Source organism: Medicago sativa, chromosome 6, assembly GCF_051527215.1.
Source record: "Medicago sativa cultivar Bolivia chromosome 6, Bolivia_mono, whole genome shotgun sequence".
In the NCBI taxonomy this organism is placed as follows: domain Eukaryota; kingdom Viridiplantae; phylum Streptophyta; class Magnoliopsida; order Fabales; family Fabaceae; genus Medicago; species Medicago sativa.
The window spans coordinates 55,779,146-55,901,434 of record NC_140754.1 but is presented as its reverse complement, the minus strand read 5'-3'; the positions used below and the strand labels follow the sequence as shown (position 1 = coordinate 55,901,434).

The window sequence follows — 122,289 nt, the reverse complement described above, 5'->3', positions numbered from 1 at the left end:
TTTTAAGATAAGTCCAGGTCTGCATAATTTTTTTTTATTATTTTATTTTATTTTCATTTTCATTTTCATTTTATTTGTTATTATTGTTTGATAAAAAATCCAAAAAGTCAGTCCAAGTCCAGAAGCACACAAACTGTCACGTGTTCATCCAAGTTCATCTGCGCCCCAAACTCAGGAACAGAAACACATCCTAATTTTCATCTGCAACAAACTAGTCTAGATGCATTTCTTTTTTCCCAAGCATACGGTTTCTATTTTCTTGCCAAACCCTGGAACTATAAAATACTGAAATTTACACACACCCAGGGGCCAATTTTCATCACAACACTTGCAAAATTTCAACGCTTCCTTTACACCATTTTTTCATACCCTGCAACGCACAATATAACAAACGCAACCTGCAAAAAACAACTCAACACAAAAACGCATAACCATCACAACAAAGCCACTGATTCGAAACAAAACACACAGTGGTGTTTCAAATCAGCAAGTCGGAAACCACCAACACCAAACATAACCTATTCGATAATTAAAAACAAACCCAATCACGCATCATCATCAACCTCAACCGGAATGGGTCCATACAACAGTAACGTATAACAACCGAACCAGACGTGCAATCTCAATCACGCGGATACAACACCAATCGACCTAACTGATTCATTCAAAACTGTCCTTTCTCATACGAACCAACGCCACACCATTCAAACCAACCGTACAAGGATCACAACCGATGGCACCGAATCGGACACCACAAGTCCAAACCAGACTCAGAAATCACAAGCCGAATCAAAAAGCAAGAAGGTGGTTTCTTTCCCTTTTAATGTTTCTTTTTTAGATCTAGGTTATCATAAGCTTTTGTAGGATATTTTGGGTCTAAAAAGAAAACAGTAGGAAGAAAAGAATTAGAGTAGAAGTAGGAAATCAAAAAATAAAAAAGGAGGCTGTGGGTATTGGTTACGGCGGCGCCGCCGTTCCTAACGGTTGGCCGCCGCCCACTCTTGTCGGAGAAGGAAGGAATATAAAGAGAGAGAACGAGGGTGAAGATAGAGGGAAGAGAGAGAAACTCTAAAAAAATGAATGAAAAATGGGTTAATAACTCATATATACTCCCCCAACCGGTCGGTTCACTAAAACCGACCCGGTACTTACCCAAATCTGATCCGCCAAACCAATTCCAATCTAACACCCCAGGCCCATCTGCGCGCCATCTGTTCCTTTTAAGCCTAATTCCTTTTTTTTTTATTTCTGCACCCCCTTATTACTGTCTGCACCCCCTGCACGCATCTTTATTTTTATTTCCAGGTTATTTATTTTCCATGCATTTTATTACCATTGTACAATATTTCGTATCATCCCATTTATTAGCATTTGTAATTACCATCATCTATTTTTAGCATATCACATTTCAATTTAGTTTGTATATTTAGGTTTAATGTAAATGCATATTTATTTTAGGCTAAAATATGGTTTTGATCCCTGCAAAATAGGTCAGTTTTGGTTTTAGTCCCTGCAAAATTTTTTTATAGCTTTTGGTCCCTGCAAAAATAGGCCAGTTTTGGTTTTATTCCCTGCAAAAAAATTATAAAAGATTTGCAGGGACTAAAAGCAAAACTGGCATATTTTTGCAGGGACCAAAAGCTATAAAAAAAATTTGCAGGGACTAATACCAAAACTGACCTATTTTTGCAGGGACCAAAAGCTATAAAAAAAATTTGCAGGGACTAAAACCAAAACTGGCCTATTTTGCAGGGACCAAAACCATATTTTAGCCTTTATTTTATCGCAGACCCTAGAATGTATTAATAGTTTTTTTGTAATGGCTTAGGTGCATGTATGCGTGCATGTGTGTATGCCTTATTCTTATGCTCCTAGCTTAGGTTAGAGGTTCTTGTAGTGATCCAACGTCACTACACGACACCTACGTTTTGTTTTCTTGCTCCGTTAGTTTCAATTCTAGTTTAATCATTATTCAAAAAAACAAAAACATGCAAATACCAAAAATCACAAAAATATTTTCTTAAATAAACCTTGATCCTAAATCAAGTGACCGTCTTTTTTTATTTTCTTTTCTTAATCAAATATCAATCCATCTAATTTATTTCGAGTCCATTTTCTTTAATATTAAAAAACACAAACAAATATTCTTTTGTCACTTTGGCTTTCTTTCATTTTAAAACCTTTTTTCAAAAACATTAAGAAACACTCAACCAATCAAACGTCAGTTTTTACCACGAACTACGTGATTTTGATCCCTCACGGGTACCAAGGCAAAGGACCATGTCCTTCCAAATCAATAAAATGTAGATAAACTAGGTCTCCTTTCTTTTATTATTTCAAATTCCTTATTTTAAAAAAGCAAGTAAGTTATAGCACATTATTTAAATAAGACCAAGAGTTCCCGTAGAGTACTACAGACATAAAGGGTGCTAACACCTTCCCTTTATGTAACTAACCCCCGAACCCAAATTTTTTCAAAATATGGGGTGTTTGAACTTTTTTCCCCTTTTCTTAAAAAATTAAATGTTCAGTCGTGAAATAAATTTAGTGAGTCAAAAAGCTAATCAAATAGCCTTGATCTCCGAAAAATTACGCGACAGAAATAGCGACTCCGCTGGGGAACCCCCTAAGAGGGTTGAGCCTAACTTGACTTTATTTAAATTTTGTGCTATAACTTGCTTAAAATAAAAACAAAAATAAAAGATGGAAATTACGTGTATATATGTTTTCTTCCTTCTTATTCTTTCTCCTTTCTTTTAGCGTGAGTGGTGAGATAAGTCCTACATCCGGGCTTGAGTGAAATATAAGATAGGACGGGGTACACTCATAGTGCCATACCAGGAGCGGTCCTGTGCTATGTGTGCATGTGATATGACCCCGCTCAATGGAGGTCTTTCAAAGTAATATTATGTCACCATGTGCAGTCGTGATTGGCATTATTATTTTTGAATGACCGTCGAAGTTGAGAAACCTTTAGAGTTACCTAACCCATCTTGGCCTTTTTTAGGACGTAGTGCGGTGACTAAACCAAGAGCATTCTTGACTTTAGTTGATACGCGATACTACACTCAAACTAGACCTCCTCGTGAATGTTGTTGGACTAGGAGCAGTCCTATGCACCGATGCATTCACAAGGGTGGTTGTAATTTGGGAACTTGGTAGAACCCGTGATACAGGTACATTTGAAACCATAGTCCTTACCAAATGGCGTTGTTACCCTTGACTCCAACATTATGGACTTAACCACACCATGTTTTCTCTGTTCTTTAGCATAATCATGCATACATGCATTCATTCATAAAAACTTTTTCTCATCAAATCATCGAAGGACTTAGATAAGTCGTCTTGTAAACATTAGAGGTATTTACCTTGTAAACAGGAACACCAAGAAATATAACTTCAAAAGTCTTAACTAGACTTTAGCTTTGATAGGGACTTTTCCCTTAGTTTTGCTTTTGTTCTTAAAAAGGGAACTGTTTATAATATTTTCAAATTATCAAATGAAACAATATTCCTTATGATGTTTACAATTACTTTGACAAGTCCTTCCAAAAAAATGTGTCTATTTTTGCATAAGCATCATGCATTATTTGCATTTCATAGTCTCAATTCCGAGTCTCACAAATTTTTCTTTTCCATAAAAGGTCAATCCATCTCGAAAGAGCCTTGTCGTCCTCGTCCGAAACCAACTCGCATTTACAACACTCGGGGAATCATAAAGAGAAGATGGATTTTCTCGAGCAAGAAAATCAAGTGCTCCGTGAAGAAGTGCCAGCCATGCAGACCAAGAAGGACGAAATGACTGAATTGATGAAGACACTGACGGCTGCTCAAGCACAAGCACCTCCACCTCTTGTAAGAGCTCCTCCAGTCGCCATGACATACTCAGCACCTGTGATCCATACCACTCCTCAAGATGAAGAACCCATCTTCCATTCAGGGAGTGTGGGGGCATATGATAGGTTGGATGGGCTACAAGAGAAGTATGATGAAATGCTGCGAGAAAGGAGAGCTCTTCAGGGGAAAGAAACATTTGGAAAAACTGCTTATGATCTCTTTTGGTGCCGAACGTCCAAATACCTCACAAGTTCAAGATCCCGGATTTTGAGGAGTATAAAGGGAACTCTTGTCCTGAGGAACATCTAACAATGTATGTGAGAAAGATGTCTGCCTATGCCAAAGATGATCTAGTCCTTATCTATTTCTTTCAAGAGAGTTTGGCTAGTCCTGCCTCAAAATGGAGAAATGTTGCTGCCCAAGTCAGCCCGCGAATAGAAGAGAAGGAGATGACCAAGCTCTCCTTAAAAACTCTCAATCAGTTCTACTACAAGAAGATGGTCGGAAGTACGCCTAAGAACTTTGCAGAGATGGTATGTATGGGTGTACAATTGGAAGAAGGGGTTTGAGAAGGACGATTAATTATGGAAAGTGTACCTGCCAGCAGTTCTAATAAATCTGGGAACAACTTTTTGAGAAAGAACGAACAAGAAGTGAGCATGGTGGCCCAGGGAAGGCCTCAGCAAAAATATTCGGCTTATCAATACATTGATGCAGTCACACCCGCTACCACTGCCATTCAACAACCAGGTTGTCAGCCACAATATCCTCAGTAACCGTATCAGCAACAGCAGCCTCGACAACAGGCCTCATGGGCACAATTTGCCCCAATTCCCGTGAAATATGAGGTTTTGCTTCCACCGTTGTTCGAAAGGAATCTAGTCCAGACCAAGGCGCCTCCTCCGGTACCAGCAAGATTGCCAGCATGGTATAGACCTGACCTTTTCTGTACCTTCCATCAAGGGGCACCTGGCCATGATATTGAACATTGTAATGCAATGAAGAAGGTAGTTCAGAATTTGATCCGGACCAACCGCCTGACCTTCTAAGACTTAACACAAGGAACGGTTAGCTGTAATTGGGTCGCTGTTGACGTTCCTTCCGCTGTTTTTTTTGTTCAAATAATGTTTGTTTGTTGCTTTTCGCTTTTCAAAAAAATCCTTTCGTCCCGCCCGAGACGAAAGTGAACTTGTGTAGGGCTTTTGGCTTCATGTGTTTTCCATCATTAATGAAAAGGTCGTTTTGATCCCGACTTTGTTTTTATTTTGTGCTTTTTTCTAGAAAAATGGTAATACAAAAAACCAAAAAAATAAATTTCATTCTCAAATATCTGCATAATCATAACTTGTAATTACTTGTCAAAATCAATAATCAAATCATGCATTAATAAACCCGTTGAACATATTAATCATGTACTCTCTTCCAACTTTGAGTTCCTTGTATCCAAAGCTGAATAAGAGAATGAAGAGATTCCCGACGAGATCTCTCACATACTGGGGCATCTTAGCCATTGAAGCTGCAAGCGAAATGTCAAGGAGCTTGTCCACAAGATGACATTCAATTACAAAGACTGGCTCGGGGTGCTACCATTCGCTTTTCTCAGATATCGTACTTCAGTACACATTTCAACAGGGGCAACCCCCCCTCCTTCCCCAATATGCAACATGGAGGTCGTGCTTCCCGTGAAGGTCGAAGTACCGTCAATAGGAGTTATGTTAAAGTCCAAGCTTGATCGAATTTAAACGCATGACGACCTTGTACAACTACATCAAAAGAGGTTGAAACAAACTATCAACAAGAAGGTTCGTCACCGTGAAATTCAAGAAGGAGACTTTGTGCTAAAAAGGTAATATCTTTTCAACCAGTCTCCGGGGGGCAAGTGGACGCCTAACTATAAAAGCCCATGTGCAATGACTTTTGTGACTACGGATGGTGACAAACTCACACATCCTTTGAATGCCGCTGCAGTCAAGAAATACTCTGTCAAAAATAACACCTCGATAAGTCGCAAATCTTAAAAAGCGGCTTAGGCAAAAACGAGCGTCTCGGTGGACTGAAAACCCGAAAGGGCGGTCCACGCAAATATTAGAGACAAAAAAAAAGAAAAATATTATCCTGATAGATCGAAAACTCGAAAGGGCGATCTATGCAAAATGTTAAGGATAATGACAAGTAACTGCATCAGTCAGCACAGTCCACTTTGGGCATCCGGTCGTCAAAAGAACCTCCAATTCGAAGCATCTGCAGATCGAAGACTCGAAACAGGGGCATTCAAAGTTGTCAGGGAGTATAACGGTTATTGTGTTCAATGTACCCTTCCCATTATATATACCATTTTCCAAAATTTTCAAAGATCTGTGGAGCCACGCCATTGATACGGTTATTGTTTTCTCTCTTCTTCCCCCATGTCTACGATGAACATGAGTGAGTAGACTTCTTCTTGTCTTGGGATTGTTGGGAAAGTCTAATGACATAATCCTAACGAACCAAGCTTTAACCCTAATTTCATGTAACCATAATTTCTAATTTAGATTCACCGCTTTAACATGAATTAACCGTTATCAAACTGTAGAAGCGAAAGTGGAGGGTTTGATAATTGTTAATCCATCATCCCAAACATCAATTCATAAAGCAAGAGTGGAGCTTTGATGTTGGAACAAGTGAATCTAGACAATAATTGCAAAGGCAGCGAAATAATCTTTACAATTATTGAGACACAAGTAGTTTCAATCCTTATAAGCATCTTCTAGTAATCAAGTCAGCGAAATAGGCTTGGTTGCTAGGGGAAAACTCTCACCGGACTTTCATCGGAAAGGTGAGGGGCTAAAGGGAAACCTGTCTTTAGAAATTAAGGTGTAAACCATGAAATTAGAAGTTAAAGTCTTGTCTAGTGAAGGGTTTGTTATTATGACGAACCAATAATCCCAAGGCTATTTTTATTATTGTTATTTACCTTCAGCAATTAAACATCCTTTTTAAAAACTTTATTCTCCTCTAATCATTCTTTTAAAGTTAGTTAAATTGAACAACTCCCTAGCGGAACGATACTCTTTTACTACTATTATTTCGATAGACAGTGCACTTGCGGTTTGGCTCTATCAAGTTTTTGGCGCCATTGCCGGGGAGTTAACTAATTTAATTAACTTTTCTTTAGTGATTAGATTTCTCTCTTCTTCTTTTTCTTTTCTTTTCTTTTTTTTATTTTATTTTATTCACCATTAACTTCTTGGAAAGCACAAAAATAATACCGACATGGCTGAAAAACGTGCTCTTAAAGAATACGTAATTCCTTCAACGGAAGAGCCATATGCTATTATCGTGTATCCAACGGTTGAGGGTGAAGACTTTGAAATTAATCCTGCCCAACTTAAGCTGGTGCAGCAATATTATTTTTCGGGATCCCCCGATGAGGATCCCAATCTCCATATCTCAACTTTTTGGTGGCTCACTGTAACATATAAGGCAAACCAAGAAGCCTTAAGACTGCATCTCTTCCTTTTTTTCTCTAAAAGACAAGGCTGTTACTTGGTTCCATTCCCTAAGAGTTGGCTCCATCACCTCATGGGATCAAATGAAGCGAAAATTTCTCATCCGTTTCTTTCCCCCATCAAAAATCGGCCGACTAAGGGCAAGGCTTTTCCAATTCACTCAAAAAGAAGGGGAATCTCTTCATGATTCATGGGAACGCTTCAAGGAAATGCTTAAACTTTGCCCCCTCCATGGATTAGAGGGATGGTTAATTATCCACACTTTTTACAATGGTTTATCATATGCTACTAAAATCTATGTTGATGCAGCTGCAGGTGGTGCTCTAATGAACAAGAACTTCGAAACAACTTATGGCTTGATTGAAGACATGGCTCGAAATCTCTTTCTATGGACCGACGAAGAGGTCGTTACAAAGTCTTCATCCCCCAAAAAGAAGGCAGGTATGTACGAAGTCTCTAACTATGATCACCTTGCTTCTAAGATTGATGCACTAACCCACAAATTTGAAAAACTGAATGTTAGTGCTAGCACCTCTACTTCTACACCTCCCTCTTGTAAAATATGGGGTGAACGCAAACTAGGTAGTGTTGAACAAATAAATTTTATTCAAAACGACCAAGGGGTAAGTTTTAACCAAAGCCTTAATAAAAACCCCTTGGTCCAAGAAACAACACCACCTAGTTATGCAAATGATCAAGAAGTCATTCAAAAGTCTAATCTTGAACTTTTAATGAAAATTATCTTTTTAACCAATTCGAACAGCTCAAGGAGCTTATGGATCAAACTAGACTTTTGAATGACTCTCTTGCTACGCTTATATCAAAAGTAGACTCTATTTCCTCTCACAACAAAATCTTAGGGACTCAACTCTCCCAAGTTGTCCAAGAAATTTTCCAACCTAAAATGAACGCTGTTACACTTACGAGTGGTAAGCAACTAGAGGAACCCTTAAGAGTCAAGCCTAATGAGGTTGAGGAACCCCCGCAGATTTTGTTGTGATGGAGATAGAGGAGGATAACCAAGTACCAATACTTTTGGGAAGGCCTTTCCTTGCTACCGCTGGAGCTATAATTGATGTTAAGAATGGTAAGTTAGCATTTAATGTTGGTAAGGAAACTGTTGAATTTGAACTTGCTAAATTAATGAAAAATTCTTCCATTAAGGACTCTTGTTGCATGTTAGATATAATTGACCATTGTGTGAAAAAATGCTCATTAGCATCAACTACGCATGATGGCTTGGAGGTATGTTTATTAAATGATGCAGGTACAAAGTTAGATGGAGATGCCAAAGAGTATGAGAAGTTGCTGAATGAAAATCCTCCCATGAAAGGTATGGGCCCTATTTCAACTTACCTTGTTATTGTTAATGCTAAGCTAAATGAGGTTGAAACTGAAAAATTCCTTTATGTCCTCAAGAAGTATCCTAAAGCTATAGGTTATACCATCGATGACATTAAAGGAATAAACCCCTCATTGTGTACACATAGGATATTACTTGAGGAGGACTATAAGCCCTCCGTTGAACACCAAAGAAGGTTGAACCCTAACATGAAAGAAGTTGTGAAAAAAGAGGTCTTAAAAATCCTAGATGTAGGTGTTATTTACCCAATTTTTGATTCCAAATGGGTTAGCCCGGTTCAAGTAGTGCCTAAAAAGGGTGGTCTCACAGTTATTAAAAATGATAAAAATGAATCCATTGCAACTAGAACCGTCACCGGTTGGAGAATGTGTATTGACTATAGGAAGCTTAACAAAGCAACCCGTAAAGATCACTTCCCACTTCCTTTTATAGACAAAATATTAGAAAGGTTAGCTAAACATTCACACTTTTGTTACTTAGATGGTTATTCTGGATTCTTCAAAATACCTATTCACACTAATGACCAAGAGAAAACTACTTTCACATGCCCCTTTGGCACTTTTGCCTATAGGAGAATGCCTTTTGGTCTTTGCAATGCTCCCGCTACTTTTCAAAGATGCATGATGTCTATTTTTTCCGATTTTGTTGAAAATATAATTGAAGTTTTTATGGATGATTTTTCTGTGCATGGATCTAGTTTTGATAATTTTTTGACTAACCTGAAAAGAGTTTTGGAAAGATGTGAACAGGTGAACTTAGTGTTGAATTGGGAGAAGTGTCACTTCATGGTAAGAGAAGGAATTGTTCTAGGACACTTAGTCTCTGAACGGGGTATAGAGGTAGACAAAGCAAAAATTGAAATTATTGAAAAAATGTCTCCTCCTACTTCAGTCAAGGAAGTAAGAAGTTTCCTAGGGCATGCGGGATTCTATCGTCATTTCATTAAAGATTTCTCTTCAATAACTAAGCCACTAACAAGCTTGCTCCTAAAGGATGCAGATTTTGTGTTTGATGATGCATGCCTAAAGGCATTTTGCAGGTTGAAAGAAGCTTTGGTAACTGCCCCAATCATACAACCACCGGATTGGAACTTACCTTTTGAAATAATGTGTGATGCAAGTGACTATGCAGTTGGGGCTGTGTTAGGACAAAGAAAAGACAAGAAGATGCATGCCATTTAATATGCAAGTAAGACCCTTGATGGGGAACAGGTAAATTATGCTACAACATAGAAAGAATTGTTAGCAGTAGTCTATGATATTGACAAATTCAGGCCATACTTGGTAGGATCAAAGATCATTATTTACACAGATCAATCGCCAATAAAATATTTGTTAAACAAAAAAGATGCCAAGCCGAGGTTGATTCGATGGATTTTGCTCCTCCAAGAATTTGACATTGAAATAAAAGATAAAAAAGGCACTGAAAATGTTGTAGTTGATCACTTGTCCCGCCTTAGGGAACCCAATGAGGACGAGTTGCCTTAGGATGATTCTTTCCCGGATGACCAACTCTTCTTATTAGCACAAACTAACGCACCTTGGTATGCAGATTTTGTTAATTTTCTTGCAGTAGGAGTACTACCACCTGGATTGAGTTACCAACAAAAGAAGAAATTCTTCCATGATCTCAAGCACTACTATTGGGATGAGCCTTACCTCTTCAAAAGAGGCTGGGATGGAGTTTTCAGAAGATGCATCCCTGAAAGTGAGGTAAGTAGTATTCTTCATCATTGTCACTCCTCTTTCTATGGTGGCCACGCCAGTAGTCAAAAAACTTCTTTCAAAATTCTTCAATCTGGTTTCTGGTGGCCATCACTTTTTAAGGATGTGCATCTCTTTGTTTTTAAATGTGACAATTGTCAACGCACCGGTAATATTACTAAAAGGAATGAAATGCCTTTAAACAACATCCTTGAAGTTGAAATTTTCGATGTATGGGGTATTGATTTTATGGGGCCATTTCCTTCTTCTTTTGGTAATCAATACATATTGGTGGCTGTTGACTATGTGTCCAAATGGGTTGAGGCCATTGCCTCCCCCACCAATGATGCACATGTTGTTATGAAATTGTTCAAAAAAAATAATCTTTCCAAGGTTTGGGGTGCCAAGAGTTGTAGTAAGCGATGGAGGGTCTCACTTCATTTCTAAACATTTTGAAAAACTTTTACAAAAATATGGAGTGAGACATAAAATTGCGACACCCTATCACCCACAAACTAGTGGAAAAGTTGAGGTCTCAAATAGACAAATAAAAGCCATACTTGAAAAAACAGTTTCTAACTCTAGGAAAGATTGGTCAAGCAAACTTGATCATGCTCTTTGGGCTTATCGGACGGCCTACAAGACTCCCATTGGAATGACTCCTTTTAAACTAATTTATGGAAAATCTTGTCACCTCCCGGTTGAGCTTGAACACAAGGCTTATTGGGCGATAAGGAACCTTAACTTGGACTCAAATTTAGCGGGTCAAAAAAGAAAACTTCAATTAAGTGAGTTAGAAGAACTTAGGATAGATGCCTATGAGAATGCTCGTATTTATAAAGAAAGAACAAAAAGATGGCATGATAAGCATATCCTTAAAAAGGACTTCAAAATTGGTGACCTCGCGCTACTCTTTAACTCTAGGATGAAGCTTTTTCCAGGAAAACTAAGGTCTAGTTGGTTTGGTCTGTTTCAAGTCCGCAAGGTCTATCCCTATGGGGCAATTGAAATCTTTTCTGACAAAACCAGACCATTCATGGTTAACGGACAAAGGCCAAAAGTTTATAATGTAGGAGAAGGAACTGAAGTTGTGGCTGTTTGGAAACTTATTGACCCTCCTTAAAATTTTCTTTTGTCAAGCTAATGACGGTAAAAGAGCGCTTCGTGGGAGGCAACCCACACATTTAATTGTTTTTCCTGTTATTTCCTTTGTTTTGTAGGTAATTGTCCGACTATGATTCGAAAAAGCAAGAAAAAAATTGAAGATAGGAAGTCAGAATGGTGGCACAGCCCGTGCTGGTGTTGGCACGGCCGTGCCAAGCTAAAACTTCAAAAATAAAGAAAACACCAGAGAGATGGCACGGCCCGTGCTGGTGTTGGCACGGCCGTGTCAGCCTGAGAGTCCCCCAAAATTCAATTTTTTCGTTTTCTTCAGCAAATTGTGAGCTCTCCGCATCCCTTCTTCTACTACTACTTCTTCTTCTTCTTCTTCTCTTTTAATTTCTTTTTCTTTTGAATCATTGACGACAATGCTTCCCCTAAGTGTGGGGGGGGGGGGGGGGGGGGGTTAATAAAGTGTCTAGAGTCGTAGTGTTTCCAAACTCCCTTGAACTTTATTCTTTTGTTTTGTTTTTATAGCGAAAGGCATGAATTAGTAGCTTGTTTTTAATGTAAAATATGGCATAAATTTTTTTGTTTTGTCTCTTCTAAAAAGGTTGTTTCTTGTACATAAAAATGGTTTATTGTGTTTCTTATGTTCTTGCTATACCCATATCTTGTTTTATTGTGAAAATCTCCGATGAGAAAAGCACCCGGTTGCAATCTTTGAGTAAAGGTATGAGTAGGTATTTTAAGGAGCACGTTCTATCTTTGGTGTTAACTTAGACCCTTAAAAGTCTTTAGAGTAAAAGTAGTATATGTTTGTGTGGGAAATTAATCAATTGTGCTTTACTGTTTTATTCTTAAATTGTTAAAGTTAAATGGGGCGGGAGAATGACACCAACATGTGGGGGAAAGGACAATCCCAAACTTCCTAATTGTGGTGGTGACTCCCTAATTTGAACTTAAGTTCCAAATCAATTCATCAATGCTAGGGGGAAAGGAAAATTACATCCAAAAAGACTTCCTATGCGAAGATGAAATAAAAACTTTGCAGCACTGCTTAGGGTGGTTTTGAATCTAGGGGGAAAGGACAATTACATCCAAAAAGACTTCCTATGAGGATAGATAGCCCCTAAGCACCTGCAGCCCCTTTGTGCTTAAATTGTTAACTTAATTTAATTTTAACTAAATTCCCATCACTCTTATATGAAATGAAGAAAAGACTTTTCTCGGTTACTTTAGCATTAAGGATAGAACATGTTCCTCATAATATCTGTCTTATACAGGAGCAAGAAAAAGGTTGGACTACACACACACACTCACTTAAGACTTGATGTTTTGTTGAATAGGTTCACGAGGAATGTTTGAAATTGTGATTAGTATACTTGAAACAAAGTCTTCAAAGAGACATGTTGTTTTCAATTGCATTGCCATGATTAATCTTTTTATTGCTGCTATGTTCATTGCCTTTTGCTTGAGGACAAGCAAAGATTCAAGTGTGGGGGAGTTTGATGAGTCATAAATTAGTCTATTTTAATGCATTATTTAGTTTAGTTTTATTTAGATTTGATTTTATTTTATTGCAAATTTATTTCCTTTTTAAATCTTTCACTTCAAGTTGCTTTTTATTTTATTTTAGGAACAAATATATGGTGGAAGGTTTCTTGGAGGAAAAGAAAGATGACTGGAGCAAATACAGTGCGAAAATACGAAGATACGAGACAAAAATATGTCTCCACTAAGTCAGAAGCTTGGCACGGCCCGTGCCAACATGTGGGACGGCCGTGCCATCCTCCAGGATACTCTTTTGCTGCTTTTCTTCAAGCCCAAGTTACCCTGTTGCAGCTTTACTAATTTGCCCTTATAGTTGCTTAGATTTTAAGTCAATTGTAAAGCTATAAATAGAGTAGCACTCCATCATAAACATTGGCATTTTTTTATAATATTTCAGTACAATTATTTTAATAAAGATTCTTTTCTTTTCTTTACTTTCTCGCAATTTATTTTATTGTTTTCTCTCTTCTTCCCCCATGTCTATGATGAACATGAGTGAGTAGACTTCTTCTTGTCTTGGGATTGTTGGGAAAGTCTAATGACATAATCCTAACGAACCAAGCTTTAACCCTAATTTCATGTAACCGTAATTTCTAATTTAGATTCACCGTTTTAACATGAATTAACCATTATCAAACTGTAGAAGCGAAAGTGGAGGGTTTGATAATTGTTAATCCATCATCCCAAACATCAATTCATAAAGCAAAAGCAGAGCTTTGATGTTGGAACAAGTGAATCTAGACAATAATTACAAAGGCAGCGAAATAGTCTTTGCAATTATTGAGACACAAGTAGTTTCAATCCTTATAAGCATCTTCTAGTAATCAAGTTAGTGAAATAGGCTTGGTTGCTTGGGGAAAACTCTCACCGGACTTTCATCGAAAAGGTGAGGGGCTAAAGGGAAACCGGTCTTTAGAAATTAAGGTGCAAACCATGAAATTAGAAGTTAAAGTCTTGTCTAGTGAAGGGTTTGTTATTATGACGAACCAATAATCCCAAGGCTATTTTTATTATTGTTGTTTACCTTCAGCAATTAAACCTCCTTTTTATAAACTTTCTTCTCCTCTAATCATTCTTTTAAAGTTAGTTAAATTGAACAACTCCCTAGCGGAACGATACTCTTTTACTACTATTATTTCGATAGACCGTGCACTTACGGTTTGGCTCTATCAGTAGGCCACCACTCAATTCATCTAATTTAAGCCTGTGCCATTTACTTGGAACTCTCATTTATTCTGTTTGCAAAATTTCTTCTATTTTTAATGGCAATACTTGAAGCAAAAATTTTCAAAATACAAAACTTTTTTACATCTTTTGAAAAGTGTGAACAACAAACGCACCCTCTTTGAACTCGTGAGTAGTTGATGTGTACATCAACATCCGCCTCGAGAACGGTTACATTCTGGAAGAGAAACATGGCTAAGCAATATGGAGAGGACCTCTGCTTTCAGCAAGATGTTGTCACAGTCCAAAAAAAAATACAAAAATAAATGCTCGCTAAGTTGAAAACCTGAGAAGGCGGCTTAGGCAATAGAGAGCGTCCCGGTGGACTGAAAACCCGAAAGGGCGGTCCAGGCAAAAATTAAAGGCACAAAAAAGGAATATATTCCCGTTGGACTGAAAACCCGAAAGGATGGTTCAGGCAAAATTTAGGGATTTTCAAAAAATATATACAAAAAAAAAACATGACTGTTGAAGCACGCCAGAGGAAGAGCACTCTACGCCGGTTTACAAATGGCAACTTCTCCCAGACTTTTGGTTAAACAATGGGCTTTCTCCCCAAGAGGCAACAGTTGCTACCTTGTGTGATTGTATCATCTCCAAGGAAGTTTGCCGAGTGCTTGTACTGCGATGTCAGTCTGCCTCCCATCTTACCTATCTTGTCTCGTTTCATCAAGTCACCTGTCTTATACAGTCGTACAAGCTACATCCATACATTCATGCATTCGTACAATCATATATTCATACATTAATACTTTCACACATTCATACACTCATGCATACATAACATATACATTGCATCATTCACACATGATTGCATTAGTCACCAAAATCTTGTTTCGGTCGTGTCTCTCAAGTTCGGTCTTTACTTATCATTGTGTCAAGCCGCAAATTTCTACACATGAACATCTGGCATTTACCTTCTTATCATCAAAAGTGTCATCCCCAGTGTGTCTGGTCCAGAGATGTCACTCATTATAAGCCCGGTGAATTCCGGCGAACTCTCACAAAGCCCGGTGGATTCCGGCGATCATTTACAAAGCCCGGTGGATTCCGGCACAAGCTTGCAAAAGCCGAGTGGATTCTCGCAAAACACTTATGAAGCCCAGTGGATTCTGGCCAACTTTTATCAAAAGCCGAGTGGATTCTCGCAAAAGCCGAGTGCATTCTCGCAAAAGCCGAGTGGATTCTCACAAAACTCTTATGAAGCCCAGTGGATACTGGCCAAATTTTATCAAAAACCGAGTGGATTCTCGCAAAATTCGAGTGGATTCTCACAAAAGCCGATGGATTCTCGCATATGTTTACCAAGCCGAGTGGATTCTCGCAAGAGCCGAGTGGATTCTCGCAAACCTTATCAAAAGCCGAGTGGATTCTCGCAAATGTTCATCTTGTTTCAAGCTGCCAGTCCTAAACAACGGACCGCTTAAGTTTACCTTTTTGTCTTGTTTCAAGCTGCCAGTCCTAAACAACGGACCGCTTGAGTTTACCATTTTGTCTTGTTTCAAGCTACCAGTCCTAAACAACGGACTGCTTGAGTTTACCTTTTTCTCTTGTTTCAAGCTAACAGTCCTAAATAACGGACCGCTTGAGTTGATCTTTTTATCTTGTTTTTGTTGGAACAAAATGTGTTTAACAATGAACCTTAAAGAGTTTTGATGATAACAAGGTATTAAAAATTGTAAATTGGACTAGCTAATCTTTGTTCAAGTGTACAGGACCATAATTATAAAGTTACATCATCATTGGTTCTGAATGAGCAAATAAAGAGCAAAAGAAAATGAAGCTTAGATGATTGTGAAGGCAAAGCGCTCCTAAAGTCAAGCTGCTCCTGAAGAAATAGCGCTCCTGAAGTAAAGCTGCTCCTGAAGAATAATGCTTCTGAAGACAAGAGGTCCAGAAGCCACATCATCAGAAGCTGCGTCATCAGAAGCTGCAGAAGTCATATCATCAGAAGCTGCATCATCAGAAGCTGCCTCATCAGAAGCTATTTCACCAGAAGCTGAATCTCAACTGGATTTGCAAAAGATTCAAGAATTGAAGAATTATCAATGCAAAAGCTGTCTATTGGATTCGAAAACACAAACAAAGGATTAATGGAACATTGCAACGGTCATTTCAAAGGCGTTTGAAGGCATGTGCTTGCAATTTGGACGAAAACGTTGACATTGTACTATTGTACGAACTGTACAACCACCTTCTCCACTACTCTGTTTTGTGTCCACGCTACAAGACAAGAAAACAGCTCCAGAATACGGTCTCGCCTGCATATATGTTCCTTTGGATAAGGAATGGATTTCAAATTGGTTCTTCATAGGACAACAACCAAATCAGGCAAAAGATCATTGGTGAAAGATCAAGCTTCAATAACGACTCTTTGGTGCGCTGGCAATTTCACAACGTCTCTTTCACACCTCTATATAAAGGAGTGAAGACCTAGAGATTTGGTAATGCAAGAACGCTGAACAAAAGACTCACAAGATTTTCACAAGTACCAAACCTCTGCTGAAATTGTTCTGCATTCACTTAGAATTTCTGTGTCTCAAAGTCATATCTTAGAAATTCTTAAGTCCATTGAGTCTGTATCTGATTTGTATTGTGAGCACCTCTGATTGTATATCAAGTGTTCAACCTTAAACAATTTTCTGTGTAATTTTGTTTAGTTAGGAAGTCTCTTGCAGTTGTGCTTGAGCAGGAAGTCTCTTGATTGTGTTCTTGAGCAAAGGAAGTCTCTTGCTTGTGTGCTTGAGCATTGGAAGTCTCTTGCTTGTGTGCTTGAGCATTTGTAATCAGATATTACTCATAGTGAAATCTCCTTGGAAGTGCAAGGGGGACTGGACTACTTCCGGTTTGTGGAAGGAACCAGTATAATTGCTTTGTGTCGTTCTTCTTCTCTCTCTCTGTTTTATTCCGCTGCATTTAGATTCTGATTATCACTTCAGAAGCTGTCTCACCTAGCTTCTGATCAGTGTGTTCAGTTTTTAGGAGAAACGAAGAATTTTTCAAAACACAATTCAACCCCCCTTCTTGTGTTTTTCTCACCTTCAATTGGTATCTAGAGCCTTGGTCTGTTGTGTAACACTTAACCGTGCAACAGTCAAAGATCTGAGAAAAACATGTCTACTCCTCCTCCTGGTCCTAGTGATACTAGCTATAAACATGTCTCACATTATTATAGTGATAGTAAGAAAACCAGTGTTGGAAAAGTTCCAAAGTTCAATGGAGATGCTGAAGAGTTCTCTTGGTGGAAGACCAACTTTTACAGCTACATCATGAGCCTGGATGAAGAATTATGGGATATTCTGGAAGATGGTGTTGGTGATTTAGTCCTTGATGAAGAAGGAGCTGCTGTGGATAGAAAGAAACATACTCCAGAACTGAGGAAACTTTACAAGAAGCATCATATTATCAGAGGAGCCCTTGTCACTGCCATACCCAAAGCAGAGTATATGAAGATGAGTGATAAATCCACTGCTAAAGCTATGTTTGCTTCTCTCTGTTCAAATTATGAAGGGAGCAAGAAGGTCAAAGAAGCAAAGGCTCTCCTGCTTGTACATCAGTATGAGTTATTCAAGATGAAGGATGATGAAACTATTGAGGAGATGTACTCAAGGTTTCAAACCTTAGTTTCTGGGCTACAGATTCTAAAGAAGAGCTATGTTGCTTCTGATCATGTAAGCAAGATACTCAGAAGCTTACCTGCCAGATGGAGACCAAAAGTGACTGCCATTGAGGAAGCTAAAGATTTAAACACTTTAAGTGTCGAAGATCTTGTTAGTTCTCTCAAAGTTCATAAGTTAAGTCTTAATGAACATGAGTCTACTAAGAAGAGTAAATCAATAGCTCTTCCATCCAAAGGCAAGTCATCAAAAGCTCTCAAAGTGGTTGAATCTAAAGAGGAAGAACAGTCAAGTTCAGATTCTGAACCAGATGCTGCTGAAATGGCCATGCTCTCAAACAGACTTCAATATCTGGCCAAGAAGAACAGAAAGTTTCTCTCCAGAAGGGGTAACTCCAGAAGCTCAAAGAAAGAAGATCAGAAGGGATGCTTCAACTGTAAGAAGCCTGGACACTTCATTGCTGAATGCCCTGATCTTCAAAGAGAAAAGTCAAAGGACAAGTCAAAGAGGTCTACATTCAAACCAAGCAAACTCAAGAAGCAGATTAAGCAGAGTTTAATGGCAACCTGGGATGATTTGGGTAGTGAATCTGGATCTGATAAAGAGGAAGCTGATGAAGATGCAAAGGTAGCTGTTGGGTTGGTAGCAACAACAACTTCAGAAGCTGGATCAGATTCGGACTCAGAAGATGAAAACGAGGTATATTCCAAAATTCCCAGAGATGAACTTGTTGAGTCACTTAAAGAACTTCTTACACATTTTGAAGTAAGAACCAATGAGTTGAAGGATTTAAAAGAAAAATATGCTGATTTGGTACAACAGCAAAAATCAACTCTATTGGATCTGAAAGCTTCTGAACAAGGACTTAGGGGCTTTGACTTCATGTGTAAAACATATGAAGATCAGCTCAGGTTCTTATGTCAGAGGCTACAAGAAAAGTGTAATGAAAAACATTTAAGTAACCATGAAATTGCTCTTGAAGATTTTATTATATCTGGCATTTACAAGAACAACGGCAGAGGAATTGGTTTTCCAGAAGTGAAACTTGAGAAAACCAATCTAAAATCTTGTTGTGAATGCATCAAGGAAGGTCTGAAAACATTCTTTGTACCAGAAGGGGCTGAGTTGGAAACTGTTGTTCAATCAAAACATGAAGCTTCTAGTTCTAAGGCTAAAATTACTTCAAAGCCAAAGAACTCTAAGTCAAAGGCTATGATCAACTCTGATTCCAAGACTTCAAAGGTCAGGATCCTGAAAAGATCAGAACCTATTCCTCAGAGTCTGGTGAAACCAAAATCTGGGGTTTTGAAGTCTAAGTTTCAGAAGAAGACAGTTGCTGCTTCTGAAGTACCAAAACCTAAGGTGATGGTTAATCAGAAGCAACCCAACTCACAGCACAAGGTACAAGAAGTGAAGAGTAAAGCCTTAAGTACTAACCTTCCAGGACCCATAGAACAATGGGTACCTAAAACTAAAAATGTCAATGATGCAGGTATGTCTAAGAGCAGTGCCAAAGCAAAGATCATGGTACCTAGACAGCGGTTGCTCAAGACACATGACAGGAGACAAGTCCATGTTCCTCAGCCTAACAATGAAAGAGGGAGGAAATGTGAAATTTGGAGGCAACCAGTCAGGCAAGATCATAGGTACTGGAACTATTGGTAATTCCTCTACCTCAATTAATAATGTATGGTTGGTAGATGGTCTTGAACATAACCTTTTGAGCATTAGTCAATTTTGTGATAATGGTTATGATGTGCTTTTTGAAAAACCCAACTGTACAGTAATCAACAAGGGAGACAAATCCATTGTGTTCAAGGGAAAGAGAGTTGACAATGTCTATAAAATCAATTTTTCTGAACTGGCTGATCAGAAGGTGGTTTGCCTACTATCAGTGAATGATAAGAAATGGATGTGGCACAGAAGGTTGGGACATGCTAACTGGAGGTTAATCTCTAAGCTTAGTAAGTTACAACTTGTGAAAGGGCTACCAAACATTGACTATCATTCAGATGCACTCTGTGGTGCATGTCAGAGAGGGAAAATTGTGAAATCATCTTTTAAAACCAAAGACATTGTTTCAACCTCAAGACCTTTAGAATTACTCCATATTGATTTATTTGGACCAGTGAGTATTGCATCCCTATATGGAAGTAGATATGGATTAGTCATTGTTGATGATTACAGCAGATGGACTTGGGTGAAATTCATAAAGAGTAAAGATGTTGCGTGTGATGTATTCAGTAGCTTCTGCACTCAAATTCAATCTGAAAAAGAATCAAAAATTTTGAAAGTCAGAAGTGATCATGGTGGAGAATTTGTAAATGAGCCATTTGAAGCTTTTTGTGAAAAACATGGAATTTTCCATGAGTTCTCTTCTCCTAGAACACCATAACAAAATGGGGTTGTAGAGAGAAAGAATAGAACTTTACAAGAAATGGCCAGAACCATGATTCATGAAAACAATTTACCAAAACATTTTTGGGCAGAAGCAGTGAATACAGCATGCTATGTTCAAAACAGGATCTATATTAGACCTATTTTGGAGAAAACAGCATATGAACTCTTTAAAGGAAGAAAATCCAATATCTCTTACTTTCATCAATTTGGATGTACATGTTACATTCTGAACAACAAGCTCTACCTAAAGAAATTTGATGCCAAGGCCCAAAGAGGAATCTTTTTAGGTTACTCTGAAAGGTCAAAGGCATACAGAGTGTATAATTCAGAAACACTCTGTGTTGAAGAATCTATGCACGTTAAATTTGATGACAAGGAGCTTGAAGATAAAACTTCAAAGCAAGGTGAAAGTTCTGCAGAGATACAGGTTCCTGAAGCTACTCCAGAACCTGATCAGATAGCTGAATCTGAAGATAGTCCAGAAGCTGAACCCACATCAGAAGCACAAGATGAAGCTGCTTCTGACGAAGCACAAGATGGCTCACATCAAGCAGATCCTCCCAGAAACACATTCAAACACAAGTCTTCACATCCTGAGGAGCTAATCATTGGAAACAAAGATAGTCCAAGAAGAACAAGATCACATTTCAGACAAGAAGAGTCAATGATTGGACTAATCTCAATGATTGAACCTACAACAGTTGATGAAGCACTTTCAGATGATGGATGGATCCTAGCTATGCAAGAAGAGTTGAATCAATTTCAACGAAATGATGTGTGGGATCTGGTACCCAAACCTCAGCACAAGAACATTATTGGAACAAAATGGGTATTCAGAAACAAGCTGAATGAGCAAGGTGAAGTAACAAGAAACAAAGCCAGGCTTGTTGCACAAGGGTATAGTCAACAAGAAGGCATTGATTACACTGAAACGTTTGCTCCAGTTGCAAGATTGGAAGCAATCAGGTTACTTCTTTCCTATGCAGTTAATCATGGCATAATATTATATCAAATGGATGTCAAGAGTGCATTTCTAAATGGTGTCATAGAAGAAGAAGTGTATGTCAAGCAACCTCCTGGATTTGAGGATATTAAATATCCTGACCATGTTTTTAAACTGAAGAAATCACTATATGGCTTGAAACAAGCTCCCAGAGCTTGGTATGATAGACTAAGTAATTTCTTAATCAAAAATGATTTTAAAAGAGGACAGGTTGATACTACACTCTTCAGAAGGACCCTTGAGAAAGATATTCTTGTTGTGCAAATATATGTTGATGATATAATATTTGGTTCTACTAATGCATCTCTTTGCAAGGAATTTTCTGAGTTAATGCAGGATGAATTTGAAATGAGCATGATGGGAGAGCTGAAGTTCTTCCTGGGCATTCAAATCAATCAATGCAAAGATGGAGTCTATGTTCATCAATCAAAGTACACAAAGGAGCTTCTGAAGAAGTTCAAACTTGAAGACTGTAAAGTGATGAACACTCCAATGCACCCTACGTGCACCTTAAGCAAAGAAGATGAAGGAGCTAAAGTAGATCAGAAGCTGTATAGAGGTATGATTGGTTCTTTGTTATACCTCACTGCATCTAGGCCAGATATTTTATTCAGTGTATGCTTGTGTGCAAGATTCCAATCAGATCCTAGAGAATCTCATATGACTGCTGTCAAGAGAATCTTCAGGTATTTGAAAGGAACAACTAATCTTGGACTCCTTTATAGGAAATCCTTAGATTATAAGCTAATTGGATTCTGTGATGCTGATTATGCTGGTGATAGGATTGAAAGAAAGTCAACCAGTGGCAATTGTCAATTTCTGGGTGATAATCTTATATCCTGGGCTAGCAAAAGACAAACAACTATTGCTATGTCTACAGCAGAAGCAGAATACATTTCAGCTGCAAGTTGTTGTACACAACTACTCTGGATGAAACATCAGTTGGAAGATTATCAGATAACTGCTAACAGTATTCCCATTTATTGTGATAATACTGCTGCTATTTGTTTGTCTAAAAATCCAATTTTGCATTCAAGAGCGAAGCACATTGAAATCAAACACCATTTTATCAGAGATTATGTTCAAAAAGGAATTTTAGATATACAATTCATTGATACTGAAAATCAATGGGCTGATATATTTACTAAGCCTTTAACTGTTGAAAGATTTGATTTTATAAAGAAAAATTTGAACATGCACTTTGTATCTGATTAAATGCTTGCTCGCTCCTGAATAGGATTTTAGGTTCTGAAGTTAGTTCAGAAGCGGTAGTCCATCAGAAGCTCTTTATTGAGGTTCTGAGGAAAACTCGCTTCTGATGATGACGTCAGCATCTGAAGTCCAGAAGCTGGATTTGTTGCTTCTGAATAGTTGAATTAGTGGAAACGTTGGAAGTTACCTTTTAAAAAAGTAACTTCTAGCCCACTAACTTGGTAGTTACTCTGTGAACTTCTTACGTGGCCTGTATGTGTTGGTGTATAACTAAAAGGGCAATGATGATTTAATAGCTTTGAAAGTACTTTTCACGCGCCCCCAATTTTGTCATTAATGTTATGTTTGTTTGTCTCTTTTGAATTGCAATCGTTTTACTTTTAACACTTTGACAATTCACACACTACTCACTCACAACAAACACATTTGCTCTAAAACCTCTTGCGAAGTAAGCGCATTCTCTCAAACTTAGAACCCTAAAATCTTCATCTTCTTCAAATCTTCGTCAATCATCAAATGGCATCATCAAGCTCAAAAGTTTCAGAATCTACTTCACGGATGGTCCCTGAATTTGACTACAAAGGAAGAAGCATGAAATTGGAAGAATGGGAACTACAGGTTCAAATAGAAAATCCGGTGGATTTTGAATCACTCGCCTTCCATGAGTGTTGGATCAGAAGCTACTATGAAGAGCAGGAACTTATGCATTACTTCAAGATGTTGAATGGACCAACATACGAAGCATTGGTAAGACACTTCTGGGTAAGGGCTAAGGTTTATGACAAAGCTGCGTCTATAACTGAAGAAAGTCAAATGGTGTTGATTTATCCCGAACTGGAAGGGAAGACCAGAGAAGAAATGGGACTTGAGCCATTTACAGGTATTGAAATCAGGTCAAGTATTTGTGGTATTCCAGTGAGAATTGCGGAATGGCAGATAGAAGCTGTACTCTGTAGAGAGGCCTCTGGAAAATACTCTGGAATTGATCTCTCAAATACAGCTGAAGAACGCCTCTGGAAGGAAAAAGTAAACTTGGCCCTGTACAACTCAACGCAAGCAGGAAAGTATGCTGATCTAAGCATGGATAAGAAGCTGCTTCTGAAGATTCAGAATGAGGACTTACTTCCATGTGGTGGTAGTGAGAAACCCAATTTGGCACAAAAAGTCTTTCTTCAACACTTCATTAAGAAGGAGAAAGTGAACGTGCCAAAATATATGTTCAAATACTTGATAGAGTGTCTGAAACAGAGTCAGCTGCAGAATAGAACCTGGGTACCTTATGGAAGACTCTTGTTAGAAATATTCTATCAAGGAGGAATCTTGGACAAGCTAAGCAGTGCTGAAGCCTTCACAGATGAGCTGCTTGATACTAAAACTGGAAATTTCATTAATGCACAAACCCTCAAGAATATGAAGTTGATCCCTGCTGTTACCAAGCTTCATACAGATTTGAGTGAATCACTTGTTAAGTCTGATCTTATGAAGGACTTTCCACCCATCTGCAAGAAGGATCCCATTGAAGTGCAGATGTACTATATCAAGGAACATTTTGAGGCAACCAATGAGAGAATCAGATTGGAAGATATTCCAGAGGAAATGTATGGTGGTGCTCTGCCACGAGCCAGAGGCAGAAAGTCAAAAAGGAAGATGACTGCAGAGCAATATCTAGAGGTTGAACAATCTGCTAAAAAGGCAAAAGTTGCTACTGACAAGCTCAAAATTGGTAGTTCATCAGTACCTTCTATTGAAGAAGCCATTGAAGACATGGATTCCAGGATGATCATGGATGTTGGCATTACTCTTGATCAACCTGCAATACCAAAGAAGAAAAGGAAGCAAGCAGTAAGGAGGACCAAGAACTTCCCTCATGTTTCTAAGAAGACTGAAGCTGCTACTATTGTGTCAGAAGCTATTGGAAAAGCTATGGAGATGGCTGCTGAGCTACAAGAGTCTGTAGTTTCAGAAGCCAAGCAACTGTTGCTGATGACCAGTGAGTCTGTTAAAGAGGATTCTGATCCTGAACCAGAGAAGGTAATTAATATATCATCAGATTCCGCATCCACACCATTATCAGATTCTGATGATTCTGATGATGATATACCCTTAGCCCAACTCTTTCAAAAACCAGTAAAAAGCATGTCAACTTCAACCAAAACCAACAAAAAGCCCTCTCAGTCAACTACTTATGAGCCAGTTGGTCACATAATTAATGAGAAGTTGGCTGAAATGGCTGTGCAGAGAGAAAAAGTCATTGAGACTATCTTTCGCCTTAACCCTCAACCCCTTAACATTCAACCTCTCAACATGATTCCTCCAGAAAATGTTGAATCTACTTCAGAAAAGGCCTCTGAAGCAACTCTAGAAGCAGCTGCTTCTGAAAATGTTGTTTCAGAAAACCCCCATCAACAAAAACCTGAACCACATAAACCCACAACACCCCCACAATCACCAACAGCTACCATTGACCCCCAACTCAACACTCAAACATCAACTTCACCACAACAACCACCAACTGAAATTGAACACCCCCCAGAACCAACTCCCATGGATGTTAACAACTCTCTAGTCAATGTTCAAGCCTCAACCTCTACCACACACATTGCTTCTGACCAGCCTTCATCTTCAAACACACAAACACACTTTACCATTCCAGTTCCTAACCCTGTTCAAGATTTGGAAATCAGCGATTCTGATCTTGAAATCCTTGAACAACCACCCTCAAACATCCTGGAATCTGGGTATATTAATTCTGAGCTTCTCACAATCCTGAGTCAGATACATCATCTTGTGGATCAACGAAGGACAATTGATCTCACAAGTGCATATGAAGACTCCTGGGCATCTCTTCAGAACCGGGCAACTGAGCTAATTGAAAGCATAAGGGCTAAGTGCATCAGAAGCAAGGAAGCTTCTGTCAGGAAGTTAATGGAGCATCTGAATCAGAGTCTCAGAGTAAGAAGTTCTACACTGCTCCTGGCAAACCAGCCTTTCTTCTTAGAAACGGATTACTTGACCAGAGAAGCAAGGTTGTGTAAGCTTCTGAAGAAACAGATGGCACAGCAGCAGCAAGAAGCTAGAGAAAGGGAACAAGCTCTTCTCCAGAGGCAACAACAGCTTGAAGAACTGTTGCAGAAGAAGATTGAAGAAATGGAGAAGATGAAGAAACAACAACAAACCAACCCTTAGTTGCACACATTTGTGTTATTTTTTTTGTTGTTTGTTTTAAATTCTTAGTCCTTGTTTTTGAAACCATCTTGTTTTATTTCTCTATGCTTCTGAATGCTTACTGCTTCTGATAATTGGATATTCATGCTCATATATTTTGATCTGATTTGATTAATTAATTTCTTGTATACTCTCTCTTGTGTGAGTTTTTCTCAAATCTTTTTGTCTTTTATGCTTATTTATTTCATTTTTTTTGATAATGACAAAAGGGGGAGTATATGTGACAAGTATTTAAAGGCTCTGAGCCCCATTAATGGCATTTGAAATTTTTGAAAAACTTCTATCATTTTTTTTTTACCTTATTGGTATAAGCTATGAACGAACGAAGAAGTATCAAAATTCAAGTAAAATTAATTGAACCATTCTTCTTATCTATAAGTTAATTCTTTCAATGATTCAATTTTTTTTAAAAGCTCTGATAATTTTATTGTGCGAAAAATGAATTTAATTAACCTGGATAGAACTTAGGGGGAGCTTACAAACCTCACCTTAAAGACTATCAGACTCAGGGGGAGTTTGAGCTTACAAACCTCAGACTCTGAGCTTACAAACCTCAGAACTCCAAAGTCAACTTGTTAATTAGATTAACAACAATTGATCAATTTTAAATACTTTTGTTTGTCATCATCAAAAAGGGGGAGATTGTTGGAACAAAATGTGTTTAACAATGAACCTTAAAGAGTTTTGATGATAACAAGGTATTAAAAATTGTAAATTGGACTAGCTAATCTTTGTTCAAGTGTACAGGACCATAATTATAAAGTTACATCATCATTGGTTCTGAATGAGCAAATAAAGAGCAAAAGAAAATGAAGCTTAGATGATTCTGAAGGCAAAGCGCTCCTGAAGTCAAGCTGCTCCTGAAGAAATAGCGCTCCTGAAGTAAAGCTGCTCCTGAAGAATAGTGCTTCTGAAGACAAGAGGTCCAGAAGCCACATCATCAGAAGCTGCGTCATCAGAAGCTGCAGAAGTCATATCATCAGAAGCTGCATCATCAGAAGCTGCCTCATCAGAAGCTATTTCACCAGAAGCTGAATCTCAACTGGATTTGCAAAAGATTCAAGAATTGAGGAATTATCAATGCAAAAGCTGTCTATTGGATTCGAAAACACAAACAAAGGATTAGTGGAACATTGCAACGGTCATTTCAAAGGCGTTTAAAGGCATGTGCCTGCAATTTGGACGAAAGCGTTGACATTGTACTATTGTACGAACTGTACAACCACCTTCTCCACTACTCTGTTTTGTGTCCACGCTACAAGACAAGAAAACAGCTCCAGAATACGGTCTCGCCTGCATATATGTTCCTTTGGATAAGGAATGGATTTCAAATTGGTTCTTCATAGGACAACAACCAAATCAGGCAAAAGATCATTGGTGAAAGATCAAGCTTCAATAACGACTCTTTGGTGCGCTGGCAATTTCACAACGTCTCTTTCACACCTCTATATAAAGGAGTGAAGACCTAGAGATTTGGTAATGCAAGAACGCTGAACAAAAGACTCACAAGATTTTCACAAGTACCAAACCTCTGCTGAAATTGTTCTGCATTCACTTAGAATTTCTGTGTCTCAAAGTCATATCTTAGAAATTCTTAAGTCCATTGAGTCTGTATCTGATTTGTATTGTGAGCACCTCTGATTGTATATCAAGTGTTCAACCTTAAACAATTTTCTGTGTAATTTTGTTTAGTTAGGAAGTCTCTTGCAGTTGTGCTTGAGCAGGAAGTCTCTTGATTGTGTTCTTGAGCAAAGGAAGTCTCTTGCTTGTGTGCTTGAGCATTGGAAGTCTCTTGCTTGTGTGCTTGAGCATTTGTAATCAGATATTACTCATAGTGAAATCTCCTTGGAAGTGCAAGGGGGACTGGACTACTTCCGGTTTGTGGAAGGAACCAGTATAATTGCTTTGTGTCGTTCTTCTTCTCTCTCTCTGTTTTATTCCGCTGCATTTAGATTCTGATTATCACTTCAGAAGCTGTCTCACCTAGCTTCTGATCAGTGTGTTCAGTTTTTAGGAGAAACGAAGAATTTTTCAAAACACAATTCAACCCCCCTTCTTGTGTTTTTCTCACCTTCAGTTTTAAGCCGTCAGTCCTAAACAACGGACCGCTTAAGTTTACCTTTCGTCATGTTTCAAACGGTCAATTTCAACCAATGAACAGTTCGAAATCACATTTTATTTTCTCGAAGTTGTCATCCTCAGTTTATTTGTTCAAGAGGTGTCACTAATCAAATCAATGTCAATGGTGTCATCCCCAGTTTATATGTTTAAGAGATGCCACTAATCAAATCAATGTCAATGGTGTCATCCTCGGTTTATCTGTCCAAGAGATGTCACTAATCAAATCAATGTCAATAGTGTCATCCCCAGTATATCTGTTCAAAAGGTGTCACCAATCAAGTTTAACTTCAAATGTCAGTTTCTACAAACCATCAGTTTACAAATACAGATTTTGTTCAAGATTTTGTTTCCTTTCATTTGTCTTCATATCAATTATCAACACGATAGTGGACAATCATTTTCCCCAGTGAAACTACATTCCCCCTAGCGGAGTCGGATCCCTTTTTCTTCAACGAATTTGGGCATTTCGTTGTTGTTTCTCGTCTCAGTCAATTCATATTGGTCGTCCTACATTCATACTTGCATCACTAGCATTCATAGTATCTTTGGTCCAAAATTGGTGTACTTTGTATTTAAGTCTCTTGGATCCCATCGAATCAAAGATTCCATCTTCACATCTCCAGACGAAGAAACTTAAATAGGGGCATCTGTCATACCCCAATTTTTGACCTAAGAATCCTACATTCATACACCGACACATGCCTTTGGATCCTGATCGGTCCCTGACTTTTCAGTGAAAAAATCGGCAGAGAGGTATTTTAAAATACCTCATTTTTTGTTTCGAGTCAGACCCTCTTCTCTTTTTAATTTTATTGTTAATTTTTAATTTCAATTTCCATCTTTTATTTTTTCAAACCATTTAATTTCAATCTTTAATTATGTTTAATTCTTATTTATTTAATTATCCTTTTTTTTAAGATAAGTCCAGGTCTGCATAACTTTTTTTTGTTACTTTATTTTATTTTCATTTTCATTTTCATTTTATTTGTTATTATTGTTTGATAAAAAATCCAAAAAGTCAGTCCAAGTCCAGAAGCACACAGACTGTCACGTGTTCATCCAAGTTCATTTGCGCCCCAAACTCAGGAACAGAAACACATCCTAATCTTCATTTGCAACAAACCAGTCCAGATGCATTTCTTTTTTCCCAAGCATACAGTTTCTATTTTCTTGCCAAACCCTGGAACTATAAAATATCGAAATTCACACACAGCCAGGGGCCAATTTTCATCACAACACTTGCAAAATTTCAACGCTTCCTTTACACCATTTTTTTCATAACCCGTAACGCACAATAAAACAAACGCAACCTGAAAAAAACAACTCAACACAAAAACGCATAACCATCACAACAAAGCCACTGAATCGAAACACAACACACAGTGGTGTTTCAAATCAGCAAGTCCGAAACCACCAACACCAAACATAACCTATTCGATAATCGAAAACAAACCCAATCACGCATCATCATCAACCTCAACCGGAATGGGTCCATACAACAGTAACGTGTAACAACCGAACCAGACGTGCAATCTCAATCACGCGAATACAACACCAATCGGCCGAACTGATACATTCAAAACTGTCCCTTCTCATACGAACCAACGACACACCATTCAAACCAACCGTACAAGGCTCACAACCGACGGCACCGAATCGGACACCACAAGTCCAAACCGGACTCAGATATCACAAGCCGAATCAAAAAGCAAGAAGGTAGTTTCTTTCCCTTTTAATGTTTCTTTTTTAGATCTAGATTATCATAAGCTTTTGTAGGATATTTTGGGTCTAAAAAGAAAACAGTGGGAAGAAAAGAATTAGAGTAGAAGTAGGAAATCAAAAAATAAAAAAGGAGGTTGTGGGTATTGGTTAACAACCCATATATACTCCCCCAACCGGTCGGTTCACTAAAACCGACCCGGTACTTACCCAAATCCGATCCGCTAAACCAATTCCAATGTAGCACCCCAGGCCCATCTGCGCGCCATTTGTTCCTTTTAAGCCCAATTCCTTTTTTTTTCATTTCTACTCCCCCTTATTACGGTCTGCACCCCCTGCACGCATCTTTATTTTTATTTCCAGGTTATTTATTTTCCATGCATTTTATTACCATTGTACATTATTTCGCATCATCGCATTTATTAGTATTTGTAATTACCATCATCTATTTTATTGCATAGCCTTTAGCTTGTACATTAGGCTTGAATGTAAATACTTCGTGCATATTTTATTTCTAGCATTTCGCATTTCAATTTAGTTTGTATATTTAGGTTTAATGTAAATGCATATTTATTTTATCGCAGACCCTAGAATGTATTAATAGGTTTTTTTGTAATAGCTTAGGTGCATGTATGCGTGCATGTGTGTATGCCTTATTCTTATGCTCCTAGCTTAGGTTAGAGGTTATTGTAGTGATCCAACGTCACTACACGACACCTACGTTTTGTTTTCTTGCTCCGTTAGTTTCAATTCTAGTTTAATCATTATTCAAAAAAACAAAAACATGCAAATACCAAAAATCACAAAAATATTTTCTTAAATAAACCTTGATCCTAAATCAAGTGACCGTCTTTTTTTATTTTCTTTTCTTAATCAAATATCAATCCATCTTAATCAAATATTTTCTTAAATAAACCTTGAACCTTTTTTTATTTTCTTAAATATTCTTTTGCCACTTTGGCTTTCTTTCATTTTAAAACCTTTTTTCAAAAACATTAAAAAACACTCAACCAATCAAACGTCAATTTTTACCACGAACTACGTGATTTTAATCCCTCACGGGTACGTAGGCAAAGGACCATGTCCTTCCAAATCAATAAAATGTAGATAAACTAGGTCTCCTTTCTTTTATCATTTCAATTCCTTTTTTTTTAAAAAGCAAGTAAGTTATAGCACATTATTTAAATAAGACCAAGAGGTTCCCGTAGAGTACTACGGACATAAAGGGTACTAACACCTTCCCTTTATGTAACGAACCCCCGAACCCAAATCTTTTCAAAATATGGGGTGTTTGAACTTTTTTCCCCTTTTCTTAAAAAATTAAATGTTCAGTTGTGAAATAAATTCAGTAAGTCAAAAAACTAATCAAATAGCCTTGATCTCCGAAAAATGACGCGACAACAAGCATTTGAGAAATTTGGGGAAATTAAGAAGGCGGTTCTGTGGTATTTTGTTACAGAAATATATAATTTAATTACAATTACAACACTACCCTTTAGTTAAAATATTCTAGCAGCAAATAAACTGGTTTTTTTGTCAAATCCAACTGCGAGTAGGCTTTCTAACTTACTCCTTCATGTTTTTGAGTGGGAGTAAGTTAGCACCCCTTAAACATAAATAATTTACATGTAAATCATATTGGTGTAGTGGTAATTTGATGTTGCATAAGTTAAAGGTCATGGGTTCAACACTTTGTTAAATAACTTTTTATTTAAAAGATAATTTAAATTAATTGTAAAGTGGCAGCCACCACCTCACCCTACTGGCGCCGCCGGCGGCCATTTTGAACCATCACCTGCCACTCTCCTCTTTTATAAACATTATATTATTCATTTAAATTATTTAATTAAAAGTTAATATAAAAATCCGAAGAAGAAAAAATGCAAAATAAAATGGGTTTAAAACTGGTTCGAAACCGGTTTAAAACTGAAAACTGGTTCGAAATCGATTAAAAATAAGTAAACCGGTTTAAATCTGTAAACCGGTTCTGAACTAGTTCTAAACCGAATTGAAATTGGTTTGAAAAATTAACCATTTTTTATTAAAGTGGTTTTTAAGAACTGAACCAAACTGTTAATGTTGTGCAGTTATAGTTCAGTTATGAACCACGGACACCCCTAATTTGTACCAGGTTAAAAAGCAGTAGCAACTTCATTTGGAATTTATGATAAAATTCTTGTAAGTTACTAATTGTAAAATTTTGAACTTGAACTCATCCACAAAAAATGTAATTGCTTTGTTTTAGATTTTAAAACAAAAATGAATTTTTCTTTGGATTCTAAAAATGAGTTTAACTCAATAATAGTATAAATTATTTCAAACTCAATTGCTATCATATAAAACATAAACTTTGACATTCATTAACTTAAATGTTTATTTTTAAATATTTGAAATATTAAAAAGCAAATATTTTTTGAAAAAATATATCTCAAAAATGATTTTTAAGATTATTTTGAAACTTTATTATCTAGAAAAAGTTATAACAAAATGATACCTATCAACTGAAGAATTGGGGTGTCTGGGATTCGAACTCTGGCCCGTGCATATATTATGCAATGTCTCTGCCAACTGAGTTAAACTCACAGAGAATTAAAATGACATTTTATGAAGAACTATTTGACGTTTTCAATTGATGTGTTTATTTAAAACATTTTTTTTAAAATTTTATAAAAAAAAACATGAACCACTATAAAAATCATTCAAAAAAGCTATAACTACTAAATTCTAATAATTTTTTTTTGAAGGAATAATGATAATATATAACTAGTAATAAAAAAAGTCTTTAAAAAAGTAAATGAATGAAAGAAATAAAGAAAAAAAATCAAAAGGTTAAAATGGAGATTTAGGAGAAAGCTTCAGCCACCATAATTCATTTTCTTTTGTTTGCAGCCACGACCATTTTAGATTTGTCACCGTTATCGTTTGATTTCATGAATCCCAGCTCCGCTGCGCATGGTTTTCAGGAAGATGCTCAATCTCACTGTGCTCCAACGCATGGATCTATTCATCGACGAGAATCTCTGCACCGTCGCGCACATCTCCTTCTGCAACTTCAACATCGGCGAGGTAATCACTACAAACATGGGATCCAAATTGAAATTGTTATATTCTCTTGTTATTGTGTTTTTATGGTGTAGTTGTATTTAGGGATCCGATTTCCCTCTATTTCTTCATTTGTAAATTATTATATTCTCTTATTATGGATGTACTTGAATTTACATCACAATTTCACTTGTAATTTCATTTGTATCTAGTTAGTTAGAGTTGTTATGAGAACAAGTTCAAGCTTTCTCTGCTTCCGCAATTACTACTACTCTGATTTCTTGTGCTTGATTACATGATTCACTCATTAAAACAAGAATCATCTCTTCTTCTTCTTCTTCCGTTTTTTTCTCGTCAAAATTTCTTCTTCATTTCAAGTATGAATCTTGATTTGATTCTTCGTTCGATTTCATTCAATTCAAATTTTGTTAAGTTTTTTTTGTTGAATCACGGTGAGAAAAAACAATAATTAGAATCAAGATCAGAGTCTCGATCCATTCTTTGTTCATTCATCAGAAAATTCTTCAGCTGTCAGTGTTACACCACAGTTAACTGGTGATAACTACCATGCTTGGTCCATGAAGATGCGAAGAGCTTTGGCTATGAAGAACAAGTTCAAGTTTATTGATGGTTTTATTCCAATTCCAAATGAAGATAACTTGAACTGGAGCGCTTGGGAAAGGTACAATAATCTGGTACTTGCATGGATTATTAACTCAATTACACCTTCTAATGCACAAAGTGTGGTTTTCATAGAAAATGCAATAGATATGTGGAATGATGTGAAAGATCGGATGGTGAGAGATGATAGAATTAAGGTTGCTCAATTGCATTAGGAAATTGCTAATTTGAAACAAGGTCACCATAAAATCACAGATTATTTTACTGAGTTGAGGGGTCTATTAGAAGAATTGGAATAATATAGACCAATGCCTCAATGTAACTGTCCCATAGCCTGTACTTATGCTACTATGAGGAATGCTAAAGAATTTAGAGCAGAAGATAGAATTATACAGTCCTTAATTGGTTTGAATGAAGAGTATCAAAGAGTGGCATCTCAGGTTTTGCTAATGGACCATATACCACCAATTAATAGAGTATTTTATATGGTTATGCAACATGAAAGGAAACTGCAATATGGTGTTATTAATGTTCAAAATACACCACTAGAGGATACTACAAGTTTAGTTAATGTTGTGAATGAACAAAAGTTGTTTGGTAGAGGTAGAGGAAACAATGCCTATAAAGGAAGAGTGTAACGCCCCATTTTTATTTAATTATTTTTAGTAGATGTGTGAATATTTTTATATGACTTTATTTGTTATATATATGATTTTATGTGAAATATATGACTTTTGGTGTGATGTGTTTTATTTAAATATATGTTGTTACTTAATAAAATAGGAGTAAAATATTATTATTTTGGTTAATGGGAATTAAGTAGTAATTATGTGAGTTTAGTGGGAGTTAAGTGAGAAAAGGGGATGTTATAGTTTTTGAGTAAAAGAAAGAAAAGTCAGACAAAACATTTTCACGTACAAACAAGAAAAAGGGAGTTTTTGAGAGAAAGAAGAGAAACCTAGGAGAAGAGCTAGGAAGAGAGAATCCAACCATTTCTTGTTGTAGATTTTACGGAGTTAAGGTAAGGGAGGGATTCCGTTCAACAATATGTATATATAATTGTAATTTTTTGATGAATTGTTGTTCTTGGTTTTAGGGTTAGAAGTTTTATGTTAATTGAGCAAAATATGATGAATTGTGTTGTTTGATGCATGTTTCTATGTTGTTTTGGTTGCTATGTTGTATATAGAACATGTAAACATTGTCCTAATTCATTTTGGGTGATTAGGGGATCAAAAATTGGGTTTTGGGGTGAAAATGGTGCAAAAATCGTAACAGCCTGTGCCAAATCGTGCTCCGATTATTTACGAATGAAAATGCAAATTTTGACCCAGAAAATCATGCTCCGATATTCCAAATCGTACTCCGATTTGACAGCTTTCCCTGTTTTGCGTTCTTGCGTCTTTTTCACCCGTTTCTGTTTTGAATTAGCTTTGGGTGTAAACATGAAAGTTGTAGATAATTGAGTTAGCTTCCTAATGGCTTTGGAGTGACTAGAAAATTATTTGTAGATTTTGAGTTATGATGTAAATAGTCCAGATGGGTCTTGAGAAAACTTAAGAAAAACTCAGCATACTAATTCCGAGTTAGTCCAAAAACTTATGGTTGGTTTCCCAACTTCAAACTTAAGTATTAGGCATTCAGTTGAAGTGTTTTACGAGTATTTGGCTTATGTCATACTGATCAAACTCGATTTGTTTTGAAGAATGTTTTGGTTTGATATGAATGTAATCAATTAATGTATATGTGCTATGTCGATGAATTCCGTTGTTTGGTGTTATTGTGTCGATGTTGTTTAAGTTGTGGGGTTATGTGTCATAAATGATTAGGCACATTGTTGTTGTCGTAGATGTTGTTGGAGTTATATGTTGATATACACTAGTCGTGTCCATTTGCATACTCATGTTCTGGAGGGAGCTTATGCCCTGGAATGCTAGTCATTCAACTGGTGGGGGCTTATGCCCTGGAATGTTTATCATTCACTTGGTGGGGGCTTATGCCCTGGGATGCTTTAACCATCCAAATTGGTGGGGGCTTATGCCCTGGAATGCTTAGCATTCAACGTGCGTAGTTGGTACCACATGCATAATGCATTAGTTGTTGTCGGAGTTGCATTGTCTTAGTTGTCGTTGTCGGTTGAATAGTTGGTGTTCATTGTTGATAATGACGTTTGCGTTGTTGTTGATGTTGTTTAATGTTGTTGAAAATGAATATCATGCTGAGTTATATATATATATATATATATATATATATATATATATATATATATATACGCATATATGAACTTGTTAATGCTTGTTGTTGAATTGTTGTTGTTTTCCTTAATTTGATGAATTATATATTATTATTATTGGATGTGTATCTCACACCTTCTGCTTGAAATTGTTGCCCTTCGTATGGGTAACCTGCAGGTTCTGAAGATTAGTAGGTATGACTTAAGTGTCTAGGGCTCTGATACATATTAGGATGGGGATCGTCGTGAATGTTTTCCTTATTCTTTATGTATCGTATTTATGCAAGTATTTTATTGTTGGAGGTTTATTAATGTTGTAGAATAATATTGATGAAAATTATGATTTTGTTGAGGGCTTTGTGCCAAGTTATGTTGACGTTGGATTATGTTAAAAAGAATTATTTCCGCTGCGATATTTATGAGGTTGATGGTTGTTTAAATAAATAGTGTTATTTCTATTTATGATGAAATTTTGATATGTAGTGTAATACATCCTTATTTGTTTGACTCTGATGTATATTATATTTAATATTACGACGTTGGGAGAACGGGGTGTTACAATTGGTATCAGAGCAAGTCGGTCCGTCCGGCCAATTAGTATAGTCGTGTCGATCCTAGTAGTGTTGAGTGACAATTTTGTATTGTCCTTGTTGTTCTGATTGTTTATTGTTATGTAGAGAACCAATGCCTGGTATGAACTGGTTGGAGTACAACCATGTTCGTATTAATTATTTTAGTGAGTTAGTGTGTTTTTCTTCTGCCGAAGAAGAGAGTGGAGCAGAATTGTTATCTACTAAGCAGCTGAAGCAATTGGAACTTGAAGGGAACTTAATGTTTTCTTTGATGGCGTATTTATCTATAGAGAATCAGGCTGTGATTGACAGGTTACCTGTTGTAAATGAATTTCCAGAGGTGTTTCCTGATGAGATTCCTGATGTACCACCAGAGAGGGAGGTTGAATTTTCGATTGATCTTGTGCCGGGTACGAAGCCTGTGTCGATGGGCCCCTTACCGTATGTCAGCTTCCGAGTTGGCAGAATTGAAGAAGCAGTTAGAAGATTTGCTTTATAAGAAGTTTGTAAGACCGAGTATTTCACCTTGGGGAGCGCCGGTATTGTTGGTAAAAAAGAAGGATGGTAGCATGAGATTGTGCATAGATTACCGTCAGTTGAATAAAGTGACGATAAAGAATAGGTATCCACTTCCGAGAATTGATGATTTGGTGGATCAGTTAGTGGGTGCTCGTGTATTTAGTAAGATTGATTTGAGGTCGGGTTATCATCAGATTAAGGTGAAGGATGAAGATATGCAGAAGACGGCGTTTAGGACGCGATATGGTCACTATGAATTTAAAGTGATGCCTTTTGGTGTTACTAATGCACCTGGTGTATTTATGGAGTATATGAACAGAACTTTCCATGCTTTTCTGGATAAATTTGTTGTTGTATTTATTGATGATATCTTGATTTATTCTAAGATTGAAGAAGAGCATGCAGAGCATTTGAAGATTGTTTTGCAGGTGCTGAAAGAAAAGAAGTTGTATGCAAAGTTGTCGAAATATGAGTTTTGGTTAAGTGAAGTAAGTTTTCTTGGCCATATTATTTATGGTAGTGGTATTGCAGTTGACCCGTCAAAAGTTGAAGCGGTATCACAATGGGACACTCTGAAGTCAGCTACAGAGATTCGAAGTTTCCTTGGCTTGGCTGGTTATTACCGTAGATTCATTGAAGGATTTTTGAAGTTGGCACTTCCATTGACTCAATTGACCTGTAAAGGTAAAGCTTTTGTGTGGGATGCTCAGTGTGAGAGTAGTTTCAATGAGTTGAAGCAAAGATTGACGACAGCTCCGATTTTAATTTTACCGAAGCCAAAAGAACCTTTTTGGTATATTGTGATGCGTCCAAGCTGGGCTTAGGTGGTGTGCTTATGCAAGATGGTAAGGTAGTAGCTTATGCTTCTAGGCAGTTGAGAATTCATGAGAAGAATTATCCTACACATGATTTAGAGTTGGCTGCTGTGGTTTTTGTGTTGAAAATTTGGAGGCACTATTTGTACGGTTCCAGATTTGAGGTGCTTAGTGATCATAAAAGTCTGAAATATTTATTTGATCAAAAAGAGTTGAATATGAGGCAGAGAAGGTGGCTAGAGCTGTTGAAAGATTATGATTTTGGTTTGAATTACCATCCGGGTAAAGCTAATGTTGTTGCTGATGCTTTGAGTAGAAAGACATTTCACATGTCTGCTATGATGGTGAAATTTTTTGAATTGCTCGAACAGTTTAGAGACTTGAGCTTGGTGTGTGAATTGGCACCTCAGAGTGTGCAGTTGGGCATGTTGAAGATTAATAGTGATTTCTTGAATAGTATCAAAGTGGCTCAGAAGGTTGATGTCAAGTTTGTAGACTTGATGGTTGCTAGTAATCAGACCGCAGATGGTGATTTTCGAGTTGATGATCAAGGTGTGTTGAGATTCAGAGGTAGAATATGCATTCCTGTCAACGACGAGATGAAAAATATGATTCTTGAAGAGGGTCATAGGAGTAGCTTGAGTATTCATTCGGGAGCTACGAAGATGTATCATGACTTGAAGAAGTTGTTTTGGTGGTCTGGGTTGAAGCGAGATGTCGCGCGGTTTGTATATGCGTGTTTAACTTGTCAGAAATCGAAAGTTGAACATCAGAAGCCTGCTGGTTTGTTGACACCATTAGATGTGCCTGAATGGAAATGGGATAGCATCTCCATGGATTTTGTGACGAGTTTGCCAAATACTCAAAGAGGGCATGATGTCATTTGGGTTGTTGTCGATAGATTGACTAAGTCGGCGCACTTTATTCCGATTAATATTACTTATCCGGTAGCTCAGTTGGCAGAAATTTATATTCGTAATATTGTGAAGCTGCATGGTGTTCCGTCAGGTATTGTGTCGGATAGAGATCTGAGGTTCACTTCAAGATTTTGGAAGAGTTTGCAAGAGGCGTTTGGTTCTAGAGTGAGGATGAGTTCAGCTTATCATCCACAAACCGATGGTCAGTCGGAGAGAACAATTCAGTCGCTAGAAGATTTGTTGAGGGTATGTGTACTTGAGCAAGGTGAAGCTTGGGATAGTCATCTACCATTGATAGGGTTCACGTACAACAATAGTTACCATTCGAATATTGGCATGGCACCATTCGAAGCCTTGTATGGTCGAAGGTGTAGAACTCCTTTATGTTGGTTTGAGTCGGGTGAAAGTGTTGTGTTGGGACCAGAGATAGTTCAGTAGACTACAGAGAAGGTCAAGGTGATAAGAGAGCATATGAAAGCGTCGCAGAGTTGACAGAAGAGTTATCATGACAAACGTAGAAAAGAGCTTGAGTTTCAAGAGGGTGACCATGTGTTCTTAAGAGTCACTCCTATGACCGGTGTGGGTCGTGCATTGAAGTCCAAGAAGTTAACTTCAAAGTTTATTGGTCCTTATTAGATATCTGAGAGAATTGGCACGACGGCTTATAGACTTGGTTTGCCACCACATCTTTCGAATTTGCATGATGTGTTTCTTGTGTCGCAACTTCGGAAATATGTAGCGGATCCTTTGCATGTTATTCCGAGAGATGATGTGCAAGTTAGAGACAACCTTACGGTGGAGACTTTACCTTTGAGGATTGATGATCGCAAGGTGAAGACGTTGAGAGGCAAAGAGATACCTCTAGTGAGAGTTGTTTGGAGTGGAGTAACTGGTGAAAGTCTAACTTGGGAGTTGGAGAGTAAGATGCGGGAGTCATATCCTGAGTTGTTTGCTTGAGGTAATATTTCGAGGACGAAATTCTATAAGTTGGGGAGAGTTGTAACTCCCCATTTTTATTTAATTATTTTTAGTAGATGTGCGAATATTTTTATATGACTTTATTTGTTATATATATGATTTTATGTGAAATATATGACTTTTGGTGTGATGTGTTTTATTTAAATATATGTTGTTACTTAATAAAATAGGAGTAAAATATTATTATTTTGGTTAATGGGAATTAAGTAGTAATTATGTGAGTTTAGTGGGAGTTAAGTGAGAAAAGGGGATGTTATAGTTTTTTAGTAAAAGAAAGAAAAGTCAGACAAAACATTTTCACGTACAAACAAGAAAAAGGGAGTTTTTGAGAGAAAGAAGAGAAAGCTAGGAGAAGAGCTAGGAGGAGAGAATCCAACCATTTCTTGCTGTAGATTTTACGGAGTTAAGGTAAGGGTGGGATTCCTTTCAATAATATGTATATATAATTGTAATTTTTGATGAATTGTTGTTCTTGGTTTTAGGGTTAGAAGTTTTATGTTAATTGAGGAAAATATGATGAATTGTGTTGTTTGATGCATGTTTCTATGTTGTTTTGGTTGCTATGTTGTATATGGAACCTATAAATATTGTCCTAATTCATTTTGGGTGATTAGGGGATCAAAAATTGGGTTTTGGGGTGAAAAATGGTGCAAAAATCGTAACAGCCTGTGCCAAATCGTGCTCCGATTTTGCCAAATCGTGCTCCGATTATTTACGAATGAAAATGAAAATTTTGACCCAGAAAATCGTGCTCCGATTTTCGAAATCGTACTCCGATCTGACAGCTTTCCCTGTTTCGCGTTCTTGCGTCTTTTTCACCCGTTTCTGTTTTGAATTAGCTTTCGGTGTAAACATGAAAGTTGTAGATAATTGAGTTAGCTTCCTAATGGCTTTGGAGTGACTAGAAAATTATTTGTAGATTTTGAGTTATGATGTAAATAGTCCAGATAGGTCTTGAGAAAACTTAAGAAATACTCAGCATACTAATTCCGAGTTAGTCCAAAAACTTATGGTTGGTTTCCCAACTTCAAACTTAAGTATTAAGGATTCAGTTGAAGTGTTTTATGAGTATTTGGCTTATGTCTTACTGATCAAACTCGATTTGTTTTGAAGAATGTTTTGGTTTGATATGAATGTAATCAATTAATGTATATGTGCTATGTCGATGAATTCCATTGTTTGGTGTTATTGTGTCGATGCTGTTTAAGTTGTGGGGTTATGTGTCATAAATGATTAGGCACATTGTTGTTGTCGTAGATGTTGTTGGAGTTGTATGTTGATATACACTAGTCGAGTCCATTTAAATACTCATGTTCTGGAGGCGGCTTATGCCCTGAAATGCTAGTCATTCAACTGGTGGGGGCTTATGCCCTGGAATGTTTATCATTCACTTGGTGGGGGCTTATGCCCTGGGATGCTTTAACCATCCAAATTGGTGGGGGCTTATGCCCTGGAATGCTTAGCATTCAACGCGCGTAGTTGGTGCCACATGCATAATGCATTAGTTGTTGTCGGAGTTGCATTGTCTTAGTTGTCGTTGTCGGTTGAATAGTTGGTGTTCATTGTTGATAATGACGTTTGTGTTGTTGTTGATGTTGTTTAATGTTGTTGAAAATGAATATGATACTGAGTTATATATATATATATATATATATATATATATATATAGATATACGCATAGATGAACTTGTTAATGCTTGTTGTTGAATTGTTGTTGTTTTCATTAATTTGATGAATTATATATTATTATTATTGGATGTGTATCTCAACCCTTCTGCTTGAAATTGTTGCCCTTCGTATGGGTAACCTGCAGGTTCTGAAGATTAGTAGGTATGGCTCAAGTGTCTAGGGCTCTGATACATATTAGGATGGGGATCGTCGCGAATGTTTTCCTTATTCTTTATGTATCGTATTTATGCAAGTATTTTATTGTTGGAGGTTTATTAATGTTGAAGAATAATATTGATGAAAATTATGATTTTGTTGAGGGCTTTGTGCCAAGTTATGTTGACGTTGGATTATGTTAAAAAGAATTATTTCCGCTGCGATATTTATGAGGTTGATGGTTGTTTAAATAAATAGTATTATTTCTATTTATGATGAAATTTTGATATGTTGTGTAATACCTCGTTATTTGTTTGACTCTGATGTATATTATATTTAATATTACGACGTTGGGAGAACGGGGTGTTACAAAGAGGAAGAAAAATGGAAGGTACTGTAGTTTTTGTGAAAGGTGCAAGCTGGGGAAGAGGTGGAGGAAACTCTTATGCTAATATGGTTGATGGAGATGATGTAGAAAGTAAGGTGCAAACTGCATCCACTAGCAGAAATGAAGAAAGTGCAGGAGTCACTCTTACAAAGGAGTAGTATCATAATTTGATGTCTCTATTGGAAAAGAATAACCTGGAGATGAAGTGTTCAACAAATGTGGTGAAAGTTATCATTTTTTCCTTATCTAGTGGAGGTAATTCATGCTATGCTAATTTTGATAATAAGCATGTTGATACTAGATAGATTGTAGATAAAGGAGCTACACATCATAACTGTTTTGATTTGAAATGGTTTAGTAACTGCACTAAAATTGAACCTATTAGTGTTAATTTACCTAATAGGAATACTATATAAGCAAATTGCTGAGGACAAATAAGATTAATAAGGAATTGAGCATAGATAATGTTTTATATTTGCCTAAATTTGTTGTGAATCTTATTTCTGTATCCAAGTTCATTAAAGATTGAAATTGCATTTTTCAATTTGAGGCTGATGAATGTATAATACAGGAAAGGAACAGTTTGAAGAAGATTGGTTTAGTTGAAGAGAGACATGGCCTATATTACTTAAAGACTGATGATAAGAACAAACAAGTTTCAGTGTCTAGTGTCTCTGCTTTAGAAAAATTACACAGAGCATGTTCCTGATGGAGTTTTATGGCATCTCAGGCTTGGTCATCTGTCTAAGGATAGAATGATGTGCATAAATAAATTGTATAGCTATGTTCTACTAGTCAACACACTGCTTGTGATGTGTAGACAGAAGATTTTACCCTTTCCTGTTAGTAGTAAGAATGCTAAGTCTGCTTTTGAATTAGTTCACTTTGATATATGGGGACCATTTGGTACAACTTTTGTCCAAGTCCCCAAATATTTTCTTACTATTTTAGATGATTGTACAAGACATTTTGGATTGTTATGATGAAAAATAAGTCTCAAGCTTCTCAAAAAGTGAAAAGTTTAATTTCTATGGTTGAAGGCAATTTAAATGTAAGGTCAAGATAATTAGAAGTGATAATGGCCCTGAATTCTTGTTAAAGGAGTTATTTGATGAAAAAGGAATAATTTATCAGAGAAGTTGTGATTATACTCCACAGCAAAATGGAAGAGTGGAGAGAAGACACCAACACATACTCAATGTCAGTAGAGCTCTTATGTTTCAGTCTTAATTGTTGGAACAAAATGTGTTTAACATTACCCTTTGAGTTTTGATGATAACTGTAACACCCTACTCCTAATAGGCGGTAAAACGCGCGAACATACAAATATATTCTAGAAATAGATGCTACGTCTTCCAAATTAAAACATACATGCATAAAGATTGATAGATATTTTAGCAAGTGTACTAAAACTATCGAAGTAATAAAATTTATAAGTTTGTATCCACGGGGACTGCGTTAATCTCAATTTAGCAATAAGGTTAATATCTAGTATGTGTAAATTATTTTAATACCTGAGGCAGTAGATTTGATTGCATAAAATTAAATAACAAAAAATAAAGATTGTTTTAAAGAATAAGAGAGAGATGAGATCAGGTCTTTCGAATCATCTATGTTCCCCTAATTGGTATACTGTACCTATTCTTGTGAATGATTTTCTAGTTCCACGATGGTTAACAAAATAACCCTAATCAATCCCTTGAGTTAGGACCCTCTTCTCAAACTACAGCCCCTAATTCCTTAGGTGGTCTAATAATCTTTGAAGGTTTTAAGTACGTTAACCTAATATCACTAATAAACGATTATCCATTCCTAGACTAACCATGTTTATTAGAACAATTCAATTAGGTCTAAGTCGAAAGATAGGGTCAGTAGTCATTCATTCTCACTAAATCATGTTTATATGGTGTCAATATATAAAAAACATTAAGAACAATTGAATTGAATTAAAACTAGATTGTCATTCACAATAAATAGAGTTTCACAGCAACATGTTTCAATTAAGGTTACAAAGAATCATCTCAGACCTAATCAAAGGAAATTAGCTAGACATGATTAAAGCAATAAACAACATAGTAAAGAAAATAAACCGATAGAGTTCCGTCGTTGTCGGCGTTGCTCCTCAATTTTCTTCTCAATCGCTACTGTTGAGATGCTTTTCCATATCCATGTGCCTTTTTTATCTCTCGGGATGCGTGAACTCCTATCTCTTCTTTTCCAAAAACGTGATGGCCGTCATGCTCCAAAAACGTTAATCGCTCTTGTGCCAAAACAGGATTCCCCTTATGTTGTGTAGCTTGCTTTCTTTATATAGGTGTGTAACCTAGTTCCTTTCTTTCTTCACAAGCATGTCACGTGACATGGGCCCATGCATATCTCATCCTTTTTATATTCACACCACCTATGAATAACAACTCCTCCTTGTTTTATGTGGCTCTCTTTTATCAATCATATTTTCTCTTGCTTTCATTTCTTTCCTTGTACCACATGTTCCTAAAATCGTGTCACGAAATAGCCAGCGTGACACGTTTTAACCAATGTCGAATGAACCTCATCATGTGCTCCAAATCGTGACACGTTTTCAACAATCGTGACACGATTTTACTTTCTTCAAAATATTCTATTTTTCTTGCTTTCTTTGCTGTTTAAGTTTGCTTGTGAACTCAAAATATCATGAAAATGACAATAAAAATAGTGAATGACTGACTGTCATCACAACCCCAAACTTGAACCATTCATTGTCCTCAAGGAATTTACTTGCAAAATTGACAATCGACAGTAAAATAACAATTACCCGATCAAGAGAAAGTACCCAAAAGTTCAACACCTTAAGAGCTAAAGATGAGCTAGTTTGATTTGTTAACAACCACCAATTCACAGCTCCACGCAACAATATGAAAGGGTTCACATACAGTCGACATGCAATCTACATATTACCATACGCTTGAAAAGTTTCTAAACGTCAATCAAAATCAATGGCAATGCACACTTTGAGGTCTTAAAGGGTTGTAACGGGACTTAGGTGAAGGTGGGATAATATTTGGATTAGTAGGCTACACAAAATTTGAGTTAGGCATTCCTACGGAAGTTAAGCACAAAATTTAATCCATCATTCATTCACCTTTTGGAACAACAATTCTTGCAAGGGTACTAGAGATTATTTATAACAATTGGGACAATCGAGTTTGAAGTTACTCGGTTTTTCAATGTCTTGTCCCTTTTTCATTCTATTCTTTTTTTTTTTTTGAATACACCATTTTGGCATATTGTTTTCATGAGAATGTTCCCCCCCTTTTTTTTTCTTTTTCTTTGTTCTCTAGTACCCCCACCCCAAACTTAGTTGGTTTCAAATTCCAATAGCAACCCCAAACTTTATATTTAGCAACATTCTACAATGTCTAACTCAGAAAAACAATAAGGGATAAATCCTAAAAGTCTCTAAGCTTTTAATGTAGTTTGTCACCGAACAAGAAGATCTAAACCTACCGGCTCAATTTGGCTAAAGAAAGGATAATGATTCAAATATAAACAGGGTAGGCTTCAAAAAGGCTCACAGGACCAAGCACTTTTGCCTCAGTGAGCTAATGACAAAGACCAATCAACAGTAGAGAAAAATTGCAAGTTCTAGAAATGTAAATGCATGGAACACTCTTTATAAGTAAATTGGAAAAATAAAAATTTGGCCATGAACCTTACAGTTATGATATCTGGGAGTTGTGACTACCTATCTTTAACTGCCGTACACTTCGCCTTTGAAATCACAAGTCACTCCTCCTTTTGAACTTTTGGAATACCACTTGAACACATATTTGTTACTAAACTGGAAAAAGTGAACAAACAAGCAAATTCATCAATAATAAACAAGTTCAGATTCAATCACATAATAGGGGGATACAACTGAGTTAATCCAAAATGAAAATTAAAGAAAAAATGTTTGACTCAACAATAGAAATAAAATATTGAAAGTAAAGACATAATAAAAAGGATGGGTTGCCTCCCACAAAACACTTTCTTTTACGTCATTGAGCTTGTCGCTTCAACACCCAAGTCAAGGTGGATATTTCCTCTTTGATTCAACAAGCATTCTCTTTTCATTTTTATTTTTTTCTTGTTGCTCATTTCCAACTTCATCTTCACTATCCATTTCATCAACCTTTCTGTTGGTACTCTCAAGATTCACTGGCTTGAGCACTTTTCTGGTTCTCAATTCAATGACTTTGCAATTTTTATTCTTTGGATATTCAACATTCTCCTTATTTTTACTAAAATGAGGATAAGGCAACTTCACATAGTATGGAATCTCTTGAGGCTTATCACCATCCTTGAGGAGCTGACTTTTAGACTTTCTCAAAATGGAGCTTGCATCTATGAGTTTCTCTATTTTATCTCCCTCCTTTTTGGATTCACACTCAACTTTCTTTTTCTGACTCTTATCCACTCCCATAAGGACAGCTGATACTCTCCCATCACTCACTCCAATCATATTACATGCATCATTCTTTTGATAGTTGGAAGTATTGCCACCAAAACCTCCCCCTTGATTGTGCTGCCATCAGTTTTGACAACTGCCCAATTTGAGTTTCAAGATTCTTAAATAAGCTTCATTGTCCCTTTGCACACTTTCTTGATTTGACTTTATATCTTGGAAGTTGGTTTGGGTTAATTTGATGAAACTAGTAAAGGCTTCTTCAAGTGCAGTTGGCTTTGTTTGTGGTAGTTGAATCTGTTGAACTTGAACTTGGCTCATACTTATGGCTTGTACCTGTTTCAAAAGTGCTTCTATTTGTTTAGTCATCAAGGCCTGACTAGCCAAAATAATACTATTCTCATTCTCTCCAAGCACTCCTATCTCACTTTGCTCAATCTCAACGCAATACTCATTCTGAGCCATGATCTCAATTAGGGTTTGAACCTCAAGGTCAGTTTTCTCTCTTATACTACCCCCAGCTGAGGCATCAAGGAGCATCCTAGTTTGAACATTCATCCCGTGTGTAAATATCTGCATCTATTCCAGTATATCAAAACCATGTGGTGGACACCGCTTCAATAACAGTCTGAACCTCTCCCAAGCAACATAGAGAGATTCTGTATCACCTTGCTTGAAACCACTAATTTCTGCTCTCTTCTTCAATAACTTTGATAATGGAAAGAACCTCTTCAAAAACTTCTCTTCCAACTCATCCCATTTTTGAATTGTACCATTAGGCAGAGCATGCAACCAATCTTTTGCTCTTCCAGTTAATGTTAAAGCGAACAATTGCAACTTCTTTTGATCTTCAGTCACTCCATCTGGGCAGCAGAACAAACAAGATTCATAAAATATACTCAAGTGTTCATATAGGTCTTGAAGTGATCCTCCATCATATTGATTTTCTCTAAGACCCACAAGAATTAAATTTTTTATGTTGAAGGCAACTGGGTTTGCCGGTTGAAACCCATGAGTGATAAGACATCGGTGTGTTCCTATACCAAAGTCCCCTAAGGTGCGTCTAGATGGCATATCTCCCGTCCTAAATCAAATAGTATTTTGCTTGACCTCACAGAAACAACAAAAAGAAAAAGATACCATCATAGCACCGCACAAGATAAAATAAAAGCAACAAGAGTAATATTTTTATATATATATATATAAACAAAAATATAAATGACAGAAATCCTAAATAATAACGAAATTACCAAATTGAAATGATTCAACAGTCCCCGGCAACGACGCCAAAAACTTGATAGATATTTTAGCAAGTGTACTAAAACTATCGAAGTAATAAAATTTATAAGTTCGTATCCACAGGGACTGCGTTAATCTCAATTTAGCAATAAGGTTAATATCTAGAATGTGTAAATTATTTTAATGCCTGAGGCAGTAGATTTGATTGCATAAAATTAAATAACCAAAAATAAAGATTGTTTTTAAGAATAAGAGAGAGATGAGATCAGGTCTTTCGAATCATCTATGTTCCCCTAATTGATATACTATACCTATTCTCATGGTGTATGAAATTGGAATATTAGGGTTTCAATTTTCCCAATTCTGGTCTGGTACTTGGTGGATTAATGTTTTAATTCATAATTGTGGTTTCTATTTTCTAGCAATCCTGATTGGGTTTTTACCTGTTGTATGAAGTTTTGTTCTTAAAGCTCATGTTGTTGATACCAAACGGAAAACCACGAAAGAAAGGAATTGTCAATTTATTAATCTATGGTCTTTGATTGTTGCCTGCTGATTAAAAAAAACAACTTGTTGAAAGTCTATAGTTTATATTGGACTCAACTCGAAATGACGCATGAATATAGTAACTTTAGTTTATTGTTGGTCACCCTTATGTTATGATGTGGAAAAAATTTCTTACTACTAACTTTTTGATTGGTTCAAAAATATGGTTATATAATGGATACATTCCCGATGCATTGATAATCTAATGTTTGTTATATTCTCATACTGCTCATGTTAACAATATGAAGATGAGGTATGTAAATAGAATGCTCAGGGAATTATCATAGTTATAATTATAAAATTCAACAAAATACGCAAAAGACCATGATTGTATCACATGTCGTCACCGAAACAATGTCAAATATGGACCTAAAAAGACCATAAGCTACAACCAAAATATAAATAAGCTCTTAAAACTCCAAGCAAACAAGACAATAACTTTAAGATTCCATATCCATTCAAACTTTGACCAACGCCTTTCTTTTTGATTCCTGATGAGTCCAATAGTCCGCAACCTTTGATAACACCTCTTTTGACAACACATTGTTTGAAATTTGCACCAATTGAAGTGCAAGTTTCATTCTTGTAGCAGTCACAACCTGAAACAATATAATCAATCAGGACCATTTATAATCTAATTCAATGATACAATCATACTGATGTTTAAGTGACCACAACTTAACTTACAGTGATTTTGTCGTAATCAATTCTAAACGCACCTTCAGTCATCCACTTAGCCATAAACACTCCACAGTCATTTCTATATCAAGGGATTATCATCAGAACACAATCAAAATAATTGTTACCTATCAATCATAACTACCTAGAAGTTTGATAATTACGATCCAATTCGTTGACATGGAAAACATCTTGGTTCAATCAGACAAATGCTTGAAATTGGTGTGATTGAAGAGAGTGTGTCGAGTCCTTTGAAAGATTCATGACTCAACATTTCCTCAAGAAATAATCCCTGCAATAAATTAGAATATTTATGAACTGAACCGGAAAAAACATACAATCCGTAATCAATACCAAATCACATACCAGCTTCAGTACTTCACGGCGTTTATGACTTTGTCTGTCTGGGCATGGTAAAGAGTCCAACAAAAGTACTTTGTTCTCAAGGAAATCAACAACGATGAGATACCAATGAATCCCCCTATCATTAATGGGAATAAAAATCTAAAAAAATTGAAAAACAAGTAATAAATAAGTTATCGTTATGATGGGGTTGTTGGAACAAAATGTGTTTAACATTACCCTTTATAGTTTTGATGATAACAAGGTATTAAAAAATTGTGAATTGGATATGCTAATATTTGTTCAAGTGTACAGGACCATAGACAAAAATTTGGTATCTTTATCAGGTTCTGGAAGAACAAAGAGAGAGCAATGAAATCAACAAGAAGGAAGCTTGAAGCATCTGAAGAAAAGAGGTTTTGAAGACAAGTGCTCCTGAAGTGCTGACATCATCAAAAGCACCTCATCAGAAGCAAGTTCACCAAAAGCACATTTTTCCTCAGAAGCTCTGAAGATCATCAGGAGCTGAAGATCATCAGAAGTTGATAAGAATTAAAGATTCAAAATGTTGTTCAAAAGATTTAATCACGCCTAGTATTGCAGAAGACCAGAAGAGTGAAGCAACGGCTAATTCAAAAGGATTTGAAGGGATTGGATGCTGGTTCCTTGAAGAGCGTTGAAAAAGGACAATTGTGCGAATTGTACAATGATGAGTCAATAATTAGCATTTTTAATATAATATTTGAGTCCGTTTTATTTAGATTTGATTCCGTTTTATTTAATATTATTTTCTTTTTAGAACTATTTTACTTCAATTGCAAGTTATTTAATTTCAGGAACAAATAATTGAAAGATTGAGTCTTGGTTTTTTCAAAAAAAAAAGATTGAGTCTTGGAGCAAAAGAAAGAGGATTTGGACCTGATTATGGTCAAAAATACGAAGATTGATGACAAAAATACAATTTCCCCAAGTCAGAAGCTTGGCACGGCCCGTGCCACCAGCCACACGGCCGTGCCACCTCCCAGACACTCTTTAGTTGCTTTTGCTTAAAAGACAAGCTACCTATTAGTTTACTTCTGACCTAAAAGCCCATGGTTTCTTGTGGAACATTCTAGTGTTGTATTGCTTAGGAGTTAAGTCATTGTAAACTATAAATGGAGTAGCTAGCTATCACAACAATTCGTCTTTTGTTCTTGGAATAAAAGTTCACCTTTATTTTATGTTCTTCTTCTTCTTCTTCTTCTTCTTCTTCTTCTTCTTCTTCTTCTTCTTCTTCTTCTTCTTCTCTTCTATGTCTACAATGAATGTGAGTGAGTAGACTCTTCTTGTCTTGAGATTGTTGGGTAAGTCTAAATGACATAACTATAATCAAACCAAGCCTTGAACCCTAATTTTAGATAAATCTACTTTCTAATCTAATTTCACCGTTATTATAATGAATTAACAAATATCAAACTCATGAAGCGAAAGTGGAGGCTTAGTATTTGTTAATTCATCACCTCAAATATCAATTCATATGGCGAAAGTGGAGTTTTGATATTGGAACAAGTGAAATTAGACAAGGATTGCAAAACAAGAGAATAGTCTAGCAAACCTTGAGACAAATAAAGTTTTGTTCTTCAAGGATTCCAAAGGCAATCAACCATGAGAATAGGTGTGGTTTCTAGAGGATCACACTCACTGAAACGAAAGGAGATGTGATAGGCTAAAGAGAAACTTGTCTTTAGAAAGTAAATCCAATATAAAATTATGGTTTAGGGTTTGTTTGTGAAGGGTTTGTTATTTAGATGAACCAATAATCCCAAGACACTTTTATTATTTTCTTTTACATAAAAATCCAAACTTTATAACTCAAAACTCTTTTCTAATCATTGTTGAAAGTAAATTGAATTCGTAACTCCCTGTCGGAACGATACTCTTTTCTTACTACTTCGGTAAACCGTGCACTTGTGGATTTATCACATCATACAACCACTACCTCCACTACTCTGTTTTGTCTCTGCAACAAGATAAAAACAACAGCTATGCCTGCACCGAAGTCAAAGAAGTTGACTCCGAAGTTTATTGGTCCATATCAGATATCAGAAAGAATTGGAACGGTGGCTTACCGAGTGGGTTTACCACCGCATCATTTGAATTTGCATAATGTGTTTCATGTGTCGCAACTTCGGAAGTATGTTCCGGATCCATCTCATGTGATCCAAAGAGATGATGTGCAAGTTAGAGATAACCTTACGGTTGAGACCTTACCAGTGAGGATCGAAGGTCGTGAAGTGAAGAAGTTGAGAGGCAAAAAGATACCCCTTGTGAAAGTCGTTTGGGATGGAGAGACTGGTGAAGGCTTGACGTGGGAGCTAGAGAGTAAGATTTGGAGTCTTATCCAGAGTTGTTTGCTAGAGGTAAATTTTCGAGGATGAAAATTCTATAAGTTGGGGAGAGTTGTAACGCCCGTTTCGATTATTTAATTATTTTAATGAGTTTTAGATTATATTTATGTATGATTGGTATGATTTATGTGATTTATAATATTTATGTGAATTATATGATTTTTAGAGATTTTATGAGATGTTGTGACTTACATTATTATTTAATAAAATAAGATTTGAAAATAATATAAATATTAAGATGTGGGGCTGTGTTGTGATTTGAGAAAGTTTAGTGGTGAGAATAGAAATAAGAGAGAATAGAAAGAAGAGATAAATAGAAGAGGAATGGGTTAGAAACGTTTTACGTTAAAAATGCTTTTGGGAAAGAGGAGAACTCAGAGAGAGAACCCTAGGAACGAAGAACGCTGCTTTTGATTTCAGAAAGACAATCTAAGGTAAGGGTGGGATTCATATTCTCTAATCTTAAGTATGTTTTTCTGAAATTGGGTTTGACAAAAGTTGTAGGTTGTGAGTTTTGGGGATTAGGGTTAATCTTATGTTGTTGTTCATAGCTTTGTTGTTTGAGAAATTAGGTCTTTGAATTATGAATTTAATTGTTGAAAGTGCATGAATTTCCCATGAACTGCTGTGTTGAATTGTTGTCTAGGTCTTAGAATGATCTTAGGCAATGTTCCCTATCAAATTTGGGGTTTGGGTGACTGAAAATTGGGATTTTGGGATGAAAAATGGTGCAAAAATCGTAACAGCCTGTGTCAAATCGTGCTCCGATATTGTCAAATCGTGCTCCGATTATTTACGAATGAAAATGCTAATTTTGACCCAGAAAATCGTACTCCGATTTTCCAAATCGTACTCCGATTGACAGCATCCCCTGTTTCGCGTTCTTGCATCTTTTTCACCCATTTCTGTTCCAAACTGGCTTTTGGTGTAAACATGAAAGTTGTAGATAATTGAGTTAGCTTTCTAGTGGCTTTGGTTTGGCTGAAAAATGATTTTTAGATCTTAAGATATGATGAAAATACTCTAAGGAGGTCTTAGTGAAATTTTATGAAAACTAACCCAAAACTTATGGATTGTCTCCAAACTTCAAAGCTTGAGTACTCTGAGTTTAATTAAGGTGTTTATAAGTATTTAATCTATGTTGTGATGAATCTAACTTGGTTTGATATGTAAGTAATTGATTGATGTATATGTTGCTATTGTTGTTAGTAGGTTGGAATATATTATGTGATTATTGTATGTTGTATAATGTCATGTTGCTTATGTCATTCAAGTTGTTATGCCCAAGTTGTGTTAAAGCATATGTTGTTAAATATGATGATATAAGATGTTGTCTATGATTGAGGAGTTATGATAATGTCATGCAAAGATGTTGCTGTTTTGCTGTTGTTGACCATTAATGTCATAAAGTCGTATATATCGGCCTAAGTTGTAAAGTTGTAGGATGTCGTCAAAAGTATTGGAATCATATAAGATGTCGATGTTGTTCATGTTGTAAGTTGTTGAGTCCATGCATACTCATTCAAAGTTGAGGGCTTGATGCCCTGGAGCTATTGCTCAAACACGTTGAGGGCTTGATGCCCTGAAGCTTTTGCTCAATTAAGTTGGGGGCTTGATGCCCTGGAGCCTTTTTATGCTCAAATATGTTGAGGGCTTGATACCCTGGATTGGTACCACATGCATTTGCATATTCAAGATGATCTAAGATGATAAGAGTTATATAGTCGAGTTGAGTTGCATTTGTCGAGTCAAGAGTTAAGTTATCTTATGAAGTTGATGTTGATGCCGATTAAGAAGTTGTCTATGGTGATGATATGATGCTATATGCTTATGTTGGTGAATGATTATGATGCAATGATTTTACATAATTGTTATATGATATATTGATAAAGCTTAAGTTGTTAAATGTAATTGATGAAATATATGCTTAATATTATTGTTAATGAAATCTCAACCCTTCTGCGTGAAAATGTTGCCCTTCGTATGGGTAACTTTCAGGTAATCAAGAATAGGCGTGGTCGTGAGTGGACTCCTCATTATGTGTCTTTAGGTGCTATGATATGTAACGGGATGAGAATTATGCCACAGTTTTCTGTTCCATACGTATTGCTTTGAATTTTCATGAAATAAATGATGAACAAAGACTTGATGAGATTTTTATGATGAGGCCTGCATGCCAAAGACTTTTATGATGTTAAAATAATTCCGCTGCGTAGTTTTAAAGATTAAGTTGAATAATTTTGAAGGATAAATTGTTATCCATTAATGTCATAAAGTCGTATATGTCGGCCTAAGTTGTAAAGTTGGAAGATGTCGTTCCAAATATTGGAGTCATATAAGATGTTGATGTTGTTCAAGTTGTAATTTGTTGAGTCCATGCATACTCATTCAAAGTTGAGGGCTTGATGCCCTGGAGCTATTGCTCAAACACGTTGAGGGCTTGATGCCCTAGAGCTTTTGCTCAATTAAGTTGGGGGTTTGATGCCCTGGAGCCTTTTTACGCTCAAATATGCTGAGGGCTTGATGCCCTGGATTGGTACCACATGCATTTGCATATTCAAGATGATCTAAGATGATAAGAGTTGCATAGTCGAGTCGAGTTGCATTTGTCGAGTCAAGAGTTAAGTTTTCTTATGAAGTTGATGTTGATGCCGATTAAGAAGTTGTCTATGGTGATGATATGATGCTATATGATTATGTTGATGAATGATTATGATGCAATGATTTTACATAACTGTTATATGATATAATGATAAAGCTTAAGTTGTTAAATGTAATTGATGAAATATATGCTTAATATTATTGTTAATGAAATCTCAACCCTTCTGCGTGAAAATGTTGCCCTTCGTATGGGTAACTTTCAGGTAATCAAGAATAGGCGTGGTCGTGAGTGGACTCCTCACTATGTGTCTTTAGGTGCTATGATATGTAACGGAATGAGAATTATGCTACAGTTTTCTGTTCCTTACGTATTGCTTTGAATTTTCATGAAATAAATGATGAACAAAGACTTTATGAGATTTTTATGATGAGGCCTGCATGCCAAAGACTTTTATGATGTTAAAATAATTCCGCTGCGTAGTTTTAAAGATTAAGTTGAATAATTTTGAAGGATAAATTGTTATCCATTCAATTTTATGATTTTTAAGAAGTGTAGCATTCCGTTTATGATTGAAAATACTCTGATTTATTATGAAATTTTTATGTCGGGAAAACGGGGTGTTACAATTGGTATCAGAGCAGGTCGGTCCATCCGGACAAATATATGAGTCGAGTAGTGTCATTTGACGGTGTAGATACCGTCATTGAGTTGTCGTGTTTGTTGTTTGTTGTTTAACCCTTTGTATGAACTGGTTGGAGTACAACCATGTTCACATTAATTGTTTCAGTAAGTCGGTGTATTTCTCTTCTGCTGAAGAAGAAAGTGGAGCAGAGTTTTTGTCTACTAAGCAGCTGAAGCAGTTAGAACGGGATGGAATTTTGATGTTTTCTTTGATGGTGTCTTTGTCCATTGAGAATCAAGCGGTGATTGATAGGTTACAAGTGGTGTGCAAATTTCCAGAAGTTCTTTTGAAGAGATTATTGTTTGATCGTCCGGCACATCACGAAGTGTCAGCCGTCGGAGAGGGAAGTTGAATTTTCGATTGATCTTTTTCCAGGAACGAAGTCTGTGTCTATGACACCTTACCATATGTCGGCATCTGAGTTAGCTGAGTTGAAGAAACAGTTGGAGGATTTGCTTGATAAGAAATTTATAAGACCGAGTGTTTCGCCTTGGGGAGCGCCGGTATTGCTAGTAAAGAAGAAAGATGGTAGTATGAGCTTGTGCATTGATTATCAACAGTTGAATAAAGCAACTATAAAGAATAGGTATCCACTTCCAAGAATTGATGATTTAATGGATGAGTTAGTGGGTGCACGTGTGTTTAGCAAGATTGACTTGAGATCCGGTTATCACCAGATTAAAGTAAAAGATGAAGATATGCAGAAGACAGCTTTTAGAACCCGTTATGGACATTATGAGTATAAAGTGATGTCTTTCGGTGTTAGTAATGCACCTGGTGTGTTTATGGAGTATATGAATCGCATTTTTCATGCATTTTTGGATCGCTTCGTGGTTGTGTTCATCGACGATATTTTGATTTATTCTAAGACTGAAGAAGAACATGCTGAGCATTTGAAGATTGTCTTGCAAGTGCTGAAGGAGAAGAAGCTTTATTCTAAATTGTCAAAGTGTGAATTCTGGTTGAAAGAGGTAAGTTTTCTCGGCTATGTTATTTCTGGCAGTGGTATTGCAGTTGATCCGTCTAAAGTTGAAGCGGTATCACAATGGGAGACTCCTAAGTCGGTTACAGAGATTAGAAGCTTTTTGTGCTTGGCTGGTTATTACAGAAGATTTATAAAGGGGTTTTCTAAGTTGGCACTTCCATTAACGCAGTCGACTTGTATAGGTAAGGCCTTTGTGTGGGATGTTCAGCGTGAGAATAGTTTTAATGAATTGAAGAAGCGTTTGACGACAGCCCAGTTTTGATTTTGCCGAAGCCTGATGAACCTTTTGTGGTGTATTCTGATGCGTCCAAGTTGGGCTTAGGAGGTGTGCTTATGAAAGATGGTAAAGTGGTTGCTTATGCATCAAGACAGTTGAGAATTCATGAACGAAATTATCCTACTCATGATCTTGAACTAGCTGTAGTTGTATTTGTGCTTAAGATTTGGAGACATTACTTGTATGGTTCGAGATTTGAGGTGTTTAGTGATCACAAGAGCTTGAAGTACTTGTTTGATCAGAAGGAATTGAATATGAGGCAGCGAAGGTGGCTTGAATTGCTGAAAGATTATGAATTTGGTTTGAATTATCATCCGGGTAAAGCTAATGTAGTTGCAGACGCTTTAAGTATGAAGACTTTACATATGTCTGCTATGATGGCTAAAGAGTTTGATTTGCTAGAGCAGTTTAGAGACCTGAGTTTGGTGTGTGAATTGTCACCTCAAAGTGTTAAGCTGAGTATGCTGAAGATTGAAAATGATTTCTTGAAAAGTATTAAAGAAGTGCAGAAAGTCGATGTTAAGTTGGTGGACTTGTTGGTTGCTGACAATCAGACTGAAGATAGTGACTTTAAGGTCGATGATCAAGGCGTGTTGAGATTTCGAGGTAGGATGTGTATTCCAGACAATGATGAGATGAAGAAGATGATTCTTGAAGAGAGTCATAGGAGTATCTTGAGTATTCATCTGGGAGCTACAAAGATGTATCATGATTTGAAGAAGTTGTTCTGGTGGTCTGGACTGAAACGTGATGTGGCACAGTTTGTGTATTCCTGTTTGATTTGTCAGAAGTCAAAAGTTGAGCATCAGAAACCTGCTGGATTGATGACACCTTTAAATGTGCCGAGTGGAAATGGGATAGTATATCCATGGATTTTGTGATGAGTTTTCCCAATATTCCTAAAGGGAATGATGCCATTTGGGTGATTGTTGATAGATTGACGAAGTCGGCTCACTTTATTCCGATTAATATTAGTTTTCCTATAGCTCAGTTGGCAGAAATTTATATTCGAGATATAGTGAAGCTGCATGGTGTTCCTTCGAGCATTGTGACGGATAGAGATCCAAGATTTACTTCTAGATTTTGGAAGAGTTTGCAAGAGGCCTTAGGTTCTAAGTTGAGATTGAGTTCGGCTTATAATCCTCAGACAGATGGTCAGTCGGATTCAGTCGTTGGAAGACTTGTTGAGAGTTTGTGTACTTGAGCAAGGAGGAACTTGGGATAGTCATCTTCCGTTGATAGAATTCACGTACAATAACAGTTTTCATTCTAGTGTTGGAATGGCACCATTCGAGGCTTTGTATGGTCGGAAGTGCAGAACTCTGTTGTGTTGGTTTGAGTCAGGTGAGAATGTGGTTTTAGGACCAGAAATTGTTCAACAGACTACTGAGAAGGTAAAGATGATTCAAGAAAAGATGAAAGCGTCGCAGAGTCGACAAAAGAGTTATCATGATAAGCGTAGGAAAGACCTTGAGTTCCAAGAAGGAGATCATGTATTCTTAAGAGTTACTCCCATGACCGGCGTGGGTCGTGCATTGAAGTCAAAGAAGTTGACTCCGAAGTTTATTGGTCCATATCAGATATCAGAAAGAATTGGAACGGTGGCTTACCGAGTGGGTTTACAACCGGATCTTTCGAATTTGCATAATGTGTTTCATGTGTCGCAACTTCGGAAGTATGTTCCGGATCCATCTCATGTGATCCAAAGAGATGATGTGCAAGTTAGAGATAACCTTACAGTTGAGACCTTACCAGTGAGGATCGAAGGACGTGAAGTGAAGAAGTTGAGAGGCAATGAGATACCCCTTGTGAAAGTCGTTTGGGACGGAGCGACTGGTGAAGGCTTGACGTGGGAGCTAGAGAGTAAGATGTTGGAGTCTTATCTAGAGTTGTTTGCTAGAGGTAAATTTTCGAGGACGAAAATTCTATAAGTTGGGGAGAGTTGTAACGCCCGTTTCGATTATTTAATTATTTTAATGAGTTTTAGATTATATTTATGTATGATTGGTATGATTTATGTGATTTATAATATTTATGTGAATTATATGATTTTTAGAGATTTTATGAGATGTTGTGACTTATATTATTATTTAATAAAATAAGATTTGAAAATAATATAAATATTAAGATGTGGGGCTGTGTTATGTTTTGAGAAAGTTTAGTGTTGAGAATAGAAATAAGAGAGAATAGAAAGAAGAGATAAATAGAAGAGGAATGGTTAGAAACGTTTTACGTTAAAAACGCTTTTGGGAAAGAGGAGAACTCAGAGAGAGAACCCTAGGAACGAAGAAGGCTGCTTTTGATTTCAGAAAGACAATCTATGGTAAGGGTGGGATTCATATTCTCTAATCTTAAGTATGTTTTTCTGAAATTGGGTTTGACAAAAGTTGTAGGTTGTGAGTTTTGGGGATTAGGGTTAATCTTATGTTGTTGTTCATAGCTTTGTTGTTTGAGAAATTAGGTCTTTGAATTATGAATTTAATTGTTGAAAGTGCATGAATTTCCCATGAATTGTTGTGTTGAATTGATGTCTAGGTCTTAGAATGATCATAGGCAATGTTCCCTATCAAATTTGGGGTTTTGGTGACTGAAAATTGGGTTTTTGGGGTGAAAAATGGTTCAAAAATCGTAACAGCCTGTGCCAAATCGTGCTCCAATATTGTCAAATCGTGCTCCAATTATTTACGAATGAAAATGCTAATTTTGACCCAGAAACTCGTACTCCGATTTTCCAAATCGTACTTCGATTGACAGCATCCCCTGTTTCGCGTTCTTGCATCTTTTTCACCCATTTATGTTCCGAACTGGCTTTTGGTGTAAACATGAAAGTTGTAGATAATTGAGTTAGCTTTCTAGTGGCTTTGGTTTGGCTGGAAAATCATTTTTAGATCTTAAGATATGATGAAAATACTCTAAGGAGGTCTTAGTGAAATTTTATGAAAACTAACCCAAAACTTATGGATTGTCTCCAAACTTCAAAGCTTGAGTACTATGAGTTTAATTAAGGTGTTTATAAGTATTTAATCTATTTTGTGATGAATCTAACTTGGTTTGATATGTAAGTAATTGATTGATGTATATGTTGCTATTGTTGTTAATAGGTTGGAATATATTATGTGATTATTGTATGTTGTATAATGTCATGTTGCTTATGCCATTCAAGTTGTTATGCCCAAGTTGTGTTAAAGCATATGTTGTTAAATATGATGATATAAGATGTTGTCTATGATTGAGGAGTTATGATAATGTCATGCGAAGATGTTACTGTTTTGCTGTTGTTGACCATTAATGTCATAAAGTCGTATATATCGGCCTAAGTTGTAAAGTTGTAGGATGTCGTCAAAAGTATTGGAATCATATAAGATGTCGATGTTGTTCATGTTGTAAGTTGTTGAGTCCATGCATACTCATTCAAAGTTGAGGGCTTGATGCCCAGGAGCTATTGCTCAAACACGTTGAGGGCTTGATGCCCTGGAGCTTTTGCTCAATTAAGTTGGGGGCTTGATGCCCTGGATTGGTACCACATGCATTTGCATATTCAAGATGATCTAAGATGATAAGAGCTTCATAATCGAGTTGAGTTGCATTTGTCAAGTCAAGAGTTAAGTTATCTTATGAAGTTGATGTTGATGCCGATTAAGAAGTTGTCTGTGGTGATGATATGATGCTATATGCTTATGTTGGTGAATGATTATGATGCAATGATTTTACATAATTGTTATATGATATAATGATAAAGCTTAAGTTGTTAAATGTAATTGATGAAATATATGCTTAATATTACTGTTTATGAAATCTCACCCCTTCTGCGTGAAAATGTTGCCCTTCGTATGGGTAACTTGCAGGTAATCAAGAATAGGCGTGGTCGTGAGTGGACTCCTCACTATGTGTCTTTAGGTGCTCTGATATGTAACGGGATGGGAATTATGTTACAGTTTTCTGTTCCTTACGTATTGCTTTGAATTTTCATGAAATAAATGATGAACAAAGACTTTATGAGATTTTTATGATGAGTCATGCGTGCCAAAGACTTTTATGATGTTAAACTAATTCCGCTGCGTAGTTTTAAAGATTAAGTTGAATAATTTTGAAGGATAAATTGTTATCCATTCAATTTTACTATTTTTAAGAAGTGTAGCATTCTGTTTATGATTGAAAATACTCTGATTTATTATGAAATTTTAATGTCGGGAAAACGGGGTGTTACATTTTCACCCTCTAAAAAAGAGGCAGGTATGTATGAAATTTCTTCCCTTGATCAACTAGCTACTATCGTTGACGCACTCGCACAAAAATTTGATAAAATGAATACTAGTGCTGTCACACCTGCTCCTGTTTCATCACCATGTGAAGTTTGTGGAATGTTTGGCCATACCGGCGTTGAACGCCAACTAGGTAGTGCTGTTGAAAGTCCTCAATATTATCAAGGAATGAGGCCAAACCAATTTTTTTATAAAACTCCTCAAAATCCCTTTGGAAAGAAAACAACACCACCCGGTTGTGCAACAACCAAAGAGTCCCTCAAAAATCCAACTTGGAAATTTTACTAGAAAAATGTGTTATGGATCAATCCAAGCAATTTCAAGAACTTAAAAATCAAACTAGATTTTTAAATGACTCCCTTGTCAAACTTACATCAAAAGTGGACTCCATTGCTACTCACACTAGAATGCTAGAAACTCAAATCTCTCAAGTAGCCCAACAAGTAGCTACTTCCTCTCAAACCCCCGAAGTCTTTCCGAGCCAAACTGAAGCCAACCCCAAAGGCCTTATAAATGTTATTAAACTTAGGGACGGTAAGCAATTAGAGGACCCCATTATGAAAACTAAGACAATTGAGTGTGAGATAGAGAGCGAAAAACCGCAAAGTGAGAAAGCCATAGGAGAAAGTGATAAGCCAATTGTTTCACCACCTCATAAACTCAAAATTCATTTCCCACAAAGGCTTGCTAAGCCTAACCTCAGAGTGATTGAGAATTTTTCCACCCCTTGTGTGATTGGGAGTGAAACCATTAAGAAAGTCATGTGTGATCTAGGGGATGGTGTTAGTTTGATGTCATTGTCCCTTTCTGAAAGATTAGGTATAGGGTAGAGGAACATTTTGATTGTCAAGCTAATGACTTTAAACGAGCGCTTCGTGGGAGGAAACCCACGAGTTTTAATTGCTTTTATTTTGTTTGTTTTGTGTTATTTTGTTTTGTAGGTATTTGTCCAAATTTGATGCGAAAAAGAGGAAAAAAAATTGCCTAGTTTGTAAAAAAAAAAAAAACCACCCTCATTTTCCAGAAGCTTGCCACAGCCGTGCCAACCCATCAGCCAACAAAAAAAAATAAAAAAAAAAATAAAAAATTCTTTTCTTCTTCCCTATTCTTCCTCATTCAATCACTACAACTCTTTCTTCTTTTAAACTTCTCTCTAAAACCTCCATAACTCCACCAAAATTCAACCAAATCAAACAATTTTTAAACCGAATCATCTCCAAACATCATTCTAAACATAATCCATCTATCAAAAACAACTTTCATCCACCCAAACCAAAAATCCACCAAATTTGTATACCTTATAACCCTGACCCAAAAACCACAATTACTTCACCAATCTCCATCATTAAACTCAAAAACCGTACTTAAACCACAACCCCATCACTAAACCAACCTTTCCCACACAAAACCTCACCAAAACCTAACCTTCCCAAACCAACCCAAGACAAACAAGGTCAATAGCTTCAAAAGAAAAAAGGAAAGGAGGAAAAATTAGCTTTATGTTGGTACTAACCCGCAGGTACAAGAAGATCATGGTGATGATAGTGATGATGAGGATGAGGTAGATGCTCACTTGCACGGTGATGCGGTGCACCATGACCATGAAGCCGGTGGACAATATCACAATGACCGATGGACATGGATGCATAATGAAATTCAAAGGATAAGCATCAAGCAACAAAGACAAGGTGTTGAAATCTTCGGGCAGCGAAATGATATCCAAAGGGGCAATCGTATGCATGAAGAAAATAACCACATGCTCTTGAGGATGATGCAGCACCTTAACCTCCAAGGTCCCCCTTATGGACCTCAATAAATTGTGAGTTTTCCTCTTCCTTTACTCTTCTCTCTCTCCTCTTCTCTTCTTCTTCCTCTTCCTTTCTCTTCTTCTTCTTTTTCTTTTCTTTTTCAAATCATTGAGGACAACGCTTCTCCTAAGTGTGGTGGGGAGCCAATAAAGTGTCCTGTCTTATTTTTATTAAGTTTCGTATTGTTTCCAAACTCTCTTAAACTTTAATTCTTTTGTTATGTTTTATTGCGAAAGGCACAAAATGCGGCTTGTTATTATTATAAATTATGACATAAAATTTTTGTTGTCTCTTCCAAAATGGTTGTTTCTTGTGCATGAAAGTGATTTCTTGTGTTTTAAGTGTTCTTGCTATACACACATCATGTTTTATTGTGAAAATTCTCCAATGAGAAAAACATAAAGTTGCATCCCTTGAGAAAGTGTATGAATAGGTATTTTAAGGAGCACGTTCTAATTTTAGTGGTACATTAACCCTTAAAAGTCATCAGAGTAAAAGTAGTATAAGTTTGTGTGGGGAATAAAAAGATAAATCAAACTGGTGCGGAAGCAAATATATTTATAAAGGAGACATCATTGAATCTAGGGGGAAACGATACCCCCTCGTTGACTTCCTACATGAAGGTGGTGCTTCTCTAATAACTAAAAGTAGCTTCCATAAATCCTTTTAAAAGGAGGAAAGAATCAAATGCATAATTAGGAGGCATCATTGACTCTAGGGGGAAAGGATACTCCCTCACTGACTTCCTACGTGAAGAAGGTGTCTTTTAACTTATAATTATGCTGCACTACTTTGGGGGCATCGTTGACTCTAGGGAGAAAGGATACTCCCTCACTGACTTCCAACGTGAAGATGGTATCCCTTAAGCAATCTGCAGTCCCCCAGGACATTTAAACTGTCAAAATAATCTAATTAATTCTCATCTCTCTTATATGTAATGAAGAAAGGACTTTTCTCGGTTGGTTTAGTGCTAAGATTAGATCCTGTTCGTCATAATATCTGTCTTATACAGGAGCAAGAAAAGGGTTGGACTACACACACACACACTCACTTAAGACTTGTTGTTGGGTTGAATAGGTTCACAAGGAATACTTGAAGTTGTGATTAATGTACACTTGAAATAAAGCCTTAGAGGAGACATAAGTTTTTATTTGAACTGTCATATGTTAATCTTTTTATTGCTGCTATGTTTATGCCTTTTGCTTGAGGACAAGCAAAGATTCAAGTGTGGGGGAGTTTGATGAGTCAATAATTAGCCTTTTTAATATAATATTTGAGTCCGTTTTATTTAGATTTGATTCAGTTTTATTTAATATTATTTCGTTTTTAGAACTATTTTACTTCAATTGCAAGTTATTTAATTTCAGGAACAAATAATTGAAAGATTGAGTCTTGGCGCAAAAGAAAGAAGATTTGGAGCCGATTCAGGTCAAAAATACGAAGATTGCAGACAAAAATACAATTTCCCCAAGTCAGAAGCTTGGCAGAGCCCGTGCCACCAGCCACACGGCCGTGCCACCTCCCAGACACTCTTTTGCTGCTTTTGCTTAAAAGACAAGCTACCTATTAGTTTACTTCTGACCTAAAAGCCCATGGTTTCTTGTGGAACATTCTAGTGATGTATTGCTTAGGATTTAAGTCATTGTAAACTATAAATAGAGTAGCTAGCTATCACAACAATTCATCTTTTGTTCTTGGAATAAAAGTTCACCTTTATTTTATGTTCTTCTTCTTCTTCTTCTCTTCTATGTCTACAATGAACGTGAGTGAGTAGACTCTTCTTATCTTGGGATTGTTGGGTAAGTCTAAATGACATAACTCTAATCAAACCAAGCCTTGAACCCTGATTTTATATAAATCTACTTTCTAATATAATTTCACCGTTATTATGATGAATTAACAAATATCGAACTCATGACGCGAAAGTGGAGGGTTAGTATTTGTTAATTCATCATCTTAAATACGAATTCATAAAGCGAAAGTGGAGTTTTGATATTGGAACAAGTGAAATTAGACAATGATTGTGAAACATGAGAATAGTCTAGCAAACCTTGAGACAAACAAAGTTTCGTTCTTCAAGGATTCCAAAGGCAATCAACCATGAGAATAGGCGTGGTTGCTAGAGGAACACACTCACTGAAACCGAAAGGAGATGTGATAGGCTTAAGAGAAACTTGTCTTTAGAAAGTAAATCCAATATAAAATTCTGGTTTAGGGTTTGTTTGTGAAGGGTTTGTTATTTAGATGAACCAATAATCCCAAGGCACTTTTATTTTTATTATTTTCTTTTACGTAAAAATCCAAACTTTATAACTCAAATCTCTTTTCTAATCATTGTTGAAAGTAAATTGAATTCGTAACTCCCTGTCGGAACGATACTCTTTTCTTACTACTTCGGTAAACCCTGCACTTGCGGATTTATCACATCATACAACCACTACCTCCACTACTCTGTTTTGTTTCTGCAACAAGATAAAAACAACAGCTATGCCTGCACCATTGTTCCTCCAGACTTGGAATGGATTTGAAATTGATCCTTCATAGGACAATAACCATATCAGGCAAAAGACCATTGGTGATTTGATCAAGCTTCAAACGACTCTTTTTGATGTGCTGACAATTTCACGTCTCTTTCACACCTCTATATAAAGGAGTGAAGACTTAGAGAATATGTGGGACTCTACAACAATTTACATGCGCCAAAATTCTGCTGAAATTGCTCTACATCAAAAGTTCACTTAGAATTTCTTAATCACTTTCATATCTTAGAAATTCCAAAGTCTTAGGAGTCTATATCTGATTTGTATTGTGAACACCACTGATTGTATCCCAAGTGTTCAACCTCAAACAAATTTCTTTGTAATTCTGTTTGAATAGAAGTCTCTTGCTTGTGTGCTTGAGCATAGGAAGTCTCTTGACTGTGTTCAGGAGCATAGGAAATCTCTTGCAGTTGTGCTTGAGTAAGTTTGAAGTCTCTTGCTAGTTTTAGGAGTGAGCAGTTGTAATCAGATATTACATTTTAGTGAACTCTCCGTGGAATTGCAAGGGGGACAGGACTACTTCCGGTTTGTGGAAGGAATCTGTATAATTGCTTTGTGTCCTTTCTCTCTCTCTCTCGCTCTCTCTCTCTCTCTCTCTCTCTCTCTCTCTCTCTTTATCTGCTGCATTTAGAATCTGAACATCACTTCGGAAGTTGAACTCTATCTGCTTCTGACCAGTGATTTTAGTAGGAGAAAATGAAGAAAAATCTAACACAATTCAACCCCCCTTCTTGTGTTTTTCTCACCTTCAATTGGTATCTAGAGCCTTGGTCTGTTGTCTTAACACTTAACAGTGTAACAGAAAAAGATCTGAGAAAAAGATGTCTCGTGAAAGTTCCAGTTCTGGTCAGAACAACAACAACAACAACAACGCTGTTCCTTATGACTATGATGAGAAGAAAGCTGACTCTAGAAAAGTTCCAAAGTTTAATGGAGATCCTGAAGAATTCTCTTGGTGGAAAACAAACTTCTACATTTACATCATGGGTTGAGATGAAGAACTGTGGGATATTCTTGAAGAGGGTGTTGGTGACTTGCTTCTTGATGAAGAATGAGCGGCTATTGATAGAAAGAAACATACTCCTGCACAGAAGAAGTTTTACAAGAAACATCACAAGATCAAAGGTTCACTTGTTCTTGCTATACCTCGTGGAGAGTATATGAAGATGAGTGAAAAATCCACTGCAAAGGCAATGTTTGCTTCTCTTTGAGCAAAATATGAAGGTAGCAAGAAAGTCAGAGAAGCAAAGGCTATTATGCTTGTTCATCAATATGTGTTGTTCAAGATGAAGGATGATGAAAGTATTGAGGAAATGTACTCAAGATTTTGTACCCTAGTCTCTGGAGTACAAATACTGAAGAAAAGCTATGTTGCTTCTAATCATGTAAGCAAGATACTAAGAAGCTTACCTGCTAGATGGAGACCTAAGGTTACTGGTATTGAGGAAGCTAAAGATTTAAACACTTTAAGTATTGAAGATCTTGTTAGCTCTCTCAAAGTTCATGAGATAAGTCTAAATGAACATGAATCTGCTAAGAAGAGTAAATCTATTGCCCTTCAATCTAAAGGGAAGTCATCAAAAGCTCTTAAAGCTGTCGAATCTGAAGAAGAATCACCTGATGGAGATTCTGATGAAGATCCTACTGAGAAGATGGATATGCTCTTTGACAAGCTTGAGTATCTGGCAACAAAGAATATGAAGTTTTTGAGTAAGAGAGGTGGTTATAAAAGCTCCAAAAAAGAAGATCAGAAGGGATGCTTCAACTGTTAGAATCTTGGACATTTCATTGCTGATTGCCCTGATCTTCAGAAGGAGAAATCAAAGGACAAGTCAAAGAAATCAAGCTTCAACTCAAGAAAATTCAGGAAGCAGATTAAGAAGAGTCTAATGGCAACCATGGAAGATTTAGACAGTGAATTTGGGTCTGAAAAGGAAGAAGCTGGAGATTAAGCAAATAAGGCTATGGGGTTAGTAGCTACAGTGACATCAGAAGTTGAACTTGACTCAGAATCTGAAGATGAAAATGAGGTATACTCTAAAATTCCCAGAGAAGAACTTATTGAGTCTCTTAAATAACTCCTTACACATTTTGAACTTAGAACCAATGAGTTGAAAGATTTAAAAGAAAAATATGTTGATTTAATGAAACAACAAGAATCAACTTTATTGGATCTGAAAGCTTCTGAAGAAGGACTTAGAGACTTTGACTTCATTTGTAAAACCTATGAAGAGAAGCTCAAGATTTTTTGTCAGAAGCTACAAGAAAAGTGTAATGGAAAACCTTTAAGTAAACATGAAATTGCTCTTGAAGATTTTATTGTGTCTGGTATTGACAGAAGCAAGGTGGCTTCTATGATTTACAACATTTACAGAAACAATGGTAAAGGGATTGGATTTTCAGAAGGGAAACCTAATGAAGTCAGTCTTAAAGCATGTTGTGAATGCATTAAGGAAGGGTTGAAAACCTTCTTTGTACCCGAAGGTGCTAAGTTTGAAACGCTGGTTCAGTTAGAACCTGAAGCTGTCAGCTCTAAGGCTAAGAATATTTCAAGGCCAAAGAACTCTTAGCCCAATGTAACGACAAACTCTGATTCTAAGACTTCAAAGATCAAGATTCTGAAGAGATCAGAACCTGTTCCTCAGAGTCTGTTGAAATCAGAGTCTGGTATCTTAAAGTCTAAGTTTCAAAAGAACGAGACAGTTGGTGCTTCTTGTGAATCAAAACCAAAAGGTGCTAAATCCAAGGTACTGATTAAACAGAAGTTGTCAAACTCACAATACTAGGTACAAGAAGTGAAGAGTAAAACTTTCAGTACTAACCTCAAAGGACCCATAAAACAATGGGTACCTAAATCTGAAATTGTCAATATTGCAGATATGCTTAAGAGCAAAGGAAAAGCAAAAATCATGGTACCTAGACAGCGGTTGCTCAAGACATATGATAAGGGAGAAGTCTATGTTCCTCACCCTCACAATGAAAGAAGGAGGAAATGTGAAGTTTGGAGGCAACCAATCTGGCAAGATTCATTGGTACAAGAACTATTGGTAACTCCTCTATTTCTATTAATAATGTGTGGTTGGTAGATGATCTTGAACATAACCTTTTGAGTATTAGTCAGTTTTGTGACAATGGTTATGATGTGATATTTGGTAAGACCAACTGCACAGTAATTAACAAGGATGACAACTCCATGGTGTTCAAGGGAAAGAGGATTGAAAATGTCTATAAAATCAACTTCTCTGAACTGGTTGATCAGAAGGTAATTTGTCTTCTATCAGTGAATGATAAGAAATGGGTATGGCACAGAAGGATGGGGAATGCTAACTGGAGATTAATCTCTAAGCTTAGCAAGTTACAACTTGTCAAAGGGTTACCTAACATTGACTATCATTCAGATGTACTTTGTGGTGCATGCCAGAAAGGGAAGATTGTGAAACCATCCTTTAAAACTAAAAACATTGTCTCAACCTCCAGACCCTTAGACTTACTCTATATTGATTTGTTTGGACCAGTTAGTGCTGCATCCTTATATGGAAGTAAATATGGATTGGTCATTGTTGATGATTACAGCAGATGGACTTGGGTTAAATTCCTAAAAAGTAAGGATAATGCATATGATGTATTCAGTAACTTCTGCACTCAAATACAATCTGAAAAAGAAATGATGATTTTAAAAGTAAGAAGTAATCATGGTGGAGAATTTGAAAAAGAACCATTTGAAACCTTTTGTGAAAAACATGGAATCATCCATGAATTCTCTTCTCCTAGAACTCCACAACAAAATGGGGTTGTAGAGAGAAAGATTAGAAATTTACAAAAAGTGGCAAGAACCATGATTCATGAAAATAATTTGGCTAAACATTTATGGGCAGAAGTATTGAATACAACATGTTATGTCCAAAATATAATCTATGTCAGACCTATCTTGGAGAAAACAACATATGAACTCTTTAAGGGAAGAAGACCCAATATCTCTTACTTTCATCAATTAGGATGTACCTGTTACATTCTAAATAACAAGCTCTGCCTGAAGAAATTTGATGCCAAGGCCCAAAGAGGAATCTTTTTAGGTTACTCTGAAAGGTCAAAGGCATACAGGGTGTTGGATATTTGTATGTTGTCTTCACTTTTGCCTAAAACAAATATTCATTTCAGATGTGGAACACAATGTTCTAATGCCTTGCCTATGTTTATGCACGCGTTCGCTTGTTTTAAGGAATCCACGCCAGCATGTGTTTGTCAAACCGTATGGAGTTATGAGAAGATCATAACATATTTGATTTCCTGAGGAAGTGGTAACGACTTAGGAAAGTGTTTGAAGGTGATCATAATGTTCCTATTAATGTGCCTACTTTTTAGGAGTTTCCTTATCCGGCCACGTTGACTGAGTAATGGATCACCAGTTTGATCTGAATCCTGTTTATGTTTATGACCCGCATTGCTTCAGTATTTAAAGAAGGCTACAAGACCTAAAGAATAATTCAAGCCATCATTTCAAAAGAATAGATCATCTAGGGTTTTGAGTCTGTTATTTTGTGAGCCTTTCGTGTATCATCTTGATGCATGTTTAGGACTGTGTTTGAGTTGTAATTTGTGCACTACTCTGAAGCTTTTAAGCAAAGAGTTAGGTAGTTTGTAAACTGCACCAAAGCTGTGAAGTACGGTGTTCAGTTGTTGTGTTTTGAAGGTAACTTCATTTTATAAGCGTTTGTAATTTCAGAATCACAGGGTTTGTGATCAGTTGTAGGGGAGTGAGATGGGATCTCAGATCTAGGAGTTCCTAGGTTGAAGTCAATACGGGTAGGTTATAGGTCTTTAATGTAAACAAGGTGTTTGCTGAGAACTAGAGAATATGGACTACACTAGTGGATTTCCTTCCTGGCTTGGTAGCCCCCAGAGTAGGTAACGTTGCACCGATCTGGGTTAACAAACTCACTGTGCCATTTTCTTTCTAGTCTTTTATTTTGTGTTTTATTTATGTCCACTGCTAGCATGATGTTCTAACCATCGCATTCATCATCTGTAATCTGTGACAAGTGTTGGAACTTCGCGTAGAACATTTTGTTGTTAGCCAGCCAGAATTTCACAAAGTGTATAATTCAGAGACATTCTGTGTTGAAGAATCAATGCACGTTAAATTTGATGACAAAGAGCCTGAAAATGAAACTCCAGAGCAAAGTGAAAGTTTTGCAGATATACAGGTGCCTGAAGATACATCAGAACCTGATCAGACTCCTGAGTCTGAAGAAAGTCCAGAAGCTGAATCCACTCTAGAAGCTCAAGATGAAGTAGTTTCTGATGAAGCTCAAGATGAAGTAGTTTCTAATGAAGCTCAAGATGGTTCTCAACAAGCTAATCAATCCATGAAAACATTCAAGTACAAGTCTTCACATCCTGAGGATCAAATCATTGGAAATAAAGAAAGACTTAGAAGAACAAGATCATATTTTAGACAAGAAGAGTCAATGATGGGATTGTTATCAGTGATAGAACCTACTACAGTTGATGAAGCACTATCAGATGATGGATGGATAATAGCTATGCAAGAAGAACTCAATCAATTTTAGAGAAATGATGTGTGGGATCTGGTACCCAAACCTCAGCAGAAGAACATTATTGGAACAAAATGGGTATTCAGAAACAAGCTGAATGAAGAAGGTGAAGTGGTCAGAAACAAAGCAAGACTTGTTGCTCAAGGTTACAGTTAACAAGAAGGCATTGACTCTACGGAAACATTTGCTCTAGTTGCAAGATTGTAAGCAATCAGGTTACTTCTATCCTATGCAGTAAACCATGGCATTATATTATATCAAATGGATGTAAAGAGTGAATTTCTCAATGGAGTGATATCAGAAGAAGTGTTTGTCAAACAACCTCCTGGTTTTGAGGATCTTAAGCATCCTGACCATGTTTATAAACTAAGGAAATCACTATATGGTCTTAAACAAGCTCCTAGAGCTTGGTATGATAGGCTGAGTAATTTCTGATTAAAAATGATTTTAAAAGAGGTCAGGTTGACACAACACTCTTCAGAAGGACTCTTGAGAAAGACATTCTTGTTGTGCAGATATATGTTGATGATATAATATTTGGTTCTACTAATGCATCTTTTTTCATGGAATTTTCTAAGATGATACAGGATGAATTTGAAATGAGTATGATGGGAGAGTTAAAGTTCTTCTTTGGAATTCAAATCAATCAATGCAAAGATGGGAATATATGTTCATCAAACAAAATATACAAAGGAGCTTCTAAAGAAGTTCAAGCTGGAAGATTGTAAAGTGAAGAATACTCCAATGCATCCAACCTGTACCTTAAGCAAAGAAGATACTGGAAAAAAGGTAGACCAGAAGCTGTATAGAGGTATGCTTGGTTCTTTGTTATACCTCACTGCATCTAGGCCATATATTTTATTCAGTGTATGTTTGTGTGCAAGATTTCAATCAGATTCTAGGAAATCTCATTTAACTGTTGTTCAAAGAATCTTCAGGTATCTGAAAGGAACAACAAATCTTGGACTCCTCTATAGGAAATCCTTAGATTATAAGTTGGTTGGATTCAGTGATGCTGACTATGTTGGTGTTTAGATTGAAAGGAAATCAACCAGTGGCAATTGCCAGTTTCTAGGTGAGAATCTGATCTCATGGGCTAGCAAAAGACAAGCAACTATTGCTATGTCTACAACAGAAGCAGAATACATCTCAGCTGCAAGCTGTTGTACACAACTCCTTTGGATGAAACATCAGTTGGAAGACTATCAGATTAATACTAACAGTATTCCCATTTATTGTGATAATACTGCTGCTATTTGTTTTTCAAACAATCCAATTCCACATTCAAGAGCCAAGCATATTGAAATCAAACACCACTTTATTAGAGAATATGTTCAAAAAGGAATTTTAGATATATAATTCATTGATACCGAACATCAATGGGCTGATATATTTACTAAGCCTTTAACTGTTGAAAGATTTGACTTTATATAGAAAAATTTGAACATGCACTTTGTGTCTGATTAAATTGCTTGTCTCTAAATAGGAATTTAGGTTCTAAAGTCGTTCAGAAGCTATAGTCCATCAGAAGCTCTTCACTGAGGTTCTGAGGAAAATGTGCTTTTGAAGATGACATCAGCATCTAAACTCCAGAAGATGGATCTTATGCTCCTGAATAGCAGAGTTAGTGGAAACATTGGAAGTTACTTTTTGGTAGCACCTGTCCCACTAACTTGGCAGTTACTCTGAGAAACTCTGACGTGGCATAAGTGTGTTGGTGTATAACGTAAGAGGGCAATGATGTTTTATGCTTTGAATGTACTATCTCACGCCGCCTAAGTCATTAATGATGTGTTTGTTTGTCCCCTTTTGAATTGCAATCGTTTTTGCTCAAATCACTTAGACAAAAACACACACTACTCAAAAACTTTCTGTTTTTAAACTGATTCTCTGCAAAAACTTCATCTTCTTCAAAATCAAAACCTTAGAACCCTAAAACCTCATCAGTATCAATGGCTTCCTCAAGTTCAAATCAAGAAACCTCCATCAAAGTAACTACCGGTGAATCATATCAAATCAAAGGAAGAACGATGTCTTTGGAAGAATGGGATTTGAATGTTCAGGTGGAAAATCCAATGGATTTTATTTCTCTAGCTTAGTACCTATATGATTACTTCTTCATGCTGAATGGTCCATCATACTTGAACCTGGTTAAGCACTTCTGGGCTAGGGCAGAAATTTACAATAGTCATGCTGCTAAGATGGAAGAGCATGAGAAAGTTCTAATTAATCCCAGTCTGGCAGGGAAAACAAGAGAGGAACTTGGTTTGAAGCCCTTCACATGTATAGAGATACGGTCAAGCATCATGGGAATCCCCATTGCCATCTCTGAGGAAACTATTGCAACGAAAATCACAAAAATAGTTGAAGGTTCTTTGGAAGAGGGTCTGGACAACAACAAGACAAGCCCCTGGAATGAGGTGGTTGCAACGCCCAAACTAAACGTATCTAGAAAGCTTAGCATGTTTGTTATCTTTAGTCATAGATACATTAAAATTTACAATGATAAAACTCCGAATGAATATCTTATACAATCATAAGCGTTCGTACAACAAGAGTATAACATAACTTTCTCTAAAACATATTGAAGGCATCCTTGAAATCCATATCTTCCTGCAACGGGTACGAATGTACACTTGCTGAAATATCCATTCGGCTACTAGCTTGCCAAACCATCCTGTTTATCTGAAACAAATAAGGATTGGGATGAGACATAATGTCTCAGTGAGTTCCACCTAATCCTAGGCTATAGGTAACCTCGGGGGAAACCTACGGTCACCACGTGTCTACAATACAATCTGACGGTTGATTATACTTGTGTGGTCATGCTTTCCTAGACGGTCGTTCATATTAGATCTGTCGTAGGTTCATCTTAACTTGACATAGGTCTTGCTACATCATATGTGTCATGGCGGTTAAGGGGAACCTAAGACCGCTATGCCAAGATACGCTAAACGCATCGAAGCCTAAACAAAACATAATCTTGACACAGTCCTAACTGGACGATTAGGGAAACCTAAGATTGTCATTGGTATAACATTCATAACTTGCTCTAATGCATAAACTTATACTTGTCTAACATCACATCATAATCATACATAGACATAATCATTCATACATAGATGTTAGCGTTGTACAAACATATTATCTAAGTTCATTTTACGGAGAGCCCCGGGTGGAGTAACCCCGAGAACAATTCCATACATAACCGATGAAAAACTAGCTAAGGCACATCGGACTCCCTCAGTAACGTACGGCCCCCCCTTGCGGAGCTTATCCCGTTCTCACGACACCTACGTCTTACATACTCACTTACTACGAATCCTTAAGCGATCCTGTGTGTGGTAAACTACACATACATCATAGTCTTAATCATACATACATGAAGCTTAAACCTATTCATACTTGCTCGTTTACCACGGGTCCGTGATCTACCCGTTTAGCGGTAAACTACCTACATGGTCATACTTATTCATAGTGAAGGAATTAGCTTATCTATTCACGGCTTATCATGCTTACATGGTCGTTTCAGTTCATGTGCGAAAGAATACACTAGTCACTTTGCATCTTATCATACCTAGGACAAATACATAGCATTCTAATTCTTTACAAACAATGTTGAGGCTCTACATTCATTCCCTTTCTAAGTTCATCGCTACCCGAATAACTCGGCTTAAACACTCTTGTGCCATTCTTGAGGCATATGTTAATTTTGCCATGATTTTCATTCCAAGAGTCGTTTGATGTTATATGCATGGATTAGATGATGTTTTGGGGTTATAAAGTTGTATATTGATGAAAGAAAGGCTTCGGATTGCACCACCGGCCCTAAAATGGGTCAACAAGCCAAAAAGAAGTTGGCCAATGCAGAGACTTTCGCTATTAGCTAAATTTTTCTGGGCAGGTTCTGGAAATTTCGCTATTAGCGAAATTTTAGCTAATAGCGACTTTCATCTGGGTAATTTCGCTATTAGCAAAATTATTTCGCTAATAGCGAGCTTCTTTGGGTCTATGGTGCAAATTTTGCAATTTTGACCCAAAACTCGTCCAATTCGATCCTGCAATGCACCATACACATCCAGCAACATATATAGACTTTAATAAACATATTTCATGGCAATTTTAACATATAAACAACAAGAATTGCTTTGGGGTGCTAAATTCATATCTTACTAACTTAGCATAATTTCATAGTTTTCTCACAAGAATTACACAACCCAAAGGAGGGAAAACTATCTATAGAACTCACCTTAACAAGTTTCTTATATTTCCTTCAAGATTCAAGCTTCTAAAGTTCAAACCCTAGCTTTTGGTTCATCCAAAACCCATTCCAATACAATACCAATCCAACTCTTTCAATTGTTTCTTGCTCATGAAGTTACCATGATCCATGCTTGATCACCAATTGCATAAAACTTGGAATGATAGATGATTTAGAGAAGAGAGAGGGGCGACCTTGAAGAGAGAAGGAGGAGATAATTCTTTCTTTCAAAACCTAAAGAGAGAAAGAGTTTTGAAAATGAAGGAAAAATGGCCCTTGTGGCGTTAAATAGCCCTTGCGGCTCTTTACCATTTTACCCTTCGCCTTAATCGTGTTTAGCCTGACACTGATACATAAACCCATGCTTGACTGTTATCGTTTGATAAACATTCTCCGTCATACTCGCTTTCCATGAACATTTGGCCTCTAACACGTTTGACTAATAATGTTCCCTTAACTGACGAGCTGGATGTTACACTCTACCCCCTTAAAAAAATTTCGTCCTCAAAATTTAGAGACTCCTTAATGATCGTAGTAACTAACACTTATCATTCTTGAATTTAAAGTTATCTCAAAACATCGTGACTAAAACTTACCCTTGCTACATGTTGAACTAGTTCTCTCGGATCCATATCTTATCTGCTTAGCATTAACCATTCGTATAAGTAACTTAGCATTAACTGGAACACTCAGGATTTTCCTTTCAACTGGGGTCCTATCGGATTTCAGGTTTGCCCTGCAGTGCTCAATTGCATCTAAGACATCTTATCATGCATACATATAGTTCATACATAATCTTCCTTACTGTACCTTAAGACTCATGCCTCTTACTTACATTTCTTATCTTGAAGATTATACGAATCTCTCATCTCTTTTCAGAGTCTTAAGAAATTTTCCGATCTAATTACAATCTCATTGCACCCGAATTCATGGGTAACTCATATAACTTGGTATGGAGAAGCGAAATCAAATACGCCGATACACCTGAATCCATTAACCAGTCTTATAGTTCACATGCTCTTGAATTCTCTGACTTAGACCACTTGCACTTGAATACTCTCAACAAAACTTATACGTCTCATAAGACCCTTTGACGAACATTATTGTTCACATTGTCAAACCTTAATTTTCATAGTGTTTCACATACTTTCAAGTGCCACATACTGTTAGATAATAACGATACATGTTCTAACATTTTGCTTTAAGAAACCTTCTAAACATTGGTGCATGGGTCCTTGGAACGAATAAATGCATAACTTTTAAAAGAATTTTGTGAAACTGAGTTCGTAACGGTATTGTAGAACCATAGGACGAGTCACTATATTTTAGAAAAAGTTTACAACTCGCCCCAAGCTTGCCTATGACGAGTTGGTCCTAAAGTCTGCACGTCTTAAGTGAGCTTCCTCGCTTACGACGCGTGTTAACAGTTTCAGAAATATAAAGATATTATGTTTCTTTAAAATAAACTTGGTTTCCAAGTCCCTTACTACCCATCTTAGCTTTAAAAGTTATAAAATTTTATTTTGACATTATTATAGCAAGTATCATTATCACTTAACAAGTATGGAATAAGATGGTAAGAATCACATCGCGCGTAACTCGAGAATCGTATTTTCTTTCGTGATAAAATTCTTAAACTTCAAAAGTAGATTCTTTCCTATTCCTTCTTAACTCATATGTATATCTCAAAGACACACATTACTACATAACATAAATCATGTAGGATCTTTGACCCATATAACGATATCTCGTTCCCATGTTCCAAGAACACTGGACTTGAATCTTCATAACATCTTATTCGGAAAATGCTCGAGTGTTGTTATCTTCTCCCGTATGGCATCTCTTCTTCGAATATCGTTTATCACACTTGATAACTCGATCATTACTTTGAGTCACAAGAAGGAACCTTTCGACTCTTAAATGTATTTCTCTTGTCATAGCACATACTCTTTCTAACCGATTAACAGTTCTTGCACGTACGCTGTAACGCCCACTTTGATATTTAATTATTTTTATTAAGTTAGAGTCTATTTATGTGATTTTTTTTAAATATGTGAGGTGTTGGTATTTTATTAAGTGGCTTTATTCTATTATTTATTAGAATATGAGAATTATTAGAGTAGGTAGATTTGGGGGTTAGAATAGAAAGAAGAAAGAGTTATTGGGCCTAAAACAGATTTAAGAAGAGTATTTAGTATTATAAATAAGGAAGCTTAGGTTAGAAAGAGTTTTTACGTTAAACCGCTTTTTGAAAAAGAGGAGAACAAGGAGAGAAGAGAAGAGAAGACAAAGAGAAGAGAGAAGAGGTTGCATCGATTGTTAAGGTAAGGGTGAGACTAGCATTCAATACTATTATCTGTATGATTATAATGATTAGATTTAACGAGTTGTAGGAAGAGTTTGTGAGGATTGAGGATTAACCGATGAAAAGTTGTTAGATTGATGTAGAAACTGTGTACAGACCTTAGATAATCCATAGGATGATTATTGGATGTAGTTTTGAGGTTAGAACCATGGAATTGGATGAGATGTCGGTGAGTTTAAGAATTAGGGTTTAAGAATTGTAATAGGTTGTTAATAAATTTGAGAACCCTTCGAATTTGCATACAGTAGGTTGATGAATAATTAGTGTTCTAATGATAGGGTAATCATAGGATAATGATTAGGGTCAAGTTTGGAGAGTATTGGATCGAAAACGGAGTCGAAAAGGTTTCCCCAAGGCGAAATCGCAGCTGAACTGCAATTTTGTTGTCAGTGTGCAAAGCGCATTTTTATTGTCTCAGTTTGACAAGTTTAAATTTCGAACTGGGTTTATGTGTAAACACGAAAGTTGTAGGTATGGATATTAGTTTTCTAATGCCGTTGGTCTGGTGTCAAAATGATTTATAGAACTTGAGTTATGGTCAAATTGCTGCACATAGGTCACAATGAATTTATATGGACTTTCTGCACAACTTTTCCTAATTTAAAACGAAAGCTGGTATTGATCGGTACAGAATTGGCCTTGGGTGTAAACATGAAAGTTTTTGATAATTTTGTTAGCTTTTTAGTGGCTTCAGTTTGACGTGAAAATGACTTTTAGTTTCTGAGTTATGATGAAAATACTTCAAGGAGGTCTTAGCCAAATTGTACAGTGACAACATTCTCTGTTTCATGTTATTGTGTCTGTTTCACATGTTTCTGTTCTGAATTAGTCTTTGGTATAAACATGAAAGTTGTTGAGAATTGTGATATCTTTCCAGTAGCTTTGGTTTCGCATGAAAATATGTTGTGGATAATTTATTATGTTTTTACAAAGATGCATGATGAATTGTTGATGTTTAAATACGATGTTATATGATGAATTGTTGATGTTTAAATATGATGTTATATGATGAATTGTTGATGTTTGAATACGATATTATATGATGAATTGTTGCTGTTTAAGCACGATGTTATATGACATTGTTTATGATTGATGAATATGAAATAATGATGTGAAGTCGTTGTCGTTGTCGTTACCACAGTTGTCGTCAATGTCTTCAAAGTTGTAAGTTGTTTGTCGACGTCGTTGAAGTTGTTAAGTCGTTAAGTCATTATGAAGTCGTCAAGTTGTTAAGACGTTATGTTGTCAAGATGTTAAGATGTTATAAGATGTTCATGATGTTTCTAAGATGTAAGATGTTGAGTCCATGCATACTCATTTAAAGCGACGAGGGCTCAAGCCCTGGAGCATTTGCTCAAAAGTGACGAGGGCTCAAGCCCTGGAGCCTTGTGCTCAAAAGTGACGAGGGCTCAAGCCCTGGGAGCCTATTTATGCTCAATAGCGACGAGGGCTTATGCCCTAGAATGGTACCACATGCATTTGAATTATCAAGACGTTTTAAGATGAAAGAGTTACATAGTCGTGTCAAGATGATTTAAGACGAAAGAGTTGCATAGTCGAGTCAAGTCGTTAAGTTGTGATGTTTGATGAAGTATCTAATGATGAATTATGATTAAGATGATATATGATGTTATGATTTTGATGATATATGATGTTATGATTAAGATGATATATGATGTTATGATTATGATGATATATGAGGTTATGATATACGATGATATATGATGTTATGATTAAGATGATATATGATGTTTATGTTTATGTTTATGTTTATGATTAAGATGATATGTGATGTTTATGATTATTATGATGATGATATATGATGATGCTTATGACTAATTGATGAGTCAATATTTAGTCTATTTTTATATATTATTTAGTTTCGTTTTATTTAGATTTGGTTTTATTTTATTTTAATATTGTTTCCTTTTTGAGCTATTTTACTTCAATTGCATATTTTTTATATTTCAGGAATGAATATTGGATGGAAGAAGTCTTGGAGAAAAAGAAAGGAGTCTGGAACTGATTCGGAGCAAAAATACGAAAGATTCGAGAACAAAAATATAATCCCCCAAGTCAGAAGCTTGGCACGGCCCGTGCCAACATGTGGCACGGCCGAGCCACCCCCAGAAACTCTTTTTGCTGCTTTTGCTTAGGGCCCAAGCTACTCTGTTTTAGTTTTACCAAATAGCCCTTGTAGTTGCTTAGATTTTAAGTCGATTGTAAACTATAAATAGAGTAGCCTCCCATCACAAATATTCATCTTTTGTTCTTGGAATAAAAGTTCACTTTTACTTTATTGTTTTATTCGTCTTCTTCTCCTTCTTCTCTATGTCTACAATGAACGTTAGTGAGTGGACTCTTCTTGTCTTGGGATTGTTGGATAAGTCTAATGACGTAATCCTAATCGAACCAAGCTTTAACCCTAATTTCATGTAACCTTAATTTCTAATCTAAGTTCACCGTTTAAACATGAATTAATTATCAAACTGTGGAAACGAAAGTGGAGGGTTTGATAATTGTTAATCCATCATCTCAAATATCAATTCATAATGCGAAAGCGGAGCTTTGATATTGGAACAAGTGAATTTAGACAAGAATTGCAAAGGCAGTGAAATAGTCTTTGCAATTCTTGAGACATGAGTAGTTTCAATCCTTATAAGCTTCTTCTAGAAATCAAATCATCGAAATAGGTTTGGTTGCTAGAGGTAAACTCTCACTGGACTTGGTCGGAAAGGTGAGGGGCTAAAGGGAAACCGGTCTTTAGAAATTAGGTATAAAACATGAAATTATAAGTTAAGGTTTTGGCTACTGAAGGATTCATCATTATGATGAACTAATAATCTCAAGGCTTCTTTTATTTTATTATTGTTATTTTCTTTTAATTAAAAATCCCAACTTTATAATCTTAAACTCTCATCTAATCCTTATTGAAAGTTAATTGAATTCATAACTCTCTGTCGGAACGATACTCTTTTTATTACTACGTCGATAGACCGTGCACTTGCGGTTTTGCCTATCACTAATGTTTGATGATATATGAAGATGTTCATGATTATTATGTCGATGATATGTGATGATGTTTGTGATATTATTGATGACATGTGATGATGTTTATGACTAATGTAGGGAGAGTAATGAAACTAGTTAATGAAGTTTAAGATGTTAGATATAATTGTTGAATTATATGTTTAATATTATTGTTTTGTGAATCTCACCCCTTCTTCTTGAAAATGTTGCTCTTCGTATGGGTAACCTGCAGGTAATCAAAATTAGGCGTGGTCATGAGTGGACTCCTCACAAGTGTGTCTTTAGGTGCTCTGATACGTAACGGGATGGGAGTTTTGACATTGTTTTCTATTCCTTACGTATAGTTTTATGAGATTTTTAATGAAGTTGTTGGATTGAATTGATTACGATGTTTTAGACTATTAATGAGACTTTTATGATGAGGCCTTATGTGCAAAAGACTATTTTTGGATGTTGAATAATTCCGCTGCAAGATATTAAGCACTTTGTTGACTGAATTTTTGAAGGATAAATTATTATTTATTCATTTATGATTTTTATGAAATGTGACATTCCGTTTACGATGAATTACTCTGATTTTATTATGAAATTTTTATGTTGGGAAAACGGGGTGTTACAATTGGTATCAGAGCAGGTCAGTCCGTCCGGCCGAGTAGATGAGTCGTTGTGTCGCATCGTCATGTTTTCTAGTTAGTAGTTATGTTTTATTATATGATCATGTCTAACTGACTAACTTTGTTGTGATTTTTATATATTGTTTGAAGTTCTATTTTGACATATATGGTTTAAGATGCTGAAGCCAAATTAAATTCATTTTTTCTTACGCTCTGAATTTCGAGGACGAAATTCTTTTAAGTTGGGGAGAGTTGTAATGCCCACTTTGATATTTAATTATTTTTATTAAGTTAGAGTCTATTTATATGATTTATTTTAAATATGTGAGGTGTTGGTATTTTATTAAGTGACTTTATTTTATTATTTATTAGAATATGAGAATTATTAGAGTAAGTAGATTTGGGGGTTAGAATAGAAAGAAGAAAGAGTTATTGGGCCTAAACAGATTTAGCAAGAGTATTTAGTATAATAAATAAGGAAGCTTAGGTTAGAAAGAGTTTTTATGTTAAACCGCTTTTTGGAAAAGAGGAGAACAAGGAGAGAAGGGAAGAGAAGAGAGAAGAGGCTGCATCGATTGTTAAGGTAAGGGCGAGACAAGCATTCAATACTATTATGTGTATGATTATAATGATTAGATTTAACGAGTTGTAGGAAGAGTTTGTGAGGATTGAGGAATTAGGGTTTTATGTGAAGAATTGAGGATTAACCGATGAAAAGTTGTTAGATTGATGTAGAAACTGTGTACAGACCTTAGATAATCCATAGGATGATTTTTGGATATAGTTTTGAGGTTAGAACCATGGAATTGGATGAGATGTCGGTGAGTTTAAGAATTAGCGTTTAAGAATTGTAATAGATTGTTAATAAATTTGAGAACCCTTTGAATTTGCATACAGTAGGTTGATGAATAATTAGTGTTCTAATGATAGGGTAATCATAGGGTAATGATTAGGGTTAAGTTTGGAGAGTATTAGATCGAAAATGGAGTCGAAAAGATTTTCCCAAGGCGAAATCGCAGCTGAACTGCGATTTTGCTGTCAGTGTGCAAAACGCGTTTTTTATTGTCTCAGTTTGACAAGTTTAAGTTCTAAACTGGGTTTAGGTGTAAACACGAAAGTTGTAGGTATGGATGTTAGTCACAGTGAATTTTTATTGACTTTCTGCACAACTTTTCCTAATTTAAAATGAAAACTGGTATTGATCGGTACAGAATTGGCCTTGGGTGTACATGAAAGTTTTAGATAATTTTGTTAGCTTTCCAGTGGTTTCGGCTTGACGTGAAAATGACTTTTAGTTTCTGAGTTATGATGAAAATACTCCAAGGAGGTCTTAACAAAATTGTACGGTGGCAGCATTCTCTGTTTCATGTTTTTGCGTCTGTTTCACATGTTTCTGTTCTGAAATAGTCTTTGGTATGAACATGAAAGTTGTTGATAATTGTCATATCTTTCCAGTAGCTTTGGTTTGGCATGAAAATATGTTGTGGATAATTTATTATGTTTTTACAAAGATGCATGATGAATTGTTGATGTTTAAATACGATGTTATATGATGAATTGTTGATGTTTAAATACGATGTTATATGATGAATTGTTGATGTTTGAATACGATGTTATATGATGAGTTGTTGTTGTTTAAGCACGATGTTATATGACGTTGTTTATGATTGATGAATATGAAATTATGATGTGAAGTCGTTGTCGTTGTCGTTACCACAGTTGTCATCAATGTCTTCATAGTTGTAAGTTGTTCGTCGACGTCGTTGAAGTTGTTAAGTCGTCAAGTCATTATGAAGTCGTCAAGTTGATAAGACGTTATGTTGTCAAGATGTTAAGATGTTAAGAAGTTATAAGATGTTCATGATGTTTCTAAGATGTAAGATGTTGAGTCCATGCATACTCATTTAAAGCGACGAGGGCTAAAGCCCTGGAGCATTTGCTCAAAAGCGACGAGGGCTCAAGCCCTGGAGCCTTGTGCTCAAATGTGATGAGGGCTCAAGCCCTGGGAGCCTATTTATGCTCAATAGCGACGAGGGCTTATGCCCTAGAATGGTACCACATGCATTTGCATTGTCAAGATGTTTTAAGATGAAAGAGTTGCATAGTCGAGTCAAGATGATTTTAGACGAAATAGTTGCATAGTTTAGTCAAGTCGTTAAGTTGTAATGTTTGATGAAGTATCTAATGATGAATTATGATTAAGATGATATATGATGTTATGATTATGACGATATATGATGTTATTGTTGAAAAGTGACTCAAAAAATGTGCATCCTGTCTGTCAAAATCGGAGGCCGATTTGTACCACACGGTGGCCGATTTTGACCTGTTTTTTGGAGACTTTTGTTTCTGGAAAAATCGGTGGTTGATTTTGCTAGCTCAGTGGCAGATTTCGCGCAGGAGGAGAAAAATAAAACAACTTGTGAGCCTGTTTTTTTCCAATTTTTGAGGGATGCTTTCCACTATAAATATAAGCCTTATATCAGATGATTATGTGTGTAGAAAAACAAGGTTTAGAAGCCAACATACACACTAGGGTTTATAGAGAATTTCTCTTGGCAACAAACACTAGGGTTCGGATTGTTTTGATTCACCTTGAACAAAGCACTATTAGGATTGAGTCTCTTGGTCACGGGAAGAGGCTGGGACTGAGGGTAGAGTTAGGTTTGAAGACTAATTCTTGTAACCTTCAATATCTCTTTGTAAAGAAACTCATATCATTATAGTGGAACGGAGAGCTGCTCTCTCCCCCAGAGTAGGTCGTCATTAGACCGAACTGGGTAAACAGATTCTTGTGTTCTCCTTCTTCCTTTATCTCTTGTTGTTTACTTTTGTTTGAATTATTTTGTCATCCGCTTCATTTGATTGCTTGGTATTAATTTGCTCCACGCATCAAGTTTTATTATTGGTGTGGTTTTCACAAAGAATTCACAACAATTGGTGCTCACCGTGGGGCAAAGGTCAAATCAATAACCAGGTATCATGGGTTCGAAGTGGGATATTGAAAAGTTTACCGGTAGTAATGACTTCGGGTTGTGGAAGGTAAAGATGAGGGCAATTCTAATTCAACAAAAGTGTGTTGAAGCATTAAAGGGAGAAGGACAGATGCCTACGCATCTAACACCTGTTGAGAAGGCGGAGATGAATGATAAAGCGGTTAGTGCTATCATTCTGTGTCTTGGTGATAACGTGTTGAGAGAGGTGGCAAGGGAGACTACTGCTGTGTCTATGTGGAATAAACTTGATTCATTGTACATGACCAAGTCCTTGGCACATAGACAATGTCTGAAACAACAACTCTACTTTTACCGAATGGTGGAGTCAAAACCTATAATGGAGCAACTGACGGAGTTCAATAAGATTATTGATGATTTGGCGAACATAGATGTAAATCTGGATGACGAGGATAAAGCCTTGCACCTACTGTGTGCTTTACCTAATTCCTTTGAGAATTTCAAGGATACAATGCTTTATGGCAAAGAGGGCACTATCACTTTGGAGGAAGTTCAAGCAGCTTTGAGAACCAAAGAGTTAAACAAGTTCAAAGAGTTGAAGGTTGATGATAGTGGAGAAGGCTTGGATGTCTCAAGGGGGAGAAGTCAAAACAGAGGAAATGGGAAAGGCAAGAATTCCAGGTCAAAGTCTAGGTCAAAGGGTGGTGATAATAAAACAAAGTACAAATGTTTTATTTGTCGCAACTATGGTCACTTCAAGAAAGATTGTCCGGAGAGAAAGGGCAATGGAAGTGGTAATCCATCCGTTCATATTGCAAGTGAAGAGGAAGGTTATGAGAGTGCTGGAGCATTAACTGTGACAAGTTGGGAACCTGAAAAGGGCTGGGTCTTGGACTCTGGGTGCTCTTATCACATCTGTCCGAGAAAGGAGTACTTTGAAACATTGGAGCTGAAAGAAGGTGGAGTTGTTCGCCTTGGTAATAATAAGGCTTGCAAAATTCAAGTTATGGGTACTATCCGTCTCAAAATGTTTGATGATTGTGATTTCCTTTTGAAAGATGTGAGGTATATTCCTGAACTTAAGAGAAATTTAATATCTATAAGCATGTTTGATGGTCTATGATATTGTTCTAGAATTGAACGTGGTATGATGAGAATTTCTCATGGTGCATTAGTTATAGCTAAAGGGTCTAAAATACATGGTTTATATATTTTAGAAGGTTCCACTGTTATAGGTCATGCATCGGTTGCTAGTGTAGAAACTCTGGACATAACTAAACTGTGACATTTGAGGTTAGGTCATGTCAGTGAGAGGGGTTTAGTTGAGCTAGCTAAACAAGGTTTGCTAGGGAATGAAAAATTGAACAAACTAGATTTCTGTGATAATTCCACATTAGGCAAACAACACAAGGTGAAGTTTGGGGTGGGTGTGCATGAATCTAGTAGGCCTTTTGAGTATGTTCATTCGGATCTTTGGGGTCCAGCATCAGTTAAAACTCATGGGGGAGGTTCATATATTATGTCTATTATTGATGATTGTTCTAGAAGGGTATGGGTTTACATTCTGAAAAATAAAAGTGACGCTTTTCAAAAATTTAAAGAATGGCATACACTTGTAGAAAATCAGATTGGAACTAAACTGAAAGTGTTAAGAACTGACAATAGCCTGGAGTTTGTTTCAGAGCAGTTTAATGAGTTTTGCAGGAAACGAGGTATAAAGAGGCATATGACCGTGGCATACACACCTCAACAGAATGGTCTTGCTGAAAGAATGAACAGGACCTTGTTGGAGCGTGTGAGGTGTATGCTGTTGGGAGCTGGATTGTCTAAGAGTTTCTGGAGAGAAGTTGTTAGTACTGCAGCATATTTGATTAACAGATGTCCATCAACAGGGATAGATCTCAAGACACCTATTGAGGTTTGGAGTGGGAGACCGGTAGACTACTCTAATTTGAAAGTTTTTGGAGCTTTAGCATTTGCTCATGTCAGACAGGACAAACTTGATGCTAGAGCTGTGAAGTGTATTTTCATGGGTTATCCAGAAGGTGTGAAAGGTTACAAACTGTGGAAGATGGAACCTGGAGGATCAAAATTTATTATAAGCAGGGAAGTTACTTTTGACGAGACCCGCATGGGGATGAAGTGCAAAGACCTGGATACAAGCTCAGAAACGGGGATAGAGAAAATTCAGTTTGAGGTGGAGCCTACCACTGATGAAAGGGAAGGGGAGGATCAGACTCTAGTACCTGATGAGAGTGAAGGCCAAGAAAAAATTAATCCTGACTATCAGCTAGCAAGAGATAGGACAAGGAGACAAATTAATCCACCTGAAAGATACGGTTATGCTGACCTCATATCTTATGCTTTGAATGCAGCTGAAGAATTGCAAGACTCGGAACCAAAGAACTTCAGGGAAGCATTAGAAAGCAATGAAAATAATGACTGGCTGAAGGCAATGAATGAGGAAATACTTTCATTGGAAAAGAACCAGACTTGGAAACTAGTTTCATTACCTAAGAATCAAAGGGTAGTGGGAAGCAAGTGAGTGTTTAAGAATCGTCTGGAGAGACGTTAAACACTCAACATCAGCCTGGAGAGGCGGTGGTAAGAATACTCATGATCAGTCTGGAGAGGCGGAGGTAACAATACTCATGATCAACCTTTGAGGTGGAGCTGCAAGGTGAAGGCATATTGTGTGTACGCATTTGGAAGTCGAGGTAGAGAAAGCTCAACTTGAGGTGGAATTGAACACACCGGGAATGGTACGACTATGGAGGACCTTGGGTGCTATGCTCTATTTGTGAGCAAGGGAATTCTTCATGAAGACGGAAGGCATTCCGGAGGTTGAAGAATGTATAACATGGCTTGTGGGATTACCCTAAAAGACCAAGGGTGATTGGATGCAAATGAATCTTCAGGAGGACGGATTTGATCACTCCGATGGCTGAAGAGGTATGGTGTAGACTTGATTAACTTCATTGAAGCATGGATGAAGGTTGGAGAGAGCAGCAGGTGATTGATGGTTAAATTGGCATCATCACTATTTTAGAGTCAAGGTGGAGAATTGTTGAAAAGTGACTCAAAAAATGTGCATCCTGTCTGTCAAAATCTGTGGCCGATTTGTACCACACGGTGGCCAATTTTGACCTCTTTTTTGGAGACTTTTGTTTCTGGAAAAATCGGTGGCCGATTTTCCTAGCTCAGTGGCCGATTTCGCGCAGGAGGAGAAAAATAAAACAACTTTTGGGCCTGTTTTGTTCCAATTTTTGAGGGATGCTTCCCACTATAAATATTAGCCTTGTATCAGATGATTGTGTAGAGAAACAAGGTTTAGAAGCCAACATACAAACTAGGGTTTATAGAGAATTTCTCTTGGCAACAAACACTAGGGTTGGGATTGTTTTGATTCACCTTGAACAAAGCACTATTAGGATTGAGTCTCTTGGTCACGGGAAGAGGCTGGGACTGAGGGTAGAGTTAGGTTTGAAGACTAATTCTTGTAACCTTCAATATCTCTTTGTAAAGAAACTCATATCATTATAGTGGAACGGAGAGCTGCTCTCTCCCCCAGAGTAGGTCATCATTAGACCGAACTAGGTAAACAGATTCTTGTGTTCTCCTTCTTCCTTTATCTCTTGTTGTTTACTTTTGTTTGAATTATTTTGTCATCCGCTTCATTTGATTGCTTGGTATTAATTTTCTCCACACATCAAGTTTTATTATTGGTGTGGTTTTCACAACGAATTCACAACAGTTATGATTAAGATGATATACGATGTTATGATTATGATGATATATGAGGTTATGATATACGATGATATATGATGTTATGATGTTTGTAAGCTCCCCCTAAGTTCTATCCAGGTTAATTAAATTCATTTCAACGTGTAATCAAATCAGAGCTTTAAACAAGAATTAATTGAGAAGTAGATTATAGATAAGAAGAGTGGTTCAATTAATTTTATTTGAAATTTGATACTCCTTCTTTCGTTCATAGCTTATACCTTTCAGGTAAAAATGATAGAAGTTTTTCAAAATAATATTCAAATATCATTAATGGGGCTCAGAGCCTTTAAATACTATCACATATACTCCCCCTTTTGTCATTAGCAAAAAGCAAATAAGCAATAAAGACAACAAGATTTGAGAAAAACTCAAACAAGAAGAGAGTATAACTATAATCAGAACCTATAATCTTGTAAAAAATATAATCAGAGCATAAATAACTAAGAAAATCATAGCAATGAATATGTAAATGAACAAAATATCAAATATTAGGAATCAGAACCAACTAAGCATTCAGAAGCAGTAAGAAATGTAAAACAAAAGATGTTCAGAAGCAAGAACTGAAGTAGCTAAAACAAACAACAAAGAAAATAGACACTAGGGTGTACAACTAAGGTTTGGTTTGTTGTTGATTCATCATCTTCTCTATTTCTTCTGCTTGCTTCTTCAACAGATCCTCAAGAGCTTGTTGCCTCTGTAGAAGAGCCAGTTCCCTTGCTTTAGCTTCCTGCTGTTGCTGTGCCATCCTCTGCCTCAGCAGCCTGAACATCCTTGCTTCTCTAGTCATGTAGTCAGCTTCTGAGTAGAATGGCTCATTTGTCAGAAGCAGCCTTAGACCTCTCTTGATTGACTCCACATTCTTCAAAAACCTTCTCACAGTAACTGCCTTGATTCTGATACACTTATTACTCACAGCATCTATCAACTCAGTAGCTCTACTCTTCAATGATGCCCATACTTCCTCATAAGCAGTTGGAAGATCAATTGTCCTCCTGTGATCAACCAGATGATGTATTTCTAAGAGGATTTTGAGTAGCTTATCATCAATTTAATCAGATTCCAGTATGTCAAGGGGTGGTTGTTCAAGGATTTCTAGGTCAGAATCACTAAGGGAAATGTCTTGAACAGGGGTGGACTCTGGAAAGATGATTTGTTCAGATTGAGTTGAGGATGATGGTTGGTCAAGGTTAATTTGTGAGGTTGAGGTTGAGGATTGGAGATTGACTTGATGAGTGCCAATATCCATTGGAGTAGGTTTGGGGAAGGTTTGCTGTTCTGTATGCTCTGGTTGTTGGTTTGATTGGGGGTCAGTTTCAGTATTGGCTGGTGTTTGTTGTGGTGAAGTTTGTGTTTGAGTGTTAGGTTAGGGGTCAATGTCAGCTATGGGTGATTGTTGTTGTTGAGGTGATAAGGGTTTGTGTGGTTCTGGTGTTTGTTGATGGGGGCTTTCTGAAGCAATTTTCTCAGAAGCAAATTGCTTCTGAGGTTGTCTCAGAGGCTTTCTCTGAGGTAGGGTTTGGTTCTGATAGTTCACCTGAGTAGTGACTGATCAGATTGTCTAAGACAGAGGTGTCTTCTTCTTGCTCAGGCGCTGGTGGTTGAGATGAAGAGGGTGAGATAGGGGTAGAGGTGACTGGAATCTGACATAGCTTGACTGAAGTGCCAACTTTTGAAGTGGTAGCATCTGGTGCACCAGCTGGAGGAACAGAACCTGAAGCATCAGCTTCTGCTGTTCCATGATTCTTTCCCTGATTCATCTGATCTTGCTCTATATTTTCAACAACAGTTTCTTCCACAATTATCATCATTTCTTCTTCCTCATCTCTTTCTTGTTCATACTGAGCTTTCAGATCTTGCTTGTTTGCCTTAAAATCATCAGCATGTTCCTTAGCCATTCTTTTCAAAGCTGGAGTCACTTCAACCATAGAACTTTTAATCTGAAGTGGAGCCTTCTTCTTCTTGGGCTCAAGCTCTTCCTTTTCTAGCTCAACAAGGGCATCCTCTGCTTGCTTTAAGGTGTATACATTGTCTGCTTTACTTTTTCTTTTCTTGGGAACAGAAACAGCACCAACTTTCTCTTTCTTTCCCTTCTCCTTAGCAGCACCAACTTTTTGCTTCTTGGTCTTTGCAACAGCAGCTTCAGACTCAGTATTGGTTCTGGCCTTCTTTCCTTTGGTTTCATCAGGAGCAGCAGCAACAACATGAGTGTTGGCTCTTGATTCTCTGGCATGAGCAGCTACCAGACTGGCCAGGACTTCAGCATTGTTTTCTTGAATAATGGAGGGAAAATCCTTCAAGGGTTCTGACTCAGCTATGGTCAATTCAATCCATTTTTCATCAATAAGATGTTCGCCGATGACCTTCATAGCATACAAGGATTTGCTGTTCCAGATGCGGTCTGAAGTGCTAACTGTAAAACAGCTATCAGAAGCTTGTTTGAAGTTCCTTAGAGTCTCCAACAGCTTGCCTTGGTGAAAGGTTTCTGACATAAGCCTTCCACAAGGTACTTGTTTCCATTTCCTGCTAGTAGCTTCTTTGATGGCCTAACACATATAATGCAAGAGGTAATTTGGAACATCAATCCTTTGAAAGGTAGCCAAGGAGTACAAGGCTAGTTGATGATCCTTGTTTGGTTGATCAGTTCCTCCTCCTCTTTGAAAGAAGCAATGTGCACTGAACTTTAGCAATACTCTGTGCACACTTCTATTTTTGCTGTTTTTAACTTAGAATCTCCTTTGCAGAACAGATTTACGTAGCTCTGTAATAGAATATCATCCTTAACTTCCCACTTAAAAAATCCTTTTGAAGATACCCTGCATGCTTTTGAAATAGCTTTTTTGGTGATGGTTACTGGGATACCCATCACTGCAGATCTAATCTCCAATCCTTCAAAAGGTTTCAGACCCATTTCTTCTATGGTTTTTCCTTTTAAACTTGAATCTTTTTCTACGACCCTTTTCTCTTCAAGTTTAGCAGCTTCCTCGTTGTAGACCTCAGCCCTTAACCAAAAGTCCTTTACCAGATTCTCATATGTTGGTCCATTCAACATATGAAAATAACCATGTAGCTTTTGTTTCTTGACGTAAGCTTCCATGTTCACATCGTATTTCTTCAGAGAAGTAAAGTCAAAAGGTGTCTCCTTTTGAACAATCAGTTTTTCGTCAGGAATAGACATGGTCTTAGGTTTGATGACCAGCCCAGATTCTGATGGCCTTGCATGCTTGAAGTAGATTCTAAAACATCTCGTTGCGAGCTTGATGATGCCATTTGATGATTGAAGAAGATGATGATTTTAGGGTTCTAGGGTTGAGAGAATTGTGCTTACTTCGCAAGAGTAGGTTTGAAAGCAAAGTGTTTGTTTGTGAAGTGAGTAGTGTGTGAATTGACAAAGTGTTAAGAGTAAAAACGATCGCAATTCAAAAGAGACAAATAAACATAGCATTAATGACAAATTGGGGGCGCATTAAAGTACTTTTCAAAGCTATTAAATCAACATTGCCCTTTTTAGTTATACACCAACACAAATAAGCCACGTCAGAAGTTTTCAGAGAAACTACCAAGTTAGTGGGCCAGAAGTTACTATAGAAAGTAACTCCCAACGTTTCCACTAACTCTACTATTCAGAAGCATAAAATCCAGCTTCTGAACTTTAGATGATGACGTCATCGTCAGAAACGAGTTTTCCTCAGAACCTCAATAAAGAGCTACTGATGGACTACTACTTCTGAACTAACTTCAGAACCTAAAATCCTATTCAGGAGCAAGCAAACATTTAATCAGACACAAAGTGCATGTTCAAATTTTTCTTTATAAAATCAAATCTTTCAACAGTTAAAGACTTAGTAAATATATCAGCCCATTGATTTTCAGTCTCAATGAATTGTATATCTAAAATTCCTTTTTGAACATAATCTCTGATAAAATGGTGTTTGATTTCAATATGCTTAGCTCTTGAATGCAAAATTGGATTTTTAGACAAACAAATAGCAGCAGTATTATCACAATAAATGGGAATACTGTTAGCAATTATCTGATAGTCTTCCAACTGATGTTTCATCCAAAGTAGTTGTGTACAACAACTTGCAGCTAAAATTTATTCTGCTTCTGTTGTAGACATAGCAATAGTTGTTTGTCTTTTGCTAGCCCAGGATATAAGATTATCACCCAGAATTTGACAATTGCCACTGGTTGACTTTCTTTCAATCCTATCACCAGCATAATCAGCATCACAGAATCCAATTAGCTTATAATCTAAGCATTTCCTATAAAGGAGTCCAAGATTAGTTGTTCCTTTCAAATACCTGAAGATTCTCTTGACAGTAGTCATATGAGATTCTCTAGGATCTGATTGGAATCTTGCACACAAGCATACACTGAATAAAATATCTGGCCTAGATGCAGTGAGGTATAACAAAGAACCAATCATACCTCTGTACAGCTTCTGATCTACTTTAGCTCCCTCATCTTCTTTGCTTAAGGTGCACGTAGGGTGCATTGGAGTGTTCATCACTTTACAATCTTCAAGCTTGAACTTCTTCAGAAGCTCCTTTGTATACTTTGATTGATGAACATAAACTCCATCTTTGCATTGGTTGATTTGAATGCCAAGGAAGAGCTTCAGCTCTCCCATCATGCTCATTTCAAATTCATCCTACATTAACTTAGAGAATTCCTTGCAAAGAGATACATTAGTAGAACCAAATATTATATCATCAACATATATCTGCACAACAAGAATATCTTTCCCAAGGGTCCTTCTGAAGAGTGTTGTATCAACATGTCCTCTTTTAAAATCATATTTGATTAAGAAATTACTTAGTCTATCATACTAAGCTCTGGGAGCTTGTTTCAAGCCATATAGTGATTTCTTCAGTTTAAAAACATGGTCAGGATATTTAATATCCTCAAATCCAGGAGGTTGCTTGACATACACTTCTTCTTCTATGACACCATTAAGAAATGCACTCTTGACATCCATTTGATATAATATTATGCCATGATTAACTGCATAGGAAAGAAGTAATCTGATTGCTTCCAATCTTGCAACTGGAGCAAATGTTTTAGTGTAATCAATGCCTTCTTGTTGACTATACCCTTGAGCAACAAGTCTTGCTTTGTTTCTTGTTACTTCTCCTTGCTCATTCAACTTGTTTCTGAATACCCATTTTGTTCCAATAATGTTCTTGTGCTGAGGTTTGGGTACCAAATCCCACACATCATTTCTTTGAAATTGATTCAACTCTTCTTGAATAGCTAAGATCCATCCATCATCTGATAGTGCTTCATCAACTGTTGTAGGTTCAATCATTGAGATCAGTCCAATCATTGATTCTTCTTGTCTAAAGTATGATCTTGTTCTTCTTGGACTATCTTTGTTTCCAATGATTAGCTCATCAGGATGTGAAGACCTGTGCTTGAAAGTATTTCTGGGAGGATCTGCTTGATGTGAGCCATCTTGTGCTTCATCAGAAGCAATTTCATCTTGTGCTTATGATGTGGGTTCAGCTTCTGGACTTTCTTCAGATTCAGCCATCTGATCAGGTTCTGGAGTAGCTTCAGGAACCTGTATCTCTGCAAAACTTTCACCTTGCTTTGAAGTTTTATCTTCAAGCTCTTTGTCATCAAATTTCACATGCATAGAATCTTCAACACAAAGTGTTTCTGAATTATACACTCTGTATGCCTTTGACCTTTCAGAGTAACCTAAAAAGATTCCTCTTTGGGCCTTGGCATCAAATTTCTTTAAGTAGAGCTTGTTATTCAGAATGTAACATGTACATGAAAGTAAGAGATATTGGGTTTTCTTCCTTTAAAGAGTTCATATGTTGTTTTCTCCAAAATAGGTCTGATATAGATCCTGTTTTGAACATATCATGATGTATTCACTGCTTCTGCCCAAAAATGTTTTGGTAAATTGTTTTCATGGATCATGGTTCTGGCCATTTCTTGTAAAGTTCTATTCTTTCTCTCTACAACCCCATTTTGTTGTGGAGTTCTAGGAGAAGAGAATTCATGGACAATTCCATGTTTTTCACAAAAAGCTTCAAATGGCTCATTTTCAAATTCTCCACCATGATCACTTCTAACTTTCAAAATCTTTGATTCTTTTTCAGATTGAATTTGAGTGCAGAAACTACTGAATACATCACAAGCAACATCTTTACTCTTTAGGAATTTCACCCAAGTCCATCTGCTGTAATCATCAACAATGACTAATCCATATTTACTTCCATTTAAGGATGCAGTAGTGACTGGTCTAAATAAATCAATATGGAGTAGTTCTAAGGGTTTGGAGGTTGAAACAATGTCTTTGGTTTTAAAAGATGATTTCATAATTTTCCCTCTCTGACATGCACCACAGAGTGCATCTGAATGATAGTCAATGTCTGGTAGGCCTTTGACAAGTTGTAACTTACTAAGCTTAGAGATTAATCTCCAGTTAGCATGTCCCAACCTTCTGTGCCACATCCATTTCTTATCATTCACTGATAGAAGGCAAATCACCTTCTGATCAGCCAGTTCAGAAAAATTGATTTTGTAGACATTATCAACTCTCTTTCCCTTGAACAGAATGGATTTGTCTTCCTTCTTGATTACAGTATAGTTGGTTTTCTCAAAAAGCACATCATAACCATTATCACAAAATTGACTAATGCTCAAAAGGTTATGTTCAAGACCATCTACCAACCATACATTATTAATTGAGGTAGAGGAATTATCAATAGTTCCAGTACCTATGATCTTGCCAGATTGGTTGCCTCCAAATTTCACATTTCCTCCTTCCTTCATTGTTAGGCTGAGGAAACTGGACTTTTCTCCTGTAATGTGTCTTGAGCAACCGTTGTCTAGGTACCATGATTTTTGCTTTGGTGCTGCTCTTAGACATACCTCATTTTCATCTTCTAAGTCTGAATCTGATCCGGCTTCTAAAGTTGCTGTTGCTACCAACCCAACAGCTATCTTTGCATCTTCATCAGCTTCCTCTTTATCAGATCCAGATTAACTTCCCAAATCATCCCAGGTTGCCATTAAACTCTGCTTGATCTGCTTCTTGAATTTGCTTGGTTTGAATGTTGACTTCTTTGACTTGTCCTTTGACTTCTCCTTCTAAAGATCAGGGCATTCAGCAATGAAGTGTCCAGGCTTCTTATAGTTGAAGCATCCATTCTGATCTTCTTTCCTTGAGCTTCTGGAGTTACTCATCTTGTTTAGAAACTTTCAATTCTTCTTGGCCAGATACTGAAGTCTGTTTGAGAGCATGGCCATTTCAGCAGCATCTGGTTCAGAATCTGAACTTAATTGTTCTTCCTCTTCAGATTCAACCACTTTGAGAGCTTTTGATGACTTGCCTTTGGATGGAAGAGCTATTGATTTACTCTTCTTTGTAGACTCGTGTTCATTAAGACTTAACTCATGAACTTTGAGAGAACTAACAAGATCTTCGACACTTAAAGTGTTTAAATCTTTAGCTTCCTCAATGGCAGTCACCTTTGGTCTCCATCTTGCAGGCAAGCTTCTGAGTTTCTTGCTCACATGGTCAGAAGCAGCATAGCTCTTCTTTAGAATTTGTAGCCCAGAGACTAAGGTTTGACACCTTGAGTACATCTCCTCAATAGTTTCATCATCCTTCATCTTGAATAACTCGTACTGATGTACAAGCATGAGAGCTTTAGCTTCTTTAACCTTCTTGCTGCCTTCGTAGTTTGAACAGAGAGAAGCAAACATCAGTGGATTTGCCACTCATCTTCATGTACTCTGCTTTGGGTATGGCAGTGACAAGAGCTCCTCTGATAATATGATGCTTCTTGTAGAGTTTCTTCAACTCAGGAGTATGTTTCTTTCTATCCACAGCAGCTCCTTCTTCATCAAGAACTAAGTCACCAACACCATCTTCTAGTATATCCCATAGTTCTTCATCTAAGCTCATGATATAACTATAGAAGTTGGTTTTCCACCAAGAAAATTCTTCAGCATCTCCGTTGAACTTTGGAATCTTTCCAACACTGGATTTCTTGTTGTCAACATTGTAATCATATGCAACACTTTTGTTGTTGTTGCCAGATCCATTTTCAGAAACAGATTCGTCAGACATGTTTTTCTCATATCTTGGACTGTTACACTGTTAGGTGTTATCAACAGAACTAAGGCTCTAGATACCAATTGAAGGTGAGAAAAACACAAGAAGGGGGGTTGAATTGTGTTTTGAAAAATTCTTCAATTCTCCTAAAACTGAACACACTGATCAGAAGCTAAGTGAAACAGCTTATGAAGTGATAATCAGAATCTGAACGCAGCGGAATAAAACAGAGAGAGAAGAAGAAAGACACAAAGCAATTATACTGGTTCCTTCCACAATCCGGAAGTAGTCCAGTCCCCCTTGCACTTCCAAGGAGATTTCACTAAGAGTAATATCTGATTACAATTGCTCAAGCACACCTGCAAGAGACTTCCTTTGCTCAAGCACACTTTGTAAGAGTCTTCCTTTGCTCAAGAACACAATCAAGAGACTTCCCTGCTCAAGCACAACTGCAAGAGACTTCTAACTAAACAAAATTACAAAGAAAATTGTTTAAGGTTGAACACTTGATATACAATTAAAGGTGCTCACAATACAAATCAGATACAGACTCAATAACTTAAGAATTTCTAAAATATGACTTTGAGACACAGAAATTCTAAGTGAATGCAGAACAATTTCAGCAGAGGTTTGGCACTTGTAAAAATGTAGTGAGTCTTTCTTTCAGCGTTCTTGCATTACCAAAACTCTAAGTCTTCACTCCTTTATATAGAGGTGTGAAAGAGACATTGTGAAATTGCCAGCACATCAAAGAGTCGTTGTTGAAGCTTGATCTTTCACCAATGATCTTTTGCCTGATTTGGTTGTTGTCCTATGAAGAACCAATTTGAAATCCATTCCCATTGTGAAGGAACATCTTTACAGGCATAGCTGTTTTTCTGGAGCTGTTTTCTTATCCTATAGCGTAGACACAAAACAGAGTAGTGGAGAAGGTGGTTGTACAGTTCGTACACAGTACAATGTCAACGCTTTTTGAAGATAAGGTTCCAATGCCTTCAAATCTTCACCAAAATGACCGTTGCAACCATCCACTAGACTTCTGCAGTGTTTTCGAATCCAATAGACAACTTTTGAAGTGTTGATCTTTGAATCTTCAGCTTGTGGTGATAATCAGCTTCTGATGAGCTTCAGCTTCTGATGAAGTTGCTTCTGAACTATCTGCTTCTGATGACTATCTGCTTCTGATTCTGATGACCTTCAGCTTCTGATGACGTCATCATTCTTCAGGAGCACTTACGACTTCAGATGCACTTCTTCACAGATGCTTTCAAGCTTCCTTTTCTTTAGTCCATAGCTCTCTTTTTGTTCTTCAGAACCTTTATATGATGTAAAAACTTAACTATGGTCATGTACACTTGTACAAATATTAGCTCGTCCAATTTACAATTTTTAATACCTTGTTATCATCAAAACTCTTTAAGGTTCATTGTTAAACACATTTTGTTCCAACAATGTGATCATGTCTAACTGACTAACTTTGTTGTGATTTTTGTGTATTGTTTGAAGTTCTATTTTGACATATATGGTTTAAGATGCTGAAGCCAAATTAAATTGATTTTCTCTTATGCTCTGAATTTCGAGGACGAAATTCTTTTAAGTTGGGGAGAGTTGTAACGCCCACTTTGATATTTAATTATTTTTATTAAGTTACAGTCTATTTATGTGATTTATTTTAAATATGTATGGTGTTGGTATTTTATTAAGTGGATTTATTTTATTACTTATTAGAATATGAGAATTATTAGAGTAAGTAGATTTGGGGGATAGAAAAGAAAAAAGAAAGAGTTATTGGGCCTAAACAGATTTAGGAAGAGTATTTAGTATTATAAATAAGGAAGCTTGGGTTAGAAAGAGTTTTTACGTTAAACCGCTTTTTGGAAAAGAGAAGAACAAGGAGAGAAGAGAAGAGAAGACAAAGAGAAGAGAGAAGAGGCTGCATCGATTGTTAAGGTAAGGGTGAGACTAGAATTCAATATTATTATGTGTATGATTATAATGATTAGATTTAACGAGTTGTAGGAAGAGTTTGTGAGGATTGAGGAATTAGGGTTTTAAGTGAAGAATTGAGGATTAAACGATGAAAAGTTGTTAGATTGATGTAGAAACCGTGTACAGACCTTATATAATCCATAGGATGATTATTGGATGTAGTTTTGAGGTTAGAACCATGGAATTGGATGAGATGTCAGTGAGTTTAAGAATTAGGGTTTAAGAATTGTAATAGGTTGAGAACCCTTTGAATTTGCATACAGTAGGTTGATGAATAATTAGTGTTCTAATGATAGGGTAATCATAGGGTAATGATTAGAGTCAAGTTTGGAGAGTATTGGATCGAAAACTGAGTCGAAAAGATTTCCCCAAGGCGATATCGCAGCTGAACTGTGATTTTGCTATCTGTGTGCAAAACGCGTTTTTATTGTCTCAGTTTGACAAGTTTAAGTTCGGAACTAGGTTTAGGTGTAAACATAAAAGTTGTAGGTATAGATGTTAGTTTTCTAATCCCGTTGGTCTGGTGTCAAAATGATTTATAGAACTTGTGTTAGGGTCAAATTACTGCACGTAGGTCACAGTGAATTTTTATGGACTTTCTGCACAACTTTTCCTAATTTAAAACGAAAACTGGTATTGATCAGTATAGAATTGGCCTTGGGTGTAAACATGAAAGTTTTAGATAATTATGCTAGCTTTCCAGTGGCTTTGGTTTGACGTGAAAATGGCTTTTAGTTTCTGAGTTATGATGAAAATACTCCAAGGAGGTTTTAGCGAAATTGTACAGTGACAACATTCTCTGTGTCATGTTTTTGCGTCTGTTTCACAAGTTTCTGTTCTGAATTAGTCTTTGGTATAAACATGAAAGTTGTTGATAATTGTGATATCTTTGCAGTAGCTTTGGTTTTGTATGAAAATATGTTGTGGATAATTTATTATGTTTTTACAAAGATGCATGATGAATTGTTGATGTTTAAATACGATGTTATATGATGAATTGTTGATGTTTAAATACGATGCTATATGACGTTGTTTATGATTGATGAATATGAAATTATGATGTGAAGTCGTTGTCGTTGTCGTTACCACAATTGTAAGTTGTAAGTTGTTTGTCGATGTCGTTGAAGTTGTTAAGTCGTCAAGTCGTTATGAAGTCGTCAAGTTGTTATGACGTTATGTTGTCAAGATGTTAAGATGTTAAGAAGTTATTTGATGTTCATGATGTTTCTAAGATGTAAGATGTTGAGTCCATGCATACTCATTTAAAGAGACGAGGGCTCAAGCCCTGGAGCCTTGTGCTCAAAAGTGACGAGGGCTCAAGCCCTGGGAGCCTATTTATGCTCAATAGCGACGAGCGCTTATGCCCTAGAATGGTACCACATGCATTTGCATTGTCAAGCCGTTTTAAGATGAAAGAGTTGCATAGTCGAGTCAAGATGATTTAAGACGAAAGAGTTGCATAGTCGAGTCAAGTCGTTAAGTTGTGATATTTGATGAAGTATCTAATGATGAATTATGATTAAGATGATAGATGATGTTATGATTATGATGATATATGATGTTATGATTAAGATGATATATGATGTTATAATTATGATGATATATGAGGTTATGATATACGATGATATATGATGTTATGATTAAGATGATATATGATGTTTATATTTATGATTAAGATGATATGTGATGTTTATGATTATTATGATGATGATATATGATGATGCTTATGACTAATGTTTGATGATATATGAAGATGTTCATGATTATTATGTCGATGATATGTGATGATGTTTGTGTATTATTGATGACATGTGATGATGTTTATGACTAATGTAGGGAGAGTAATGATTCTAGTTAATGAAGTTTAAAATGTTAGATATAATTGTTGAATTATATGCTTAATATTATTGTTTTGACATTGTTTTCTATTTCTTACGTATTGTTTTATGAGATTTTTAATGAAGTTGTCGGATTGAACTGATTACGATGTTTTAGACTATTTACGAGACTTTTATGATGAGGCTTATGTGACAAAGACTATTTTTGGATGTTGAATAATTCCGCTTCAAGATATTAAGTACTTTGTTGATTGAATTTTTGAAGGATAAATTATTATTTATTCATTTATGATTTTTATGAAATGTGACATTTCGTTTACGATAAATTACTCTGATTTTATTAAGAAATTTTTATGTTGGGAAAACTGGGTGTTACAATTGGTATCAGAGCAGGTCGGTCCGTCCGGCCGAGTAGATGAGTCGTTGTGTCGCGTCGTCATGTTTTCTAGTTAGTAGTTATGTTTTATTATGTGATCATGTCTAACTGACTAACTTTGTCGTGATTTTTGTGTATTGTTTGAAGTTCTATTTTGACATATATGGTTTAAGATGCTGAAGCCAAATTAAATTCATTTTCTCTTATGCTCTGAATTTCGAGGACGAAATTCTTTTAAGTTGGGGAGAGTTGTAACGCCCACTTTGATATTTAATTATTTTTATTAAGTTAGAGTCTATTTATGTGATTTATTTTAAATATGTATGGTGTTGGTATTTTATTAAGTGGATTTATTCTATTATTTATTAGAATATGAGAATTATTAGAGTAAGTAGATTTGGGGGTTAGAATAGAAAGAAGAAAGAGTTATTGGGCCTAAACAGATATAGGAAGAGTATTTAGTATTATAAATAAGGAAGCTTGGGTTAGAAAGAGTTTTTACGTTAAACCGCTTTTTGGAAAAGAGAAGAACAAGGAGAGAAGAGAAGAGAAGACAAAGAGAAGAGAGAAGAGGCTGCATCGATTGTTAAGGTAAGGGTGAGACTAGCATTCAATACTATTATGTGTATGATTATAATGATTAGATTTAACGAGTTGTAGGATGAGTTTGTGAGGATTGAGGAATTAGGGTTTTAAGTGAAGAATTGAGGATTAACCGATGAAAAGTTGTTAGATTGATGTAGAAACTGTGTACAGACCTTAGATAATCCATAGGATGATTATTGAATGTAGTTTTGAGGTTAGAACCATGGAATTGGATGAGATGTTAGTGAGTTTAAGAATTAGGGTTTAAGAATTGTAATAGGCTGAGAACCCTTTGAATTTGCATACAGTAGGTTGATGAATAATTAGTGTTCTAATGATAGGGTAATGATTAGAGTCAAGTTTGGAGAGTATTGGATCGAAAACGGAGTCGAAAAGATTTCCCCAAGGCGAAATCACAGCTGAACTGCGATTTTGCTATCTGTGTGCAAAACGCGTTTTTATTGTCTCAGTTTGACAAGTCTAAGTTCCGAACTGGGTTTAGGTGTAAACATAAAAGTTGTAGGTATAGATGTTAGTTTTCTAATCCCGTTGGTCTGGTGTTAAAATGATTTATAGAACTTGAGTTATGGTCAAATTACTGCACGTAGGTCACAGTGAATTTTTATGGACTTTCTGCACAACTTTTCCTAATTTAAAACGAAAACTGGTATTGATCAGTACTGAATTGGCCTTGGGTGTAAACATGAAAATTTTAGATAATTATGTTAGCTTTCCAGTGGCTTTGGTTTGACGTGAAAATGACTTTTAGTTTCTGAGTTATGATGAAAATACTCCAAGGAGGTCTTAGCGAAATTGTACGGTGACAACATTCTCTGTGTCATGTTTTTGCGTCTGTTTCACAAGTTTCTGTTCTGAATTAGTCTTTGGTATAAACATGAAAGTTGTTGATAATTGTGATATCTTTGCAGTAGCTTTGGTTTTGCATGAAAATATGTTGTGGATAATTTATTATGTTTTTACAAAGATGCATGATGAATTGTTGATGTTTAAATACGATGTTATATGATGAATTGTTGATGTTTAAATACGATGCTATATGACATTGTTTATGATTGATGAATATGAAATAATGATGTGAAGTCGTTGTCGTTGTCGTTACCACAGTTGTAAGTTGTAAGTTGTTTGTCGATGTCGCAAGTCGTTATGAAGTCGTCAAGTTGTTATGACGTTATGTTGTCAAGATGTTAAGAAGTTATTAGATGTTCATGATGTTTCTAAGATGTAAGATGTTGATTCCATGCATACTCATTTAAAGCGACGAGGGCTCAAGCCCTGGAGCATTTGCTCAAAAGCGACGAGGGCTCAAGCCCTGGAGCCTTGTGCTCAAAAGTGACGAGGGCTCAAGCCCTGGGAGCCTATTTATGCTCAATAGCGACGAGCGCTTATGCCCTAGAATGGTACCACATGCATTTGCATTGTCAAGACGCTTTAAGATGAAAGAGTTGCATAGTCGAGTCGAGATGATTTAAGACGAAAGAGTTGCATAGTCGAGTCAAGTCGTTAAGTTGTGATATTTGATGAAGTATCTAATGATGAATTATGATTAAGATGATAGATGATGTTATGATTATGATGATATATGATGTTATGATTAAGATGATATATGATGTTATAATTATGATGATATATGAGGTTATGATATACGATGATATATGATGTTATGATTAAGATGATATATGATGTTTATGTTTATGATTAAGATGATATGTGATGTTTATGATTATTATGATGATGATATATGATGATGCTTATGACTAATGTTTGATGATATATGAAGATGTTCATGATTATTATGTCGATGATATGTGATGATGTTTGTGTATTATTGATGACATGTGATGATGTTTATGACTAATGTAGGGAGAGTAATGATTCTAGTTAATGAAGTTTAAGATGTTAGATATAATTGTTGAATTATATGCTTAATATTATTGTTTTGACATTGTTTTCTATTTCTTACGTATTGTTTTATGAGATTTTTAATGAAGTTGTTGGATTGAACTGATTACGATGTTTTAGACTATTTACGAGACTTTTATGATGAGGCTTATGTGCCAAAGACTATTTTTGGATGTTGAATAATTCCGCTTCAAGATATTAAGTACTTTGTTGATTGAATTTTTGAAGGATAAATTATTATTTATTCATTTATGATTTTTATGAAATGTGACATTTCGTTTACGATAAATTACTCTGATTTTATTAAGAAATTTTTATGTTGGGAAAACTGGGTGTTACAATTGGTATCAGAGCAGGTCGGTCCGTCCGGCCGAGTAGATGAGTCGTTGTGTCGCGTCGTCATGTTTTCTAGTTAGTAGTTATGTTTTATTATGTGATCATGTCTAACTGACTAACTTTGTCGTGATTTTTGTGTATTGTTTGAAGTTCTATTTTGACATATATGGTTTAAGATGCTGAAGCCAAATTAAATTCATTTTCTCTTATGCTCTGAATTTCGAGGACGAAATTCTTTTAAGTTGGGGAGAGTTGTAACGCCCACTTTGATATTTAATTATTTTTATTAAGTTAGAGTCTATTTATGTGATTTATTTTAAATATGTATGGTGTTGGTATTTTATTAAGTGGATTTATTCTATTATTTATTAGAATATGAGAATTATTAGAGTAAGTAGATTTGGGGGTTAGAATAGAAAGAAGAAAGAGTTATTGGGCCTAAACAGATATAGGAAGAGTATTTAGTATTATAAATAAGGAAGCTTGGGTTAGAAAGAGTTTTTACGTTAAACCGCTTTTTGGAAAAGAGAAGAACAAGGAGAGAAGAGAAGAGAAGACAAAGAGAAGAGAGAAGAGGCTGCATCGATTGTTAAGGTAAGGGTGAGACTAGCATTCAATACCATTATGTGTATGATTATAATGATTAGATTTAACGAGTTGTAGGATGAGTTTGTGAGGATTGAGGAATTAGGGTTTTAAGTGAAGAATTGAGGATTAACCGATGAAAAGTTGTTAGATTGATGTAGAAACTGTGTACAGACCTTAGATAATCCATAGGATGATTATTGGATGTAGTTTTGAGGTTAGAACCATGGAATTGGATGAGATGTCAGTGAGTTTAAGAATTAGGGTTTAAGAATTGTAATAGGCTGAGAACCCTTTGAATTTGCATACAGTAGGTTGATGAATAATTAGTGTTCTAATGATAGGGTAATGATTAGAGTCAAGTTTGGAGAGTATTGGATCGAAAACGGAGTCGAAAAGATTTCCCCAAGGCGAAATCGCAGCTGAACTGCGATTTTGCTATCTGTGTGCAAAACGCGTTTTTATTGTCTCAGTTTGACAAGTCTAAGTTCCGAACTGGGTTTAGGTGTAAACATAAAAGTTGTAGGTATAGATGTTAGTTTTCTAATCCCGTTGGTCTGGTGTTAAAATGATTTATAGAACTTGAGTTATGGTCAAATTACTGCACGTAGGTCACAGTGAATTTTTATGGACTTTCTGCACAACTTTTCCTAATTTAAAACGAAAACTGGTATTGATCAGTACTGAATTGGCCTTGGGTGTAAACATGAAAATTTTAGATAATTATGTTAGCTTTCCAGTGGCTTTGGTTTGACGTGAAAATGAATTTTAGTTTCTGAGTTATGATGAAAATACTCCAAGGAGGTCTTAGCGAAATTGTACGGTGACAACATTCTCTGTGTCATGTTTTTGCGTCTGTTTCACAAGTTTCTGTTCTGAATTAGTCTTTGGTATAAACATGAAAGTTGTTGATAATTGTGATATCTTTGCAGTAGCTTTGGTTTTGCATGAAAATATGTTGTGGATAATTTATTATGTTTTTACAAAGATGCATGATGAATTGTTGATGTTTAAATACGATGTTATATGATGAATTGTTGATGTTTAAATACGATGCTATATGACGTTGTTTATGATTGATGAATATGAAATAATGATGTGAAGTCGTTGTCGTTGTCGTTACCACAGTTGTAAGTTGTAAGTTGTTTGTCGATGTCGTTGAAGTTGTTAAGTCGTCAAGTCGTTATGAAGTCGTCAAGTTGTTATGACGTTATGTTGTCAAGATGTTAAGAAGTTATTAGATGTTCATGATGTTTCTAAGATGTAAGATGTTGATTCCATGCATACTCATTTAAAGCGACGAGGGCTCAAGCCCTGGAGCATTTGCTCAAAAGCGACGAGGGCTCAAGCCCTGGAGCCTTGTGCTCAAAAGTGACGAGGGCTCAAGCCCTGGGAGCCTATTTATGCTCAATAGCGACGAGCGCTTATGCCCTAGAATGGTACCACATGCATTTGCATTGTCAAGACGCTTTAAGATGAAAGAGTTGCATAGTCGAGTCAAGATGATTTAAGACGAAAGAGTTGCATAGTCGAGTCAAGTCGTTAAGTTGTGATATTTGATGAAGTATCTAATGATGAATTATGATTAAGATGATAGATGATGTTATGATTATGATGATATATGATGTTATGATTAAGATGATATATGATGTTATAATTATGATGATATATGAGGTTATGATATACGATGATATATGATGTTATGATTAAGATGATATATGATGTTTATGTTTATGATTAAGATGATATGTGATGTTTATGATTATTATGATGATGATATATGATGATGCTTATGACTAATGTTTGATGATATATGAAGATGTTCATGATTATTATGTCGATGATATGTGATGATGTTTGTGTATTATTGATGACATGTGATGATGTTTATGACTAATGTAGGGAGAGTAATGATTCTAGTTAATGAAGTTTAAGATGTTAGATATAATTGTTGAATTATATGCTTAATATTATTGTTTTGACATTGTTTTCTATTTCTTACGTATTGTTTTATGAGATTTTTAATGAAGTTGTTGGATTGAACTGATTACGATGTTTTAGACTATTTACGAGACTTTTATGATGAGGCTTATGTGACAAAGACTATTTTTGGATGTTGAATAATTCCGCTTCAAGATATTAAGTACTTTGTTGATTGAATTTTTGAAGGATAAATTATTATTTATTCATTTATGATTTTTATGAAATGTGACATTTCGTTTACGATAAATTACTCTGATTTTATTAAGAAATTTTTATGTTGGGAAAACTGGGTGTTACAATTGGTATCAGAGCAGGTCGGTCCGTCCGGCCGAGTAGATGAGTCGTTGTGTCACGTCGTCATGTTTTCTAGTTAGTAGTTATGTTTTATTATGTGATCATGTCTAACTGACTAACTTTGTCGTGATTTTTGTGTATTGTTTGAAGTTCTATTTTGACATATATGGTTTAAGATGCTGAAGCCAAATTAAATTCATTTTCTCTTATGCTCTGAATTTCGAGGACGAAATTCTTTTAAGTTTGGGAGAGTTGTAACGCCCACTTTGATATTTAATTATTTTTATTAAGTTAGAGTCTATTTATGTGATTTATTTTAAATATGTATGGTGTTGGTATTTTATTAAGTGGATTTATTCTATTATTTATTAGAATATGAGAATTATTAGAGTAAGTAGATTTGGGGGTTAGAATAGAAAGAAGAAAGAGTTATTGGGCCTAAACAGATATAGGAAGAGTATTTAGTATTATAAATAAGGAAGCTTGGGTTAGAAAGAGTTTTTACGTTAAACCGCTTTTTGGAAAAGAGAAGACAAAGGAGAGAAGAGAAGAGAAGACAAAGAGAAGAGAGAAGAGGCTGCATCGGTTGTTAAGGTAAGGGTGAGACTAGCATTCAATACTATTATGTGTATGATTATAATGATTAGATTTAACGAGTTGTAGGATGAGTTTGTGAGGATTGAGGAATTAGGGTTTTAAGTGAAGAATTGAGGATTAACCGATGAAAAGTTGTTAGATTGATGTAGAAACTGTGTACAGACCTTAGATAATCCATAGGATGATTATTGGATGTAGTTTTGAGGTTAGAACCATGGAATTGGATGAGATGTCAGTGAGTTTAAGAATTAGGGTTTAAGAATTGTAATAGGCTGAGAACCCTTTGAATTTGCATACAGTAGGTTGATGAATAATTAGTGTTCTAATGATAGGGTAATGATTAGAGTCAAGTTTGGAGAGTATTGGATCGAAAACGGAGTCGAAAAGATTTCCCCAAGGCGAAATCACAGCTGAACTGCGATTTTGCTATCTGTGTGCAAAACGCGTTTTTATTGTCTCAGTTTGACAAGTCTAAGTTCCGAACTGGGTTTAGGTGTAAACATAAAAGTTGTAGGTATAGATGTTAGTTTTCTAATCCCGTTGGTCTGGTGTTAAAATGATTTATAGAACTTGAGTTATGGTCAAATTACTGCACGTAGGTCACAGTGAATTTTTATGGACTTTCTGCACAACTTTTCCTAATTTAAAACGAAAACTGGTATTGATCAGTACTGAATTGGCCTTGGGTGTAAACATGAAAATTTTAGATAATTATGTTAGCTTTCCAGTGGCTTTGGTTTGACGTGAAAATGACTTTTAGTTTCTGAGTTATGATGAAAATACTCCAAGGAGGTCTTGGCGAAATTGTACGGTGACAACATTCTCTGTGTCATGTTTTTGCGTCTGTTTCACAAGTTTCTGTTCTGAATTAGTCTTTGGTATAAACATGAAAGTTGTTGATAATTGTGATATCTTTGCAGTAGCTTTGGTTTTGCATGAAAATATGTTGTGGATAATTTATTATGTTTTTACAAAGATGCATGATGAATTGTTGATGTTTAAATACGATGTTATATGATGAATTGTTGATGTTTAAATACGATGCTATATGACGTTGTTTATGATTGATGAATATGAAATAATGATGTGAAGTCGTTGTCGTTGTCGTTACCACAGTTGTAAGTTGTAAGTTGTTTGTCGATGTCGTTGAAGTTGTTAAGTCGTCAAGTCGTTATGAAGTCGTCAAGTTGTTATGACGTTATGTTGTCAAGATGTTAAGAAGTTATTAGATGTTCATGATGTTTCTAAGATGTAAGATGTTGATTCCATGCATACTCATTTAAAGCGACGAGGGCTCAAGCCCTGGAGCATTTGCTCAAAAGCGACGAGGGCTCAAGCCCTGGGAGCCTATTTATGCTCAATAGCGACGAGCGCTTATGCCCTAGAATGGTACCACATGCATTTGCATTGTCAAGACGCTTTAAGATGAAAGAGTTGCATAGTCGAGTCGAGATGATTTAAGACGAAAGAGTTGCATAGTCGAGTCAAGTCGTTAAGTTGTGATATTTGATGAAGTATCTAATGATGAATTATGATTAAGATGATAGATGATGTTATGATTATGATGATATATGATGTTATGATTAAGATGATATATGATGTTATAATTATGATGATATATGAGGTTATGATATACGATGATATATGATGTTATGATTAAGATGATATATGATGTTTATGTTTATGATTAAGATGATATGTGATGTTTATGATTATTATGATGATGATATATGATGATGCTTATGACTAATGTTTGATGATATATGAAGATGTTCATGATTATTATGTCGATGATATGTGATGATGTTTGTGTATTATTGATGACATGTGATGATGTTTATGACTAATGTAGGGAGAGTAATGATTCTAGTTAATGAAGTTTAAGATGTTAGATATAATTGTTGAATTATATGCTTAATATTATTGTTTTGACATTGTTTTCTATTTCTTACGTATTGTTTTATGAGATTTTTAATGAAGTTGTTGGATTGAACTGATTACGATGTTTTAGACTATTTACGAGACTTTTATGATGAGGCTTATGTGACAAAGACTATTTTTGGATGTTGAATAATTCCGCTTCAAGATATTAAGTACTTTGTTGATTGAATTTTTGAAGGATAAATTATTATTTATTCATTTATGATTTTTATGAAATGTGACATTTCGTTTACGATAAATTACTCTGATTTTATTAAGAAATTTTTATGTTGGGAAAACTGGGTGTTACAATTGGTATCAGAGCAGGTCGGTCCGTCCGGCCGAGTAGATGAGTCGTTGTGTCACGTCGTCATGTTTTCTAGTTAGTAGTTATGTTTTATTATGTGATCATGTCTAACTGACTAACTTTGTCGTGATTTTTGTGTATTGTTTGAAGTTCTATTTTGACATATATGGTTTAAGATGCTGAAGCCAAATTAAATTCATTTTCTCTTATGCTCTGAATTTCGAGGACGAAATTCTTTTAAGTTTGGGAGAGTTGTAACGCCCACTTTGATATTTAATTATTTTTATTAAGTTAGAGTCTATTTATGTGATTTATTTTAAATATGTATGGTGTTGGTATTTTATTAAGTGGATTTATTCTATTATTTATTAGAATATGAGAATTATTAGAGTAAGTAGATTTGGGGGTTAGAATAGAAAGAAGAAAGAGTTATTGGGCCTAAACAGATATAGGAAGAGTATTTAGTATTATAAATAAGGAAGCTTGGGTTAGAAAGAGTTTTTACGTTAAACCGCTTTTTGGAAAAGAGAAGAACAAGGAGAGAAGAGAAGAGAAGACAAAGAGAAGAGAGAAGAGGCTGCATCGGTTGTTAAGGTAAGGGTGAGACTAGCATTCAATACTATTATGTGTATGATTATAATGATTAGATTTAACGAGTTGTAGGATGAGTTTGTGAGGATTGAGGAATTAGGGTTTTAAGTGAAGAATTGAGGATTAACCGATGAAAAGTTGTTAGATTGATGTAGAAACTGTGTACAGACCTTAGATAATCCATAGGATGATTATTGGATGTAGTTTTGAGGTTAGAACCATGGAATTGGATGAGATGTCAGTGAGTTTAAGAATTAGGGTTTAAGAATTGTAATAGGCTGAGAACCCTTTGAATTTGCATACAGTAGGTTGATGAATAATTAGTGTTCTAATGATAGGGTAATGATTAGAGTCAAGTTTGGAGAGTATTGGATCGAAAACGGAGTCGAAAAGATTTCCCCAAGGCGAAATCACAGCTGAACTGCGATTTTGCTATCTGTGTGCAAAACGCGTTTTTATTGTCTCAGTTTGACAAGTCTAAGTTCCGAACTGGGTTTAGGTGTAAACATAAAAGTTGTAGGTATAGATGTTAGTTTTCTAATCCCGTTGGTCTGGTGTTAAAATGATTTATAGAACTTGAGTTATGGTCAAATTACTGCACGTAGGTCACAGTGAATTTTTATGGACTTTCTGCACAACTTTTCCTAATTTAAAACGAAAACTGGTATTGATCAGTACTGAATTGGCCTTGGGTGTAAACATGAAAATTTTAGATAATTATGTTAGCTTTCCAGTGGCTTTGGTTTGACGTGAAAATGACTTTTAGTTTCTGAGTTATGATGAAAATACTCCAAGGAGGTCTTGGCGAAATTGTACGGTGACAACATTCTCTGTGTCATGTTTTTGCGTCTGTTTCACAAGTTTCTGTTCTGAATTAGTCTTTGGTATAAACATGAAAGTTGTTGATAATTGTGATATCTTTGCAGTAGCTTTGGTTTTGCATGAAAATATGTTGTGGATAATTTATTATGTTTTTACAAAGATGCATGATGAATTGTTGATGTTTAAATACGATGTTATATGATGAATTGTTGATGTTTAAATACGATGCTATATGACGTTGTTTATGATTGATGAATATGAAATAATGATGTGAAGTCGTTGTCGTTGTCGTTACCACAGTTGTAAGTTGTAAGTTGTTTGTCGATGTCGTTGAAGTTGTTAAGTCGTCAAGTCGTTATGAAGTCGTCAAGTTGTTATGACGTTATGTTGTCAAGATGTTAAGAAGTTATTAGATGTTCATGATGTTTCTAAGATGTAAGATGTTGATTCCATGCATACTCATTTAAAGCGACGAGGGCTCAAGCCCTGGAGCATTTGCTCAAAAGCGACGAGGGCTCAAGCCCTGGAGCCTTGTGCTCAAAAGTGACGAGGGCTCAAGCCCTGGGAGCCTATTTATGCTCAATAGCGACGAGCGCTTATGCCCTAGAATGGTACCACATGCATTTGCATTGTCAAGACGCTTTAAGATGAAAGAGTTGCATAGTCGAGTCGAGATGATTTAAGACGAAAGAGTTGCATAGTCGAGTCAAGTCGTTAAGTTGTGATATTTGATGAAGTATCTAATGATGAATTATGATTAAGATGATAGATGATGTTATGATTATGATGATATATGATGTTATGATTAAGATGATATATGATGTTATAATTATGATGATATATGAGGTTATGATATACGATGATATATGATGTTATGATTAAGATGATATATGATGTTTATGTTTATGATTAAGATGATATGTGATGTTTATGATTATTATGATGATGATATATGATGATGCTTATGACTAATGTTTGATGATATATGAAGATGTTCATGATTATTATGTCGATGATATGTGATGATGTTTGTGTATTATTGATGACATGTGATGATGTTTATGACTAATGTAGGGAGAGTAATGATTCTAGTTAATGAAGTTTAAGATGTTAGATATAATTGTTGAATTATATGCTTAATATTATTGTTTTGACATTGTTTTCTATTTCTTACGTATTGTTTTATGAGATTTTTAATGAAGTTGTTGGATTGAACTGATTACGATGTTTTAGACTATTTACGAGACTTTTATGATGAGGCTTATGTGCCAAAGACTATTTTTGGATGTTGAATAATTCCGCTTCAAGATATTAAGTACTTTGTTGATTGAATTTTTGAAGGATAAATTATTATTTATTCATTTATGATTTTTATGAAATGTGACATTTCGTTTACGATAAATTACTCTGATTTTATTAAGAAATTTTTATGTTGGGAAAACTGGGTGTTACAATTGGTATCAGAGCAGGTCGGTCCGTCCGGCCGAGTAGATGAGTCGTTGTGTCGCGTCGTCATGTTTTCTAGTTAGTAGTTATGTTTTATTATGTGATCATGTCTAACTGACTAACTTTGTCGTGATTTTTGTGTATTGTTTGAAGTTCTATTTTGACATATATGGTTTAAGATGCTGAAGCCAAATTAAATTCATTTTCTCTTATGCTCTGAATTTCGAGGACGAAATTCTTTTAAGTTGGGGAGAGTTGTAACGCCCACTTTGATATTTAATTATTTTTATTAAGTTAGAGTCTATTTATGTGATTTATTTTAAATATGTATGGTGTTGGTATTTTATTAAGTGGATTTATTCTATTATTTATTAGAATATGAGAATTATTAGAGTAAGTAGATTTGGGGGTTAGAATAGAAAGAAGAAAGAGTTATTGGGCCTAAACAGATATAGGAAGAGTATTTAGTATTATAAATAAGGAAGCTTGGGTTAGAAAGAGTTTTTACGTTAAACCGCTTTTTGGAAAAGTGAAGAACAAGGAGAGAAGAGAAGAGAAGACAAAGAGAAGAGAGAAGAGGCTGCATCGATTGTTAAGGTAAGGGTGAGACTAGCATTCAATACCATTATGTGTATGATTATAATGATTAGATTTAACGAGTTGTAGGATGAGTTTGTGAGGATTGAGGAATTAGGGTTTTAAGTGAAGAATTGAGGATTAACCGATGAAAAGTTGTTAGATTGATGTAGAAACTGTGTACAGACCTTAGATAATCCATAGGATGATTATTGGATGTAGTTTTGAGGTTAGAACCATGGAATTGGATGAGATGTCAGTGAGTTTAAGAATTAGGGTTTAAGAATTGTAATAGGCTGAGAACCCTTTGAATTTGCATACAGTAGGTTGATGAATAATTAGTGTTCTAATGATAGGGTAATGATTAGAGTCAAGTTTGGAGAGTATTGGATCGAAAACGGAGTCGAAAAGATTTCCCCAAGGCGAAATCGCAGCTGAACTGCGATTTTGCTATCTGTGTGCAAAACGCGTTTTTATTGTCTCAGTTTGACAAGTCTAAGTTCCGAACTGGGTTTAGGTGTAAACATAAAAGTTGTAGGTATAGATGTTAGTTTTCTAATCCCGTTGGTCTGGTGTTAAAATGATTTATAGAACTTGAGTTATGGTCAAATTACTGCACGTAGGTCACAGTGAATTTTTATGGACTTTCTGCACAACTTTTCCTAATTTAAAACGAAAACTGGTATTGATCAGTACTGAATTGGCCTTGGGTGTAAACATGAAAATTTTAGATAATTATGTTAGCTTTCCAGTGGCTTTGGTTTGACGTGAAAATGAATTTTAGTTTCTTAGTTATGATGAAAATACTCCAAGGAGGTCTTAGCGAAATTGTACGGTGACAACATTCTCTGTGTCATGTTTTTGCGTCTGTTTCACAAGTTTCTGTTCTGAATTAGTCTTTGGTATAAACATGAAAGTTGTTGATAATTGTGATATCTTTGCAGTAGCTTTGGTTTTGCATGAAAATATGTTGTGGATAATTTATTATGTTTTTACAAAGATGCATGATGAATTGTTGATGTTTAAATACGATGTTATATGATGAATTGTTGATGTTTAAATACGATGCTATATGACGTTGTTTATGATTGATGAATATGAAATAATGATGTGAAGTCGTTGTCGTTGTCGTTACCACAGTTGTAAGTTGTAAGTTGTTTGTCGATGTCGTTGAAGTTGTTAAGTCGTCAAGTCGTTATGAAGTCGTCAAGTTGTTATGACGTTATGTTGTCAAGATGTTAAGAAGTTATTAGATGTTCATGATGTTTCTAAGATGTAAGATGTTGATTCCATGCATACTCATTTAAAGCGACGAGGGCTCAAGCCCTGGAGCATTTGCTCAAAAGCGACGAGGGCTCAAGCCCTGGAGCCTTGTGCTCAAAAGTGACGAGGGCTCAAGCCCTGGGAGCCTATTTATGCTCAATAGCGACGAGCGCTTATGCCCTAGAATGGTACCACATGCATTTGCATTGTCAAGACGCTTTAAGATGAAAGAGTTGCATAGTCGAGTCAAGATGATTTAAGACGAAAGAGTTGCATAGTCGAGTCAAGTCGTTAAGTTGTGATATTTGATGAAGTATCTAATGATGAATTATGATTAAGATGATAGATGATGTTATGATTATGATGATATATGATGTTATGATTAAGATGATATATGATGTTATAATTATGATGATATATGAGGTTATGATATACGATGATATATGATGTTATGATTAAGATGATATATGATGTTTATGTTTATGATTAAGATGATATGTGATGTTTATGATTATTATGATGATGATATATGATGATGCTTATGACTAATGTTTGATGATATATGAAGATGTTCATGATTATTATGTCGATGATATGTGATGATGTTTGTGTATTATTGATGACATGTGATGATGTTTATGACTAATGTAGGGAGAGTAATGATTCTAGTTAATGAAGTTTAAGATGTTAGATATAATTGTTGAATTATATGCTTAATATTATTGTTTTGACATTGTTTTCTATTTCTTACGTATTGTTTTATGAGATTTTTAATGAAGTTGTTGGATTGAACTGATTACGATGTTTTAGACTATTTACGAGACTTTTATGATGAGGCTTATGTGACAAAGACTATTTTTGGATGTTGAATAATTCCGCTTCAAGATATTAAGTACTTTGTTGATTGAATTTTTGAAGGATAAATTATTATTTATTCATTTATGATTTTTATGAAATGTGACATTTCGTTTACGATAAATTACTCTGATTTTATTAAGAAATTTTTATGTTGGGAAAACTGGGTGTTACAATTGGTATCAGAGCAGGTCGGTCCGTCCGGCCGAGTAGATGAGTCGTTGTGTCACGTCGTCATGTTTTCTAGTTAGTAGTTATGTTTTATTATGTGATCATGTCTAACTGACTAACTTTGTCGTGATTTTTGTGTATTGTTTGAAGTTCTATTTTGACATATATGGTTTAAGATGCTGAAGCCAAATTAAATTCATTTTCTCTTATGCTCTGAATTTCGAGGACGAAATTCTTTTAAGTTTGGGAGAGTTGTAACGCCCACTTTGATATTTAATTATTTTTATTAAGTTAGAGTCTATTTATGTGATTTATTTTAAATATGTATGGTGTTGGTATTTTATTAAGTGGATTTATTCTATTATTTATTAGAATATGAGAATTATTAGAGTAAGTAGATTTGGGGGTTAGAATAGAAAGAAGAAAGAGTTATTGGGCCTAAACAGATATAGGAAGAGTATTTAGTATTATAAATAAGGAAGCTTGGGTTAGAAAGAGTTTTTACGTTAAACCGCTTTTTGGAAAAGAGAAGAACAAGGAGAGAAGAGAAGAGAAGACAAAGAGAAGAGAGAAGAGGCTGCATCGGTTGTTAAGGTAAGGGTGAGACTAGCATTCAATACTATTATGTGTATGATTATAATGATTAGATTTAACGAGTTGTAGGATGAGTTTGTGAGGATTGAGGAATTAGGGTTTTAAGTGAAGAATTGAGGATTAACCGATGAAAAGTTGTTAGATTGATGTAGAAACTGTGTACAGACCTTAGATAATCCATAGGATGATTATTGGATGTAGTTTTGAGGTTAGAACCATGGAATTGGATGAGATGTCAGTGAGTTTAAGAATTAGGGTTTAAGAATTGTAATAGGCTGAGAACCCTTTGAATTTGCATACAGTAGGTTGATGAATAATTAGTGTTCTAATGATAGGGTAATGATTAGAGTCAAGTTTGGAGAGTATTGGATCGAAAACGGAGTCGAAAAGATTTCCCCAAGGCGAAATCACAGCTGAACTGCGATTTTGCTATCTGTGTGCAAAACGCGTTTTTATTGTCTCAGTTTGACAAGTCTAAGTTCCGAACTGGGTTTAGGTGTAAACATAAAAGTTGTAGGTATAGATGTTAGTTTTCTAATCCCGTTGGTCTGGTGTTAAAATGATTTATAGAACTTGAGTTATGGTCAAATTACTGCACGTAGGTCACAGTGAATTTTTATGGACTTTCTGCACAACTTTTCCTAATTTAAAACGAAAACTGGTATTGATCAGTACTGAATTGGCCTTGGGTGTAAACATGAAAATTTTAGATAATTATGTTAGCTTTCCAGTGGCTTTGGTTTGACGTGAAAATGACTTTTAGTTTCTGAGTTATGATGAAAATACTCCAAGGAGGTCTTGGCGAAATTGTACGGTGACAACATTCTCTGTGTCATGTTTTTGCGTCTGTTTCACAAGTTTCTGTTCTGAATTAGTCTTTGGTATAAACATGAAAGTTGTTGATAATTGTGATATCTTTGCAGTAGCTTTGGTTTTGCATGAAAATATGTTGTGGATAATTTATTATGTTTTTACAAAGATGCATGATGAATTGTTGATGTTTAAATACGATGTTATATGATGAATTGTTGATGTTTAAATACGATGCTATATGACGTTGTTTATGATTGATGAATATGAAATAATGATGTGAAGTCGTTGTCGTTGTCGTTACCACAGTTGTAAGTTGTAAGTTGTTTGTCGATGTCGTTGAAGTTGTTAAGTCGTCAAGTCGTTATGAAGTCGTCAAGTTGTTATGACGTTATGTTGTCAAGATGTTAAGAAGTTATTAGATGTTCATGATGTTTCTAAGATGTAAGATGTTGATTCCATGCATACTCATTTAAAGCGACGAGGGCTCAAGCCCTGGAGCATTTGCTCAAAAGCGACGAGGGCTCAAGCCCTGGAGCCTTGTGCTCAAAAGTGACGAGGGCTCAAGCCCTGGGAGCCTATTTATGCTCAATAGCGACGAGCGCTTATGCCCTAGAATGGTACCACATGCATTTGCATTGTCAAGACGCTTTAAGATGAAAGAGTTGCATAGTCGAGTCAAGATGATTTAAGACGAAAGAGTTGCATAGTCGAGTCAAGTCGTTAAGTTGTGATATTTGATGAAGTATCTAATGATGAATTATGATTAAGATGATAGATGATGTTATGATTATGATGATATATGATGTTATGATTAAGATGATATATGATGTTATAATTATGATGATATATGAGGTTATGATATACGATGATATATGATGTTATGATTAAGATGATATATGATGTTTTTGTTTATGATTAAGATGATATGTGATGTTTATGATTATTATGATGATGATATATGATGATGCTTATGACTAATGTTTGATGATATATGAAGATGTTCATGATTATTATGTCGATGATATGTGATGATGTTTGTGTATTATTGATGACATGTGATGATGTTTATGACTAATGTAGGGAGAGTAATGATTCTAGTTAATGAAGTTTAAGATGTTAGATATAATTGTTGAATTATATGCTTAATATTATTGTTTTGACATTGTTTTCTATTTCTTACGTATTGTTTTATGAGATTTTTAATGAAGTTGTTGGATTGAACTGATTACGATGTTTTAGACTATTTATGAGACTTTTATGATGAGGCTTATGTGCCAAAGACTATTTTTGGATGTTGAATAATTCCGCTTCAAGATATTAAGTACTTTGTTGATTGAATTTTTGAAGGATAAATTATTATTTATTCATTTATGATTTTTATGAAATGTGACATTTTGTTTACGATAAATTACTCTGATTTTATTAAGAAATTTTTATGTTGGGAAAACTGGGTGTTACAATTGGTATCAGAGCAGGTCGGTCCGTCCGGCCGAGTAGATGAGTCGTTGTGTCGCGTCGTCATGTTTTCTAGTTAGTAGTTATGTTTTATTATGTGATCATGTCTAACTGACTAACTTTGTCGTGATTTTTGTGTATTGTTTGAAGTTCTATTTTGACATATATGGTTTAAGATGCTGAAGCCAAATTAAATTCATTTTCTCTTATGCTCTGAATTTCGAGGACAAAATTCTTTTAAGTTGGGGAGAGTTGTAACGCCCACTTTGATATTTAATTATTTTTATTAAGTTAGAGTCTATTTATGTGATTTATTTTAAATATGTATGGTGTTGGTATTTTATTAAGTGGATTTATTCTATTATTTATTAGAATATGAGAATTATTAGAGTATGTCGATTTGGGGGTTAGAATAGAAAGAAGAAAGAGTTATTGGGCCTAAACAGATTTAGGAAGAGTATTTAGTATTATAAATAAGGAAGCTTGGGTTAGAAAGAGTTTTTACTTTGGAAAAGAGAAGAACAAGGAGAGAAGAGAAGAGAAGACAAAGAGAAGAGAGAAGAGGCTGCATCGATTGTTAAGGTAAGGGTGAGACTAGCATTCAATACTATTATGTGTATGATTATAATGATTAGATTTAACGAGTTGTAGGATGAGTTTGTGAGGATTGAGGAATTAGGGTTTTAAGTGAAGAATTGAGGATTAACCGATGAAAAGTTGTTAGATTGATGTAGAAACTGTGTACAGACCTTGGATAATCCATAGGATGATTATTGGATGTAGTTTTGAGGTTAGAACCATGGAATTGGATGAGATGTCAGTGAGTTTAAGAATTAGGGTTTAAGAATTGTAATAGGCTGAGAACCCTTTGAATTTGCATACAGTAGGTTGATGAATAATTAGTGTTCTAATGATAGGGTAATGATTAGAGTCAAGTTTGGAGAGTATTGGATCGAAAACGGAGTCGAAAAGATTTCCCCAAGGCGAAATCGCAGCTGAACTGCGATTTTGCTATCTGTGTGCAAAACGCGTTTTTATTGTCTCAGTTTGACAAGTCTAAGTTCCGAACTGGGTTTAGGTGTAAACATAAAAGTTGTAGGTATAGATGTTAGTTTTCTAATCCCGTTGGTCTGGTGTTAAAATGATTTATAGAACTTGAGTTATGGTCAAATTACTGCATGGACTTTCTGCACAACTTTTCCTAATTTAAAACGAAAACTGGTATTGATCAGTACTGAGTTGGCCTTGGGTGTAAACATGAAAATTTTAGATAATTATGTTAGCTTTCCAGTGGCTTTGGTTTGACGTGAAAATGACTTTTAGTTTCTGAGTTATGATGAAAATACTCCAAAGAGGTCTTAGCAAAATTGTACGGTGACAACATTCTCTGTGTCATGTTTTTGCGTCTGTTTCACAAGTTTCTGTTCTGAATTAGTCTTTGGTATAAACATGAAAGTTGTTGATAATTGTGACATCTTTGCAGTAGCTTTGGTTTTGCATGAAAATATGTTGTGGATAATTTATTATGTTTTTACAAAGATGCATGATGAATTGTTGATGTTTAAATACGATGTTATATGATGAATTGTTGATGTTTAAATACGATGCTATATGACGTTGTTTATGATTGATGAATATGAAATAATGATGTGAAGTCGTTGTCGTTGTCGTTACCACAGTTGTAAGTTGTTTGTCGATGTCGTTGAAGTTGTTAAGTTGTCAAGTCGTTATGAAGTCGTCAAGTTGTTATGACGTTATGTTGTCAAGGTGTTAAGATGTTAAGAAGTTATTAGATGTTCATGATGTTTCTAAGATGTAAGATGTTGAGTCCATGCATACTCATTTAAAGCGACGAGGGCTCAAGCCCTGGAGCATTTGCTCAAAAGCGACGAGGGCTCAAGCCCTGGAGCCTTGTGCTCAAAAGTGACGAGGGCTCAAGCCCTGGGAGCCTATTTATGCTCAATAGCGACGAGCGCTTATGCCCTAGAATGGTACCACATGCATTTGCATTGTCAAGACGTTTTAAGATGAAAGAGTTGCATAGTCGAGTCAAGATGATTTAAGACGAAAGAGTTGCATAGTCGAGTCAAGTCATTAAGTTGTGATATTTGATGAAGTATCTAATGATGAATTATGATTATGATGATATATGATGTTATGATTATGATGATATATGATGTTATAATTATGATGATATATGAGGTTATGATATACGATGATATATGATGTTATGATTAAGATGATATATGATGTTTATGTTTATGATTAAGATGATATGTGATGTTTATGATTATTATGATGATGATATATGATGATGCTTATGACTAATGTTTGATGATATATGAAGATGTTCATGATTATTATGTCGATGATATGTGATGATGTTTGTGTATTATTGATGACATGTGATGATGTTTATGACTATTGTAGGGAGAGTAATGATTCTAGTTAATGAAGTTTAAGATGTTAGATATAATTGTTGAATTATATGCTTAATATTATTGTTTTGACATTGTTTTCTATTTCTTACGTATTGTTTTATGAGATTTTTAATGAAGTTGTTGGATTGAACAGATTACGATGTTTTATACTATTTATGAGAATTTTATGATGAGGCTTATGTGCCAAAGACTATTTTTGGATGTTGAATAATTCCGCTTCAAGATATTAAGTACTTTGTTGATTGAATTTTTGAAGGATAAATTATTATTTATTCATTTATGATTTTTATGAAATGTGACATTTCGTTTACGATAAATTACTCTGATTTTATTAAGAAATTTTTATGTTGGGAAAACTGGGTGTTACAATTGGTATCAGAGCAGGTCGGTCCGTCCGGCCGAGTAGATGAATCGTTGTGTCGCGTCGTCATGTTTTCTAGTTAGTAGTTATGTTTTATTATGTGATCATGTCTAACTGACTAACTTTGTCGTGATTTTTGTGTATTGTTTGAAGTTCTATTTTGACATATATGGTTTAAGATGCTGAAGCCAAATTAAATTCATTTTCTCTTATGCTCTGAATTTCGAGGACGAAATTCTTTTTAAGTTGGGGAGAGTTGTAACGCCCACTTTGATATTTAATTATTTTTATTAAGTTATTGTCTATTTATGTGATTTATTTTAAATATGTATGGTGTTGGTATTTTATTAAGTGGATTTATTCTATTATTTATTAAAATATGAGAATTATTAGAGTAAGTAGATTTGAGGGTTAGAATAGAAAGAAGAAAGAGTTATTGGGCCTAAACAGATTTAGGAAGAGTATTTAGTATTATAAATAAGGAAGCTTGGGTTAGAAAGAGTTTTTACGTTAAACCGCTTTTTGGAAAAGAGAAGAACAAGGAGAGAAGAGAAGAGAAGACAAAGAGAAGAGAGAAGAGGCTGCATCGATTGTTAAGGTAAGGGTGAGACTAGCATTCAATACTATTATGTGTATGATTATAATGATTAGATTTAACGAGTTGTAGGATGAGTTTGTGAGGATTGAGAAATTAGGGTTTTAAGTGAAGAATTGAGGATTAACCGATGAAAAGTTGTTAGATTGATGTAGAAACTGTGTACAGACCTTAGATAATCCATAGGATGATTATTGGATGTAGTTTTGAGGTTAGAACCATGGAATTGGATGAGATGTCAGTGAGTTTAAGAATTAGGGTTTAAGAATTGTAATAGGCTGAGAACCCTTTGAATTTGCATACAGTAGGTTGATGAATAATTAGTGTTCTAATGATAGGGTAATGATTAGAGTCAAGTTTGGAGAGTATTGGATCGAAAACGGAGTCGAAAAGATTTCCCCAAGGCGAAATCGCAGCTGAACTGCGATTTTGCTATCTGTGTGCAAAACACGTTTTTATTGTGTCAGTTTGACAAGTCTAAGTTCCGAACTGGGTTTAGGTGTAAACATAAAAGTTGTAGGTATAGATGTTAGTTTTCTAATCCCGTTGGTCTGGTGTTAAAATGATTTATAGAACTTGAGTTATGGTCAAATTACTGCACGTAGGTCACAGTGAATTTTTATGGACTTTCTGCACAACTTTTCCTAATTTAAAACGAAAACTGGTATTGATCAGTACTGAATTGGCCTTTGGTGTAAACATGAAAATTTTAGATAATTATGTTAGCTTTGCAGTGGCTTTGGTTTGACGTGAAAATGACTTTTAGTTTCTGAGTTATGATGAAAATACTCCAAGGAGGTCTTAGCGAAATTGTACGGTGACAACATTCTCTGTGTCATGTTTTTGCGTCTGTTTCACAAGTTTCTGTTCTGAATTAGTCTTTGGTATAAACATGAAAGTTGTTGATAATTGTGACATCTTTGCAGTAGCTTAGGTTTTGCATGAAAATATATTGTGGATAATTTATTATGTTTTTGCAAAGATGCATGATGAATTGTTGATGTTTAAATACGATGTTATATGATGAATTGTTGATGTTTAAATACGATGTTATATGATGGTGTTTATGATTGATGAATATGAAATAATGATGTGAAGTCGTTGTCGTTGTCGTTACCACAGTTGTAAGTTGTAAGTTGTTTGTCGATGTCGTTGAAGTTGTTAAGTTGTCAAGTCGTTATGAAGTCGTCAAGTTGTTATGACGTTATGTTGTCAAGATGTTAAGATGTTAAGAAGTTATTAGATGTTCATGATGTTTCTAAGATGTAAGATGTTGAGTCCATGCATACTCATTTAAAGCGACGAGGGCTCAAGCCCTGGAGCATTTGCTCAAAAGCGACGAGGGCTCAAGCCCTGGAGCCTTGTGCTCAAAAGTGACGAGGGCTCAAGCCCTGGGAGCCTATTTATGCTCAATAGCGACGAGCGCTTATGCCCTAGAATGGTACCACATGCATTTGCATTGTCAAGACGTTTTAAGATGAAAGAGTTGCATAGTCGAGTCAAGATGATTTAAGACGAAAGAGTTGCATAGTCGAGTCAAGTCGTTAAGTTGTGATATTTGATGAATTATCTAATGATGAATTGTGATTAAGATGATAGATGATGTTATGATTATGATGATATATGATGTTATGATTATGATGATATATGATGTTATAATTATGATGATATATGAGGTTATGATATACGATGATATATGATGTTATGATTAAGATGATATATGATGTTTATGTTTATGATTAAGATGATATGTGATGTTTATGATTATTATGATGATGATATATGATGATGCTTATGACTAATGTTTGATGATATATGAAGATGTTCATGATTATTATGTCGATGATATGTGATGATGTTTGTGTATTATTGATGACATGTGATGATGTTTATGACTAATGTAGGGAGAGTAATGATTCTAGTTAATGAAGTTTAAGATGTTAGATATAATTGTTGAATTATATGCTTAATATTATTGTTTTGACATTGTTTTCTATTTCTTACGTATTGTTTTATGATATTTTTAATGAAGTTGTTGGATTGAACTGATTACGATGTTTTATACTATTTATGAGAATTTTATGATGAGGCTTATGTGCCAAAGACTATTTTTGGATGTTGAATAATTCCGCTTCAAGATATTAAGTACTTTGTTGATTGAATTTTTGAAGGATAAATTATTATTTATTCATTTATGATTTTTATGAAATGTGACATTTCGTTTACGATAAATTACTCTGATTTTATTAAGAAATTTTTATGTTGGGAAAACTGGGTGTTACAATTGGTATCAGAGCAGGTCGGTCCGTCCGGCCGAGTAGATGAGTCGTTGTGTCGCGTCGTCATGTTTTCTAGTTAGTAGTTATGTTTTATTATGTGATCATGTCTAACTAACTAACTTTGTCGTGATTTTTGTGTATTGTTTGAAGTTCTATTTTGACATATATGGTTTAAGATGCTGAAGCCAAATTAAATTCATTTTCTCTTATGCTCTGAATTTCGAGGACGAAATTCTTTTAAGTTGGGGAGAGTTGTAACGCCTACTTTGATATTTAATTATTTTTATTAAGTTAGAGTCTATTTATGTGATTTATTTTAAATATGTATGGTGTTGGTATTTTATTAAGTGGATTTATTCTATTATTTATTAGAATATGAGAATTATTAGAGTAAGTAGATTTGGG

The 122,289-nt window shown here is 35.8% G+C and overlaps 2 protein-coding genes, 1 non-coding gene and 1 pseudogene across 3 annotated transcripts; 3 read left to right on the top strand and 1 right to left on the bottom strand.

Annotated features, from left to right (window-relative positions):
- Nucleotides 1-7,456: 7,456 nt before the first annotated feature.
- Nucleotides 7,457-7,563, bottom strand: LOC146915779 (small nucleolar RNA R71). The gene has a single exon (XR_015017204.1). It is a non-coding gene; the product is annotated as a small nucleolar RNA R71 (small nucleolar RNA).
- Nucleotides 7,564-7,693: 130 nt separating this feature from the next.
- LOC146915778 (uncharacterized) lies at nucleotides 7,694-11,514 on the top strand. The gene is made up of 6 exons (XM_085721436.1): nucleotides 7,694-7,766; nucleotides 8,314-8,412; nucleotides 8,593-8,954; nucleotides 9,438-9,807; nucleotides 10,240-10,806; nucleotides 10,964-11,514. Exons 1-6 carry the CDS (start codon nucleotides 7,694-7,696, stop codon nucleotides 11,512-11,514), a joined length of 2,022 nt encoding a protein of 673 aa, XP_085577562.1.
- Nucleotides 11,515-14,731: 3,217 nt separating this feature from the next.
- Nucleotides 14,732-60,732, top strand: LOC146915777 (uncharacterized). The gene is made up of 5 exons (XM_085721435.1): nucleotides 14,732-14,804; nucleotides 18,870-19,255; nucleotides 19,380-19,626; nucleotides 55,909-55,923; nucleotides 60,257-60,732. Exons 1-5 carry the CDS (start codon nucleotides 14,732-14,734, stop codon nucleotides 60,730-60,732), a joined length of 1,197 nt encoding a protein of 398 aa, XP_085577561.1.
- Nucleotides 60,733-70,549: 9,817 nt separating this feature from the next.
- Nucleotides 70,550-71,272, top strand: LOC146915776 (secreted RxLR effector protein 161-like; annotated as a pseudogene).
- Nucleotides 71,273-122,289: the final 51,017 nt, after the last annotated feature.

What these genes read in the sequence shown, in the direction of transcription:
- LOC146915777 (XM_085721435.1), top strand. Translation starts at nt 14,732, where the DNA reads ATGACTGTTGAAGCACGCCAGAGGAAGAGCACTCTACGCCGGTTTACA. An exon ending in CAACTTCTCCCAGACTTTTG is followed by an intron (nt 14,805 to 18,869) that starts GTTAAACAATGG and finishes TTGCTCTTGAAG; the next exon opens with ATTTTATTATATCTGGCATT. An exon ending in TACCAAAACCTAAGGTGATG is followed by an intron (nt 19,256 to 19,379) that starts GTTAATCAGAAG and finishes TCAATGATGCAG; the next exon opens with GTATGTCTAAGAGCAGTGCC.
- LOC146915778 (XM_085721436.1), top strand. Translation starts at nt 7,694, where the DNA reads ATGGCTCGAAATCTCTTTCTATGGACCGACGAAGAGGTCGTTACAAAG. An exon ending in CAATTTTTGATTCCAAATGG is followed by an intron (nt 8,955 to 9,437) that starts GTTAGCCCGGTT and finishes AGATGTGAACAG; the next exon opens with GTGAACTTAGTGTTGAATTG. An exon ending in TTGGGGTGCCAAGAGTTGTA is followed by an intron (nt 10,807 to 10,963) that starts GTAAGCGATGGA and finishes TTGAAAAAACAG; the next exon opens with TTTCTAACTCTAGGAAAGAT.